At 26.2% G+C, this 144,179-nt stretch overlaps 14 protein-coding genes and 2 long non-coding RNA genes across 27 annotated transcripts in view; 10 read left to right on the top strand and 6 right to left on the bottom strand.

The window, feature by feature from the left end:
* The window catches only part of LOC126894630 (acetyl-coenzyme A transporter 1-like), a 30,627-nt gene extending 26,343 nt beyond the window's left edge, over positions 1 to 4,284 (bottom strand). For both annotated transcript variants that reach the window (XM_050665774.1, XM_050665776.1), the window contains exon 1: positions 4,073 to 4,284. The gene's annotated coding sequence lies outside the window, so the exon portion shown is untranslated. The remainder of the gene's footprint in view (positions 1 to 4,072) is intronic.
* A 1,981-nt stretch (positions 4,285 to 6,265) lies between these two features.
* On the bottom strand, positions 6,266 to 9,680 carry LOC126894628 (acetyl-coenzyme A transporter 1-like). Of its 2 annotated transcripts, none has more exons than XM_050665770.1 (9): positions 9,230 to 9,677; positions 8,807 to 8,933; positions 8,583 to 8,742; positions 7,843 to 7,997; positions 7,507 to 7,697; positions 7,232 to 7,416; positions 7,054 to 7,174; positions 6,772 to 6,987; positions 6,266 to 6,636 (listed from the first exon to the last, which is right to left on the bottom strand). In XM_050665770.1, the coding sequence occupies exons 1-9, from the start codon at positions 9,461 to 9,463 to the stop codon at positions 6,457 to 6,459; spliced, it is 1,569 nt and encodes a 522-aa protein (XP_050521727.1). In that variant the 5' UTR covers positions 9,464 to 9,677; the 3' UTR covers positions 6,266 to 6,456. The 2 variants fall into 2 exon arrangements, with proteins under 2 accessions (XP_050521727.1, XP_050521728.1); XM_050665771.1 differs by having other exon boundaries at positions 6,454 to 6,647; positions 9,230 to 9,680.
* A 142-nt stretch (positions 9,681 to 9,822) lies between these two features.
* LOC126894632 (nischarin) lies at positions 9,823 to 11,560 on the top strand. Its single transcript, XM_050665780.1, has one exon. It carries the CDS (start codon positions 9,983 to 9,985, stop codon positions 11,342 to 11,344), a length of 1,362 nt encoding a protein of 453 aa, XP_050521737.1. The 5' UTR covers positions 9,823 to 9,982; the 3' UTR covers positions 11,345 to 11,560.
* Positions 11,561 to 13,103: 1,543 nt separating this feature from the next.
* LOC126894634 (splicing factor 3B subunit 4) lies at positions 13,104 to 15,311 on the top strand. The gene is made up of 5 exons (XM_050665784.1): positions 13,104 to 13,288; positions 13,776 to 13,859; positions 13,928 to 14,073; positions 14,245 to 14,373; positions 14,449 to 15,311. Exons 1-5 carry the CDS (start codon positions 13,255 to 13,257, stop codon positions 15,184 to 15,186), a joined length of 1,131 nt encoding a protein of 376 aa, XP_050521741.1. The 5' UTR covers positions 13,104 to 13,254; the 3' UTR covers positions 15,187 to 15,311.
* LOC126894626 (dihydrolipoyllysine-residue acetyltransferase component of pyruvate dehydrogenase complex-like) lies at positions 15,237 to 21,028 on the bottom strand. Its single transcript, XM_050665765.1, has 11 exons — positions 20,755 to 21,028; positions 20,511 to 20,692; positions 19,313 to 19,478; positions 19,075 to 19,256; positions 18,584 to 18,768; positions 18,365 to 18,519; positions 18,152 to 18,288; positions 17,914 to 18,090; positions 15,804 to 15,988; positions 15,631 to 15,731; positions 15,237 to 15,576 (listed from the first exon to the last, which is right to left on the bottom strand). The coding sequence occupies exons 1-11, from the start codon at positions 20,876 to 20,878 to the stop codon at positions 15,407 to 15,409; spliced, it is 1,764 nt and encodes a 587-aa protein (XP_050521722.1). The 5' UTR covers positions 20,879 to 21,028; the 3' UTR covers positions 15,237 to 15,406.
* Positions 21,029 to 22,874: 1,846 nt separating this feature from the next.
* On the top strand, positions 22,875 to 26,029 carry LOC126894635 (zinc metalloproteinase nas-13-like). Its single transcript, XM_050665785.1, has 5 exons — positions 22,875 to 23,303; positions 23,462 to 23,625; positions 23,700 to 23,841; positions 24,197 to 24,330; positions 25,307 to 26,029. Exons 1-5 carry the CDS (start codon positions 22,952 to 22,954, stop codon positions 25,421 to 25,423), a joined length of 909 nt encoding a protein of 302 aa, XP_050521742.1. The 5' UTR covers positions 22,875 to 22,951; the 3' UTR covers positions 25,424 to 26,029.
* Positions 26,030 to 30,055: 4,026 nt separating this feature from the next.
* LOC126894623 (AT-rich interactive domain-containing protein 2) lies at positions 30,056 to 48,847 on the top strand. 3 transcript variants are annotated; one of them, XM_050665761.1, is made up of 18 exons: positions 30,056 to 30,837; positions 32,492 to 32,585; positions 38,018 to 38,115; positions 38,178 to 38,329; positions 38,391 to 38,609; positions 38,811 to 39,436; positions 39,501 to 39,665; positions 39,729 to 40,071; positions 40,130 to 40,388; positions 40,446 to 40,734; positions 41,314 to 41,460; positions 42,401 to 42,532; positions 42,626 to 42,746; positions 42,818 to 44,142; positions 44,227 to 44,391; positions 44,577 to 44,630; positions 47,825 to 47,916; positions 47,977 to 48,847. In XM_050665761.1, the coding sequence occupies exons 1-18, from the start codon at positions 30,746 to 30,748 to the stop codon at positions 48,080 to 48,082; spliced, it is 4,479 nt and encodes a 1,492-aa protein (XP_050521718.1). In that variant the 5' UTR covers positions 30,056 to 30,745; the 3' UTR covers positions 48,083 to 48,847. The 3 variants fall into 3 exon arrangements, with proteins under 3 accessions (XP_050521718.1, XP_050521716.1, XP_050521717.1); XM_050665759.1 differs by having other exon boundaries at positions 30,057 to 30,837; positions 41,314 to 41,571; XM_050665760.1 differs by lacking the exon at positions 44,577 to 44,630 and having other exon boundaries at positions 30,057 to 30,837; positions 41,314 to 41,571.
* Positions 48,848 to 48,990: 143 nt separating this feature from the next.
* LOC126894633 (beta-1,4-glucuronyltransferase 1) lies at positions 48,991 to 51,121 on the bottom strand. Of its 3 annotated transcripts, none has more exons than XM_050665782.1 (6): positions 50,957 to 51,121; positions 50,725 to 50,887; positions 50,527 to 50,673; positions 49,969 to 50,473; positions 49,383 to 49,536; positions 48,991 to 49,322 (listed from the first exon to the last, which is right to left on the bottom strand). In XM_050665782.1, the coding sequence occupies exons 1-6, from the start codon at positions 50,975 to 50,977 to the stop codon at positions 49,134 to 49,136; spliced, it is 1,179 nt and encodes a 392-aa protein (XP_050521739.1). In that variant the 5' UTR covers positions 50,978 to 51,121; the 3' UTR covers positions 48,991 to 49,133. The 3 variants fall into 3 exon arrangements, with proteins under 3 accessions (XP_050521739.1, XP_050521740.1, XP_050521738.1); XM_050665783.1 differs by having other exon boundaries at positions 50,527 to 50,670; XM_050665781.1 differs by having other exon boundaries at positions 50,527 to 50,887.
* LOC126894784 (COA8 family protein CG14806, mitochondrial) lies at positions 51,005 to 51,390 on the bottom strand. The gene is made up of 2 exons (XM_050666045.1): positions 51,086 to 51,390; positions 51,005 to 51,029 (listed from the first exon to the last, which is right to left on the bottom strand). The coding sequence occupies exons 1-2, from the start codon at positions 51,388 to 51,390 to the stop codon at positions 51,005 to 51,007; spliced, it is 330 nt and encodes a 109-aa protein (XP_050522002.1).
* A 476-nt stretch (positions 51,391 to 51,866) lies between these two features.
* LOC126894625 (THO complex subunit 2) lies at positions 51,867 to 63,680 on the top strand. 3 transcript variants are annotated; one of them, XM_050665763.1, is made up of 30 exons: positions 51,868 to 52,154; positions 52,232 to 52,311; positions 52,374 to 52,462; positions 52,659 to 52,787; positions 52,844 to 52,956; positions 53,016 to 53,388; positions 53,451 to 53,591; positions 53,648 to 53,820; positions 55,800 to 55,998; positions 56,136 to 56,299; positions 56,375 to 56,561; positions 57,659 to 57,930; positions 59,205 to 59,322; positions 59,386 to 59,565; positions 59,637 to 59,801; positions 59,872 to 60,153; positions 60,225 to 60,338; positions 60,395 to 60,586; positions 60,657 to 60,917; positions 61,000 to 61,257; positions 61,485 to 61,575; positions 61,641 to 61,725; positions 61,782 to 61,905; positions 61,995 to 62,154; positions 62,233 to 62,273; positions 62,821 to 62,970; positions 63,029 to 63,086; positions 63,151 to 63,212; positions 63,302 to 63,357; positions 63,463 to 63,680. In XM_050665763.1, exons 1-30 carry the CDS (start codon positions 52,105 to 52,107, stop codon positions 63,485 to 63,487), a joined length of 4,392 nt encoding a protein of 1,463 aa, XP_050521720.1. In that variant the 5' UTR covers positions 51,868 to 52,104; the 3' UTR covers positions 63,488 to 63,680. The 3 variants fall into 3 exon arrangements, 2 of the variants coding, with proteins under 2 accessions (XP_050521720.1, XP_050521719.1); XM_050665762.1 differs by having other exon boundaries at positions 51,870 to 52,154; positions 61,428 to 61,575; XR_007701465.1 differs by lacking the exons at positions 63,029 to 63,086; positions 63,151 to 63,212; positions 63,302 to 63,357; positions 63,463 to 63,680 and having other exon boundaries at positions 51,867 to 52,154; positions 61,428 to 61,575; positions 62,233 to 62,604; positions 62,821 to 62,951.
* Positions 63,681 to 64,794: 1,114 nt separating this feature from the next.
* On the top strand, positions 64,795 to 73,470 carry LOC126894627 (N6-adenosine-methyltransferase subunit METTL3). Of its 4 annotated transcripts, XM_050665767.1 has the most exons (12): positions 64,812 to 64,868; positions 65,914 to 66,069; positions 66,127 to 66,355; positions 66,419 to 66,582; positions 68,840 to 68,931; positions 69,003 to 69,129; positions 69,655 to 69,817; positions 70,355 to 70,521; positions 72,478 to 72,622; positions 72,688 to 72,835; positions 72,897 to 73,075; positions 73,134 to 73,470. In XM_050665767.1, the coding sequence occupies exons 2-12, from the start codon at positions 65,943 to 65,945 to the stop codon at positions 73,249 to 73,251; spliced, it is 1,659 nt and encodes a 552-aa protein (XP_050521724.1). In that variant the 5' UTR covers positions 64,812 to 64,868; positions 65,914 to 65,942; the 3' UTR covers positions 73,252 to 73,470. The 4 variants fall into 4 exon arrangements, with proteins under 4 accessions (XP_050521725.1, XP_050521724.1, XP_050521726.1 ...); XM_050665768.1 differs by lacking the exon at positions 65,914 to 66,069 and having other exon boundaries at positions 64,795 to 64,868; XM_050665766.1 differs by lacking the exon at positions 64,812 to 64,868 and having other exon boundaries at positions 65,712 to 66,069.
* Positions 72,900 to 86,136, bottom strand: LOC126894629 (serine protease inhibitor dipetalogastin). Its single transcript, XM_050665772.1, has 9 exons — positions 85,758 to 86,136; positions 77,216 to 77,347; positions 76,182 to 76,329; positions 75,690 to 75,851; positions 75,300 to 75,614; positions 75,082 to 75,243; positions 74,896 to 75,018; positions 74,659 to 74,835; positions 72,900 to 74,168 (listed from the first exon to the last, which is right to left on the bottom strand). The coding sequence occupies exons 1-9, from the start codon at positions 85,834 to 85,836 to the stop codon at positions 73,937 to 73,939; spliced, it is 1,530 nt and encodes a 509-aa protein (XP_050521729.1). The 5' UTR covers positions 85,837 to 86,136; the 3' UTR covers positions 72,900 to 73,936.
* Positions 86,137 to 122,440: 36,304 nt separating this feature from the next.
* The window catches only part of LOC126909308 (uncharacterized), a 200,797-nt gene continuing 179,058 nt past the window's right edge, over positions 122,441 to 144,179 (top strand). The window contains exon 1 of the long non-coding RNA XR_007705004.1: positions 122,441 to 122,549. This is a non-coding gene — a long non-coding RNA (uncharacterized LOC126909308). The remainder of the gene's footprint in view (positions 122,550 to 144,179) is intronic.
* Positions 125,034 to 126,779, top strand: LOC126909079 (uncharacterized). Its single transcript, XM_050691464.1, has 2 exons — positions 125,034 to 125,548; positions 126,417 to 126,779. Exons 1-2 carry the CDS (start codon positions 125,236 to 125,238, stop codon positions 126,566 to 126,568), a joined length of 465 nt encoding a protein of 154 aa, XP_050547421.1. The 5' UTR covers positions 125,034 to 125,235; the 3' UTR covers positions 126,569 to 126,779.
* LOC126909248 (uncharacterized) lies at positions 129,251 to 134,424 on the top strand. Its single transcript, XR_007704973.1, has 2 exons — positions 129,251 to 129,574; positions 134,033 to 134,424. It is a non-coding gene; the product is annotated as an uncharacterized LOC126909248 (long non-coding RNA).
* On the top strand, positions 136,988 to 139,359 carry LOC126908708 (keratin-associated protein 19-2-like). The gene is made up of 3 exons (XM_050691017.1): positions 136,988 to 137,117; positions 137,227 to 137,353; positions 138,711 to 139,359. Exons 1-3 carry the CDS (start codon positions 137,100 to 137,102, stop codon positions 139,175 to 139,177), a joined length of 612 nt encoding a protein of 203 aa, XP_050546974.1. The 5' UTR covers positions 136,988 to 137,099; the 3' UTR covers positions 139,178 to 139,359.

The following is a 144,179-nucleotide window of genomic DNA, read 5'->3' as shown; positions in this document are numbered from 1 at the left end:
CATAAAAAATGATCTAAAAAAAAAAAAAGGTTGGGTTTAAATTACAATATTAAATTATTAAATATCAATTCCATACTAAATTTAAAAACTATAATTAGTATTTATTGATATATTATATTTTAAAATCAAAGAACTACTAATCAGTATATAATTAAAGAAATAAGAAGTGATGTTGCTTTTGGAATAATCCACCAATTTCCTACTTTAAAAAAAAAAAAATTTGGTTGGGAATTTTTTCTGTTATTCGCCAAAATTACTCCTTCGTTGACTAGAAAAAATCATTAAATAGAAAATTTTATGAGAATTAAAACAATGTTGTTTTTAAGATTAATATGAAGTCAGGAAATTTTATAATTACTATTTACAGTATATTTATCAGAAAAACTCATTATTTTTTTGCATTTTTATCTTAATAGAACACTTAAATAGAAATCATAATATCATTTCTAAGTAATTTTTGGTATTTAAAAAGATTCTACAATTGAAATATCCAGAACTGAATTAATTTTAATGATTTACTTTAACTAAAAAAAAAAATTTAATATTTTGAATCCCTATTGTGGGCAAATAAAGGGTTAGATTTATAAAAAAAAAAACCAAATGATAGATAAAGACATGCTATGATGTATGTTTCAGAGTGTTGGGTGGTTGATAAGAAAGTAGAGCAGAGAATGAGTGTAGCAGAGATGAGAATGCTTAGATGGATGAGTGGAGTAACTAGAGAAGATAGGATAAGAAATGAGCATATAATAGGGAGTATAGGTGTAGCGTCAATCGTGGATAAGATGAGTGAAAATAGACTTAGATGGTTTGGTCACGTTATGAGAAGAGAAGAATCGGAAGCAGTAAGAACAGTTGTAGAAATGAATGTTGAAGGATGAAGAGAAAAAAAGAGAAGGAAAGATGTTATTGAATGCAATATGAGGACAGCTGATGTGAGCGTAGATGATGCGGTAGATCGTGTCAAGTAGAAGTTTAGGATAAGGATGGCCGACCCAAGTAGTTGGGATAAGGCGAGGAAGAAGAAGAAGACTAGCTATGTAGTTACTTACCGGCACTGATTTACTAAATTTTACAAATTTAAATACATGGCCCCTTCTTAATAATATAACTTATTATAAATTATTTTAATAATTTCGAAATAAAAGGTCATTTAAAGATTAAAAAAATATCTATACAGTATGAACAACAAGGATTGGGATAATAAAAGGTCATCAACTATCGACAAAATTAAATTCCTCACAAATAATATTCTAGGCCCTAGAATCTAGGGGATCTCTTCTTTACATATCATGCTATTGGTATTTATAAAGAGAAAATAAAATTTTTTTTAAAGATTAAAAAAATATCTATACAGTATGAACAACAAGGATTGGGATAATAAAAGGTCATCAACTATCGACAAAATTTAATTCCTCACAAATAATATTCTAGGCCCTAGAATCTAGGGGATCTCTTCTTTACACATCATGCTATTGGTATTTATAAAGAGAAAATAAAAATTTTTTTAAAGATTAAAAAAATATCTATACAGTATGAACAACAAGGATTGAGCCTAATAAAAAAGTTCTTGAACCGGAAACAACTTAATATTTAAAACCCAAATCAGAATAGAAATTTAAATAAAATTTCTAAAAATTAGTGCTGAAATCAAATTAAAAACTTTAATAAAAATAGTTTAAAAAAAACTAAAAAAACACGATTTTAAAGCACATTGAGCTAAAAAGTTAAAAATTATTTTTAAAATAAGCTTAAAACAATAATGAACGAAAAATACTAGTATTATTGTAATAAAAGCGTGGGTGCTTTGTGCCATATTTTTCGTATATTGAGCGCCCGACGCTTTTATCACAATAATACTAGTATTTTTCGTTCATTATTGTTTTTAAGCTTATTTTAAAAATTATTTTTAGCTTTTTAGTTCGATGTACTTTAAAAGCGTGTTTTTTTAGTTTTTTTAAACTATATTTATTTGTAGAATAAATTCATTTTCGTTACATCTTATTATGTAATAGAACAAGGAAAAAACGCTTTTCTGGGAAAATTACTTAGAATGCTCGGATTTTCAAAATTTTTTTTTTCAACGAAAGTACTCGGTCACCAGACTCCGGGAAAATTATTGGCGAAGATCGGAAAACTTTTGCCGCTCGCCCGCGAGCGTTTTAAAATTTCCACCGTTTTCGACTTAAGACTTGAATTTCTCACCCGCTCAATGACATTCCTGAGATATGATAAAAAAATCAATTCAATCCGTTCAATTTTCACCGTTTTACGAGCATTTTTTTTTTTTAATGCGCCCGAGACGCCCGAAATTCTTGCGACACTTTACGACATGAAAACGATTTTTTTTACAATTCGCAATCATACCACGGCGTTCTGTACGTGCCGAGGAAGCGCCAAAAATCGGAAAATCCGAGATCCGACAAAAACTCTGGCCGCTACGAGCGTTTGAAATTCATCAAATTTTAACGGAAAATGACGATTTTTCTGTATGCTAATAATACACATGTACGCGTCCTATTATATCTTATTACATAATAGAACAAGGAAAAAAACGCTTTTCTGGAAAAATTACTTAGCGTGCTCGGATTTTCATATTTTTTTTTTTTTTAAGTCCACGCGCATGGTTTAATATGCGCAGTGATTCATTTCTGCTGATACGTTTATTATGAACCTTTGGTGTAATATGTATTTTTATTAGGACACTATTTTGCATTTGCACTATATTTTATCGAGGAATATTATATGTTATATATAAATTTCAAAACGGTTATAATTATATAAGTTTGTACTTTCATTATCAGAACAGTACATTATTTATAATCGTATTTTTCTCATATATGATGTATGAGTCCATGATTTTATTGTTTAAATTGGGATTCATCTATGACAACTATGCTGTCCCACGTTAAATCGCAGTTACCAATATTTTTATCAAAATTAAATTAACGTATAATAACCTGCTGAATTTTTTTTTAATTATAATAATTAGAATATTAATAATGTTGTGTATACCAGGGGTGTATTTAAATATTAAATATCCTTCTAAAATAATTTTTGAATAGGCTTAAAGGGAAAACCTCATTAACAAACGTCAACCTTATACCCAATACATTTTACTATATTCTCTTTTTAAATTTTCTTAATTTTAATAATAACATTTTTAATATATTTTTGTTACACTGATTCTGATGTAATATTTTTTCTGCAAAACACTTATCGTGCCCTGCGTAGCCGGGTACCCCTACCGGAATCAGTGGCCTATTTATGATGACGGCCCGAAGAGGCTTACGCGTCGAAGGCGCGTAAGGCTCGTAGGGCTCCGGGTCTGAGGCGGAGCCTAGTTTCTTAAATTATTATAAATTGACTTTTAACAAAGGATGGGCTTACCTAAAGTATGGTCTGGTTAGCTCAAGTGCGAATTGCATGGATCTAGTTTTCATTAAAATATATTTAAAGTTTAAAATAACTAAACATAAGGTCACGAATATTTTTTTTTTATAAGCTCCTTTTTATTGATGAATCTTGGATAGACACTACTGGTTTCTATACATAATAATTCTTATGAGAAAAACTTTAAACTTATGAAAAACTATTAAAAACCCTACAGGTAAACTCACATTGGTGTTTTGACATACATAAAATAGTAGGACTGATTTAGACAATTAATAAATAAAAATAACAAAAATTAATAGTATATTATTAATATATTTTTTTTATATATTTAATGAATCACTCTGTATGCTCAATGATAACATTAGAATAAAAATAATATTGAGTTTGGGTAAATATTATGCTTTGAACAATACAAGTTGATAATTGTTACAACTGAGGCTCAATTACTGATTAATACATAAATAAATCCTTACTAGATAAATGTTAATATATTAATTTATTTGTACTAAACATTAATTTGAATACTGAAACACGCTTATCATTTTAGGTTAAATTTACATATATATTTACGCCATAATAAAATAGCTTTATTATATAACTATTATTACATAACAAATAACTAACATGTTTCATTTTATAAAAGATAATTTTTTATACAATATTATGTTTTACTTACTGTGATTGATGTTTATCAACATGTTTATTGAGCATTCATTAAAATAATTACAATAAGTTAAATAATATGGTAATAATTAGTGGTTGGTAAACCTAAGTATTTCTTAAAATTTAAACATGCAAAAATTTTAGGGCATTCACGGAGTACTATATAATTTGTTTTAGTCTAATTAAGAAATTATGATGTCAAAATTTTAATTTTACATATTTGTAATACAAATAATTGTTTGGTTATCAAAAGTCATATCTTATCTATGCATTTAGCGACAGCCGGGTTTCATTTTAGTAACCTCAAAATATCCAACCAACCAATGAATATTATTCTTTAAGCGTGTTACATTTAATATTATTACTTATGACTTTGGAAGATTCTTTAATCCGTTGTTTTTAAAAAATACATTTTGATTTGTATCAAATATACACTTTGTTAATCAAATCATACTCGACCGAATTAAAGGAGGGTTGGCAACTTGAGTATAGCCCCTGTCTAATTTTTAGTGAAAATTGAGGCTGGTCAATCCGTACATATAATGACCCGGCTATACTTTGAGCAAGCTTCATTAAAAGCTAAATTAGCTTAGCTAATTTATAATAATTTAAGAAAAAATGAATTTTTATTCAATGAAAAAAAAAACTAAATATTTCATATTTAATTATTTTATAACAACCCTAGTTTAATAGCCTCTCTTTGTCTTCATAATCAAATACAAAATGGATTTTACTTTTGTAATTTATGTTAATAATTCAACTGAAAAAAAACCCAGCACAGTGGGGTCGTGGCATAGTTGGGTCCAGTACAAATGATATCTGACAGTGATTAAAATCACTATCATAAAAAACGCATCGATGCAAATCTGTAGATAGTGTTTAATTTAAAAAAAAGTAGCTCAAGTGAGAGCTGATAAAATAAATGATAGCTACAAAAAAAAACATAGTAAAATAATATTAATATGAATTTCTTCTCACGAGAGGAGACTACAGTAATGGGATCCTTGATATTTATTGAAGTTATTGAATCTAAATGAGATAAAAATCAAATGAATTAAACATTTTTTTCTAACTCAAAAAGAATTAAGAAAAAATTCAGTGCCACAGGCGTGAAAGACCCAAGTGTTACCGTCTCAGAAACTGTACACCCAGAGAAAAACCTCGATCTACATAATAAATTCATTGTTCAATTTGATAAATATATCATTACTATTAAACCTATGATATATTTATCAATATGATACTTTTCTTTCTTGTCTTGAACAATAATTATTTATAAGAATAATTATTTTGTTCGTATTAATAAAACATTATCATAAACCCTTGATAAAATTTCTCTATTAAAATTGATTGAGGTTTTTCTTTGGGTGTACGTTCCATTCGTCACTTAATAAAATTGAAAATTTAGCTAGTTCAAATTTTAAAGTTATTTTTCTCGAATTCAAAGAAACAAAAAAATTTAAATATGTTTAACTTTTTATACTATGTCAATTAGATTGATACAATATTTATGAAAATCAATGTAATCCCCTTATAATAAAATAAAATACAAAACCAAGAATTTTAACAAAAAGATAGCAAATTTTTGAATACAGTAGCTATTTTCACCATGAAGACAAAATAAAGTCCGAAATTTTTTTTTTTAATATTTAAGTATATTACTCACATAAGCTTTAGTTTAAGATATAAATAAAAGTGACAGTATTTCCGGAACACTTTCAAAAGTTAAGTTGAAGAAGTTGTCATTTTGAATCCTTCCCTGTAGGCAGGTAAAGGATCAAATTTATAAAATAAAAATACATCAAATGGTAAATAAAGACATTATGCATCTATAAAAAAAAAATTATATTGATTTGTTCATTTCTGTAAAAGTTATGGCAGTTTTCAGTAAAAAAAATTGAAAAAATGTCGAAAATTTGTAATGTTTTTGGAGATTTCCCAATTTTTGAGGGTAATGTCTTCAAAGATACGATTTGTGATCTTTTGACTTATCGTTGAATAAAATCGGTTTGGTGAGAGCTGAGAAAAAGTGGTAACAGACACAAAAAAAAAAAAACATCATAGTAAAATTAATACCTTCTCAGCTTCGCATCGAAGCTAAAATATAATAATAATTAATATTTTTAAACCTTTAAATAATTTAATACACTTGTCATGTGAGTAATTTTTTTATAAAATGATTTTTGATCAAACATTGTTTCATAAATATCTTTTATTAGATATTGTATTAGATTAAAATAGTTCCAGTGTCAATTTTTTTTTAAAAATACATTTCCTAGTAAAAAATTTATATATTTACACAAAGAAAAAATATTTTTACAATAAAAGATACATCAAGTTGTTGCATTAAGAGAAAAAACAAAAACGATTAATACTAAATAATACATATATCATTTATCACAACAATGAATATTTTTTAACATTTACATGCCAATGTTTAACATCTTTATTTTGTAAATTTTTAATGATTTTTGAAAAATATAAAAACCACAATATTCCAAGTATTGTACACAATATTGCTTCTACATAAAATCCATCAATTTTAATCTCACATTTGCCATTATTTGATTCACAAGCCTGAAAAACATCTTTATTATTAAAAAATAAAAGATTATAAAACATATAAAACTTTATGCATTTTTTTTAACAACAATATATATATTATTTATTATATCATAATATAATTTATATTATATTTATTAAATAACTTACACTATTTTCAGAACTAGTAGAACATGTATTCATACTGTCAGTAGAACATTGTTTAAATGTCAAAAAATCAGTCATCCATAAAGCAGCAGTATTTGCCCATGCTGTTCCTAAGTTAGTTAACGTGTTTAATAATGTCATATTGGTACCACCAATTTTAGGATCACTTATTCGAGCAAAGAAAGCCATTACTGACACAAACATTGAATATAATGTCAACTATAAAAAATGTATAAACTTAATAGAAAATGTTGATTATATTAATAGTAAAAGTTATCTAATTACCTGATGTAAGAAAAATGAAATCATTACTAACATATAATAAAACATAGATACATGACCACTGTTATTTATGAATGATGGTGTAAAATGAACTAAAATGGTAATGATTACACCAATTGTCAACCTAAAAAGATACTATTAAATAAAATTAAAAAAAAATTATTGCATAAATACTAAGTACCTATATGGAATAGATTTTAAATAAACATTCATTGGCTTAGATCCAGATGTATACTTGGAAATTAATACAGGTAGAATAATTTGCAAAGGAATTATGAGTAAACCAATCATTGCTAAATCATCTTTGGGAACACCTTTATCTATTATTTTTAAACTGGAAACTGCATCCACTGCACTAAACCCTACCTGTAAAGTAATAAAAAGAGGATTTAATTGTAAAACTTTTTAAAAATATACAATAAGTTAAAAAATATATATTATTTTTTTAATTTTTACTTTTGCAGTCAATAAAATTATTGACAAACTTTTAACACTCGGTAATCTCATAATATCACCAAGTAGTTTATATGTTTGAACAATATTTAAATGATGATGATCTGCTTCGACAGACTGATCTTTTTCATGTTTGAAAATTGCTACAAGTGTTGTTGCAAATAAAAATACAAAACCCCAAAAATAGAGGAAACCTACAAAAAAATTAATAGTATTTTATTAACTTAGTATTAGTCAGAAAATATAAAGACATATTTATTTATTATTTACATAATTTTGTACATAAAATGCATTGAAATAATAAATATATTATAATAATAAATTATTATTATTTATTACCTTGCAAAGTTAAGAGGCCTTCAGGACTTTCAATAGCTCGCAACCATTTATTACAAAATGAAGCAGACTCTAAAGTAATAAATACAACATAACCAAGGAATACACCTAAAGTTTGACCAACACTATTACACGTTGACGCATACCCTACATTTTCTCTGAAAAATAATATAATTTTATAATGCATTTGATATTACAAACTAAGAATAGACTTCAAGCCTAGATTTTTCACTTGACAGACCGAAAATTTTAATATTTCATTAAATTTAGGAAATATTTTTGCCAAAATAAATGTATAATTGCCAATGTAATCATGTTTGATTATCTATTTAATGTTTAGCAGCAACAAGAGCAAAGCTTTGGCAAACTTTGAAAATACTAACTTCCAGTAAAGATAGACCTCTATTCTATACCATTTTATATAGGGATAAATACAAGGATGGATAGGGAGCCTAGCTCCCTAGAAATTTGGTAAAATTATAAGTAATTATTTTTTGGACAGAGGAAAATTAAATTTAACTCCCCTAATATAATTGACCACCCTATATCTATGATAAATAATATCAAGACAATTATTGTCCAATACGGTAATAAAACATAGATAGGTTGACTTTAAAAGTGCAAAGCTCTAAAAATAATTAAATACAGTTCTCATGACAACATTGCACTAAAAATTAATAATATTTATACAATATAATATATTGCACAAATAACTTTATGTAAGCTATTAGAATAATACCAACTTTCTTAACATTGTTAAGGCCCATCCATCAACAGCAATATCTTGAGTAGCAGCAAGAAAATTCAAACAAAAAAACATCAGTGTTAAAAACATTGTGTTTGGATCTTCAGTTAAAATTAGCCATTCATTTATATTCATTCCCAAAAATAACAAAAATAGACCTTAAAAGACAAAATAAATATTAGTTAACATTTAATGCTAACAGATTAATTTAAAATAACTTGCCAATTAAATATTGTACAGGTACCAACCAAGTCTTTCTTCTACCAAACTTTGCACAAAATATGGAATCCACAATCGGTGCCCATAATAGTTTTAGACTAAATGGCCATGTAGAAAAACTAAACTCGGCCTGAAAATTAATTTACATTACTATGATTAATTATGTTTATATGATAAATCTTTTAGTCAAAATCATATTTTCTCAAAAGAGATGGTGTGACTGGATCAGGTTTAAAACTTGGTTACAGTTGTTTCTTTAATCTGGTCAAGAGATTAGCTTAGTAATTAGTTACTAACTCTCTTTCTAATAATACACTCGCTGCTATCTCAGAATATACACATTTGATTAAGAAACCTTTTATAGAAAAGGTTACTATGATTATCACTGACCATTTGAAAAATAAAATATATTTATTGAATTTATACCTGTTCTTTATATGTAATATGTTTTTTCTGCATCATTATTGGTATAGCTGCTGATAGCCCAAGTGGAACACCTTGTAGTGTGTAAAGGAACATTAAAATTGTTATATTACAGCGATCACCAACAATACTTTGTTTAATTTTAGTTGTTTTGGAATCTGTTTTCTTAGCTATCGCTACAGAATTATCTGTATTCTTCTCTAAAGCCATTGATGATCTAGATTTTACTTTGGTCATTATCAAGAAATGAAAACACTAAATTGATTTACAAAGAAAAAATAAATCATAAGTATTTATATTATTTTTTAAAAATAACATAAGATTTCAAAAAACACAAGCCTTTTTGAAATAGTAATTTACTTTCTCAAATGAAAAATAATTAGATCTACATATTAATTAATAACAACTTAATATTAAAATAAATTATATCACAATTTTTTTCATGAAATTTTTGAATTTTTCAAATAAGTTTAATTTCATAATCATTAGATGAAAATTAACACGTAAGACAAATCCCGGTTGATAATCATTTTATTTGCGCGTGCGTACAAAATATATTTTAATTCAAAATTATGTTATCAAATTTAAATGATATGAAAACATTTATTTTGTGTCTTCAGGTTTATATTATCAAATTATATTTTACAATATATTCGTACATTTTATAGATTATGTTTATATTTTTTATTGCTATGTTATTTACATTGAATGAGAAATTGATGTGTAGACTTCATATTTAAACAAATTTATTCGACTATGTCTTGCTATGTGACTCATTCTCGTGAATGTAACGTAGTTATATCTTCAGCTGAAACAGATACTCATCATGTAACTTACTATAACATTACTGTAAATGTAGGTGAAGTAACGTGGAGTATTAAAAAGAGATATAATGAATTTTTAGAACTTCATAACAAGTTAGTGAGTGATCATACAGTAACTAAGGATATACTACCTGGGAAAAAGATAATTGGTAATAAAGACCCAAACTTTATTGAAAGACGTCGAGTAGGCTTAGAAATTTATTTGCAAACTGTTCTCTCATTTTTGCAAAAGTCTATGCCAGAAGAATTATTTAATTTTTTGGAATTTGATAAGTATGATGTTTTATTAATAGTAAAAAAACTAGCTGTAGAATTCTTTAACTTTGGTGACAAATATTTGGCAAATGAATGTAGTTTCAATTTTAATGTTCTGCAATTATATGCTATAAGTGAAAGATTAAAGTTACCATGCCCAGATAGTGAAAACAATGAACTAAATTTTAGTCATGTTTTAGATTTTTGTTCTCGATTAAAAAGCATGACTATCAAAGGAGGTTATTATTATGTGAATACTAGTAATATTATTTATAATAATTTAAATTATGAATTATCATCTTTTAAGAATATTATTAATCTAGAGTGTTTTAATGTAGCTCCAAATATGATTTATAATATTAAACCATTACGTCAAACAGTACGTAAATTATCTGTTTATAATTCAAAATTAAAAACTCCAGAAGATATTTTGCTATGTGATAATGTTCATAAAGAATGGTCATCTGATATGGATCAAAATATGATTTGGCATGAAATTAAATCTGTAGACTTTAGTTGGAATGAAATTGAAACTCTTAGAAGTCTCACTGTTTTAACTCCTAATGTCAAAACAATAAATTTTAATGGTAATCTTATAAATACATTTGATGATCTTACAGTTCTTACTAATTTAAGTCATTTATTTCTTTCTAACAACAATATTATCGACGTTTTTGACTTACATACAAGATTAGGAAATGTGGTTTGTCTTGATTTGTCTTCAAATAAAATAAGTAAATTAATTGCATTTTCGAAATTATATTCATTAGAGATGTTAGACCTAGGATCAAATATTGTTGATGATATAAGTGAAGTTTCTCATCTTTCTGCTTTACAAAATATGAATTATCTAGTACTATCTGGAAATCCAGTATCTACTATAATTGATTACAGAATCAAAATTATAGGAACACTAAACAAAAGAACATCAGATTTTTGTTTAGATAATGAAAGACCTACTCAAAAAGAATTAGATACTGTGGCTGTTATGCATGCATTAAGACTAGCCAGAGAAGGTAAAACATTATTTGATAGATAATTAGGGTATATTTCCAATAAATATGCAATAAATGTATTCAAATTCTAAAATCGATTTTATACTGTTACAATACAACATATTTTGTACAATTTTTAATCTTACTGTTATATTATTTTTATTTTCTTTGATGTATTAAACTATAACTGACTTGTTTATATTACTAAGTTATTGTTATCACTTTTCTTTATATATATGTAATTCATTACTACTACAATATTATACTTAATTTTTGTTATAAAATAAAATATTTATTTTTTTATTTATTTACATTTTTTTTTCTATTTTTTTACATAGTTAATGAACAAAATACCCTAGCAAATTAATTTTTTTATTTATTAAAGTAATATTAAGTTGGTTTAAATACTTAACAACAAACTTGTGCACCAAATTTTGTGTTTTTATATTAATACATTTAACTCAAAAATCTATAATATTAATTATTTTCTTAATACTTCTTGTGTTTACATATTTTATCATAAATAAAAAGACATGATAGAACCGGTAGAGGAAACACTCAAAACCCCATAAACTTAACTTATTTTGAATTTTACTAGCCAGTAAAGATATGTTTTAATTAAAAATGAAATTATTTTTTTCTCGTCTCTTTTTGATGGAAGCAAAATGGATAAAATTTGTAATCTTTTGACTTATTGTTGAGCAAAATCAATCCAGTATAAATTGATAAATTTAAACTAATGACACAAAAAAGAGCAAAATCATTACATACCATAGCGAAAAGTCTATTTATATCGTTCTTCAATTAAATCACGAAAAATTTATCAAGTCGTATTTAGTATATTTTTAGACTTTGACTATTTTATTAATCAAGAGGTCTCATTGTACCAATTTTTTAACCTATTTTAAATAGCTTGTTTTATTTTAAAAATCCTTTCAGTTTATTCCTATATGTTCAAAAATAATATAGAAGATACAGGTAATACTGCCTCTTAAGGTAATTTGACTACAAAATCTGTAATAAATGACGTAGAAAAATGAATTGTATTTTGAGACATAAACTAACTCATTTCCTTTTAGTTTTTATTCGCCGAGAGAAATTATGAAATATGAAATGACTAGTGGTTTTTCAATAAACAATTTTAAGTGGAATTAGATGTAATCCCGCATAGGAGGGTAATTCCATTTTTTTCTGACTACTTGTTATTTAAATAAAATTATTTTTAAAAAGTTTTTATTTGATACATTGGCTCACTTTTTTCTAATTTGTTATTAAATAAAGGATGACTTAACAAGATTTCATCGCTAGTGTTATTGCTCGATTTTTTTATTTAGGGATAGGTGCGTTTTAGAATTTTTTTTAAAAGGAGACTAAACATTTTTTTTTCATTATTTATAAAAAATATTATTTTTAAGACATATTTATTCAGTTTGTTCGACATCCCTTTGAAAATATTATTTTAGATCAAAATTTGATTATTTCACGGAAGGGATCACATTCCGCAAACTCCATATAAATACGGCCATGTCGGGGAATGTTTCACTGTTGTTATTAAACCTATTTTTATTTAATATCGCTATATATGTTTACTAAAAAAATTAGAAAATTTCAACGATCTAAAAATTTGATCTATTAGAATTTTTTTATTTTAGATGGTTTTTATTTTAACGTTCTTTCAACATAAAAATTTTATTAATTCATTTTTTTTTGTCTTGTAAAGGTAATTGAAAAAAATTAATTAAATCTGGCAACACTGTTTTCGTATCATCAAGACTTCATATTATCAATAAATTAGCACACAAGCCGCGTTTGTTTTTAATATTGCGTTGAAATTTTTAGAAGCGGCTGCAGGCTAATTTATTCAAAATATAGAAGTAAACTAAAATTATTCTAGATAATAAAATATTGTCTAAATGAATTCGTTACTCAATTAATTTGAAAATAATCATAAAGAATGGCTGCAGGACCTATTGCTGAAAGAAATCAAGGTAAGTTTTTAATATAATTAATAATTAAATTGACAATATATAATCGACGAGAGGTCTAATCATGATATAATAGTTCAATATTCTGATTAGAATTTTTAAATAATTTAATTGTGTTTTAACATAGTGGATTCTATGTAAATTTTATTAAGTTTATAATAAGAATTGATCACTTGTGGCTAGTCATTTAATATTAAAAAAATATTTAAAATTTTTTACTATGTTATTTAAGGTAAAAAATAAATTTTTGAGCCTTTTAATAATCTTATTAATATTACTAAAAATAATACAATGTATTATTTATAATTTATTTAATGCTATTACTATTTTAATGTTTTTGTTTATTGTTATTATAATTTATCATCCATTAAACCCATATTTTTTAAAATTAACAATATTAGAAGAATTTTTTTATAATTTTATCATTTATAATATAATAATAATTATATTCTATAATTAAATCTAAATAAATTTTAATTAATAAATGTAGATGCAACTATTTATGTTGGTGGTCTTGATGAAAAAGTCTCGGACACACTTATGTGGGAATTATTTGTGCAAGCTGGACCAGTTGGTAAGTTGATATAATTTATGCAATCATGTATTTTTTTTTAAATATTATTTTGGAAATTACAATTTTAGTTAATGTGCATATGCCAAAGGATAGAGTGACTCAGTCCCACCAAGGATATGGTTTTGTAGAATTTCTTGCAGAAGATGATGCTGACTATGCTATAAAAATAATGAATATGATAAAACTATATGGTAAACCAATACGTGTTAACAAGGTATTACAAATTGAAATGTATCTTATTAAAATTATATTGTAATTGTATTATAAAAATTATCTCTCAAATTATAATTGTTCTATAGTCATTATATTTTTATTGTGCTTCAATATTTAATCAAAAAGAATTCTTTAATAAAAATATTTTAATAAATGTTATGTTTTATTTAAGGCTTCAGCTCATCAAAAGAATTTGGATGTTGGTGCAAATGTATTTATTGGTAATCTAGACTCAGAAGTTGATGAAAAATTACTGTATGATACATTTTCAGCTTTTGGAGTAATTTTACAAACACCTAAGGTAATTAATTATGAAAAATTCTCATAAATATACAAACCATTAATTTTAAATACTATAAAATATTAATTATTGTAGATAATGAGAGATCCTGATACAGGAAATTCTAAAGGTTTTGCATTCATAAATTACGCTAGTTTTGAAGCATCGGATGCTGCAATAGAAGCAATGAATGGTCAACATTTATGTAACAGAGCTGTATCTATTTCTTATGCATTCAAAAAAGATGTTAAGGGAGAACGCCATGGATCAGCTGCTGAAAGATTACTTGCTGCTCAAAATCCTCTTAGTCAAGCTGATCGTCCTCATCAGTTGTTTGCTGATGCACCACCTACTCAAATACCTATGATGCATCAAATGCCTGTTCCTCCTCCACCTATTATGCAACAACAAATGCAAGTACCTATGACAATGATGACTCAACACCAAATGGCTCCACCACCACGTATAATGCCATGGCAAAATCAGCAACCTCCACCACCACAACCTCCTACATATCAACCTCCACCTCCTCCTCCTCCACCAAATTTCAACAATTTTGCTCCTCCTCCAGGTTTTCATGGGGGATTTGTTCCACCTCCTCCGCCACCACCATCTCAACAAGGACAGATGCCTCCTCCTCCATTACCACCTTCACATCCTGCAATGCCTCCTCCACCTCATATGCAAAATCACATGATGCCACCACCACCTCCTCCTATGACAATGGGCAGTGGACCACCAATGCCACCACCTCCTCCCATGCAACCAAACAATATGATGCCTATGAATTGGAAACCAAGTATTCCACCACCTCCTCCACCAGCTCCTATGTAATTTTAAATTGTATGTTTATTTTAAAAAACTATATGTAATGAAACAATAAGTATATTTTCAATATCAACATTTATTATATCAGAATTGGACAAAATAAATATAACAGCAATTAAAATTTTTAACAATCATGCTCATTTGTCTAATTCAGATAAAAAATAATAAAAAATATAAGCTATACAATAAAGAAACAAAAATACTTTGTATTATTAAATTTTCAAAATCAAATAGATACATGAACTTTACGAGTTTGTTTTGTTAAAAGTAGTGAGGCTGGAGTTTGAAGCAAATCTTGTAAAGTTTCTAAGAAATCTGAAGCAGCGGATTCACTTATAGCACGAGAATCATATGATAATGTTGCTGTCATAATTGATTGGGGTTTTCCATTCAAAGCTTTAAGGCACACATGATTAATATTTAAAAGTAATAATATAACAAAATAAGTACCTATAACAGGACGTCCACTTCCAATAGCTAATATACCGCATTGTGGTGGGTTTATTATTGCACTAAATTCAGAAATATTAAACATTCCTAGGTTGGAAATACTAAAAAGATGTATAAAGAAGTTATTTTAATGGTTTGAAAAAGATAAAATTTGTATATAAAGCAAAATTTACGTGAAACTGCCTCCTTGGAATTCATGAAGTTGTAATTTTCCTTTACGAGCCCTTCCTGCCAATTCTTTAATTTCTGATGATATTTCATCTATCTCTTTGTTATTGGCATTAGTTATGATTGGAGTGATAAGCCCTGAATCAGTAGCAACTGCTACAGAGATATCAGCAGTTTGTTGCAAAACAACCTAAAGAAAATTAAATTATCATATGCAGTGCTCGAATTGGCCAAAAATAAGTAGGGGTGCTCAACTTAATTTGAAAACTGCGTCCCTAGCATTTTGAAGACCTTTTTTTTTTTTTACTCATTACTTTATTTAGTATTTATTAATAAATCATATTTCATTATCATACTAATATTTACAAAAAAAAAAAAAAAGGTGGTATTTTCCACCGTCCTCCCGTCACAATAAAAAAAAGTAGTTTGGGTGCGCAAAAAAATTTAAAAAAAAGTAGAGGAGCTACGTCCCCCTGCACACCCCCCCAATTCGAGCACTGATCATATGTTAAAAAATAAAATCAATATCGTGATAATTTAACTATTGATATAGTAACAATTCAGGTTTGTCCAGATTTAATAGTAAGTATTTTATTAAAATATTTAATCACCAATTTTTACTATTAATAATTTTTTTTGATTTTATCAATTAAAATTTTTAGGTATTAAAATATAATGATCATGAATATATACTATACAGGGTGTTCAGTAAGTCAGGAAACAGGTATCTATTGTTCTCATTGTTACAAACAATAGAAACCCGTTTCCTGACTTACTGAACACCCTGTATAACTAATACTATACTATAGGTCAATTACAGAAATAAATTTAAATAACAGGTATAATTTGACATTTTTCTTATGGGCTTAGTCCTTAAAATTCAAGCTTAGTCACCTTGATAATGTTTCTGTTTTACTTAAAACTTTGTTACTATTATCTTAATATTATTCTTTCTGTATTTTTTTGAACCTATTTTATACAGTGTTACTTTATATCATCATTTATTTAATTAGTAACTGTGCTTGTTATTAATAGTCATTGAAATATTTTCAAGCCAATAAAAATTAGCTTATTGGAAAATTTTTAGCTTCGATGCGAAGCTGAGAAGGTAATAATTTTACCATGATGTGTTTTTTTTTTTTATGTCGCCACTTTTTCTCAGCTCTCACTAGACAGATTTCTTTCAACAATACGTCAAAAGATCATAAATCGTATCTAGTTAAAGACATTACCCTTAAAAATTGAAAAATTTTCCTTGTTCCCCGTAAATGGGGGAAATATCCAAAAAAATTACAAATTTAAAAATCGGTAATTTTGTCATTTTTTTTACTTTTTTTTCTTAAAACTTCCATAACTTTTTCAAAAATAAACAAATCAACATAATATTTTTTTATATTGAAACCTTAGGTAATTTCCTTTTGTTTGATATCATTTTTTTTGAAAATCTAACACTTATTCTGCTCACAAAGGGGATTTAAAAAAGCAACTTTTTTACAAAAACTAACTTTTTCAACTTAACTTTTGAAAGTGTTCTGGAAATATTGCGTTCTTTAAACATTTATAAAATTAACGCTTATTTTATGTATTATAAAATAAAAAAAAAAATTTGTTCCGACGACCTATTTTCTATGCACAAATGGCTATCATATTCAAAAATATGCTATTTTTGTATTAAAATTCTAGGTTTTGTATTTTATTTTATTTTAAAATATCTTATTAGGAGAATATATTGAATTTCATGAATATTATATAATTTAATTGACATAGAATAAAGTTCATAAGACAAAAGATATCATTATACTTGATCCAACTAGAATATACTTGAACAAATTTTTTTTACATAACTTTTTTGTTTATTATCTATTAAAAATGATTGCAACTTTTAACAAAGCTGAAATTTATCTTTAATTATACCTATTTATGAAATGTGAAACACATGAATTTGAAATAGAAATAGAGTTTAGATTTCACTAAATAATTTTCTAATACTACTTTATTTAATTAAATTATATATTTATGCCTCAAATCTTGTGAAATATATAGGATTAAAAATAAAAATAGTTTTATAATAACCAAGATAATTATTTAATATAATATGTACTATATATACATTACTTGATTATTAATATAATGACAGTTGACTAAAGGACATTTCTTTAAGGCAATAGCAACAGCTTTAATTATAAAGTCATTTACAGAAACACTAATCCCAGCATATTTAAGTTGCTTGCGAAGTCCTAGCAGTAAATCAATATTGCTCTCAACAGTTGCATAAGCATGAGGTATTTTGGTCTAAAGTTAGAAAACATATTTATTTTTATAAAACAAAATAAAAATAAATGAATGTATGTACTTTTGACTCAGTCAACCGTTTAGCAATAGTCATTCTCATAGGTGTTAATGGAATGTCAGTAAAACCTGTTCCTTTAGGCGGTCTTACCATTGTTATGGATCCTGATGTTTTTGATGGAGTTTCTCCAGGTAGAGGTACTAAAATTTAATTAAGGAAAAAAGCAGTTATATTATGGTTTGAGCTTTTTCATTTTAGTTAAACAATGAATATTACCCAAGTTAGGAGGTTTTATTGACAAATTATTTTGTGCAATATAATACAATACATCGCCTTTAAGAAGTTTTCCTTGTTTTCCAGATCCTTGAATTTTAGTACCATCAATAGCATATAACTCTAAAATTGATCTAACTGCTGGACTATAACCAGAACTACAAATAAAAGTCATTAAAATATTTACTTTATTTAAATAGAATATAATAAATTAAAATTTACTAAGAATGTCTTGTGACTGGCCCTGAAAATGGTTTAGTATCAATATGTGTTTGAGATTCTTTCTTCAATTCTGATGAAATAGATTTCTTTTTTCCAGGAACTTGAACATCAGCCCAATCTTCTCCTTCTGATACCATAAGTCCAATTAAATCACCAACTTTTACATCTTTGGTATCATCACCCATCTAAAAGAGAAAAAATAAACAAATCTATTAAGCTTTTTGAACTGTCAGAAAAATATCACCTTTTCTCGAAAAAGGCATTTTGAGATAAAAAAAACTTATTACATAAAAATTACAGACTAAATTCTTCAATTTTACCAAAATTAAAAAAATTATAAATATAAACTTGTAGCATTCTAGTTCTGACATTGAAGTGTGATAAAAACAGAAAATATACATTTAATTTAAATATTTTCAAGTTATCATAAAAAAAATATAAAAGGTTACAATTAAATTCTTTAGAATTATTGAATATTTTTCAAATATTACCAATATTTTAGCTAATATTCCTTCTTCTTCAGTTTCAAAAGACATAACTGCTTTGTCTGTTTGAATATCACATAAAACATCTCCTGGTGCTACTTTATCGCCAGCTTTTTTGTACCATTTGATAATTGTACCTTCTGACATGGTTGGAGATAAGGATGGCATTCGTATTTCAGTTCCAGGTGCTTAAAAATAATATTACCTACAGTAAATAAAAATTTTGAAAATTTGTATTTATTACTATTCCCTCCAGATGATTGGCTTGATTCATCTACCTCTTCAATTGTACTGGCAATAACTTCATTACTATTTGAATCAGGCATTTCGACATTTTTCCAATCTTCACCCTCAGATACCATAAGTGCAATTAATGAACCTACTTTAATTTCTTTAGCATCACTTGGAACCTTAAACAAAATTAAACATTTTTTTCCTAGGATATTATATTATAGATTATAATATTTGAATTGGTTTCAGAGAAAAGACCATAAAACAACATTTAACAAAATTAATTTATTTTTATGTAATTTTCAATATTTTATATTTATAATATTTTTCACATAAAAATATATTTGTAATGCTATTTTTTATTAGGAGATACTACTTTTTCATAGTTGCGTTTATAAATGAATTTTAAAGAGGAGAATGAAAATTATAACTGAAAAACCATAAGGTAATAGAAAGCCCATTAATAACCCATTGGCACACATTTGGATATATTAGGAAGCCCTAAATACTCTTAAAAAGCCTTTTTATTTATTTATTTTTGTAGGAAATGCGTATAATGAACCTATAGGTATGAGTACATGAGCAGTTCTTATCCACCTCTCTAACAACTAAAACTATTTATTATTTTACTAATATTGCAATTGTTTCTAAGCAAAAAATTAAATTATGGTTATAAACCAAAATTTTATTAGACCCAAAATTTAATCTGAATGTGCACATATAACTCACCTCAATATTTTAAAAATTAAGTACACATTTTAAAAGAAATGTATTTTTTTTTTTTATTAATATTGTGTATGTTTGTATAAGAGTAACTTATAGAATGCTAAATACTCTTATATTCTCATAATACTTCTAATACTTTAACATTATTAAAAAGGACTGACCAAAAAGAAGAGTGAACCACCAGAGTCATTGAAAATACTGCTTTCATAAAAATTCTTCTTCTAGATAAATATATAGTAGAATTTATTATACAGGATTAATATAAATGTATTTTTTAATACACAAGTATTTATTCCAAACCTACATACATGATAAAAATCATGTAAGGACCAGAACATTTCTATCTAAATAAAAATATTCTAAAAGAAAAACTATATTTATACTTATTCCATTTGTTTATGTTTACCACAATTCACTATTATTTAAAAATTATAAAACTATTTTTTGTAAAAATAATATTTTTGTAATAAGTTAATAAAACATACTAAAATTTTTGCCAGTATCCCTTCTTCTTCGGTCTCAAAGGACATAATAGCCTTATCAGTTTGAATTTCACACAGAACATCACCTGCAGCAATAGTATCTCCTTCTTTTTTCAACCACTTTACAATATTACCCTCAGTCATAGTGGGAGACAGAGATGGCATTTTGATTTCTTGACCTTTTACTAAAATACAGATACATTTAAATATTTTACTAAATATTAAAAAACAATTAATTTAAAGGTACCATATAGAAATGAAGAGATGTGGATAGAAGCTCTCTCTAGTTTAATTGAATAGTGTGTGGTTTTCTTTATAAAATGCTTAGATAATCCACCTTTCATAACTGATCGTAAAAGTAAGGTAGTCATTTCAAAGTTACTTATTAAAAATATTAACCGAGTAACTATAAACTATTAAATACTAAATATGTACAAAAAATATATGAATTCAATTATTGAATTCAAAAATTCGATTTTTTTTCTAACTTTGACATTGAAGAGTACACACATAAAGTTCAAAGAGAATTTAAGATTAATGATAACATTTATCATAAACTGTTTTTATCTATCAACATCACGCAGGTATATTGTAGACACTCCTTACTTATTACCGAGTCAATGGTAGAAGTAGAACTTTTCATAGGGGTTCTAATAATCAATACAAATTTTATTTTAGAAATATTTCATAGTCTGTTAAATTAACCAAAATAAATAGGTCTTACAAATTGATTTCTACGATTCTCATATATATGTAATATGTAATAGTTAAAAATAGTTTATTTCAGAATCAACGGATGTTCTAAGAACTCCTAAGAACCCTGCTTTCCAATTCACCACCACTGCTTGCTTTGTAACCTATAAAATACACAATTACATTTCACTTATGTAGTACACGCATTTTTCAGGAGACCATTATAGAGTTATAAGCAACACTCCTTAATTTTTTAAAAACTTCCTCATCTGTATAAATTTGTTGTTATTTTTCAAGAGTTAATGTATCAATTTTAGCAATTTTTTAGAGTTCAAATACTAATTTTATTACTATCTTATATAATATACAAGTATTAAAAGTAAACTCTTTCGTAATTTACTGGCATACGATAAAGAACCACATATGTAATGTTTGATAGTAAAAAATATAAACAACATAGTTGTTAAAAATCATATTTGAAACGTCCCCAAAAATCAATATAAATTTTGAAAATATTGATGTTTTAAACGCGTATAAAACGTAATAACTCTTATAAATTATAATACTTAATATATTCCAAATAATAATCATTAGAACTGCAGTAATAAAGTATATTTTATTTTTACACTTCACTTCTAAAAATTATTCTACAATAATCGTCAAAAATTGGTAGGCGCATATACTTTTTACCATACATGGTTTATTTTGTTTGATGATTTTTTCCCCTGAAATATGCATAAAAATGAGCAGTGTTATTCATAAATCATAAAACAAAACTAGAAATATATAGAAAAGATACGTAATTTAAAACTTTAAACGGCTCTCCTAAACAATTGTAAAATGTTAGTTACGATTTTTTTCGTTGGAAGTGGCAATTATTTGTCAATTTATTTTAAAAGAGATAAAATTATGTTGCCTTTTGTTTAACAAAATCTCCAATAGAAATTAAATCACTCAAGCCGTTAAAAAAAAATTTTCTTTTGATTATTTTTTAAACTACAATATTAAGTTACATATGCAATTTTTTATTGAATGTTTTGTTGTAGTAATAATTATTTTCCTAAGTGTGTATTTAAATTAAAATTTATGGATTTCTATTAAGGAGTTCGCCTTCCTTATTCATTAAAAATATTATTTATTTTATTCCAACTTCTTTTCTGCGCTAGAACTTTTCTGTAAAATTGTCTTCATTGTTTCAAATTTAATTTACTCCCGTTATTTCTTAATATTCTAATTATTAATGCATATTTACGCTCATTAATTAATTTGTAGAGTGTTAGTAAAAAACGAACATGTATATACCTATAATCATCAAAAAATATGCTGTGCTCAATTTAATTTACATGTTTTTCGATGATGTTTTACACGAATGTAAATCAAACAATATAATTGAGCGTTTATCACCATTGAAATGTTTATAAAGAACACAATTACATGGTTCTGAGTTTTGTGACAATTCTTAGAAAAATCCGGTTAACTAAGTCTTGTCGTATACAACAAACCTTATCTTCGCGATTTCCGTACGAATAATAATTATTGTAAGCTAACCCTGCCACAAAAAAGTACTACTAAATACACTAAGTGCCGTTACCTTAATTGACAACAATCGAATATTATCAAAGCTAATTACGGTCTAATAAGTTTATATATAAACACAGCGTTTCGTTAAACTAATCATAATATTAAATTCAAATATAGAGGGAACAAAATTAACGCCTTTTTAATTAATCATACTTTGTTAACCAAACAAAATGAGGGTGTTATTGTGTTTCTTGACGATCTGTTTACCCCTACTTTTGGCTCAACCCGTCAACTTACGAAAGGAAGAAGACGAAAACGAAGTGGAAGCTTCCGTCTCCGGCGAAGACACTTTATACAACGAGCTTATGCACTTAGGATCGTCTATTTTTGGAACACCAGACAAGAAAACTGGAGAAGCGGTTTCTACTTGGAAAGAAAGTAGTGCACTGAATCCAGAAGAGCTTGGTGAATATGCCGAAGGAGATATTTTACACCCTACGGGACAAGGTCGCAATGGACTAAAGGCTACTTCATCCAGATGGCCCAAAGGAGTCATACCATATGAAATCAGTCCTTACTTTTGTAAGTGTATCATTCAGCTAATACAAGTGGCATTCTATCATGAAATTTATATCGTTTATTACAATCGATAATATACAAACCTTTTTTTTATAAAAATGTTTGTTTGAATAACTATGAAAAATTAGTTTACAAAAATTTATGTGAGCGTATATTTGTAGCTTCTGCTGATCGGCAAATGATTATGAGTGCAATTGAAGATTATAAAAAAAACACTTGTTTAAGGTTTACTCCAAGAACTTCTCACGATGCCGATTATGTTTACTTTACCAACGGCAATACTGGATGTTGGTCATCTGTGGGTAGAATTGGCGGTAGACAAGAAGTAAATTATTTCAGTCATTTATGTACAGATTGATAATTTCTGCAATTATTTCTCTATTTTTTTTTTTATTCTAGGTTAACCTGCAGAGCCCAGGCTGTTTAACCAAAAAGGGAACAGTCATGCATGAAATGCTTCATGCCGCTGGATTTATGCACGAACAAAATAGACCAGATAGAGATAGCTACGTCACAGTCAATTTCAATAACATTCAATCTGGTTAGAATAAAATATAATTTTATTGAAAAGATATTTTAATAGCTTTTTTCATTTTATCAAAATTAAATTAAAAAATTAGATTTATAAAGTATAAAATACTATAAGTTCGATCTATAAGATTTATATCATTCAGTGGGCCAGCCAAATATTTTACAGATTTCATAATTTAATTCTTATGAATAAACATTTTGTATATCTTAACAATATTTGTAAACATTTTACTGGTGTTCTAAATTGATACGATTAAAATGATAATAAATATTTCATTGTACTTAAAAAATTTATAATTAAATTTCAACAACGTGATGCTATTAATAATACTTGTTTCCCTTTAAAAATTGTATTTTTTGTGTAGGGCGAGAGAATAACTTTGATAAAGCTCAAAGTGCAATGATTGACGACCAAGGAGTTGGTTACGATTACCGCAGTGTTATGCATTACTCAGCTAATGCTTTTTCTAGAAACGGTCAACCAACTATTGATGCTAAGGTATATGATGTTGATAGTTATACTAAATATTATTGTTTATAATAATTTGAAATTATTATAAAATAAACGGAAAAATATCTTATAATTATAGTTAATATAGTGACAACATAATTATATAGCTGGAGGAACTATTTTATATGTTAGCTGAATTATATAATACCACTTAAAATTACTAAATAAATTTAGTTTATAGTTGGTGAAACTATAAAGGAATAGTTCTTTTAGCAATATAAATAAGTTGTCACTATATTAATCATAATTTGAATTAGACCAACAAAATAGTTTTTTCTGTGTTAAGTAGTAGAGGTTTTGGAAAAAGAAAATCCCATATTATATTTATTATTAAATTAATTCATATATTAATTAAAATTATTTTTAAAAGAGTTGTAAATTTCACAAAATTTATTTGAATAATTATTTTTAAAAATACATCAACAATATCTGTGCATTATTAAAAATAATAAGGCCCAATAAGATGGAATATTAAATATAAAATGAACTTTAATTAAAAATAGTAATAATAAACTTAATTTATGAATCATGAGCATTGATTAATCATAGGAATTATATGCATATATACATTTTATTTGAGCGACTTTAGAGGGTCCTAAATTTATGGAATTTTGTCATAGGATTATATAGTATCATGGAAATATTTTTCGTTTTAGACAGATTACCCCTCTAATCATCCCTGAAACTATATACTCAGTAATAACTCTGTAAGTTTTCAAGTTAACTAATAAACATTTGATTGGCTATTGTAATGTTTAGAATAATTTAACAAAATGTATAAATAATAATTCCTAGTCCTTGTTATAAGATAGTTATTAAGTAAATTTTGCTTAGAACTACTTGACCGGTGATTAGACACATTTAGAATAAAATTTTTATTACATTTAGTTAAAGAAAAGAAATTTTTTTTTAGTAAATTTTATGATAAAATAATTAATTAAAATTAATACATTTATTTTTCTAGACTCGAGGAGTGATAATGGGTCAAAGGGAAGGTCTTAGCAGAAAAGATATTCAAAAGATTCAGAAAATGTACAAGTGTAAATCAAAGAGAAAGTCTTCATCATCCAGTGATGACTAATTAGGAAATTATATTTTAAATAATAAACAATTTTAAATGCTAAATTTTTTTACATTTTTATTAAAATTATATTTTGCGTGATCCTACAAAAAAAATATAGAATTGATCTTTGTAATGACACGCTAAAATATACAAAACATTACAACATTAAAATAAATATTAAAAAATAATAAAATTTGGGATAAATTATTTAGAATTACATATGATATTACAATTACATATTTTTATCTGTAATATAATTAAAGTTTTGGGGAGAGGATGTCACACGCACTTAAAAATATTTTAACAACTAATTTTGAGATTTTTCAATATATGAAGTTGCAATAAAAACAAAAATTAAAAAAAGGTCACGGAATAAAAATAAATTATCAATAAATGTCAAAGAAATTTGTTTTATACACGTTCCATATTTTTAGGCCTTGATTGTTATTAAAAAAAACCCAGCACAGTTGGGTGGCGGCAAAGTGGAGACGTGGCATAGTTGGGTCCAGTGTAGATGATATCTGACAATCATTAAAATCACTATAATAAAACACGCTTAGATGCAAATCTGTAGATAGTTTTTAATTTTAAAAAATTGGTGGATTAGTCCGAAAGCTACCTATTTCTTTATTTATATTCTGATTACAAGTTTTATGATGTATAAGTGTAATCTATGAATATATATTTATTATAGTAATTAAATAGAGTATGAAATTGATATTTAATAATTTAGTATTGTTAGTTATAAAAAATTATAAAGTAATTATTATTTTTATAGCAAACATATATAAAAGTTGAAGGTTTTGATACAATACTTAAAAAAAAAAAAAAATTATTTGTTATTTATAAATTAATTTACTGGTCTACAAGGAATTTTCATCCGAGACCAAAATATAATTTTCTAAACCCATTTTTGCGCCAATTTCAAATCTGCAATTAGAGTTTTGCATATGGCCTAAATAATAACAAAATCCATCTAATTAGTATAATAAACATCTACGTTTGATTATTAGGTTACGTATGAATAATCAAGAAATATATTTTAATTAAAAATAAGTTGAAATAGTTTTACATTCACTTTTTTAAGTTTTAAACCACTCCTGTATAAAGGGAAATGGTCTGATTTAAAAAAAAAAATATGTCCCTTAAAAAAAGTATATAAATACTATTTATCATTAAAAAATATAATGATCCACACATTTTTCAAAAATGTATAACATTATAAATTTAAAAAAAAAAAAAGAATTTTTTTTCAATAATCGTATTTTTTTTTTTATTAATTTTGATAAATGATCCGTTTTTCATGAAAAGAAAATAAAGTCCGAACATTATTTTTTTTGTATAAAAGTATATTACATAATATTTAATTTAAGATATATATAGAAGTGTTAGTATTTCCGAAATATTTTCAAAAATTAAGTTGAAAAAGTTCTACTTTCTATATGCATTTTTAAGTTTTGAACCCCATCCTGTATAAAGAGAAATGGTTCGATTTAAAATAAAGTATGTCAAATGAAAGAGATATAGAAATAGTATTTCTCATAAAAAAATTGTATTGATCCATACATTTTTCAAAATTGAAAAAGTGTCAAAAATTAGCGATTTTTAAATTAGTCATTTTTTTGGAGATTTCCCCTATTTATAGGGAACGAGGGAAATTTTTTTAATTTTTGAGGATAATGTCTTCGACTAGATACGATTTGTGATCTTTTTATGTATCGTTGAGAAAAATGGGTCCATTGAGAGCTGAGAAAAAGTTGTGACAGACACAAAAAAAAAAACACATCATAGTAAAATTAATACCTTCTCAGTTTCGCATCGTATCTAAAATAATTAATATACAATTTTATTATATTTATATGTCAAAGTTTATAATGAGCGCAGAACATAATTAATTATTATAAGTAGTTAAAAAAATTACAACTGGTATATTTTTAGCAAACTATGCGGGGACGTATCAAAAAAATATATACTTTACATCTACGTAGGCTGTCCGATAAATAAGGTAAAAAGTTATTTTTAGCATAAACAATGGGGAATTTCGACTGAAAATTTTTAGCATTGATAATTTAGATAACAAACAATATATTTTATTAGTCATGGCTATAATAATTAAGTGTTATGTCTGCAGCGAAAGTGTTAACATGGAAAACCAATATTTAAGTTGCACAAAAGAAGAAGTCCGCGCCGTCATTCGATTTTTAAATTTTCAAAATGTTTCTCCGACTGAAATTCATAGAAAAATAACTGAAGTTTATGGCCCAAATGTAATGTCACGAAAAAGTGCGTCGGTTTGGTGTTCAAAATTTAATTTGGGTCGAGAAAGTGTTGAAGATGAAGCAAGAAGTGGTCGACCAATAAGCACGTCTACTACCGAAACCAATAAGGCGGTGAAAAAACTGCTACGATCGGATAGACGACTCAAAATTAGGGAAATGGCCACACAACTTGATCTCCCAAAAAATTCGTTTCAAGAGAAGAGGGCAATTACGATTGGGAAATGTGAAACTGCTGCATGACAATGCCACCCCACATTCAGTGGGAAAAACCAAAGCTTGACTGAAAAAATACAAGTGGGAAGTATTGCAACATCCACCATATAGCCCTGATTTGGCACCTTCAGATTTTTTTTTGTTTGGTCCGTTAAAAAAACACTTGGGAGGAACACATTTTCAAAATAAGGATGAAGTCATGAACGCAGTTACCGAGTACTTCGACGGAAAATGTGCTGCATATTTCCGAGATGGCATCTTCAAGTTACTCTACCGTTGGGAAAAATGTATTAAATTAAATGGTGACTATGTAGAAAAATAGAAAAACATGTCTAATAAATTATGTAAAAGTTTAAAAATAATAAATTCATTTTTCATTATTCAGTATATTTTTGTACCTTATTTATCGGACAACCTACGTGTGTGCCAAAGGAATTGTTTTATAAAATTGTTAAAAATTAAAATTTAAACAATTGAAATGAAAAATATTTATTAGTGGGCACATCCTTCGATAATTCTCTTTATAACCAGCTTATAAGTTAAAGTATTGATTTGTCAAAAGCAATTTCGTACTTTGTTTTTTGGTGTCTTAATGCTTAATTAATATTATAAAAAAAAATACATACTAGTATTTTAGATGAGAAAAATTTACAAACAATAATTCTTAAAACACCTTAACTAAGTTTTAGCTATTTAGCTTGTAACCTAAATATGCCATAAGGTAAAATTAAACGGAGGGGCTTAAATCTAATAAAATTTCAAATTTTCAATTTAGAGTGTATTAAGGGTTTTAATATACTCTAAGAGTTTTCACCGTCATCACTAAATCCCTCCATTTTCCCTGTTCCGAGCCAATTTTCTTCGTTCCTGAAATCCTATTTTGGTATAGGTCCTCTTCCACTACATCTAAACATTTTTTTTGCCCGTCCTCGACTTCTTTTTCTTGTAGGCTTCCATTCTAGGACTACTTAAAAAGCTATAGTAGTTTAAAATTGCAAAAAAAAAAAAACAAACAAAATTTGTCGTTTTTAACGAAAATATTTATACTTTGGGGTATTTCCATAAGTAAAAATAAAAATTAGGAGAATTTTTCAGTTTAGGTTAATTAATTTAACGAGATATGATTCAGGTTGTTTTAATGTATAGATAAGCAAAATTGTTCCAGTAGAACCCAAGTGTAAAATAATAATAATAATAATATATCATAATAAAATTATTATCTTCTGAGCATAATTTAGAAGCTAAAATCGAATTAATCTTATGATATGTTATACCAGCAATCATAAATTTCTATGAAAAGCTAAGGAGAAATTAAAAATATTTAATAGAAAATTATAAGAATTACACTTTTAACTTATTTGTGTAATTTAAAATGCATAACTTTATAATTTTAGGCGTTTATTTTTGATGGTGTATTTATAATCATTAGCAATATTAACACTTACAATTATATTCATATTATTTATTACTGTTTTATTCGTATTTCGAAAACGTGACATTAGCTTAATTCTATGGTTTACCTGGGTTATTTATTTTTAAAGGTATTTAATCAAACATCATTCAAAATCACAAAAATGTTGTAATTGACAACATGATTTAAGTTTTCAAGCATTTTACTGATTGTAAAAAATATATGTAATCGATTATTAAATTGTTTTACGTTGGATCATATTTAGGAGGTTGTAAATTTCTATTAATATAATTCAGAAATCTGTCTTTCTCAACTACTTAAGTTTGTTACAAACGCTATTCAAAAAAATATACAGTTGTTATGTATTTATAATATACACCACTCCATCTTAAAAATTCTCTGGATGTACATTTAAGTATTTTGTCTTCTAAGTGAAAAAAAATGCCGATTAATTTGAACTACTAAGGTTGTCTCAATAGATTTTTTAGGGTGCTGGGTAATATTGGCGTCGTCCACCCAAACAGAGGTCAATGATAGAGTGATACAAACAGATAAAAGTAAAAATAGCAAGATAACGACTATAAAAAGGGGTAAGGGAAATAGCATTGTGAGTGACGAACAATGCTGTTGTGTATTCAATTTATTTGTAAACGTAACGAGTGACTATAAATCGAGTTGGTACCACTGTAAACGGTCAAATTAGCGGCGGCTGCGATGCGTGCGCGTGCGATGAACTGATGTTTGGATAATATTCCGTTGGTGGTGGGGTGGGAGCGATCCGACCGACGTGAACACACTGCGCTCCTATGACGAATGGTCCGCCGGATCGCCTAGTAAATTTCGACTTTTCCCCGGTTTTCCGCTAGTGTTCGGTTTGTTTTTTTTCGCCCGTCGTCGCAGCTCAGGCCTACACCGATAGCCCCATCCGAACACGTTGATCAGCAATTAACGGCTGTTGTACGTCATTATTTAATAATAAAAATAAATTTTTTTGACGTCGTGTGTGCGTGTGTGTCGCCATTTTGTGTTGCGCCTTAGTGTTGTATGCGCGTTTGATTTCTGAATAAAAATCGGTCAACTGCTGTGACAGTGCAAATAATTCCGTTTTTTTAGCACCGGTTCGCTTGTGACATTGTCCGGCCGTCGAGCGACACGATACGGGAAGCGCGCCGCCGACTGGACTGTAGTGCTGCTGTACGTGTTGGGAGCGTGGGGTGTGCGCGTCCGTCACAGATTTGCCGCGGCGTAGAGATAACGGCCACCGCCACCGCCGCCGGTGGTGATAACAACGATGCAGTGGCCGCCAACGTGAAGAACTATGCCCACCGTCTCGGACGTCGTCCAGCGTTAACAATCCAGGACATCAAACCCTTTCACGGCCGCCTCCGTTGAAACAGTAGCACGCCGCCGCCCTGACTTCGGTGTCTCGGCACAGGCATGGCTAGCGTCCTGAACAAAGATCCGGCCAGCTATGCTAAGGAAAAATCCAGTTTCCTCAGGGATTTGCAGCATTTTCACGACACTAGAGGGTGAGTAATTCGCTAGCATCCGTTTGCCTAATGTTCAGGTGGCCCCAACGTTTACTTCCCCTTTGCTATCAATATGTCGCTATTTCATTATCCTCTATTTAGATTTGCTATAGTATGCTTGTGTTTTATTTCCTAATTAATATACCACCTGCGGGCAGCCATGTTTAATGTTTTGCCTTATTCGCTGTTAGCGTGCTAATATACATGAACACCTACAATGTATTTTTTTCGGCATCTGTTGTCTTGTATCTATCAAATAAGAACTTATGCTGTCTGATAAATTTGGTGACCTTCCACACTCATTTTAATGTTTTTTGTGTATCGACTAACAAGTATTGTATGAAATCAAGCCAGACAATTATCCTAGTTACATAATATTAGTGCGCTATGTTATTGTGTGTCGTATAGATTTAATTTGTTTCATACATTGCATAGAACAAATTATTACGTTCTAATTGTAAAATGATTTGAAGGCAATTTTCCGACCCGGTGTGAAAATGGCAATCAATAAAAATTAAATTGTCCTTCAGTTATCAACTCCCCACTAAGTAATTCAATTGAATTACTTGTTTTGTAATAATCAATTATTTATCAGTTACTTATATTTGAGCTTGAACTCATCTTACTTTTGCTCAAAGATAACATTATTTTAAAGTAAATCCATGTGATTTCAACTATTACTTGACTAAAGTTGTATATTTTAAGACCTCGATATGTACTTTTAAGGACAAATAATATTATTTTGTACAGGTCTGTTAAATATGTATGAAATCTTGGTAGGTTATAATTAGTAGATACCGTGCATACCACAAGAAGATAACCTGCACGTACCCTACCTATTTATACATTTTGTGACCTTGTTGAAACAAAAACTTAGGTACGCCGAAAAATGAATGGACAAAGTTCTTGTATGTTGTTTGTTTTTACTTTGCAAAGTAGATTTACCGCGTATTCTACGTTGCATCAACCGACTTTCTAGTACCTGAATGTAGTAGGCACAACGTTGCACATGACAGCGCATTGTACTGCACTTTCTCTTAGTAGATGTGCACTAGTTTTAAAGTTGTTTACATTTAGGCTGGATTTCTGAAGAAAAACTTTTTTCAAGTCCTAAATCTTGGTTTAAATGAATTATTTAACAATCCAATGATAGGAATTATTAACTTTACCCAGGCGAATGTTACCCTGCCTGGAATGACTTGCGGTAAATTTCTGGTATATTTTAATAGGGTGGCAAAATATTACGTTTCATCAATTTTTATATTATTGTCATAGAGCACACAGTCTTATTGCGTCTCTGATTTTATGATTTTATTTTCGGACAATCTTGTGTTATTCATCATAAATTTTAATTTTCAAATTGACGACTAAAAAAACTTACTTGACTTCTGGGACTACTCGAGTCCAGTAAGTTTCTTCCTTTCATAGATATATGCGTGGGAAAAACGTTTAAGTTTATAAAGTGAGCGTATTATAAATAATATCTGCCATTATAGCCATTTTTATCTTTGCTTTATCTTTATCGTGCGCGTACGATATGTCTATAAAGTAAACTATTCAATTATAAAATCCAGTTATAAATACATCAAATTGAGTAATAACTACCAAAGATTACTAAATACTAAGTAACAATAACATTTTGTTTATTTTACAGAACGCCGAGTCGTGCTCCACCTAAAATTAATGGACATGAAATCGACTTGTACCTTTTATATGTTCTCGTCACAGCACAAGGAGGATGGGTTAAGGTAAGTTAATATTTAATGTGCCATTTTTTAGTTTGATTAGTATTATGTTTTAATGTAAAACACTTGTATTTGTTGCGTTTATTCAACGATTAGGGTTTATAATAATAATTAGTTGGATAATTATGGTGACTTTACGAAGACGTTGTTGAATTTGTAATTGAAATACTGTTACATAGCTCTACATTTTGTCTTTGTTAGAAAAGATATATCGAATGCCCATTTTAAATTAAAACTCGTACTGTATTATGAATATTATATTTGGGTAAGTCCGAAGAGAGATGTACTCAATAGGGTAAATCACGGAGGAAATAGATGTATAAATTAAAGTAGGGAGCAATAGAGCAATGCACATATGTGCAGCATCGATTATTTAATGTTAACTGTACACTTTTCTAATAAATGGTTTACGCTTTGCGTTATCCGATAACTGGAGGGAATTGAAAATATTTTTGGATAGATTCTATATAATTTTGTGTTGATATCGTTACGATTTTGATGCGAGCTGTTCATTTTAGTTTCGAAACACGTGGAAAAACAATACATATAATTATGAAATAAACGCTTTCCAAAAATAACATTGGTTTTAGGCTAATGTGTGGAGTATATTGTTTACATTGGATTCTTGAAAATTAGGCCCGAGCATTGGGCTGCGATGTTTTCTTATCACTAGCTTATATCACTGTCGTCAGTGAATTACCGTCATACTCAAGGATCCTCTTCCCCCACCCTAAACACTAATCTCGAACGACGCACGTGACCAACGCGTCGCGGTCCTGACCTAGTGCACCGACCGCGGATTGTTTACGTTGCCATCGTGCCAGGGGCCCCACTTCCGGTTGCCGAAATGGCTTAACGGGTAAAAAGCCACCCACTGGGGTGGTATGTTCAACTTTGGCTTTCGTGGTCTTCAGAGGATTTTTGGACATAAAGTGTACTATTTTTACACGTAGTTGATAAAAGGAAAATAATTGATTTGTATTAAATTATGATTCGATAAAAATTTATTTAGGTATATATGAAGTGATATTAACGTTTAATATTATTGCGTTGGGTTGCGATGGGAACGGCAGTCGACAGTTTGTATTGTTGGCATCATGGCGCTATTGAACCGTTCTGGGGCGCGCACAATGTGGCAACGTTGCGACGCCGTCGTAGCGCGGTTGTCAACGACTGTGGTACTCCCCACCACAACAATTATCGTTAGCCGCCGTAACGGTGGCCTCGCTCTCTTCTTCCACTTGGACTCCTTTCCTCCTCTTGCCGTTCACTAAAATCCGGCTGACCGTATACACCAGTCTTCTATCCATTATCCCCGCACCTATAAAAAAATTATACGTTGCCCCGCCATAATCGTCGCGAGTTTTCTCGTCTCGGTTGGGTCGTCGAACCGCTTCCGGACGACCAACACCACCTTGGATCCGTGTCGTGCAAAATTATTTGCTCCTTGTATAAATATTTTATTGATAATTTTTTTTATTTTTATGAATTAGTATTATTTTTTGCCGATGGCTGTATTGAATTGTACTTAATTTGTTTAAAATGTCTCCAATTTGGATCTCCAACTATTTTACGTTTTGTTACTTATATTTGTTTGTAATTTATCAATACTGTTTTTTTTTTAATATTCGATTATGCTGTAATAATCTTACTTCTTCCTATTTTGGCCGTAGGTAATCAAATATTTGGTCTGTATAAACGCTTATTGTCAGTCAGGAACCCGTTTACATTTGTGTATGTAATAATACACACGTTTTGGCAAAGCATGCAATGGATTCTACGTTCAACATCTGGCGCCCAAACGTTTTATTATTATGAGCCTTACTCTTTTTATTCGTCGGTGTAGTATTGAGCATATAATATGTATACGTTTTAAAAATATTTTCCAGGCGTATTGCATTTGAAAAAAATTATAATTGGTTTTATATTATACATGTATAAAAACTCTTTAGCATTGAAAATTTAGCAAAAAGGTTTCACGTACTGCTTTTTAGTATGTCCCGTAATGAGAAGTGGGTGTTTTATTGGTTTTGTTAAATTATGTGATTTTGTCACTTATTTGTTCGTCTATTGTTCTGACAATTGGTTTTATGACTAACATTGATATGACACAATATAGAAATAGCACAATTTTTAGGGGAAAAAAACATTACTGGACCTTGAAACAATTTTTATATCTACCTAAAGTAGAATGTCTTTAGTAAAGATAGTGACTAAAACTAGTGGTAGTTATCTATTACTTTTGAAATATTTACTTATATTAATGCATAAAATTCTGAAAATATTAAGTAGAGTTTAAAATTAAATATATAACAATTACTGTCTGTGAAGCTTATAAAGGCAACCGCATTATTTTATTTAGAAAATAATATGGTTCACAGATTTCATTCAACCCATTGAAATCGGGTTATTTTTGAAATTCGGATAATTAATTATTTTTTAAGGATGTTTTGTGACAACTATTACAGAATATGTTGTATGGTTTGTTAATGCCTCTATTATCTGTGTTTTTTTTTAATTTTATTTCTCACTTCATTAATAAATTCGTTTTGCTGAACAATTTTTGACAATAATTATAAAGTTAATTTTAGATATTGTCTGTTGCATTAATAAAAATTAATTTATACTTATTTGTACATTTTAGTACTTATTTTACTATTTATTGGATGATAAACATGGCTATTAAAACTACACTTTTCTGTCGAATTCGATATTATTTATCATAGTTCAGAATAGGATATATTTAAAAATATAAATAAATATGATAAAATTAATCATGAAATTTAAATATAATAGTTTTGTTGTACTATATTATCTTTTCAAGGATTTTAAATTTACATCTTGGGTTAATTTTTGTTGGAATAAATGGCTTGTTTTTCCAATGTTACATTCTTATCAGTTAACAGAATTATTGATTTTAATAAAACCAAATTTAGAATTTTATTCAAGCTATGCTTACATAATAATATATAATAAAATTAAAATATTTCATTTTCTTAAATGCATATAGCTGAACATTTTTACCGCGCTTTGAAGTGCCGTCTATTATATTCTGTCGAATATATTTTTTATCGAATGATTAAGTCATAATTAGTATTGTCTTTCTCATTTTGATCCTTTTTGGGCAATTTTCGGTGATCGATATATCGATGAGTAATTCCTTATAGTAGTTAGATGTTCTTAATAAGAATTTTTTGAAATAATAAATAATATAAATACCAGTTAAAGATTTTAATATTTTTAAAATAAAAAATATGGACTAGTAGTAATAATGGATTGTGTTTAATTTTCTATATTGTGGCAATTTAGTCCAAATAAAACTTATAGTATTTGGGTATTCCTATAATGTCCTTTAGATTATACGGTTCTAAATGTTTGTTTGCACAAAAGTGCTTTACAATTACAATGTTTTACAATTTTATGTAATCGACTTTCTCCGTTTTATCGAGAAATTTTATTTATTCTATTATTAACTGCTTAAGAATTCACTATCATAGTAGACATAGTGTTTTGTTTATTTTGGCTTTTTTTCCCACTCCTGACTCACAGTTATGCGACGATAAATTTCGTTCGAATTAAGTTTTTCGTTTTCGTTCGAAAACATTTAATAACATTTCAAAATTATTAAAAGCTAACTTTGACCGAAACTATTGCAATGTAATATATGTGTTAATATGTAATGTAAAGTTTTTTAGTACACGTTTCTGGAAAAAAATTGAATTTTTTTTTATTGAGTTACAACAGTTTTTATTGAGGTGTACGCGATTAAATGGTAAAATAAAAAAAATTAAATTGAATATCAAAGAAAATTTTAGCATTATAGATATAATATTAAATAAATAATTGAGTTAATTGATAACTATTAAAAATATTGGTTTAAAATACATTTATCTTATTTTCGTGTAGGTCGATTTATTTCAACTTTGGCTCATATTAAAATACTGTAAGTTCTACGTTTCTATATTAGTTTGTTGTAGATTTAGGGTATATTGTTTATTATAAGTTACAATCCTCTTGGTTGCGAAAGTACCTTCAATTTTTAAAATTGCGCGTGGTGTATATTTTTAATGGTTATCATAAATGAATTAGTTGATAAAGTATCTATGTTGTGAACTGTGGTGAAGTGGTTGGTCTTATTGCATTGGGTATGTGGATCCACATTTAGTGCACTTTGGTGCATTATTACTATTCACGGACATCAACATGCACTTGATCTTCATGCAAGGGGCCATTGATAAAATGACTTCGGTAGTGGGGCTGTTCACCTCTCCAATGTGTGACGTCACAGTTGCCAGCGATCAGCTGGATACCCCCAGCGCCCAGCAGACGCCACGTGGTTCTGCCCGTGCGTTTAAGCATCTCTGCAGTCGCCTGGTGTGTGCAATGCACATTACGTTACGCGGCATAACATTGCCCCGCGCTTCTCGTAATCTCTCCTCCGCAGACTGTGTCTATAATTCCACCTCTTTTTTAGACTTACCTCCCAGCTCTTCTAAGTCCAAAGCGTGCGCCTACTATATATGTTGTTGTCCACTACAGTTGTCCTATCCAACTAAATCGCGCCGTTTTGAATTCCCAATCAACACTAAAAATTAATTTTTTTTATGTGACTATATAAATAAATTAATAAATATATATTATCAATATGCTAAAGATTATTTAAATAATTTATAATAATTATAAATTATAGCGGACATAAAAACAATTTTAAGAGCTTAGTGGAAAAAAACGAAGGGTGTTGTCACTAACCTAAAATTAGAAGATTATACGAATACACGTTTATACAGTGTGTTCAGTAAGTAAGGAAACAGGTTAGATGTTGTAATGAGAACAATAGAAACCCGTTTCCTTATTTACTAAATATTCTATGTATATACAGGTTATTTTTTAAGAATGTATCACCATTTTTTTGTTAAATAATAATTTTTTTTATAAAAATATGCAATTTAAAATTTGAATTATTTTTATAGATTATAGTAAACAAAATTTATTGTAAAAAAATAATTATTCTTAAGGATAGATTTTAGGCGTAACTTTCGAAAGTTAAATCGGAACTTTTATTTATTTTTTTAATATTAAATGAAGAATGGCCTAAATAAAATGTTGACTGGTGGTTTATAACCAGTTGTATCATTACTTTTTTGAGTTAATATAATTTTAGTTATAGGCAAGAGGGGTGTAAAACATTGAAAAATTATCTGTGAGTCATGATAAAAATAAAGAGTTGCTAAATATAAATATTAAATTATATGAATATAATTAGATTCGCTGAAGGATATACAATTAGAACCAGACTTGTAGAGCTTAATTAATAAACATGAAATTTTGTTTAATGCTTTATAAATTATTTAAGGGTTATATTTTCCTCGATATTTATTTTAGTTAATTATTTTTATTATTATGTTAAATCTACAAACAGATTTTTTTAATTTTAGGTGAATCAAAGAAATGATTGGAAAAATCTTTTAGAAAATTTTAATCTGAATTCTTCTTGTGTGAATGCTGAAGTTGCCTTAAAACAAATATATTTAAGGTAATGTTTTTATTTGTTCATTGTACATTTTTTTTTTTTCAATAATAAAATTTTTATTACAGATATTTGGACCGTTATGAAAAAATTAATTTTTTGGGGGAAACTGGATCAATCGCAGGTGATGATGATGAAGATAGTAGACATAAAAAATGGTCAGCTAGAGCTTTACACTCTGTTCCTTTAGTTTATAATCATCATCAGCATTCTGTAACTGGTAAGTATAAATTTAGTATTTCACAAAATCTCTTTATTAATTGTATTTATATTCTTTAAAGACCAAGTAAGAACATTTCATGGTCTGTCAACTAATTTATACAAGCCAAGTGACTATGACAAGTTATCATTATCGCTGCTATCACCATTGCCAAATGAACAAGACTTGGCAATAAATGTTTGTATTCTTCTGTCCAATGAAAACAAACATGCTATTAAACTGTCTAAATGTCCAAAAATACTTCATCACCTTCTAGCTCATGCTGGAGTATTTACTCATCGTAAGTTAAATGAACAATCACTTTTTTTTTTTAATTAAATTATTATTAATTATTTAAGGAAATAATTAATATCATATTTTTTCATTATTTTTAAAATGAGCCCTTCATATATTGTTTCTATATAATACACTATTTGTCTGATCATTTATTTTTAAAATTAATCCAAAAAAAAGTGCTTTATTTTTGTTTACAATTTTACAGCTGCTTCTCGAAAATATTGGGAAGAATATTATCAAAAAGTTCGCAAATGGTCTTATAAAACTTTTTGGAAAGAAGTTTTGGATGAAAAAGAGCTTTTATATTTGACAGATGAGAATCGTTTTTGCGCACGAACACAAGAAGCTCCTCCACGTAGAGATGATGATTCAAGCACTTGTAGTGATGACGAAGATGAAATTAGAAACAAAGTTAAATTGAACTTTGATTCTTCTGATGATGAGTTATTTAGCCTCAAAAGGCCTCTTGGGACAGATGATCCTTATGGCCAACGAGTGTACCAAGTTGCCCTGATTCTTAGAAATTTAACTTTTTTTGATGAAAATATGAAAGTGATGGGACAAGATTTGACATTTTTGAGATTTGTGTTGTTGTGTTGTGCAACACGCTGGAATTGTTTACATCAGATTGGATTTGATATGCTGAGTAATATTGGACCAGTTGTTCCTCTGGATGTTGGTTCTCTACAACATGCCACATTAAACATTGTTTGTAAAAATATCACTGAATCTAATGATCGTGCAGTTATTCTAGGCGCTGTTGAAGCTTTAAACAAAATGGGTACTAAAGAATCAAACGAGGAATTTTTGTTGAAAAATATAAATCAAAATGTTAGTATTGTTAAAAAGATAATATCATTTAAAAGTTTAATTAATATCCAAATTTTATTTTTAGGTATATAATAAAATTTGCAATATGCTATCATTACATGATATTATGCTGTTAATACAAACATTAGAATGCTTATATTCTTTAAGTTCCCTCGGTGAACGTGCTTGTAATGCAATTGTTCATGTGCATGGTGTGATCGATACACTAGTTTCTTTAATTACAGTTGAGGTAGGTTTCAATGATATAATTTATAAATTTACATAATTTACTAACATATTTTGTTTGTTTTAGGCACAAGCATATGGTCCAAAGGCTTGTATACTTATGAGAGTTATTGAGACTGTCTCAGCTCCAACATCAACAACATATATACCAGAACCAACTACTAAAACTACTGCAATGGCTGCTCCTAGTGCACCACCTCCTTCAGTTACATCTCAACAATTACTTTCAACTTTTTCATCGCAAAATGTGTTACCTTTACCAACTCCAGCTGTTGCTAATCCTGTCATATTACCAAATGCTCCTAGTGCTGTGCCAGTCATGTCATCATCTCTTAATACTTTCACATCAGTGGCTCCAACTGGATTACCTCTTGTACAATCAGTTTCAAGCCCTAAAATTATTGTATCAGGTATAGAATATTATGATGATTTATCAAAACTTTCTTTACATCAACATTTTTGTTTTAGCTTCATTACCTATCACAACTACTAGTACTACTTTGGTGACTTCTAATCAAACATCTACAACTATTTCACAACCAGCTAATTTGATTCAACAAGAAAACGAACAATTTGCTTTAAACTGGATCCGAGCTACTCTTGAAGTTTGTCCTACACCAGGAAGAGGTATAGATCAAGCTGAATTGTATAAACTTTACATGACAGCTTGTGCAAGAGCTGGTCGAAGAGGAGTTATTGCACCATTACATTTTCCTCGTTGTGTAAAGTAAGAAGTATAAAATAATAACATCATTATTTTTTTTACTAATTATATATATTTTAGAGCTGTATTTGGACCTTCTGTTGGACCTAAAAGTGTAAAATTGGCTCAAAGTCATGGTGGCATTGCAATGGATCCACCTACTCAAATTATTGCTTATGAAGGAATTCAGGTTCGAGCTAAACCATTGCCATTAACAATCAGTAGTACTACAATGATTGTAACACAAACATCATCTGTGGTGACAACTCCATCTATTCCAACCTCACCTATCCTTAAAGCACAGCTTAGTGCACCAGCTGCTAACCCTCAACAAAATACACCATTAATCAAACGAGAAATCCTTGGAAAGGTATAATATTTTCTAATTGTTGTCATGTTAAAAAAAATATAAAAGTTTAACAAAATTATTTTTAAAATTAAAAAATATATAATTGAATTATTGGTAGATGAGAAAAAATTTAGTCTATTTATCATAATAATTTGTTGAAATTCATTTATTAAACTTTATACTTCTACAAAATAAAAACTTAGAATATTTTTGGTTAAGTTTGATTGTTTGAGCTAATATGTATTTTATGAAATAGTACGTAAAGATAAAGTATGCATAACTTGTCATTTTAAATTAGTTTTTTTCTGTGTAGCATAAAAATAATTCTTTTGTAAGGTGGTTTACACTATATATAGTTAATTGCTCATGCTGTGAGTTGCATTTATAACACAAGTTACTAGTCAATAAGTTAAAGTACAAAAGATAAAATATGATTTCATATAAAGATGTAAAGTAAATGATTATATTTAGCTTATATTGTCATACAGATAAACTTGTTTTCCATTTTATTTTCTAAAATAATATATGATGAGAAAAAACATTTTGTTTTATTATTTTAAGTATTTAAATATTTTTAAATACTTTTAATTTTATTTTCAGACTGCGCACAATTCTAACCTAGCTAGTAATACGGGAACTGAGATACCTGTTATCACTACAGTAGTATCATCAACTGTATCACAATCAGATGGAACCATGTTATCAAATTGCAATACTTCTTTAATAAAAACATTATTAGCTAGCAAGGTATGCGATCCTAAATCAACTGTACCTTCTGCAACAATTAAACTTAGCAATAATGAGTCTTGCACGTTGTATGCTTCCTCCCAAAACTGCAAAAGTACTGTAATAACAGAGGTAAGTGTTAATTAGTATGCATATATTATTCAGTAATAACTTAAATTTAAAAATATAATCTAATTGATGTTATAAAAAAAAAAATATATAAAAATGGGGAAACGAGGTATTAAGTGTAAAATTTTAATTTATTTTGGACTATGCAAATATTTTCAACAGTGAAATAATTTAAATAATTCCAATTTTTATCATTATATGGTTCTGAAGGTGAAGGTTAAAGGTTTGTAGGCATGATTATTTCCTACAGTTGTGAAACTAACCCAATTAAAAGCATTTATAACATTAGTAGAAGTAATATTAACAGTAAATGATAACAGTTAATTATCAGAGTATAAGTTGATATAACTGGTTTTGTATTTTTCTAACAAAATGATTTATTTAGAACTTAGACAATATTAACCAATGGACTGCGCTTTGCTACCCTCTTACATAAACAATTGTGTAGGTAAAACATATATTATTTTTTAATGAAAAAAAAATAATTTGTTTATTGTTAATACTGAGAGAAATAGTTTATTATTTTTTAATAGGAAATACTTTTATTAGTAAAAATGTACTTCTTAAATGTGTCATGTTGAGAGAACTAATTTCAATTAAAGAGCAGTCCAATTGTTAATAGTTCTATTTTAAATATTTATGAAGCTTAAAATGTTTTTAATTTTTTACTAACTTTTAATATATGATCAGGTATTAGTATAATTGTATACCTTTTGATAGATTTTATTAAATCAATCTTTTTTTAATAATTTCCTTTAAAATTATATATTTTTAAAATATAAAAAGTAATGTTTAATATTCAAGCCAAAAATATTTAACTTAATATATATAGGTAACACAACGGCAACAACAACAACAGAAAATATTACAACAACAAACCAGCTCAGTTACTTCACCTACTTTACCATCGGTTGTACCTAAGCAAATTCCCAAAATAAATGGAATTCGTGTTTCTTCTGTAGAAGTAAGATAACTTTTTTATTTTATTTAAAGTGAGATCTTTTAAAATAGATATACATTAATCATTATTAAAAAATTATTTTATATTTTAATTTAGGATGTACTAAAAAATGACTGCAACATTATTACAAAATCTGATAATCAATCATCTGTCATTACTACTATTGCATCAAATAATAAAGTTTTTGTTAACAGTATTACAGAAAAATCTACAGAAGGTATGTTGAATTTATTTATTATTATTTAAAATTTTTAACTAACTGAAGTTTTTTAATTTCCTAATGTATAGATAAAAATGATGCAGTTTATGTTGATAGCAAGAAAGAATTTCTAATAAATGGAACACCAGAAATTTCTGAAATCAATAATGTTGCATCTAAAAGTGTAACATTATCAGGGCTGTTAGATAAGGAAATAGAAAAAAAGGATACCCCATTTCTCTATGGCTCTATTCAAGTAGGAGAAAATGGATTAGAATTAAATGGCGCAGAATGCACCCAAAAAAGATCATCTGATGAAGTATTTTTGACGGGTAGTTCAAAAGTTAAACAAGAACAAACCGATGAGAATGGACAACAGTTATCAAAAGTTGTTGGTGTTAAAAGACCGTCTGAAGAAGAAATTCCATGTGATCAAGCACCAAAAAAACCACATATTAATGGTAATAGTAGTGGAAATGATGATGATAATATAGAAATTGATGAAAGTAATGTTAAAGCTTCTTCAACTGCTGCTAATTTATATGCTGCTTTAGCAGCAGATGTGTTAGAAGACATTGATGGTTTGGAAGATGAGCCTGTAAAACCTCCTTCAGTACTATCTCAACAAGTTCAAGTCAATCAAGCTGTAACAACTCAACAAATTTTTCAAAGTCCTGGTCAAATTATTGTCTCGTCTGCTAATGCTCAGTGGACTTCAAATAATCAAAGAGGTATTGTGACAATGGTACATCAAGGTAATGCTAGTGGTCCTCAATATGTATTGGCTCAACCACAATCAGCACTTGTACAGGGTCAAGCACAAACTGTGTTGGTTGCTCAAACTACACCTCAAGGTTCAGGAGCTAAAACAATTATAATTCTTCAACAGCAGCCTGGAAGTAACAGTCAATCACCAAATACTGTAACTTTGAGCCAGGCCAACTTTGTTCAAAACTCACCACAAATGAATCAATCAAAAGTTATTGTTCAAAGAATACCAACACCTCCTTCTATTAAGCAACAAGTTACTACTGTTGCAGCAAGACCTGTAACCCCTGTTACATCTGTGGCTACTAAACAACAGCAAGTAAAAGTTATTAAAACCGTACCTCATATAATTTCTGCTACAATGCCTTCTCCTAATGTTCAAACAAAAATTAGAACAACTACTCCAATTAAAGCAACTGGAGGAGAAGTTCAAACCATTACTAATCAAGGCCAATTTTTATGTGAATGGCGTGGGTGCATGAGAAATTTTAAATCTGCCAATGAAGTTTACATGCATGCTTGTGAATCCCATTGTCCATCAAATGGAGTACAAGAAATGCAGTGTTTATGGGAACGATGTGACTCTATGAAGCGAAAACGGTTTTCATTAATGACACATTTATATGATCGACATTGTAATCCTGATGTGAGTATTTTTATATTCATTATGGTAAGGTATATTTTAATATTTTAATATTTTTATTTTTTGTTTATTTATTTTTATACAAAGGTATTAAGAATGATGGCAGTTCGTAGGCGGCAACTTTCTCAAAGTGGTCGTAGTGAAATACCAGCTCCTGCTCCACCTACTCCTCATCCAGGTTATGCTCCTAATGCAGCATTCAATGCTATCAAAAGGCATGCATTAGAATTTGTTAATCCCAAAGAACTTCAGGTAATTATAATTTTTATATATTTTGGTATTATTAAATAAGTCTTTGTTTATTGTATTTAAAATGTTGAAATATTTACCTAAGAAATAATAACGACTTATGTTTGGATTAAATGTTATTCCTGTTATTTAATAAAATATCAAATTTTTTTATATTTTAATTTATATTAATTTATTCTTAAAAATAGCAAAGACTAGTTAGTGCGGCAGGAAACAATCAATCGGCTAGCAATGTCGATCAGGTAATGAACTGTTTATAGAGTGTTAAATTGTGTGTCAGTAAACAATTTTTTTTGTAGTTATTATTTTTGTTCAAGTATTTATGATTACTCTTCTTAGGTATGCATGTTTTGAGTATTTTTTTATTTGTTTATTAATATTGCTTGCAATTCTTAAAATTTTTTTTATATAATTCAACTTAAAAATGTTGAGAACCTGAAGTAGTTATATATTTAAACAATACCTTAAACTGCTTTTTTTATAATATGAAAACTGCAATTTGAATAAAATATAAGACAATCAATTATAAGTAAAATTAAAACTATATTAAAAATATTATTAATTTAAAAAACTAAAAAATATTAAACTCAAAGCCACAAAAAATTAATGAAAATGTGATAATATTACTTAGTGATGACGTCACTATGTGATAAGGTCACTAGGGGTATATAAGGGAGTTTTTTCTAGTCGGGGTGTCAGTATGTGTTTAGCGTTGATAATGGTGACATTGTTTCCGAAATACGTATCCGCGACTTTTCATTAATTTTTTGTGGCTTTGAGTTTAATATTTTTAGTTTTTTAAATTAATAATATTTTTAATATAGTTTTAATTTTACTTAATTAATTAGCCAAAAGTGATCAATTTTTATTATACAATCAATTATAATCTATTTATATTTAGAATAAATGTAAATTGTATTAAATATATATAAAATAATAACTATTTTTTATGTTTTTTTTGTTAAAATACGAGTTGTTTTAATAACTTTAATACATCATAAAATAAGTTAATGTAAATGTACAAGATCATCCTGGATGTTTTAACAAATTCTACTATAACTTAGGATTTAATGACTATTTTGGAGTACTTTTATTTTTAAATAATTCCTACGCTTTTGAAATATAATAATATTATAATTTATATATTTTTTAAATTTAATTAAAAAATTTAAGAAATTATTAAAAAAAATCTAGATTATCATTTTGAAGATCAGATTTTATGCAATAATTGTGTAGCACCATTTCTTATTATTCGTTTGTAATTAAATTTTTAGATAATTTTAGAACATTTAGATCAAAGTTTGTGAAAATTAAAATTTTTACTCTTATTTTACATGTTCATTTCACAATACTAAACATAAGTATTTGTTATTAAAAAAATGATATAAGTAAACACAGTATTTTCACTCTAAATATTGCTTATAGATACAATTCTTGGCACGACTTGTTAGTTAATATACTATTGTTACATCACTTTTTATTTAGATCTAAGTACGATTTTCATTTATTGATTGCAATTTAGTAGTTAACTTTAGTGAAACACTTAAAATTAATTGAATGAACTTTTTATATTGTTTTTATTTTAGAATTTTTCAATATCTACTATTTATTTTAACTTATTAGTATCAGTGTAAAAAGTGTGGGCAGAGGAGTAACAGAAGATTATAGAGTAAGAGTAGGAATGTACCAAGGTTCTGCTTTAATCCCTTACTTATTTTCTATAGTGATGAATGAAATTACTAGAAAAATATAAGGAAATGTACCGTGATGCATGTTGTTCGCTAATGATATAGTGTTAATAGGAGAAAATAGGGAGGAAATTTATCAAATATAAAGCTAGAGGTGTGGAAATGAAATGAATGTTGAATGAAGAAGAGTTAGAGGAAGACCAATAAACATATAGAGGAATGTTATTGAGTGCTATATGAGGATGACTGATGTGTGCATAGACGATATGGTATATTGTGTCAAGTGGAAGTTAAGGATAAAGGTGACGAAAAAGAAGAAGACTATTTTAACTTATGATAAAGTAATATTAAATAGATCTTATTACTAGAAAGATAATAATAATACTGTGTACATTTTCATTTCAATAAGGTACTTGTTCAAGTAATGATAATTTTTGCCGAAAAAAATTGTGTCTATAACTTATATTTAGTGTATAAAGACTGTATTCTCTTATATTTTATTTTTATAACAAATATTGGTATTGTGATATAACATAAAATAAAAGTAAAAATTACAATTTCTACAAACTTTATAATGCTCTAGAAATTAAACTAAAACAATAATGAGAAATGTTATTACTCAATTTTTACTTGTTTTGAATTTATTTAAAATTGATTTTTAAAATAAAAATTTTATAATCAAATTTAAAATAATATATAATTTATATTATTGTATTATTGTAGTCCTTAAGCTTAAAAATTAAAAAAAAAATTGCTGTAAAATAGACATTGTATCAAAAATTGAAGGATCTGTCAGAACAATCCCAATTTATGATTAATTTTTAATAGAATGTTAACTTTGAAATATTTAGACACAGGAATAAAAAAAAAAATTACCAACATAGAGTCATGGAAGTGTTTTACTTTTCAGATTACTATGTCAACTATTTAAATCAGACTATATGTTATGTAATGACAATAATTTTATACTATATATTAGTTATATTTGTTATTTATTATTGTGTTATGAACAGTAGCCCTAAAATACCTCTTATATTAGGAATATTTTTAAATATTCTATATAGATATTCTAATCTATAAATAGGACGTAGTGGACACACTAGATTTTGACAAAACCCTAGTGTTAAGCCACGCCTGCCTCCGTAGTGTACGGATGGGTGACCATATGTGCGTTTTACGGTGGCAAAAATCACCAGGTCCTAAGTGTAGAAAGCAACGGGAAACCACTTCACTTCCCTTCCCTAGTAATATCTAACACCCGAAAACGGGTAGGAATTAAAAAAAAAAAAAATCTATAAATAAATATTCATTGCATTGAGATACACATAAATTTTATTTTATAAGCTATTAATTATTTATGTATTAAAAATACATACATAAATAAATTTTTTTAAATAAATTGAGTAATTATTATCATGATATTAGTGAAGGAAAATTGGTCATTGATGATAAAATTGATGTTATTGCATGCTATTTAATAAAATATTTTATTTAAAACTTAAGTTTTATTTTATCTTGTATTTCTTTTTAAATGTATTTTTTTGTAAAATTAGAAGGAAAAAAATGATAGTGATGTTGCATAAAAATTCAATATAATTATTATTTAGATGCCATTAAATTTTAATTACTTTTTATGCTTTTTGTGTTACATTTTTAGTAATATTTTAGATTTGTAGTATGTTTACATTTTTAAAAAAACTTAGTAACGATTTATAAACACTTAAAAATAATATAAATTTTTATTATAGGATGATAATGAAGGTCCAGTCACAAAAAGCATTCGCCTGACCTCAGCATTAATTTTACGAAACCTAGTCATATATTCCTCAACTGGAAGATGGTAAGCATAATTAATTTTTATATTTGATTAAAATTTCATAATAAAAAGTATTTCTTTTAGGCATATAAAACGTTATGAAGCTCATTTATCTAATATTGCTTTAAGTAATGTTGAATCATCAAGAACAATTGCACAGTTATTATTTGATTTGTGTCATTCCAGTTGACCACAATCTCAATACTAAAATATTATATTGAATTGTTTGTGAAAAGATCACCAACACTTATGTGCTTTTAATATTTATTTTTTAAATGCCAATCTTGTACATAAATCTTGTATATTTTTTTAATAATTAGGTTTTGAGACTAATAGTCTCTATCTTTTTAAGTAAAAAAGAAACAAACTTTGAGATTTGACTATTGACTTTCATGTCTTCCAGTAATACATGCATTACAGTACTTAAAATTTGACATGAGTTTTTACAACTAGACTGATTGTGTTCTTCTACTTAAACTGTTACAAATTTGTTTTGATATATAGTTTAAGTAATATTTATTATTGGTCTAATTCAATTATTCTTGTATATATATTTATATAAATATGTAAATATATGATTTGTTTTAAGAGTGAATTAAACTAAGTAAAAATATTAAAATATTTATATCAATAAAAAGTAATATGCGTCTAGTAGTGTTACTTATAAGCGAACAATTATTGTTTTCCTAGATTTTTTTTTAATTATAAAAATTATTATTATATTATATATATATATATACAAGTGGCAAACCAGTTACGTGAATTTGTACATAAATACTTAGACGTTACCTGAGTTTTATACAATTTTTTTCAAATAAAAAAAAAACTATGTATAAATATGTTTTTATTTTATTATTGTTTTATACACTTCTCGTACATTTTGAATCATTGCAAATTTTTTTACTTGTAACTTTACTTAAGTAATTAATTTATGTTACTTATTTATCTAATATTGGTGCAATACTGAAATTAAGATACCAATAAAATAATAAGACCATCAGCTTATTAAAGTTAACATAATAAATCTCATATTTATTTTTATGCAAGTTGTATTTTATTCTAAGGGTTGATTATTATTTTAAACCTACTAAAATCCTGTTTAATTTGTATATATATTTACTATTATTTCAATTTTTAATGTTACAAAAGTGAAATTATAAACACAATTTTGCAAAAATAAAAAAAAGGATATTATTCAACAATATAACAGTGTTAAATTATAAATAATTAAAAATGACTAATTATAAGATATGTGATAAGGCATATCGAGCTGCAATTTCATGTTTGAATTTTGTGAATAGAGCAAAATTTTCACCATACTGAATTTCTCGATAATTAGAATTTTTCACTAATGATGCATAAGTATGTTGAAAAGTAAAAATGTTAGCAAGTACTTCAAACTGATAATTGGCTGCAAACATTTCATATATCTGGAAGAATAGAACAATATAATGTACTAAAAATACCATTAACAAAAAAAAAAAACTAACTTGAGAATTTCTGGTGAATCCATAGCCAATAAATCTTTCATCATAACTTGGAACATTATTAAGTGAGATGTAAAATGGTTCATAAAATAACTGATATTTTGGTATTTGATGGCTAATATGAACATCAGAGTTCTTCAAAGACATATTTTCATATCTATAGAAATGTAATAAAATGCAAGTCAATGGCCTGTACAGTTACTTAAAAATAAACAGTAATTATACATTTATAAGGTGTTGCAGAAGATAAAATGTATTTCTTTTAATATATGTTAAATACAGTTAATAGTTTTGCTAAACTTGTTATTGATCGGAGGCGTGTGCAGAATTTATGAAAAATTGGTTAGAGTTAAAAAGTAAAATTATAATTTTTTTTAACTTTTTAGGTGATTTTTTCCCTAAAATATTGAGTTAGCTCATAGGGCTTAGCTTTTAAAGCTGTATCTATGGAACAGCTGTGCCACTGTTTATCAAATTGGTTGTATATTACTTAATAAAAAGTTTAACCTAAAATAAGTTGTAAACAGTTCAAAACTAATCAGTTTTTATTACTTATAATAAACTTAAGGTATTTATTTATATAACATACAAATCAAAATTTGTTGGCAGCTGGTTTAATTTAAAAATATCCTCATGAAAATATTTTGCTTGTCCAGTATTTTTTAATGTCATTAATTGTAAAAAACTTTTTGGAGAAGGAGCCAATTGGTGGATTTCATATGTAGGTAGAACATATACACATTTTAAGCATTTAGGAAGTGTTGAAAGAAAGTCATTGAGAACTTCAGCAGAATTGTAACTGGGTATAATATCAATATCTGTAACCAATGAATAATATGCTTGACAATTAAATCTAGCTAGATTCCTCAAATGATTTTGTGGATAAGGCATGCGAGTTCTCCATCGCTTTAAGTTTTTAGGAAGTTGTTTCAATAGACTTAACAAAACTTTTTTTGGATCTTGATTACATAATAAATTATCAGTAAAATGACTTGATGATGGAGATTCTGGAAATCGATTAGCTGGTACAGCAAGATGAAATGTCACTGAATTGCGAATTGTTGTATAACAACGCCGTAGGAATTTGATATAATCTAAATTATAATTTATAAATTAAAAGAATACATTTATAATAATGATTGCATACCTTGTACAAAATATAGTTCCTCGCCAGCTGCATATACTGCAGCTGATATGGGACCATTCCAATTTTCAACTAACTCCACGATAGAAAATAATCTATCTAATGAACACTGTGTGGCTAAACAGACCATTCCATTTGTTTCTTTTTCTGCTAATAACACATTATCAAATGTTTTTAACAATCGTCTACTATCCCACTTACCATTAGATAATGAAAAATGAAAGTAAGAAATATTAGAATTATCTTCAGTGACACAAGTTTGCTTATAATTTGAGATTAAATTTAAAAGATAAACTGTTAGATATATATTGTACAACATTATGATGAAAACAACATATATAAGAACAGGATTGCGATAAAATACCTAAAAAAATTACAAATAAAAAAAATAAAACCATGAATGAATGATACAAATTTTTTATTTGGCACTTACACAGTTTTTAAAAAAAATCATTTTAATTTAAATTTAATTGCTTATAATTTAAGCTTCCTTGCCCATTGTAATGCTTTAAATACATTTTTGTTTAGCATTAGTTTTACTATAGAAATATTTTGTTTATACCATTCAAAATTGTACGTAACATGGGTTTTCCAATTTTTATCCAAAAATTCTTTGTAAAATTCAGACATTTGGTCAGCTGAAGCACTAGATATACCCTTTCTTGCTAATTTTTCTTTATAAGCTTCCCTTTCTTTAACAAATGTTTGATTATGATTTGTCCAAAAATCATTGTTCCATTTTGCTACTTCAATTCGTTTAAGTCGTAGTTTACGTTCAATTGATGATTCATTTTTTGGTATATAAAACTTAATTGGTCTTAAATTTGATATAGGATCGGGTGGACCAACTGAATCGTCATTTTCCATTTCCTAAAAGCAAATATTAATCGTAAGATATTTTTCCAGTCAAATAAAAAAAATCTAATTAAAAAGAAAAATTTTAATTAATGTCTCTTAAGTGGTTAAATTAATTGTTATTATTTAAATAATTCTTATAATTTGGAAAAGCCTGTAGCTAAATAAATAAAAAGTATTCAATTAATACTTACATACTATTTCATTCGCAGAATAAAATGTACAACAGTTGGGAACACAACATTAGAGGTCATTATCAAGTAGATTATAATTATTGAATTTGAAAAGATAATCAATATTAATTACTGATTTAGCGTTTTGTGATTTTTTTTTACATCCTCTTTGCTCGAGTTATCATTTTACTTATTAACCGCAGTATTAAACTAAAACCGTAGATACCCTTTGCCGCCATGGCAGCAGTGTTGTTCCTTTTATGCTGTATTTTGAAGAAGGGGTTTGTTTCCTCCAAGTTCATGATGTTGGTTAACGCTTGCTTTATCTAAATAATTGCGAAATATACAGATATTCTTAACTCAAAAATTGATGTTTTATTAATTATTTTATAAAAATTAAATAGCCTATAATTTATCTATTTTCTATCTATTATTATTATAAAGTAATTGTCATTATGTATGTGTTAATTCATTTTATCCATTAGCAAGTAACAATCGTTCTCAAAATTAATAGTGTTTCCTAGTGAAAATTTTATTTAATTACACGTAAAAAATGGATAAATTAAACTACGAAAATTGGGGAGCTAATGAAAAAGCCGTATTGTAAGTTTTTCGATATTTTTTCTTAACAATCGCAAGTTTAATCAAATTAATTAATTATGCAATTTACGAATTTTTAGTTTAGCTAAATGTCACGAATTTATCAGTAACTCGAAGACTGATTATTCTTTGACAATTACTAATAATGGAAACCCCACAGGCAAGTTAAATAGCATTATTGAAATTAAATTAAATTAAATTAAAGAATATTTCAATTTTTAGATTTGGCCAAAGGGATACTTTCATTATTAATAGCATGTATTAAAGGAAAATTAAAAATCAACCTTGGAGTTTCTATTTTAGATGAGTTGGTAAGTTAAGAATCTGTCGTCTTTTGCTTATGACTCATATCTTTTTTTGTTAAACATTTTCTTATTTGTTTTTTTAAATAATAATTATTGAGATAATTATTTTAGCTCATAAATCTAATTTTTTATTGCAAATTTTTACTCAATAGTTATAAGAATTACCCTTTCTAAGAATACAATTTGTTTTTAAATTTTTTAGTGTTCAAATAAAGAAATTGCATCTGTTATAATGGATATTTTTAATTTTTTGGATACTGAAACAGTTCTGTCTGAAAACTTAGGATCAGAAAGAGAGAATTTTAGTAGCATTGTCAGAGATTCTCAAAAGGTTTATATATTTGAGGATTTTTTATAGTATCTATATTAATAAAAATAATTCTTTAGTTATTTACAGATAAACTATTAAAGGAGCGCTTAGAAATTGAATCATTAAAAGACATAAAGTTATTAAATAATGTCTTTTCTACAAAGTTTATTAAAATTAAAACTAAACTTTTGTAAGTTTCAAATTCTAATTATTTAAATAACCATATTAATATAATAATGATATTTTTAGTTATAAACAGCGAAAATATAATCTATTTCGCGAAGAATCTGAAGGCTTTTCAAAATTAGTTACTGAATTAAACTCTGATAATATGGATCCAAAAGTTATGTTGGAAATTATTAAATCATTAATTGGATGTTTCAATTTAGATCCAAATCGGGTTTTAGACATTATCTTAGATTCATTTGAACATCATACTGATAATAAAGCTGAACATTTTTTTATACCTTTGTTACGAGATTATATGCCTGAATCGCAGAGACTTACTGAAGTGTTAGTTTTTAAGTTACGTCAAGTCAATGATATGAATCATTCATCCTATAGACTGATTGCTTTACTTATTCAATATAATTTAATAGAATTAGAAAATATATATCCTTGGGTAAAATTAATCATTAAAATTTGGCAAAGATATTTGTATTATTCTAATTCATCATATTTTAGTTAACTCCAGATGACAAGGTTATCCAAAAAAATTGGGAAAAAGAAATGAAAAATGGACAAGATTATGTTAAAAAGATTTCATGTATGTTTTTGTCAAAAGCTCCTGAATCTGAAGTAGCTGATGATAATGATTTAGTAAAAGTAATGTATATTAGTTATAATTTAAAATTTTAAAACTTACAATTATTTCTTTAAAGTTTGAAGAAAATCAAAAGTTTTTGTTATGTGAAGCTATGCTTGAAGTTGGAGATTGGAATACAGCTCAAATATTATTAAAACGGTTTCCTGAATATTATGCAGTAGATCATCCTGCCATTGGAGATGCTTTATGTAACCTAATAAGTCAAATAATAAAACCTATTTATGCAGAGTGAGTCTAATTATGTTTTAATTTCTATCTATTATTAAATTAGTCTTAGTTTGTCAAAAATGTTGATATAGTACTTTTCTAAAAGTAAATATAATAAATACAAAAAAACATTAATTCTTGGGAGTAATTAAACATTTTATATGAGAAAATACTAAAGTTTTTTTTGTATTTTTCTACATTTGTGGATATATCATTGTAATTTGCATAAGTAATTTTACCTTTATTGGTTGGGTCATGCCAATATTCATTGGTGCAAAATGGGGATCTAGGAGATATCAGCTCCCAAAAATTATTAAATATAACTGTACTTCTATATAGAAATATTTTTAAAAAGGAAAGAAGTTAAGTTTGAATTAACTTAACTAATCAAAATATTGTGTTTAAAATACAGTATATTTAAAAATTAAAAAAATTTTTGAATATCAATAATTTTTTTAATATAAAATCAAAATTTATGTATACATTAAATATTAATACTTGTGTAATGTTTGGGTTTTAAGTTATTTTAATAGTTTATTTTAAGGTAATTTAATATAGTATATGATAGTATTTTACATGTCACTTAAAAATTTTTAGAGCATTTTTATAAGGCAGTTTTAGAATTTTTTAATGTTTTTTGAACATTTTATGTAAGATCTTACATAATATGTAAGGCTTATAACAATAGTTTTAAATATTTTGTTTTTTGCATTTTTCTGAAAAACTAACGAAATGTGACGTTGGCCCTTTTATAAAATGTTTAATTATTCTATATATACTAGACTAAAAGTAGACCTATTTTACTTTCAGTCACTTTTTGAAATGTCTATCACTAGTTAACTAGTTTTTTATTTGGAATTTTTTTTAACTTCAATGCGAAGCTGAGAAGGTATTAATTTTACTATATGTTTTTTTTTTATTATTATTATTTTTTTTGTGTGTGTGTGTGTTTGTTACCATTTTTTCTTAGCTCTCACAAAACTTATTTCTTTCAACGATATGTCAAAAGATCACAAATCGTATCTAGTCAAAGACATTGCTCTCAAAAATTGAAAAATTTCACCTTGTTCCCCATAAATGGGGGAAATCTACAAAAAAATTAAAAATTAAAAAATCGCTAATTTTTAAAAAAAAATTTACTTAAAATTGCCATAACTTTTTCAAAAATGATTAAATCAATATATATTTTTTATTATAGATGCATGATGTCTTTACCTATCATTTTATATACAGGGTGTTCAGTAAGTCAGAAACCCGTTTCCTGACTTACTGAACACCCTATATATTTTTTTATAAATCTGACCCTTTACCTGCCCACAGGGAAGGATTGAAAATGGCAACTTTTTCACAAAAAATTAGCTTTCTTAACATAACTTTTGAAAGTGTTTTGGAAATACTGACACTTTTATATATACTTTAAATTAAAGCTTATGTAATATACTTTATTATGGAAAAAAAAAATTTGGACTTTATTTTGTCTTCATAGTGAAAATGGCTACCGTGTACTATTCTTGTGTTAAAATTCTTGATTTTATATTTTACATTTTTAACTTTAAAATACTATAACTTTTTGAAAAATGTATAGATCATTATAATTTTTTTAAGATAAGTACTATTTATATTCTTCTTTTATACCACATACATTTTTTTAAATCGGATCATTACCCTTTATACAGGGGCAATTCATGCATAAAAAAATGCATATAGAAAAAAGAACTTTTTCAACTTCATTTTTGAATGTTTTCCGGAAATACTGACACTTATATATATAAGTGTCAGTATTTAATTAAGCTTTAATATGAAAAAGACAAATTTCATAACTTTTTAAATTTCAAACCATTTTAAATTTGTCTGGGTTTTTGTTTTTTCTGTAGTTATTACTGGTAAAGCAGTATTAATGATTGAATAGAAAAATTAATGTTGGTAATAGATGATTAGAGTAATAATTTCTATATTTTTATAAATATTATTCTAAATTAAAATTTTAATTTTGTTTTTAGAGTTTTTAATCTTCATTCAAAATTTACAAGAAAAACTTTGAAGCTCTCTGATAATTCTTTTTCTGTAAAACCTGTATCAACGTTTCAAGAATTTCATAGTATTGTTATGCCAATGCTGATAACTTTAGGTCCTGGATTACATCGTAACACTGTTTTAATGTTTAAAATTGTGAGGATTGTTAGAGAAGCTTTAATAAATGTAATTGAAGTAAAATTTATATATAATATTTTTACACTTTTTATCAGATTTACTATTTAGCTATCAAAGTTACAAACATTATTTAAATGAATATTATTGATTTATTAATCAAGAAATTATAATTTTTTCTTTTATAGGAAGGAATTAGAAATAAAGATTACATACCTTCTAAAAATGGTTATTATTTTGATACATTGTCTTTACTAGATCGTGTTTTATTACCAGCTTTGTCATTGGTTGAAGGAAGTAGTATTTCTGAACATTTGTGGACTTTATTGCAATTATATCCTTACCACTGCAGGTATATACACATGCAGTGCTTATGATTAAAAATTTATCATGCAATGATTTCATTTAAAAATTGAATTAATTTTAGATACGCCTTATATAACAGTTGGAAAAATGATACACATAAATATCACCCTAAGTTATTGATAAAAAAAGTTGAAGTTCAAAAAAAAGCTAAGTCTGTCATGAAGCGCCTTTGTAAAGATAATACAAAGCCGTCTAGTCGAGTTATTGGGAAAATATCCCATTATGCTCCAGGATATTTATTTGATTATGTAATGTTAATAGATATATTTACAGAGGGTGATCTGTCAATTACAAACCACTTTATTACTTATAAAATAATAATTTTGAGAATTTTTTTTCTATTTTTAATTTACATATAATTCTTGAAAAATCTACTTAAAAGTATTTTTTTGATTATTCTCTTATGTGCTATGTTGGTATCAACTTTTTTTTTAAATATAAATAATGTAATTTAGAAAAAGACTGGTCGATAAAAACTTTTGAACTAATATCTCAGAAGTTATTAATATTTTTTTACCTAGGTAAGAGGAGTGAGCCTGCAAAATATATATTGATAAATATAGCAACCACCCACTTTTTACCTCTAGTCATTATTTAAAATTATTAATAATTTTTAATAGCTATTCGTTTTCTATTTTTGCCAACTCTCCCAAATGGATCCCACTCTGGGATCTGGCTAAGGGATGAGACCACACCACAATGTGAATAACCTCTTGATTAATTTTGGGCTGATTTACAATAAGGTGATGTGAGTTATAGATGGTGTGGGCTGCCTTGAAATAATGTCTATTGGCAGTTCCAGAACAGTCCACAATAATGCCAGTCATGTTAAAAAAAAATATGGTTAGTCTTATAAAGCACATTGTTGTGATACAGAAAACATTGGTTTATAGTCATAATTGACGATAAACACTCCACATCTATGATTATGGAGTCATAAAAAGTCAATTAGCTATCTGTATTTGTAATCCCTCTTATATTATAAATGCATATTAGCTCAAAAATTTGAAACTTTAAAGTTTTATTTTTAATAAAAGGATAATATTATATTAAAAATTGAAATGCCACATACTATTAGAATAAAACTTCAAATATTTTATTAAATTCAAAATATGTGTTCTCATTTGAAAAAAACAAAGTTGACATACTTACAAAGCATAAGAGATGAACTTAAAAAGTAATGCATAGCTAATAATTCAAGAATAATAAATAACTAAAGGTAACCAAAGTAAAAATGTTTAAATTATTTTTATTCTGAGAGTAATTGAGTGGATTATGATAAAAAAGTAATTCTGTATATAAATTTTTATTTTTATTGAATTATTTATATGTATATAATTTTTAGATATTAGGACAAATACAAGTGTTTGACAATTTAGGAAGTATTGTGGTTGAATGTTTAAAATATATGACTAGTTTATCTTTTGATGTTCTTGGATATTGTATTGTTGAAACTTTGGGTAAAAGTGGTCAAGATAGAGTAAAACACGATGGAACTTCTATATCTGTTTGGCTTCAAAGTACTGCCTCATTTTGTGGTGCTGTTTTCAAAAAACATTCTATAGAACTTACTGGAATCTTACAATATGTAGCAAATCAATTAAAGACTGAAAATAGGTAATAATGCTATTCAACTAAAATTAATCTACTAACTTTGACTTTATGCGAGACTTATAATAAATAAATAAAAAACAATGTTAGACAGTGTCACTCTGGTCTCTTACTAGTTGAAGAACCTGAGGCTTCTAGATATATATCACTATTGGGGGTCCATAGTCTATAAGCTACCAGCCCCCTTCCTTATCCCAGGATGTAGAGAAGTCGCCCATAGGTCACTTTTTTAAAAATCATGAGGAATTCCTCTCTCCCTGTAATTCTTAAGTATTGTAGGGGGGCCCACTGGAATTTATATTCTAGGGGTCCAAATAAGAGCTAAGCTGACATTGATTTTAGAATTTTATTAAAAGTGTAAATGATAGTTATGTGCATATTTACAAATAAGAGTATTGTTTTAATAATTTTTTTAATTCATGGCGTTTTATATAGTATATAAAAAAATAATTAAATAATTTATAATAAAATACCTTAAAAGTAATGCTGTTAAATATTTGACATGAAATTAATTAATTTGATTTGATTTAGTTAGCTTATTTAAGTTTATTTTATCTAAAGGAAATGGTTGGAGGTGAATAATGAATGTGTTTATTTTTATCAGTTAATAATGAACAACATAAGCGTAAATAGTATTTTGAATTAGGGTATGCTTAAGTTTTGAAGACCTGAAATTTTTTTTTTTGTTTGAAATGGTGTACCTTCTTACAATCTTCTTTTTATCTATATATAAACAAACAATTATTTGTAACATTTTATGGATGTATTTTTTCCTTACTTTTGTGTAGTATTTCAACTATAATTGTTGAAACCAAAATATAACTGTTTTAAGTGAAGTACATATACTAAACTGATGACATTTCACACTCGCAATATTAAAAGATAAGATAAAAAAAAAAGAAACCAGTATTTAATTATAAAATAATATAAGAAGTTATTTTATTTGTTCTTACACAATTTTAAAAGAATGTTGATTTCTGCTTAGTTAAACAATCCTTTATACACATATATGTATAAATATGCTAATGTATTTTAATTACATTAAGAAAACGTATTGCCTTTTATATATTAACATATTTAAATGATTAGTGTAATTATAATATACATAGGAATATGTATTTTAAATAACTTTTAGCTGAAAAATACTTAAATATTGATGAAGTTTTTACATTTTCTAGAATTTAGGCATATTTGATTATTTTTTTAAAGATAATCAAATCAAGGAAAACTATTTCCTAAATATTTATGTATATATGTGTATTATTATTTATAATTTTTAGTTTGGATTTACTTATTCTTAAAGAAATAGTCTTAAGAATGGCTGGCATAGAACTCATGGAACAAATAACTCCTGATCAAATCGAAGCTATGTCAGGTGGAGATTATTTAAAAATTGAAGTAAGTTAGTTTAAAAGTATTAACAAAAAAAAAATTAATTATTTGAATTTTTTTTTAATTTAGGCAGGATATTATAATCAAATTAGAAACACTAAAAAATCTTCTGTACGATTAAAAGAGTCATTGTTAGACAATAATTTAGCAGTAGCATTGTGTTTATTAATTGCTCAGCAACGACATAGTGTTATATATAAAGAGCATGAATCAATGCATATAAAACTTGCTGGTCAACTTTATGATCAAGTAAATGCAAATTTAAATTGCTTAAAAGTATTTTGTTTGCTATTACTTATCATTTTATTGTGTTTTTTCAGTGTCAAGATACATTGGTTCAATATGGCACATTTTTGGGGTCTACATTTTCTATGGAGGAGTACATAAATCACTTACCATCTGTTCATGATCTTCTAGATCAACACCATGTTCACATGGATGTAGCATTTTTCCTTGCCAGGCCTATGTTTAATCATTTCATCAATGTAGTACCTGCTTTTAAATTTATTAAAAAAAAAAAAAAGTGACAATTGTGATAATTTTAATTTTGTTTAGACCCGTTTTGATGTATTACGTAAAGCAGATCCTAATTCTAAGAAGTCGTTACCTGCTCGTCAAACATATTATGCTGAAGCATACAAAGAAGTTATGTCTTCTATTGTAAATTCTGTAGTTCCTTTACACCCTGAAAAAGTTTGGGAAGATGTATCTCCTGGGTTTTTGGTAACATTTTGGTCATTGACACTGTATGATCTTAGTGTTCCTAATGAAGCCTATAAAAGGGAAATCAACAAACTTAAGACTCAATCTAATGCACTCGGAGACTCTAAACAAACAGTATGTATAATAGAGAATTAATAAACAGCTCTTAATGTAATATATCATACTTTTTTTATATATAATTTTAGAGTACTAAAGTGAAGAAAGAACAAGATAGGTTATCTACAACAATTGCAAAGTTAAATGATGAGAAAAAAAAACAACAAGAACATGTTGAAAAAATTAATTATATGTTAAACCAAGTATTTTTTTTTAAATTTTTTATTGAATGATAATATAAATAATTATTGTTATACAGGAAAAGGACACATGGTTTTTATCTCGTTCTGCAAAAGCAGCTAAAAATGAGACAATAACTCAATTTTTACAATTATGTTTATTTCCACGTTGTATTTTTACACACACTGACGCTATGTACTGTGCAAAGTTTGTTCAAACATTACATTCTCTGAAAACTGCAAATTTTTCGACTTTACTTTGTTACGATAGGGTAAAGATGAAAATCAACTATATATAATATAACATTTTTGTAGTAAAGGAATTATTTTTAAACTTTCCAGCTTTTCTGTGATATTACTTATTCAGTAACACTTTGCACTGAAAACGAAGCACACCGATATGGTATTTTTTTAAATGAAATGTTAAAAAATGTAACTCGTTGGCATTCAACTCAAGAAGTTTTTGAAAAAGAATGTGCTACCTATCCTGGATTTGTAACTAAATGTAAAAATAGTGATCAGTTTGTACAGTCTAGTAATGACCATGTTGGATATGAAAATTTCAGACATGTTTGTCATAAGTGGCATTATAAAATAACTAAAGTAATCATAATATTAGTGATGTTTTTTTATTATTATCAACTTGTTGTATACTAATAATATATATTTTGTACTTTTCTTAAAGGCAATGATGGTTTGTTTGGAATCCAAAGATTATGTACAAATTCGCAATTCATTGATTATTTTAATTAAAATAGTTAATCATTTTCCAGTATTAGCTAAATTAGCCACATTAATTGATAAAAAAGTTGAAAAAGTAAGAGAAGATGAGAAAGATAAACGACAAGATTTGTATACATTAGCTACATCATATTGTGGACTACTCAAAGGTAGAGCTAATCAGTTTCTTAAAGATTCAGACTTTCATCAAGTCAATGAAAAGGTAAAAAAAAATTGAATTATCTTTGAAGTAATATTTCATTCAATTAAAATAAATAAGTTATTATTGTTAAAAATGAGCCAAAAAAAATTTTTTTGTCATGTTACCATTCAATTTTTATTTTTAAGTTTATAATTTTCATTAGTGATCTTATGCACATTTTAAATACATAGGTAAGTCAGACAATTAATGCTAATGATATTAAATCTGATGTCACAAAGAATGCTCAGGTATTAAAAAAAAAAGAAAATGAAAGAAGTCCAGAAGCAAAAACTCCCCCACCATTACCCTCTAAAGTTCTTAATGGAACAACAACAACAGGTAAATTATTTAAAAATATTTTATTATTTCATTAATTTATATTTGATTAAAACTAAAAATTATAGAATGGGTAGAAGCAGAAAAGAAAGTTATTGATAACAAAATTAAAACAGATAAGCGATCAGCAAAAGTTACATCAATACTATCTAAGTAAGTCACAATATCCTGAAAATTGAATTCAAATTAAAAAAATTACAATTGTTCAGTGAAAAAAATCATGAAAATAATGTGGAACTTGAAAAAGAGTCCGAGCAAATTGATGATCATAATGAAAAAAAGAAAGAAAAACGATCTAGAGATGAGAATTTTGATAAAGAAAATGATTCTTTCGTATGTTATATTAAAACATTTTTATCACTTAACTTTTTAAAATTATATACATTTATTTTTAAATAATTGTTTTAATTATAAATTTGTAGTTTGAACTTTCCAAAAATAACTTATCTAAAGATTCAATTAGTAGTGGTCCAGCTGTCAATCATAGTAACAAAGTACATTCTCAAATTATATCAGGAGAGAAGCCTTCTATCAATGACATAGATTCAACAAATAATGGTGTATACGCTGGGGCTGACAAAGGTAAGGAAATATTTTACCAAATTTCATATTGAATCATAAGCATTACTTATTTCGTATTTAAACTGTTTTTTTTTTTAGATATCAAACGAAAACGAATTGACACCAGTCCAGTTACGAAGGTAAGAATTGAAGCTGGAGCCTTCATATCAAAAAATTATCACAATTACATTCCTCCTGTTGTTATTCACAAAAATTCAAAATATTGAGTAGTCTCATCTCTCAACCTAAGTGCTCGACCAGTTTTATGTTTGTGGTGTGTGTCTCCTGAAATGATGTTCCCTCAATAATTTGTACTACATAGTTCTACAATTAATGACATTTTCCATTTGTTGATATGGATCTGTTGCAAAATGATAGGAACAATGATTGCTGTTGTAGCTGAACACCTTCTTCTGCGAGAATTGAAGAGCAGATGCTGGTTTTTTAATTTTTATTTATATCCTTGTTTGTGTTAGTGTAAAAGTTGTTTATATCTCCATTCCAAAAAAAATACACTTTGGTTATTTTCATTATTCAATGAAGTTCTACAAAATAATACATTTATTAAAACAAATAAAATGAATCAAGTAGCTGATAATTTTATCTTTCATAATGTTAAGTAATATTTGTGTATCATATACAAACTGGTTTTTTATTTGTATTTTGTGTGTAATTTTAACTCTACAGCAAACTGCAAAATATAACTCCGACATGAAATCAGAAACAAATGGATCATCACTTACTGAGAAAAAAGAAAAGAAACTTAAAAAATCTCAATCTTCTGATTCCTCAGTGTCAAAAGAAACTCGAAAAGAACGCAAAATAAGTAGGAAACGGGTAAGATGAACAAAATTAAAATAGTAAAAATTATTGTAAATAATTATTTATTTTGCAGATTGAAAGAAGGGAAGAATTAACCCCAGAATTGAAAAGACGCAAGGAAGATGATAAACGTATGTATTTATCACTTGAATATATTCTTAATAAATAAAATTTTTACATTTTGTTTTATTCAAGATATAAAATCTGTTGATATTCGTCATGAAGACATAGCAAATGATAAACATAGATCAAGCCGTGTAAGTAGATTTTCTAAAATATTAAATTTTTTACTATAAAATGCATGTATTTATGTTATATATAAATATATATATATATATTTTTTTAGGAAAAATCTCCTCATTTAAAAGAGTGGACTGAACGTGAATCTCGACATTCAAAAAGATATCCTTTTTGACACATTTTAAAAATCTATCTATTATAAATGAGAATTTTAATAAGTACTTAATAACTTTTCTACAAATAATTTTCTTAACTTATTTTTTACACGCATAGAACAGAGAAAAGAAAATGAGAAACTTTATCAAGGACTCAAAAATTAATGTTTATATTTTTGTGTACAAAATTGTAAATATTGTATAATTTTTTCTTAGGTTATTTTCCATTTATTTTAATTTTAAAACTTTTTCATTTATATTTTGTATGTATATAAAGTTAAATTATTTGAATGTTGTCATCTAATTAAACAAACAATATTATGATTATTATATTATGAATTTTTTTGAAGCCTATAAGATATTTTGAAAAGTATTTTTTATAAAATAACTCATTAATTATTGAAAATATTTACTGAATACTCGAAAATAAAATTCACAATATCTAATAAGGAGAAGAAATTTAAATATACCTTTCAACTGGAGTAAAAAAGTTTTTTGTGTTTTACTTAACTTTAAATTATTACTGAATTCATATTAGTTATCAAAAATTATTTATCTTTTGTCAAACTATTTAAAAATTGGATCAAATAAATTTAATATGTTATTATAATTTTATGGTGTGTTGATATTATTATGTGTATAGGATTCAATAATTTGATTTCCTTTACTGTCATTAGATTTAGGCTCTTGAAAACTACACAAGTTTCATGCCTTTGTTATTAATAACTGCTCATAAATTTAAGCTACTATTTATCAACAATGCGTGCAATACTTTTAAACATACATTAAAAGAAATAATGATAAAATATAAATATAAATAAACTTAATTTATGAAACATTTGTATCTCGCCCACATTGTTTTACCATATTTTTATACAAATATCAAAAAAACGGAAATTCTAAGCCTAATTACCTTAAAAATTAGAGCTACACTCGAAAATAATATTTTACAAAATTACAAATTACTAAATATTACACTTAGCATAAATATTTTTATTGGTTATTTGGTATTAAGATTAACACAAAATAACACTTAAATAAATACCATTAGTTACATGGATTTGTATAAAATTTTATTAAAAGCAAACAAAATTTTACCTAGTAATATTCATTACATAAATCTATGCAATTATAAAAATCTAGTACAGTGGCATAGTTGGGACAAGTATAGATATCTGTCATCGATTAATATTTTTATCAAAAAACGTTTCGGTGGCATTCTGTTAAATTTTTGTTTGAAAATAACGATTTATACAAGATTTAAATATTTATTTGATATAGTTTTAAAGGTACAAAACATTTTGAAAAATCTACAAAATTTACTAACGAAATATATATTTTTTTAACTTAGATAATGTATTTTTTTGCTTTGTCGTCGGCCGATTTCTTCCAATATAAAATTTGTAGGCACTTTTTTTTAATATTATAGTTCACTTATAAACTTTAATTTGGTGTAGGTTAAAATAATCCAGATGTTACAGATTATCAAAAATTGATATAGAGAAAAATTTAACATGGGTAAGTGGTTTCATTAGAACTTCTACTTAAGTTTTCAATTAGATAATCATGAATAGCATATCAAAAGAAATCTTATTGTCTCTAGTATATTGTTTAAGTAATTTTATAAAAATCTGAATATTTATGCTATATTTTAATATATTGCAATTTTAAAATGCAGAAAAAAATGTTGACTTTCTAATCACATCTTTTTACTAGAACTCTAAGTTTTATAATAATTGTAAATTTGAAGGTCATATTTAAATTTACGTCTGAAACTCCCCTAAAAAAAAATTAAGTACGCCCCTATAGAGTTAAAAGTTAAAATAGTCATATCCTTCAAAAAATTTCTTTAAGCACATTTATATCAAGACATTATACAGTAATGATTTTAGGGCATATGAAAATTTCCAAAACGATAAATGGGTATTTGTCGTATACTCTTGAAAACACCTCTGGTTAATTTAAATTTTCCAAAGCATGTATTCAATATAAATATAACTAGAGTAAATATATTTGAAGTAATTTTAACAATGTTGGAGCATTATCATTTCGTGCAAACTTGTAATACCACATATAAATGTCGTTTATAAAGATGACCTGTAGTATAATTATTATCATCAGAGTAGATTTTTCAGCCTTGGTTATTATCTAATATTATATATAAATATATATATGGGTTGTTGATATCATGTATTTTATCAATATTTAATAAATAAAATAAAAATTTTTTTTTTCATAAACCGATACAATTTTTATAAAATTACCTTTTGGTTTATTAACAATAGTCTATAGTTTCCTCATTATCAAATTATTAAAATATTTTAAGAAAAAATGATTTTGAAAATAGTAATCGCAGTAGATTTGTTTTCAATCTAAACATTGTTTTTTACTGGATTCTATATTTCATAGAACACATGTGGAATTTAAATAATTTAATGTATTTAATTATTTAACATTTACTGTAATGTTAAATTTAAATAACAATAATTGTTATTAATGAATTTTTGTATTAATTTCCGTGTTAATATGACTGAATAATAAATGTTGTAAGTTATTGAATTAGATTAAATAAATGTATAGACATTTTTAAAAATGTCTGATGCTTGGCAAGAAATCCAAGCAGTTAAGAGTAAAAGAAATTCTTTGCGAGAGAAACTAAAAAAAAGAAAAATTGAACGTCAGGTTATTCTCAATGAATCTACTGATCTTATTATTTCTAGTGAGTTTTTTTATTTCATCATTTGTATATCTAATTTTATCATGCATATTTTTTAAGGAGAATCTCATGTAACTAGTGAAAATAGTTATGAAACTGAATCAAATTTTGATTGGAATCAAGTTGGAGGTGAGAGAGTATTACTAGAAGCTCTTATTGATGTTTCTTTGAATCTTCCAGTGACATCTAATCAATTAGTTGTTGCTTTATCAAAAAAAAAATCTACTTACATTCCTCATTCTTCTGTTATAAATCTTCTCCATAAATTTGTTGCTCAAAATCTAATAAGGTAATTGTATAAATATTGGATGTAAAATTTATTTTAAATTAATTTTTTAATAAACTTATTTAGTTTAGAAAATATAGTTGTTGATGGTCAACAGAGTTTGCAAGTATTAACTGCAGAACATGCTAAATGTCTTGCAATGATCAATGATTTATCATCAGAAGCTGATACAGTAGTTCAATATGAAAGATCACGTTTGTTGCTTGAAGATAAAATTAAACAACTTGAAGGTATTTAAAAAAAAAAAAATTAGTGTGTTTCAAGGATTCATATATTTGTCTTTTATAATTTGCATTACTACTGTTTTGTAAAATGTGATGATAAAATGAATGATACTTTTCAAAGTATTTATTTGTAAATTCTGATCAAAGTTCTAAAAATATTAAAAAAATGATTAATCATAATTTTTAAATACTAACTAATCTTACAATTATAGTTATAAAAATTTAATTACTTAACATAATAGTATCAAAATAAAATTATTTGTGGGGTTATGGCACAAGGTGTACATTATATAGTATATTTGGGACAAGTATAGATGATAGTTGAAGATACAGTATTGGAAATTCTAATGCAAAAATAGCATGTTTGGCAGATATATCCACACAGAATATTAGTCGCCAAGACAAATTTTTTTTTTTTAATTTATAGTATGTTACATAAGTCTTAATTTAATATATGTTTAAAGCTTGGAATGTCAGTATTTCCGGAACACTTTCAAAACTTAAGTTGAAAAAGTTGTTATTTTAAATCCTCTCTGTGGGCAGATAAAGGTTCAGGTTTAAAAAATATATTGATATCAAAAGAAAAAGAAATATCTAAGTCATTTATAAATAAAAATTGCCTTGATGTGTTCTTTTTTATAAAGTTATGGCAAAAAAAAAAATGATCAATTTTACATTCTTCTATTTTTGGAACTTAATATGCTACCAGCATGTTGGTGGTCTTTTTTCACATTTTAGTAAGTTAAAGATGGTTCTTGGCTACACCAATAATGAACGGGATGGGTATTATGGCCAGCTTGCAACAGAGACCAGACACCACTAATGAAAAATTTTATTGGCACCACGGGGATCAAACTCAGAACCCCAAGTCTTGTAACATATGTTTCTACTCACAAGATAAAGTCAACCCCTTTAAAAAAGTTATGGCAGTTTTAAGAAAAAAAATTTTGATATTTACTGATTTCAAAAGTTGTGTTTTTTCAGGATTTCTCCCATTTTTAGGAAACGAGGGAAATTTTTTCAGTTTTTGAGGGCAATTTCTTTAGTTAGAATCAATGTGTGATCTTTTGATGTATTGTTGAAAGATATCCGTACAGTGAAAGCTGAGAAAAATGGTGACAGAAATAAACAAAAAAAAAAAAAAACATCAGAAAAATAAATACTTTTAGCTTCGATGTGAAGCTGAGAAGGTATTGGTTTTACTATGATGTTTTTTTTTTTATTTTTTTGTGTCTGATACCACTTTTTCTTAGCTCTCACCAAACGGATTTCTTTCAACAATATGTCAAAAGATCACAAATTGTATCTAGTCGAAGACATTACCCTCAAAAATTGAAAAAATTTCCCTCGTTCCCCGTAAATGGGAGAAATCTCTAAAAAAATTACAAATTTAAAAATCGCTAATTTTCGAAATTTTTTCAATTTTTTTTACTAAAAACTGCCATAACTTTTTCAAAAATGAACATATCAATATAATTTTTTTTTTAGATGCTTGATGTCTTTACCTATCATTTGGTATATTTTTTTTATAAATTTAACCCTTTACCTGCCCACAGGGGGGGGGGTTTAAAATTACAACTTTTTCACAAAAAATTAACTTTTTCAACTTAACTTTTGAAAGTGTTCCGGGAGGTTTGACTCTTTTATATATATCTTAAATTAAAGCTAATGTAATGTACTTTATTATGGAAAAAAAAATTTGACCTCTGGCCTTGTCTTCGTGGTGAAAATGGCTACCGAATTCTATTTTTGTGTGAAAATTCTCGATTTTATATTTTACATTTTTTACTTTATAATGCTATAACTTATTAAAAAGTGTATGAATCAACACAATTTTTTATGAGAAATAATATTTTTTAATATTCCCTTTTTCATTCAGGATATTAATAAGAAAATAGCAGATCATATAGCTTTTGGAATAATCCACCAATTTTTTACAATTAAACACTATCTAAAGATTTGCATCGAAGCGTGTTTTTTGATAGTGATTTTAATCACTGTCAGATATCATTATACTTGATCCAACTATGCCACGTCACCACTGTGCCGCGACCCCCCTGTGCTGGGTTTTTTTAATTTTACATTTAAGCTAATAAATGAAAAGCCTATAGTTTGACTTTTGAAATAATTCTCTTCTATTATGCTTAAATATTCATATAACTTATTTAAAGTTTATTGTTAATAGTTATTTTTTAGTTAATATTTATTTATTTAAATAATTTTCTGAGTTCTAATTTGTCACATATGATTTAAATTAATTCAGAAGAAGATATCAATGAAAGTTTAAAAAAATCTAAAATTCCAAAATTAACAACTGAAAAAAGAAATCCAGAAGATTCAGATGATGATATCATGGTAAGTATTACTATTTTTATACAAATAATTAATCTGAAATTATATGTTAAAATTTAGACTTACAATTGTAGTCACTTATTTCAATGCCATCTACACGAGAAAAAGAATTCAAAAAAGTTAGTGAAGAAATTATGGAGCTTTTGAATAAACCAACAGCAAAAGAGAAATCATTGGCTGAACGTTTTCGATCTAAAGGAGGCAAGTAAAATATTGAAGTTATCCTTCAAATAATGTTCAATGAATTTTAAATAAAATTAAATTGTTGGTGCAGGATTAGAGGAATATATTAACATAATAATTTTTAAATTTTTTTAAACTATTATATACTGTTTTTTTTTTTTTTGTAGATTTAAGTGTTACAACAATATAACTTTTAGAGTTGGAAGTAATAACTTTAGTTACAATACCTCTTAAGTTATATGGTTAAAAATAATTAAATTCAATAAGGATAATAATATAAAGTTGTTTTAAAATATAATTTTATTTTCATTGATATGTTTTTCTAATCCTAAAGCGACAAATTGAATTCATCAACTAATTTTGATACACTTAATTATTACACTTAAAATAGAAATTTATGATATTGCACTATTTTAATATAAACTGTTTGCAATTATTAAATAATTTTTCATTTGTGTTTTATTTAAAACATACAATATATTTATAATAATATTAGTTTAAGAAGTTATGAGTTATCTTAATTTCAAAAATAATGTGTAATAGGCACACATGTTATGGAGTTTTGTCCACATGGTACTCGTTCTGATTGTATGGAAGGACATGTTTGTAAAAAACTTCATTTTAAAAAAATTATTCAACAACATACTGATGAATCTTTAGGTGATTGTTCATTTCTTAACACTTGTTTCCATATGGACACATGCAAGTAAGATTATAATTATTACTTTTTGTTAAATATTTTTTATATTAAAAAGTTAAGAAAAATCCACACTGCTTCATTAATAAATAAATACTTATTTTTGAAAATATATGAGTGCAAAATCGGTTGAATTTATTATAGTATTTTAAAGTGTTTGTAAAGTTATTAAAATTTGAATCCTGTAGGTTTTGGTATTATAATTTTTTCTTTTTTTTTATAATTTTCACACCTAAATAAAGCATTATTATATAATTAGAATAAAAATCATTTATTTTAAATTTTAAATATTATTTATAATATTTATCAAAGTTGTATGATCTAACTAACAATGACTAAAAATTAAATAAAAAATTTAAAAACTACATATAATTATTGGGCTAAGGAAATGTAGTATTTTAGTTTTTGGCTAATGGTTGATTTAACCTTTTAATACAAATTAATGTAACAGTGAACTCATTTATTATTCATTTATTATTCTACATTCTTGATTATTTATTTGTTCCCCTATGGAAATATTTTAATTTCAATTATTTTCAATTTTAGATATGTTCATTATGAGGTCGATGGAGTCACAAGTAAAGTAAATTTAGTTAATGCGCTAAATAGTTTTCCAGCTAAAAAGGGGTTACATCCAGATAAAAAAAAGTTGGCTCCACCATTATGTCAATGGATTCAATGTGATTTAAGATTTATGGATTTTACTTTTTTAGGTTAGTATCAACTAAATTGTTCTACATTAAGTTCATATTAATAGCTTCGATGTGAAGTTGAGTAGGTATTCATTTTTCTATGATGTTTTTTTTTTGTGTCATTTTTTTTCAGCTATTACTAGATCAATTTTATTTAGTAATATGATAAAATATCACAAATCGTATTTTGTTGAAAACATCCTAATAGCAATTTTAAAAATTAATGTTATAAAATATTTTTATTACTTTATTATGTTGTAATAATTTCAAAAAATATTAAGGATTATTCTCCAATATTGAAAAAATATCTCTCATTCCTAGTAAATGAGAAAAAACCCCAAAAAATTCCAATTTTTATAATCACTTAATTTTGAAATTATTATTTTACTTGAAACTGCAATAATTTTTGAAAATTGAGTGAATTAAAACAATTTTTTTTAGGTTTGAAGTGAAGCTGAGAATGTATTAATTTTACTATGATGTGTTTTTTTTGTCGTTATTTTTTTTCAGCCTTTACTAGACCGATTTCTTTGAATGATTGTTAAAATTTATTTTTAATTTTTTGCAACATCCCCTAAAATTTAAAAAAAAACATTGAAAATTGAACCAGCTTAAATTTATTGTCTTGCAATTGCAGTGGTTGATTTCCAGGGTAGTAAATCATAGTCTATTGTGTTTAAGGCAAGTGTTCAAATCACATTGGGTGTATTGACATTTATGGATTTTTTTATTATTATTTTTTAAACATTGTCAAAAAACTCAAAATTCAAAATTTTTATCTTATGTATGTTGACATTATTTATTAATTATCACATATTGTTAGTAGTTAAATTAACCATAACTTCTAAAGATTATTCCCAAAAATAGTTTTAAAAGTAAAAATACCCGTAATATATTAATGTTATAATAAACAAGAGTAAAATGATAGAGAGAGAATGAAGCTAAAGAAAAATGTATGTTAAGAATCCGGTTAGAAAAGCTTGATAATACATATATCAATGGCTTAGTTCAAAAATGAATTAAATATATATTTATCGTTTTAAAAATTTAAATATATTTTAAGAGATAATATTGCTTATATATTATTAATTTTTTACAGCGTTTTGGTCACTAAAATATGAAGTATTTACTTTTCAAACTTTACATCATACATTTTAATAGAAATTTAGTACAATTACATATTAACTTATTTTCATAAAAAAATGCACTTCACTTTTTACTGTACTCGGCCATAAAAATAAAATAATTTGCAGATAAATTGTGTTTCGTATTCAATGAAAAACAAAACAACAACAATGATAGAAATAAAAATAATAACAAAATAGAAATAAAAACGACAAAAGCAACAACAAAAATTCAATAGCAAATAAGAAACAAGCTTAATCAGCTTTATAGCTCCAACTTTTGGGCTTGTAACTATGGCTTTGGAGATGAACTCTACAACGAATTAAATATATATTACATGCATATATGCATCTATTCGTTTTGGTACATTTATAGCATTACATTTAAGCAATGATAACTCAACAATACAAACAACAATTTTACATTGCACCATGCAACTTTGAAAATTGTATGTGATATTCTGTATAACTAAGGCATATAATTAGTGTGTAATATTAAAGTGTACAGCTTTAATAAATGATATTCTAAAAAACCTATGTTACATATCGATATCACTCAAAAAGATTCAGTTTAAGAGACAGAAAAAAAGTTTAAATGAGATGATGTTTCAAAACTGTTGGGACGATCCCCTAAACTGGAACAAGCTTAAAATGTAAAAAGTCCTTTTCTTAGATTAATATATTTTTTGTGATAGCGATGTTAATCACTTTCAGATATAATTTATACTTGTGTCGTGTATGCTACGTCTTCACGTTTAAGTTTTTTTTAATAACTTCGTAATTTTTATAAATAATTTTTTTGCTTCTTCATAATTCTATACTATTTTTCCTTTTAATTGAAAATATTTGATAGGAAAATTTGCTGTCATAATGGCTGATCCACCATGGGATATCCATATGGAACTTCCTTATGGAACTATGTCTGACGATGAAATGAGACGATTAGGTATTCCTCAGTTACAAGATGATGGATTAATATTTCTTTGGGTTACTGGACGGTATAATTAAAAAATACTTACATTTAGTTTTTATTAACAATATACGATTTCTTAATTTTATATAGTGCTATGGAATTAGGAAGAGAATGTCTTAAACTATGGGGCTATAAACGTGTTGATGAAATTATTTGGGTAAAAACAAATCAGTTGCAAAGAATTATAAGAACTGGCAGAACAGGTCACTGGCTTAATCATGGTAAAGAACATTGTTTGGTAAGTACAATACTTTATATTGGTACATTCTTACTGTTAATTTTGATACGCTTTTATAAAGGTAGGAATGAAAGGAAAACCGGCAAATTTAAATTGTGGTCTAGACTGTGATGTTATTGTAGCTGAAGTAAGAGATACTAGTCATAAACCAGATGAAATTTATGGTATAATCGAACGATTGTCACCTGGTACTCGAAAAATTGAACTCTTTGGCCGAGCTCATAATATTCAACCAAATTGGTAAATTTTTATTAGATCAGAAGTAGCTTAATTATTATTTATTTATAATTATGTTTAGGATAACTCTTGGAAATCAGGTAGAAGGTATAAGATTAACAGATCAAGATCTAATAGAAAAGTTTAAAAAAGCATACCCCTCGGGCAGTTGTTTGACTCCATTAAAAAGAAATACTTAATTTATTTTGGATCTGTAATTGAAAAATAAATTTGTATAATCATCAATAATGTCATATAATATATAGATGATTTTTCTGTGATTAATTAAAAAACTAATAGTTATAATTAAGTTTTATTCTTAATTTAACTTAGGATTTTGTAAGATTTATCCTATATTTTATGTGTTCATATAATCTATGAAATCGTTGCATTATTTAAATAAATAATTTATTTTTATATATTTTAAATTGGCACTTATTCGCAATAGATATTATGAGCGAATGCTGTCTTACGACTACAGACTTCACTAAGCTTAGTTGGAAGGTGAGCAGTCTATTGAACAATGGGATAATTATACATACATGATAATATTTAAATAATATTAATACAGATTCACATACACACGTGTAAAAACATAAATAAATAAAGCTTAAAAATTAATTCTCAAGTCCCTAATAATCTAATTCAGGTAATACAATGTAATTTGATTAATTTTTGTCTTAAAAGCCAAATACATTGTAATGATAATTACTATTGCTGCAATACAAAAATGAAATAATGAGGGGAATTGTTACACATAATTTTGAATTTAAGATACTAAGTGAATAAAACTATATTAAATTAAAAAGTCCTGATTGATGACTTAGTAATTATATGAGACGAAGAACAATAATGAAGACCTATTTCATTTTAAATTGAATAGCATCAGTACAGATAGTTTTTGGGTTCTTCTACTGGCTGACCACACACGCCATGGTATTGCTTTGTGACTAGTGACCGGGATCGGCAGTTTTCCATTTCCAAGAAACAATCATTACTGTATGTTTTTAAGTCTGAACCACAAATTGGATCATACAGTGGTGGACAAACTCGTTGGCAACCTTTGAACTGGAATCCTGCCAGACATCTTTTCATTGGCACAACATATACATGTTTCCTGAAAAAGAATTGATAACGATTTGTTAAAATGATTCTTGTAATAATTATTTAAAGGCCCCAAGTTTTATTATTTTATCCTAAAACGCAGATATCGGTTTAAATTTGTGGCACTATATTGTCTTATAATATATATAATTTTCTAAGTTAAATATTAAATGTAAATCCAGATGTCATTTTAACAAAAATTTTTGAAATTTGTTTTAAATTAATATTTAAATAATTTTAAATAAAATAGACAAAAAATATACGTAGAGCAATTTGTACAACTTATAACTTAGTTCACAAAGTTAACTTAAAACTTAAAACAAATTCATTAAGCATCCTGATCATTTCCCTTGTTAGGATCCTTTTTTTAAACTTTTGAAATTAGAACTCGAGAACATGCTTTGATTTGAATTATGGACTTTAAATTACTTGGTTATAAAATACCGCATGAGAGACCTATTTTATTCTGATATTAAATAATTATGTTCAAAATTAATACTCACCCACAGTTTTCACGTTTCATTTCACATTCGTTTCTGTAAAATTTGTTATCAGAACCACAAACAAACTGTTTAACATTTTCGCATTGCTGTTTACATTGCGCTGTGGTAGGACAGTGGTGTGGCGGTACAGCCACAACTTTCTGACCGCAAGTATTCATCTTCAAATCGCAATCGGACCTAAACGAAAACCTTAGTGTAATTTTTTTTTCTTATCCGTTTGTTTTTTTAATGGATTACCTATAAACGTTACCATCTGATCCACATACAGGTTCTTCGCGTTCATTTTCGCAACTTTCTGGACACTTTTCAGCTGTCAATAGTGATGAGCATTTACCGACATGAGCCATTTGTATTCCTCTCCTATAGATATAGTTTATTGTGTATAAGCGCTAGATCATAAAATAAAAAAAAATGTTTACTCACAAACAAGTGGCCAGTTCTAAATGACATGGATTTTTGTAAGTTTGTGCATCGTTACCGCAAACAGGATCGGCTTCATCCGAACATTGCATTTTATTGCACTTGTTCACTTTGATTTTGCACTTGTCAAAGTCCACCTTGGTTACTTTTCTTTTGTTTTGCTGACTAAATGACTTTTTTATTAAAATGAATTCATTTATAGCTTATTGTTTTGCACTTACCCGCAATTCAACATTTTCATTTCACATTCGTTGCGGTAAATGTTGCCATCAGATGCACAAACTAAACGTTCTTTTTCCTTATCGCAGTTTACTGGACAAGCACTGGAAGAGCCTATTCGATTTCGTTCTTGACTTAAGCAGAATGCCATGGGAACCTCAAATACATGTTTGCCGCAGTTCTTTGATTTCATTCGGCACGCGTTGCTGTAGATAACACCGTCGGATCCACAAGTCGGCTTTGAAACGCGCCAGCATGACTCGCGGCAATGTCTTGTTGTTTGGCAATGTTTTTTAGAAGTCCTCACCACACCTTGTCTGTTTTAAATCGTTACTCAGTTAAAAACAATAATTCTGGTAATGAAAATCTCATGATTGTATATCAATATTTACCCGCAAGTAAACAATTTCATTTGACAAGTGTTTCTGTAAACGTTGCCATCGGAACCACATATTGGCCCATCCATTGGCGCTTGATCGCAATTCACTGGACAATTTTCTCGGTGGGCTGATATGTTATTGCAAGGCCCAAGATGCGACATGGAAGTGCCAACTCTATAAAAATATATCAGTTTCGTTGGTAACGTTAATGTGAACATTAAAAGTACTGCTCCACTACCAAACACGGTATATCTGCCTGTACTGCAATACACTACTAATCCTTAAATTTTTATCGAAGTAGTTAAACTTATTTAAAAAAAAATAGTGCCGTGTGAATACTTAATAACTAATAACTTATACAATAAAAACTAACTGTCCTGGGGATTAAAAATAATCCACCTCGATATTCAACAAAAACGTCTTTTAATGATATGTTTCAAGAGTGAACCGTTTACAGAACAATTTTGATTTAATTTTCTATAAATTACATGTATTTATACTAACCTGCATATTTCTACTTGCATCATGCATCGGTTTAAGTACGTTCGGCCATCCGTTCCGCACACTGGATCCTGTTCTTTGCTGCAACGGTGTTCGCAACTCGATCCGTAAGCTCGCAAACATTGCGTAGAATTTTCAGCTTCTGTTACGCCTTTTAAAAACATAAAATACAAATTAAAATCTAAGATCTTATACAAAAAAATGCATACAGTTAAAAATTGTCAGTGGCGTCAAATTAATTTATACAAATAGAACACACACAACTTATAAACCTAACCATGATTTGGAGATGCGTCAAAGTAATTTTTAGGGGGGGATTAATTTTTGAGGCTGAATCTCAATATTAAGGAGTTTCTTCTTCTATTTCCTCGCCTTAATTCAAACTACTTGGGGTCGGCCGCCCTTAACCCAAACTTCCAATTGACACGATCTCCCATATCAGCTGTCCTCATATCGCATTCAATAACATCCCTCCATCTCTTTTTTGGTCTTCCTCTACTTCTTTTTCCTTCGATATTCATTGCTATAATTTTACTTACAGCTTCCGTTCCTCTCTCCTCATAACGTGACCAAACCATCTAAGTCTATTTTCTCTCATCTTAAGGAGTGAAACCTATAAATGTTGTCAACATATGGTTGATCAAATTCTTTTTTTTATTTTTAATATTGGTAGTTTTATATAAAAAATATTATATATATTATAAATATTTTATTATATTTATCAACGATAATTTACACAAAAATGAGAAGTTTTAATATAGATTACCAGTATTAATAACTTTGATTTGAATACGATTTGATAATAGTATATTATTAATGATATGAAGTATGAACATTTATAAAAATATACAAATTTATTGTAACAATGTAAAAAAAATGTATTGCGCATTGATATTATTTAAACGGTCATCCTGATAAAAATAGGAACGAAAATGTTCATATAGCCACTTCGCGATAAAATCTTAAACACGGTTTTAATTAAGATTGAATAAATTTGTAAATTATTGTACGATAATGAAAAAAAAAATTATTCGTACCTTTGCCACAAGTTTTCTTTTTGAGTTCACAACTGTTCGGGTAAATGATTCCATCAGAACCGCAAACTGGCTCTTCAGAACTGCCCTGTGGACAAATTCTCGGGCAACCGGAATCTCTCGCTGCCGCAACACCTGATGAAAAAAAAGTTTATTAGAAATTTTCTTATCAAGTTTCAAGTCTTCCGACAGTTTTAAATGAATTAACAACGGATTATAAATTTTGATAATCATCTTTTATTTGAAAATGCAGAGATTTAAAAAATAACATAGATATGTTTTTTTTTTCAAAATCTAGCAATGCTTTACTATATTATTTTTGGCGATTTAAATCGAATAGACTCGTCGATGATTATCGAAAATAACCGGCAATAACCAATTCATGAGATCTCGTTGAATATAATTTGTTTATGACGATATTAAAAAAGATTGACTAATATAGTCATAGCCGATTGTTTTTTTTTTTTCAATTTTCATACAGTCATTTAATTATAGTTATTATTTGGATATGTATTTATACCACCAACTGTTATACTATCGTACGTTATCATTTGTTACGGTTTATAATGAGTTATCTACGGGACTTTAATTACAGAAAACGAAGCCCAAAAACCAAATGCGGATTGAGAGAAAATAATAATTATGACGAAAAATAAAAAATAAAACAGCAATATTGTTATGCGTGTAATGGAATAAAGTGCGTTAAAATTATAAATCGTAGTAATCAATTTTTTTCTCATTGGTCTAAACCAAGAGTTCACAATAAACTAAATAATTATCATTACGATACACGAGATAAATACATTTTTGTGTAATAAAAAAAGTATAAATAGCACGTAAAATGTCTAATGCATCAGCGAGTACCAGTCATTTTAAATTAACTACAAATAGTAGAGTTGTGTACATTTCAATCAATTTAAATTATAATTGAGTGGTCTACAGTTTTTTTCAACGCCTACGTCTTAATAATTAGGTAGTTCTATCCACGTACGATTATCATTTAAATTTAAGCAACTCAACTGGCAATTCAACAGTATGTTAGTATTTTGTAACTATTCTTCTATTTCAGAAAAATAGTCGACCTAAGACTCTTATATTTAAAAATTATTGAAAAACATTTATGTCTTTTAATATTTTTCTAGTGTTTTTAGTTTTCTTTTTTCGAGTTTTTTTTTGTAAATACTTGTATTATAAGTAATACAGCGAAGTAGTTTAATGCATTTATTCACAACAATATCTGCGAGACAGACGAGGACGTTGGATCGTCTGGCAAGTCGACGACGGTGTTCGCACATTTTTTATCGAAGAGGAATAAGCGAACGCATTACATTTGTATATAATAACTTACTTTCTATTATTCTGCGTCTAGTCGTTTAGGTCTGGAGGGTCACTAGCCTCGTTCTTTGTCAGTGTATACAATAGAAATAAAAATGTGACCGTCGCATGATGGTTTCAGTTGTCGTGGCTGACCTACTGACCAGAAGATAAAATAACACTCGTTTGCACGTATTGGCTGTCGATTTGAATTTGAATATCGGTTAGGGTAAACGAATCACGAACAGAGTCTTCCGGCTCATCATTATTATTCAATAATTTCTCCTTTCTCTATTTATAGTAATCCTTTGGGTTCGGATCGCTTTAAACGTAAATTCAGTTGTCAATCAAAAAAACTATCCTATCAAAATAACCACCATGAGTCCATCTCAAAGAAAAGTATGATCAAAATCGTATTATTTTAATAGTATTTTTGACTGATAGAGTAACAATCGTTTAGACTTCTTATATTTAAGTTATTAAAACGTTTTCCAATGATGTGTATTTGACGTAGAAGTCAACTCAATGGAAAATGAAAAGTGTATGAATTAGATTTTCACAGCCAGTTATACCGAACAGTGGTTACTTTTTAACGAATCTCAAGTTTTTTTTCGAGTATTTAAACAAACAGTAGGACATTTTATTGTCTACTAACTTTGAGTGAATTCGCTCGTGCTCTATTTAATTGATTTCTATTTTTCCGCATCGTCGAAGAAAAAAAAAAAATGTATATTGTAAAAATTTTGAAAAAAAACTTGCCCACAGAATGTATTTTTATTTAATTTTTGGAAAAACAAAATTGTTTAATTTTAGCTATTCTGGAATATTATTTATTTTATATTACCCGCATGATTTTTTTAACCTTATATTTGAATTTTGCAAATGAAACTCTTTTATTTTTACTGTGATGAGTGATAATATTATATTTAGATTTTATTAATTTGTGTCTGGCGAATTTCTCGTATTATATTATAATATGTTTTAGTGTGATTACAATAATAGTTCTCCAATGGATATTATTTTAATTATGTCGGCTAAGTGACCTATTAATTGTTATAATTTCACTTAGGCAACCAATATTAGGATACACGTTTAACAAATGAGTATGTACACTATGTACTAAACGAATATTAATTCTTAGATTTATAAAATGTACGTAAGGAATGTTTTAATATTTATGCTTATTGTTTAATACGACTGATATCAGTTATTACTTCTTGATATCCGTTAAATTATCTACTGCCTATTAAGTTGGCGTTAGAATTTAACTATTATGCTAAATTCTTAATAATTCCCTTTTTATAACAATTTAACTATAAATACTTTCACATTGCCAAATATATGAATAGTGATTTTCAATCAGAAATTGTTGAGTTGATTATTCTCAGATTTGAACCATCAGGAATATCAATTAAATTAGTGTTCAGATCATAATACTTTATTTTTACAATAATTAGTGATGTTAAAATACTCGGTTTCTTTTTATGTTAATAGTTCATTGTGATGTGTCTATTTCGTATTGAATATTAATATTATTAACTACCTAATGGAATTAAAACTATTTAGAAATGTAATTTATTAATCGATATTATAATATTAATTATTTATTACTTAATATAGTGACATAATATATTTTTGTTTCTTTAACAATATGGTAAATTATTTTTTAATTGTAAAAATAAAATTGTAGTCATATGTATAAAATGATTTTTTTTTTTTGTGTTTTGAATTTATTCATTTTATGCGTATTAATTACGAATACTCATTACAATACTAATTTGTGCACGTGAAATTATTTAATATCAAGGATAGTTTTACATTATAAGACAATTTGATAGTACTAATAGAATACTTAAAGAGATGAGTATACGAATATATTTTTAATTTAAAAAAATGGCTAATGTCATTAGTATTACTTTTTAAATTTTGATTATATGATTGATGGTAATAAGTTGATTTATACGTTCAATGACTCTTTTAATATAAATAATACGTAGTGATTTTTCAATAATGACTAACGCAATATATTTAAAAATATAAATATAATATAATTTTTTCTTTTCACAAAGTAAATGTATCCTACATTCTATAATTTTCAGAAAACAATTTGATCATACTCCTCTCTAGCTCCTTTATTAACTTATGTTTTTAAATTATATATTTCTAACCAACTTACAAACTAGAAAATAATCAATCTAAGAAAATATATGACTAATCGATAACAACTTCTGGATAAGTATATTAAAAGACATTAGCATTTTTATAACAAAGCGGCAGAGTAGTGTGGTTCATTAATACTTAAATATAAAAATAAACAGATCCGCATTTAATCTCCAACCTTTATATTAAAGAGTTAATAACTTCCAAAATACTTGTCCAAATGTTGTTATCGACCAGTTATTATTTAGTCTGTAAAGTTGGTTAAGCATATATGTTTCTATTTAAAAAACTTCAATTGAGAAGACTTTTAAGGAATATTAGGGCGGTAGAACTGAATTTTTTTATCAAAATTATAAAACGTATAATTCTATTAACTTCTGAAAAGAAAAGAAATTATATTATATTTTTGTTTTTTAATATATTGCGTGAGTCATAGATAAACAATCACTATGTATAATGTTTTATGGTAAACCATTAAAAATCCTTTTACATTTAAAATATTGTTTTATTGTTTTAATGTACTACGATTTCACTACATTTAGGGAGTAGAATTTAGTGTATTGATTTTTTATCAATATTTTTTGATGTATTACAACGAAAAATAATTTCTATACAAAATAGTTTGTTAATTTTATTTTTAATAGTTCTTTCAAAAAGTTTGTTCATAATATTTCTATTTAATACTTCATCTATTTTGTAGGTATCTTATAATTTCACAAACTATTTTAATCGAATATATTCCTTCATCATGTTGAAATATTTTCGTTTTGGTTCAACCCACTTGTCGTAATCAAAGTAATTTAACATAATTTAACAATTATGTTAAGAAAATTTTTAATTGAAAAATTTGTTTTTTTTTCGTAAATAATGTATTTTTTATCAAATGAAATTGATTGATATCCACATTAACTCAATGTATACACAAGTGTTTTGTAAAATCATAAGAGTATTAATAATACTTTAATCCTTTACAGTGCTTGTCATAAAATTAAAAAAAATTGGTAGTAATATTTACTAACGATAAGAGCATTAATGTCACTTCAGTGCATACAGTATACAGAGTGATTAGTAACTAAGGAAACAGGTCAGATGTTACAAACAATGAGAACAATAGAAACCCGTTTCTTACTTACTGAACACCCTATATAAATTACACGTATAGATTAAAGAAGAAGCTTAAGAATTTTTTTACATTATACTAATACACGTAACCGAGTAGAAGCTTAGGAATTAGACAAGATTTTTACATTAAGGTTAGCTGTTTGTTTGGATCAATTTGTTGTCTTTATCGCTACAGTAATGCAGTGGACGAATTATTATCATATTAAAAAGCGAGGTCCACGACGTCCATCACGATACAGATACTATTTAGGGAGGCGTATCCTAATGTGATATACTCTTAGCTCTCTAATATTTTAAATTACACGTTGTCCAAACGTTTTTCGGCCAAATACTTAATAATTTTATAAGCGTTGATAATTCGGTGACTGTAATGCGGCGATGAAAAAACTACACTGTTTTGAGAATTAAAACATTATTCAAAGATTTTTATTAGCAATATTATTTTTTATTAGGCTTCTTCAAATGTATACAAACATAAAATTGATTAAGTCAAAAAATAAACTAAGAAGATAAGTTTTAGTTGTATTTTCACTATTTGGATTTTGATTTTATGAATTTAAATTTGCAGAACGGGTTATTTTGAATGAGATTCTTAGAATATCGTTTGTGTTACGTTATTAATAACATTATGAAAACTTAATAAAAGTCAATTTATAAGATATTACGCTTGTAGTTATTATACTATTAATGTTATTCGCAATTTTTGCATTTGATATTTTATTTTTGTTGGCAAACTTGTTTCTGACGTTTATTAATTCGAGCAATTTTTCGTTTTAATTCAGTTGAAATTTATCATAATTTTCTTTAAGTGGTTGTTAGGGTTCGTTGTCCGTCTCGACGCAAAATAAGGTATGCTTTACGGGTTTTGATTTTTTATAAGCGAAGAGATAAATATGAGGAACGCGAAATAAAATAGTACTATTGAGGTTATGGAGACTATCAGATGAAATGTAAACATCTCCTTTTAATTCCATCGGGATAAAAATTGTTTGTATTATTGGATAATTGGCGTGTAATGTGAAATTGAGCCAAAAATGGCGAGTACATAGTCTACACCTGGCAATTATAATTTTTTAGTTCGTTAGGGAGTACGTACGTCGTGATACACATCTAATATGCGATGTAGTAGCTGTCGTCTAGTGCGCATTGTCATGCATGTTTTGGTTTCTACCTACAGTTGCACGGTGACAAAAGTTCACTGAACTTGTCATGCACATTGAGATTTGTATGCTCTGTTCGTTGTATTACAGATCTATTACAATGCATATTATTATGCAATCATAGTCGGTAAGAATGTATATTACTTGAACTGTATGTGTTTACCTTGGACGTCCAAACGTCCAGTTGTCTGTATTATTACCGTCAATATCAGTACACTTACCGAAAATACCGTCATATCCATTGCACGACCAGTGATATCGTGTTCCCATAGCGTCTTCGTGAGTTGATCGGCTATGGATCCCCGTAATAATGACGAGTTGATCCAGAACCAGTTTGGCATGGTGAACACACAGCGGTGGCGTGTCGTGCAAAGGGAAATTAGACTTGGGAACGAACAGTTTGGAACGGTGTTCCAAAACTCCTACAATGCCGTTTCCGACGTATCTAATATTGCAGCAGATAGTATAATAATCATGTTACAGTTGTGATTAGCGTGTAACAACCGTAATAACCGCACACGTGTATATGGTTCAGACTTGGGATGAACTTTTTGTGGTTTGTGTTTCCATGCCAAGTCCCATGAACGTAATTAGTGTTACCGCACGATGGTTGTACCGAATGGCTCGGCGCGTTATCAATGATTTTTTAACCCAACACTAAAAAAATACGATGGGTTGGCCCATATTTTTATCCGTCGTAGTTCGGACTTTAGTTGTAAACGACTTCATTCGCGACATCGGTTTGCTTTGCCGAATGATATCTAACAACAGACAAACTTTTTTTTTTACACGAGTTATTTTTAGGCATTGTAATAGATTAATCGGTACAACTTAGCCGCTCGTGTAGTTATTGGATTATATTCAAAGATAATTATGCGCAACGAAAGTCTTGGAACGAAGATAGTTGCAGAAACAAAAACTATATTTTGTAATAAATAGATATTTTGCATGACAAACTTTATTCATCGCCGGTCATTACTAAACTGAAGTTATTTTTAAACAATACGCGTTCGTCTATCGCCGTCCTGTTTTGCTATTTATTTTTTACTACATCCGACTTCTTATACACATATATAATTTTATCTTATAAGTTAATTGCTCTTTGTCGGCTTTTCCAGTTCAACGCCGTTGATCGCAATACAAGTATACACAAACCAGTTTGATTCCTCTTGCATTCCACCCAACGGACGGCCAACAGGGTGATAACTTCTGCAAAGCTTTTTTCTTCCGTCTTTGCGCTTCCTTCGCCTTGAATAGGCCATAGACTTATGTAATTCTGGTATATAACGACTGTTGTTATGCAGTTTCAATAGCAATACAGACGTCGGTCATTACTTCACTGTGGCTATAATATTGTTTTGTCATTCCAATGGACACTATCGCATAGTACTCTTACAATGTGTTGTTAATTATTTATGTAGATCATACACTTTGTTAGCTAAACATTGTCGTTCATTATTATCCGTAAGCTGCACCGTGACAATAAGTCTTCGCGATGCATAAAATATTGACAATACCAAACTCGTTCGTACTCGATGTTATTGCCTTACACGTTTCAGAAGGAATAACAAGTTTTAATTGATTGAATAATCCAAAGAACACAAATAACCAGAGAAATGCTGTACGTCTTCGGTATATTTTTGGGTGACCGATAAATTTTACACTTATAATTTAGTTTTTATTCGCAAATACTGTAATATTATAATAGACAGTCCGGTCTAACTAGTGCGTTAACTGTTAACTTGTACCGTTGGTCCGATTTGAATGTAGAGTTGTTAATTCCGGTTGACATAAAAACGTTTCGTGACATTTTTTATCTGTAAGATTGTGATCTTGAACATCCGTATGGTAAACTTCACGTGCCAAAATAAATAATACGTTTATTAAGAGCAAGTAAATCGTTTGAAGGGCAATTTTAGAATTGTCTGTAACTTAACAATGAGTCATGCGGAAGATATAAGCACTTTCAAATTTTTTATCGAGAAAAATTATTCGGTCAACGATCTCATCCTTGTGCAATGAGCCAACCAACGACTTGTGTGCATTATTGTGAACATCGAAATTTGGCATTTTTCGATCTGTGAGTGCAGTACATTAACAGTTTTTTTAGCTACCGTTACACAGCAATGTGTAGTCACCCTAACCACAGATATTAAGGTACAATATTGTTCTTTGTTTCGAGAAATGATTTCCGTACATTGACGTCGAAAATGATCATAAAAAGACAACACAAAGACCATTGTGTGTATCTTTTATTAGAAATAAACTTGGTACAAAAAGTAATCGGCATAGCATTTAAGTAGCGCTAAATTTAATATGTGTTAAAAAAATGAGTCTGTAAATATAAATCCATAAAAATAAACTATCGGCATTAATATCTCTTTGTTTATTGTATTTTTTAAGAGTAATACACCGGTGGGAAGTATTTTACTTACTCTGTTAAGAAAAATAAAAAACTATTACAGTATAGGTGAACGTATGTAACGTAAAAATGTGTTTATTATGCGTATTACAAACTGTACGTGATGATAGTATACAGAGGCTATAAAAAAAAATTCTAAATTTTTTTCCTACCAAGAACCTGAAAGAGTATATACAACTGTAATTACCTAAATTTTATTTCACTGCTGCAGTTGCAGTTAACTATTTCAACGATTTGGATAATTAGATCGGTGACATTTTTCAGAGAGCCTATCGTTACAATTATTGTGATAATAATTATCTATCGAGTTCACTTTACATAAAATCGTACTGTTCAACGTATATATTCGATATGATATTATTCTTACCTTGGTGTAATATACACTGGCAAAGACATAGGCAAATGGCCAAAATTGAAATCGACCCGGTAAGTCCGAGACTCTTCATGGCGATGTTGGTCGAATAGCGGTGTGTCAAAAGCGTTGATTTCTTATTTTAATGACCAAGTTTGAGCGTTTGATAACCGAATTCTTGATTAAAATCGCATACCACTTTTATATAGTGCTTTTGATAGACGGAGTTGACTTATGTTTGTACAGTAGAGAAGCGTGTCCGGCAAGAAAGCGAATATGATGACCGGCGAAGAGTGCGGTGAACACGAGACTGCGACCAACGACGAGCACCTGGAGCAGGGCCACAACCTACTGACTCTGTTCTACAAATCACTGGCGGCAATGAACCACACGGAAAACATATAATACCTATTTAAAATGAAAATTCTAACGAAAGGAGAAAGGCGACTTGTGCAGCGCCGCCGATCCAAATGGAGGTGGGGTATTGCGGTTGCATCTGTACACACACAACAAATGCAGTCTTCGTTTCTCTCATTCCCTACGGATAAATCTTTCCGCTAATAATCACGGCCACGGGCAATATATTTAGACATCCTATTTAGGTGTACAAATTTTATCGGCACCATTAGTTTAGTAATGCGCGTGGGTAGCATCGTTGGTAATGACAATTATAGCTGTGCAATTAAATGACGTGCACTGCATAAATAGATCATGTCGATATGATCAGGTATTGTAACACGAGTATTTATCGTGCAAAAGTATTATCAATGTCATCTCTCCGTGGCCAACATAACGATCAAACTTTTGTTAAAAATTGAGTAACTTGGCGTAATTTAATATTATTGCAATCGCTTGGTGTCTTCATTATGCCTTTTGAAGTTCCTGCGAATCATTGGAAAATTATAAGATTTCTTCAAGTATTTTGCTTTTCATTCATTATACTAAATATTTTTGTGCAATCAGGTATTTTTTATGGCAAAATTAAAAAAAAGTTAACTACGTTAATAAGCCAAAAGTTTCAACAACGATGGATTTTTGAATAGAGATTAAAAAAAAACCCGCTTTTAGTCTAATATTTCTTTGACGTATGTGATGTACTTTAGAATTCAATGATCTGATTAAAATAAAACCCGTCCGTTTGTATTTAGCATTAATGTAATTAAAAATCACAGAGCTTGTCATAATGTTTTTACACGTGTTAGTGGTTTTTGGTCAAAACAGTTGGTTTTAAAACGATTACGGAGGAAGTCTTAGATTTAATCTGACACTTTCATTCAAACTAAAACCTGCTTGTGAAATAGCTTATCACAACAAATTCTTTGATTCATGTTTTCATTAATCCCTTTTGATTTGGGTTGTCACGATTTATACATTTTTAAATATAAAATATTTATATTAATCTAATAGGACAGTATGACTCGATATATCGACGGTTTTTCATTCAAAGTGCATAACCACGTTAAAATCAAAAATGATGTTTTGGTATTAACATTTAAAAATAAAAATAATAGGCACGGTAACTACAAGTATTAAAAATTTACTATAGATTTTGGTTTTAAGATTTGTGTACGTCTTTATAAAAAATAAGAACATTTATGTTCAATATATAAACAGAAATATAACGCTAAACATAAAAACAACCTAATATATAAAAATACAAAGCTAAGAATTGTATGGTAATATTTTTTTAGAGAGAGCGCATTGGTGAACAATTCTTTATGTTATATGTTTTGCAAAATCACAATTTTTTTTTTGGAAAAAATAGAAATTTGGCATATACGAGTATTTGGTTTCATTTTTTGAACGAAACAACGACGATAGTATGAATGGAAACATGAACTTCATATATAGTATAGATTTTTTAGTAAATTTTAGTAAATATTTTAATTTATCAAGTACTCTCCTTGGAGGGTTTACAACATCCGGTTATTTAAATGACATTCCTAAAAGAGAATTTTGAACACTTATGTGTTATGTTCGAAACTATGATTGTATTATCTTAAAGTGGAAATTGGAAAAACAAAAATGAAATTAAAACATACGATTAGTAATTTAATGTGAAAGCTTAGTATTAACTGTATTTGGGTCGAAATAAATTGAACTACCGACAGGATCATTAAGACTATCACTTTTGACCGTGTAGGTTCCAAAAGTCGTAAATAGGTAATTTTTTTTATAATTATAATTAAGTTTCTCTAATATGATTAAAAAATTGTCTAAACAGATTCTAAAAATATTAGTCGGTTTTTCTATAAAAGTTTAGCTAGTGATTATAGATTGTCATGATTAAGAAATATTATTGCCTTATTTTAAATTTATAACGACTATTATAAACAGCATAGATGATGGGAAAATAGTCACACACATATATTTTCGATGGTGGGCCGAAACCATAAATGGATTATATATTTCAGATTAGTAATTTCGTATCGAAAATAGTATTGAAGTTGCTGTTACTTTTCATTTAATATCAGTTGTTACGATTATAAATATCTTACCTTCAGATAAGTTACGAGTAAGATAAGGTAGATTTTTAATAGGTAAATGTCTTCCTATTTCCTTAACTCTCTAACTTCCACCCGAGTGAATTGCTATTGTTCTGTAAATTTGCTTATTATAGAACACTTCAAAATTTACAAATAATTAGTTTTTGTTTACTGACACTCTTTAAACTAAAGTGAAAAATCACTATTTCCATTAAGAATATTCAAGTTGTTCATTATTACAATAACTCACGACTTCGAGAAGGAACAAATTCTCACGATTGAATAGGAAATTTTTATGGAAATTGAAGACTTTCCCTGAAGTATATTGTTTATTTTTTATGTGTATCTTTCAAGTATATTTTTATTATTATTTACTACAATTGTGTCAAATGTCAGTCAGCATATATGGTGATAAAATTAAATATTTATAGGGTTCAAACTTTATATGAATGGAACACTTGAATTATCTATTATAGAGTTGACAATACCGAGTCTCCCACGAACATTCTTGAAATGAATCACGAAAGAAGTAATTCAGCATAAATGAATTTTACTTGTATCGGATAACTGTACTCAATGTAAATACCCGTTGGTATAAAATACTTATGAAAAAATTACTGGTTTAACTTATTGATAAACTAAATTTAGATTCTATTAAAATTACAATCAAAACCCAAATTAAAATAAGTAATATAATTACTTGCAGTTATATTTCTTTGTATTTTTATAAAATAAATTAGGACAATTTTGTTTATTTAAGATTTTTATTGGTATATTTTAATGAATATTAAATATTAAATTTAATGAATTGAAAGAAGAATTTTGACATGGGTAAACTAAATAGATTACTTGAAAAAGGTCGTAATTATCTATTCCTATTGAGTAGTATGTCATTTAAAGATTAAATATATATTTTTTCATTTAATAATGTTATAAATACCATTATTTGAATATATAATCCGAGGCGTGATCTGAAATGATCTAAAGAGCCCTCCCAAAAATTATGAAAAATACATGTAAATTTATAAAGAAATATTTTTATAGAGTGGAAAAATTAAGTTAGAAACATTTTGTCCAGATTACTTCTATGCATATAATGCAATAAAAACAATCTTAAAGTTGCTTTTTAATAATAAAAACAAATTTATAAATAAATAAATGATATGGCATTTTTAGTGCAGTATATTATATAGTTACAACTATATAATATTTATCACTCATTATAATAAATGTTATTAAAACAGGAATTACATTTAATCATATAATGTAATAAACGTCTATAAAATGCATAAAAACTTGTTTGAAAATTAAAATGTTGATGTATTTTTCATTTTCTTGGAAATTCGTGAAAAGATTTTAAGATTTAAATAAAATTTTACAACGAAGAAGTTTATAGTCTTGTGATAAGATTTATTATTTCAATAGAAAAAGATTGACTTTAACTGGATTCGTGTAATTGAGATGTAAAAGAAAATAATGAATAAGAAACGTATTAGTATTCTGCAATGGATATTATAGAGCTAATACAAGTAATTTTCTGTATACAATAACATAATGTTGTTTTAAAATTATTCAATTACACGTTTCTAACTGGCACTTTACCGTAAGAGCATAATGTAATGTCTAAACCAAGATAAATTGATAATTGATGATGTTTTGATAGACTGCTTTATAAGGATCATAAACGATTAACATTTAGTGAGAACAAGAATTGCTTAGTTTTATAACCGTCTGTGACATTAAAAAGCTAGACTAGACAATAAGTTATCATACTAGTATTAATTACACATCCCACCATACTGTATTTAATTTCTTTTATTCTTACTTAAAATGATTTATGTCAAATTCAAGTAACCTTTTTTTTGGTACATATTTATTTTGTATGACTTGGATAATAATAATATTTTATGTAGAAATGAGTACACCTCACAAAATTAATAAATCTTAGAGTTGTGGAATGTTATTTCATTGGAGTTGATAAAAAAAAAGAAGATGATTAAAGAAAAGTAAACCAATAATGTTTGTCAATAAAGTATTTGATGTTTATGGTTAACCACTGACATAATTTAAATGTGAAATGTTTTGAAAATATTTATATTTGAGGAATAGTTAGTAAATGTAGTATGATATTCAAATGAACCGGAAAATGTTTTGCTCTATTGAGTAAAATCATAAAAAACCAAATAATAAAAATCGTTTGAAAGTCAGTTTTATAATTTCCTTGAACCTGGTAAATAATAACTCAAATAACAATTTTTTTTTAATAATGTTATAATAATGATTTTATAATGTTATTATAACGTATAATGTTATATTAATGTTATAAAAAGGGTTTTAATATTATTTTTTTAAATTTCTATCTAAGAATAAAGGTAAGTAACGAATTGAATTAGTAAGATGAATTTTTTTCGTGTTATGTTTTTCGACATAATGACTATACTTTTTAACTATATAAAAATTGAAATAATGTATATTTATTTTTTAAAGCTATTTTAAGTATTTTTGAATTTGATATTTTGAAACATATTTCACTATTTTTCAAAGTTTGGCGTTTTGAGATCAATATTTTTTAAGGTTCCGTTTTGAAATTAGTTCTGTAGATCACGTACTGTTGTCATATAATTGTTTGAATATACATAGTTGTAGTATAATAATAGTAGTATATCCTCATACTATGAAGGTATTCCAATCTCATTAATTTAACTAATAATGTAATAATAATTTTTATTATATAAATAATCAATTATTGATTATTCATGGATGAGTTTTATATCATTAGCAATGATAAAACTATCAATAAAAGTTTTAAAAAATTGCTTTCATTTAGTTAGACGTCTTTACTAGATTAACAGCGTGAGTTGCATGCAAGTATTCAATTTGTTATAGATGGTCGTTGAAATAAAGAGAGTACAACGCATAAAGATTATTCTTTGATGTCAATTGTCAATTTTTCTAATCATAAATTTGTGAATTTTTAATAAGAACAAATTGTTTGATCAGAGTAGTTTCTCTTTTAAATATTTGTTTATGCGTGGTTGATAATTATTTATAGTATAATACAAATAACTAATGATAATCAATATTAATTAATTATGTAAAAAAGTTGTTTGATCATGGAGACTTTAACGATAGAAGCCATTAGTCTACACAAATTCAATAGTAGTTTATGTTCATTTTTTTGGATTTATATATTTTTGGAAAAATGTGGTTCATAAAAAAATATTAGAGATATAAATTTATAGAAATATAACTAATTAGTAAATGCTTTCATATTTACCATTAAAATATGTGACGGTGTTGTTCTTAAACCTCAAATGGGAACTTAGTATAAATTGAAATTATTAACTAAAGTTATAATTAATTAGGAGTTTATTTGATTTAAACCAAAATTTACTAAATTAAATATTACAATAAGATTAAATAAACTAGTTGATTGTATAAACAAATGTTTAAATAATTATTTTATAAAATATTTTGATCGTAATTAAATATAGTCGGTTCCAAGATGATGCATAAAAAATGCATCTAGTCAATTATTTTATGGGTTTTCTAGATACAAAATTTTCACCTAAACTATCGCAGTTTTATTTTATTAGTTATGAATCATAATAACATCAATAGAACATATCGGCGAACATATCGTTAGTAGCTTAAGATGATATAAATGTAGTTGCGAGCAACGAAACATCCAAAATTGGGTAAATTGAACTAAGCACTTAATAAACAATAGATATAATAAAAATTGTTTTCTTTTTATAGTTTCAAATTCTACCGTCAGATAATAATTCGAAATTATTATAGAGCTTGTAAAATAATATTAACTTCTAGTGAATAAAATAAAATATTTACTAACTGAAGACACTAGTTTAATCTTTGATATGAAATGAAAAGTAGCCCCCTATGCTGATGATACCAAATGAAATCAAAAGTTAATTAATGTTTAGTGCCATAACCGGTTGGGTGACTTATTAAGTGTCGAGATATTAATATGATTATTAGATATATAAAATAGTTTCAAAAAGGGTGTTATTAATTAAGTTGTATAAAAGATCTAACAATCGAAAGTGCTAAGATTGAAAGAATAAATAATGCTTATAATCATGTAACTTGCTCTATAAACTATTTTTAAAATTGTTTTTAATTTTCCTACTTGAATTGAAAAATAAAAAAAAATTGAATTTACAAAAAATGATAGTAATGTGTTCGTGTTATAATTATTACCAATTCTTTAATTTTACATTTTAATTTTGCCAAGATATAATTTTAAAATTTTCACTTAAAAAAGTTATACAAATCCATAAAAATATATAACTAGAAAATAATTATATTATATTTCTATTACTTGATACTTGTTATGATATAATTTAAGATATTCCAATAAAAATTATTAAACTTGTTTCTAGTTTAAACAATATCTAATCATATGTTGATTATAACAATTTTGCCAATTAATCATAACTGTTCGTTTGATAAAGATGTGAATAATGAAGATAGTAGTCTGTTTTTATAATGCTACTAATATGTGTAATGTAAAACCGTTATATTTAATGACTATTGAAATAGCTATTGAATTTTATATTTTAGAAGATAAATATGTTGATATTATGCATCTATTCATGTTTGAATAATAATTTATCATAAAGAATTATTGGCTCTGTGCCTAAACTAAAGTTTAAGCATTATTAATTTTTAATTTATCCATATTAGTTTTACTATAAATAATAATGATATACTTAGTGATTTTACATCAAAGTTAGTACTCAGAAGAAAAAAAAACGTGAAATTTACAAATTTTACATGTTAGTCATGAAACTGAATTCAAAGAACTGGCACTAAATGGTGGACCATTTAAAACACTGACAAAACTTTTCATTCAAAACTTAGAGTTTAAGACGATACTTTTTAATTAGCTAATGTCTGAATAGCTTATATTTTATGTACTATATGCCTTATTCGGTAAAAGAGGTTAACTGCAACAAAAACGCGTTTTATCTGGCCGTATAACACATATTTTCCTAGTGGTATTGTTTAACACGTTTAAAATGCAGGCTAGTTCTAGCGACGATGTCCAAGTTCCCTTTCCCAAGGGAGATAAACGTAAAAAGAAGTAATCGCCTAGAATTTGCAGAGAAAGTATGTCGTGTCGTTATAATACACATAAATCAATTAAGTATCTTAAAAAAAATACACTTATGCTCATAACCAAGTACATATTTCCGAGTTAACAGTTATTATACATGTAGAACTTATGTCTAGTTGGCATGGATGATTAAATTCAAAGAGGTGTCATGACAGAGGATTCCGTTTCCAAGTCTAAACGATCATCTGATGGTTCCAAGTAAGTTCGTAAGGAAAAAAAATTTACTGCTGTTGACTGTAATGATGACCTGAAATGTCAGGTTGTTATTACCATTTTGTCGGTTAGGCATAGCAAAAGAGTTAACCTCAATTATATTAATCGAGAAAACGTGATGTGTACTTATAAGTTTCTCGTAATAAATTAAAAAGCTGTTTAACTTAATTACATTAAAAATATTAATTTAATATTTTTTTAATAATAAAAAAAAATTAATAAAAACAATATTTTTTTAATTGTTTGGCCGAAAAATGAATTGACTAATAAAATTAAAACAAAAAAAACGTATGAATGTTTATTTACTAATCTATTTACTAATTTCCTAGTAAATAAGCCAACAGCTTATTAATTAAGTAATTTTTAATTTTCTGAGATAAAGTTGATAATTATGGAAACAATGAAACATTTTTACTCATAAATTGATAGAAAGTATCACATTTGTTTGTTTTTTTAAGAATTGTGTATAAGATATAGAATACATTATAAAGACTAATGTGATATTTTTTAAATTTATTTTCGTTAGAAAAACACGTTAATTTAGAAGTAATGGTATTTGTCGCTCCTGAAAATGATAATCTTTCCGAATCACAGTCGACAATTTTTTTTAAAAAAAAAAACAGAAAATTTACATTTCTAATATACCTTAGATTTTTTTAACTTTAAATTGTGCACAGTAAAGTTTTAATAAGAAATAAAAAACTAAACGGAGTTTTATAATAGTTAATTTATTTTATTAGGTTTAAGAATGACAAGTGTATAAAATCTCCATAAATAAGATTATGTTGAGATATTTGAATTGTCATAAATATTTTACTAATAGACGTAGCATGCGGGTTAAAAGTTAATGATTGGTGTGGTCTTTAGTAAAAACGGTGCTAATGGAAAAATTCTAATTATTGCAATAATTAGTTATACTTCGACGTATATACAGTGTTTACTGATTAAAAAGCAGAGAACGCTGAAAAAATCTCCAGCATGCTACGAAAATTATAAGAGAAAGTACACTTATTGCTTTAATTAGTTGCTTTTTAAAATACTAAAATAATTATTTTGGTTTATATTCATGTTTGCTATTTTTGTGGACTGTTTTTGTAAGATTATTTGTAATTATCAGGAAGAAGTAATTAAATAAACTCCATAAATAATAAATAAACTAAAAACATAGCAAGTTTCATAAATATTTAACTTCTAACTACGAGTAATGGTTATTTTTAAGTATAATTAAGAAAACCAGTCATTTTTTTGTAGAGTAATAAAAAACATAGATGCCATAGGCACAAAATGGGAAGGTTTGGAGGTGTTTATCCGTAATTTCAAGAAAACATATATATTATTATATAAAAATAATTTTAAGATGTAAATAATATTACATATAATAACTGGATTTAATAATTTTATTTGAAAATTTTGTTGAAATTGCACTCATGATATATGCACAATTTACAAAGAAAATTTGTAAATGTTAAAAAATGCAACTTAAGAGAAATTTAATAAGTAAGTAAATGAATAATAATGTTTTCCGTGAGAATCATTATGTAATTTATTATATTTCAGATTTTAAAATCAGGATCAAAGTAATAATAAATTATTTATTGGATTTATAATAACAAAATTTTTAATCGGAAATAGAAGTTGTCAAAATTTATATCGTATGGATACTGATATTTACTAGTTTTAATTCTTAGTACTTTTTACGTAACACTAAAAGTATTTAATGTAGCAACCTTGACAATAACTTGTGGATAAACTATGTTTGCTCTGAGGTTTTTTTTGTCCGTTACCCTTTCACGTAAACTGTTGTCTGTTATCATTTTTAGTTATTGGTGTAAAAAAAATTTTCTTTTAAAAATTTCAAATCCATAATTTTTTTCTAAGCATTTGTATTGCGATATACTAGAAGTCTGCGAAAGTGACAATGACAGCATATATTTCATTATATTATTCGAAGAATCATAACTGTTCAATAAGAAAAAATATCAAACGAAAGTATAAGTGAAAATAATATAGCTTATGAAATAATGATTTTTTTTATTTTATATTCAAATTCTCTAGAATATATGTGTATACATTTTTACTTTCTTTATTCTTTATATTTGACTCGATGGGGTTATCGCTGTTATTTTGTGTCTCGTATTGTTAAGTAGTTGTGATTATGAATTTTATTATTTGCAATTGTAGATAAACAACAATGAAATAATAAGCTAGTAAAAATCATTATTGGACTTTGATAATGACACTCATACATAGTTTACAGTAATAGTTAATGTATTTTTTGTTAAATGCAGGTTACATATTAGACCACCTATTGTTTTTTTGTAAAATAATGCAAAGATGTAATCAAGTGTTAGCACTTATAAATAAGACATTCTTCACTTTAAGTTTGAGTAAGCATAATATTTTTTTCTTATCTTAAATGAAAATAAGTTGTAGTTACATGTAGTGAAAGTATACTTTCCGTATCCTCACGGGTGGTAAGGTTGATGTCCCTGAGTCGAAGAAAAGCTTTCCATTTTGTTGTAGCAAATCAATATAGAGACATAAGAATTGCTCTGTATATTTTAATACTTGACTAATGTTTATTACAGTGAGATTTTCATAAGCTGCTAATAAACCGTATTGACGTATCAAGCATCACTATGATGGAACAAAATTATAGTTGGCAACTTTCTTACGACCTTGTTTCCCACCCTTGAATAGATCAACAGCTCAGATACACCAGAAAGTGTCCGAATTTGGAGCCCCGCGGGCCCCCGCATAAATATCGTCTGACAACTTGTATTAAATATAATACTATTACTATACGCCTATGGACCACCGTGTTTTTTGATGCTTTCTTTTGGAATACACGCGAGTTTGATGATACACCGAACGCATTACACTAATTGAAAGACCGACGCTTTCGATTTTATTACAACTATTAAATCCATTTAAATATTCATCTTGACTATTCGCGTGAAAACATAGCCAGAGGAAATACAATCGAACGAAATTACAATGACTTTTTCTCAATGTCTAGGTCAGTATGTAAAATAATTAATCATTCAGTAAACGCATTTGATTGGGACTACATATTAAAGTAATTTATTGAGTTGTAAAATTCTACTAAATAAAATACGTTTAAAACATTAAATAATATAATTTAAATCTTCCATGTAAAATTTAAAATGTATTAATTTTACCCTTATATATTATTCATATCTGTTGGCATACATTTCACGTCTTATAAATCAATTGATTGATTTGTCGTTAATCACTAGATTTCTTATAAAATAATAAATTTTAAAATTTATTTAGTTTTTGCTCCAGAAGTTATAAATGTGTTGTATACCTGGGTGGGAGGAGTAGTGCGTAAGAGAAATTCTTAGTGATATATTGCTGGAACTTCACCATCAGTCTACGTTAAAAAACATTAATAACTTACGTGATAAAGCTTTAAAAATTGTCTTCTACCTGTCATTTTCTTAGTTGGATTATTTTCTAACTTTAAATTTATTAAAGTATTAATGTAATAATTAAATATAAAATAAAGTTTATTTTCTTATTACAGATATGGGATAGACTTAAAAAAAATTTAAATACTTATAAATCAAGAAATAAATCATGTATAAATAAAATTCAAAATCATTATTATTTTAGAAAAATATTAGTGAGAATTATTACTTATTTCTGAACCTATCTTGTAGACCAATACATCAAAACCATTTAAATGATTAACACACCACAAAAATCCAATTTTATTTTAATTAGATCTATCGTCGCCGAAAATTGGCTAAAACTTTCTGAAGATTTAAAAAAATTGATGTCAATTTTTACAGAATTAGGATTGTGTACAGTTGAGCATATCATTTTAAGCATATAATTCGTACATCATTTTGATAATATAATTTGCAAAAAACGACATATTTTAAATATGATCCTTGTATTTATAACAATATAAAGCGAATATTTTATACAATATTCAAATTGGACTACATGATTTTTATTATTTTTTGTTTGACAATTATTATAATTAATCCTAACATTATGACATTGAATTTTTCCATCGAGATGGTTTACTCTTAATTTAGTAGATAAGATATCAAATTAAGATTTGTTATGAAATTATGTTCATTAACGGTGTCTTTTGTAGTATTTTTTGTGTTAATTATATAGTAACCTTGTTCAAATTGTAAATAATGAATTGAGTTCCATCCTGTTTTTATGCGAGTATGATTTAAAGACTCAATATAATTTTTTTATAAATATTCTTTTTTTTGACATTAAAATACTGAAACGTGAACCAAATGGTATAGATTAAAAATATATATAAAAATTGATTTCTTAAATATGTTTTTATAATAATATTACTACGAATAAAACTGGTAAAATTACTTTAGTTTAATAACTTCCTTTTATGGTCTTTAATAAAATATAATATTTTTAAAGTTCGGAGTATTTCTAAAAAAATTGCATAATGGAGTTGAAAAGTTTACCTTATTATGCAAATTTTACTATTTTGAATCCCCCTGTACTTTTTACAGTACAGAAGATTTTTTCTTTTTACCTACTGTAGAGTCAGATTTTCAAAAAAATTGTAATGTTTTGACGATTCACTGTAAAAAATCGGTCTAGTCAGAACTGAGAAAATGTGTGACGGACATTAGGAAAAAATATAAATACATCTTAGTGAAAGTAATACCTTCACAGCTTCGCATGGAAGCTAAAAATACGAATTGAATATAAAAATATTCGTATTAACGTATATATAGCAATTTTGATGTATTAATATTACCAAAATATTTCTACAAAATACTGTTACATTATTTTTAGGCAAATGTTGTAATAATATTTTGTAATTTTAATAAAAATATATTCGATTTAAAATCTTTTCCAAAATATGTTCACAAATTAATATTTTTTTTGATTTTTTTCATATTGTTAAATCTAATATTTGCTGTAAAAGTACATTGTGAGAATATTTAAGAATATTTTGGTTTTATTCAAAATATATTTTAATACCAAAATGTGTTTGCTCATTAATCATCTATGATGAATAATATTTATTCTCATAGATATTATATATTATAAATTAAACTTCTGTAAATGAAAAGTTTAGTTTTTTTTATCGTTCCAAAATAATACATTTCATTATTATAAATTCATTATACAACAAACTTATAACAAATTAAATGAATTTATTTTCAAGAACTGGAACTTAAATTCTAGTATGAAAAGAACTGATACCTTCATGTAATAATTTCTTATTACGAATAATAAGACTACAGAAGTGGCGTAGGGGTCAAGGTTAACTTAAGTATTGCTCAACTGTTAAATAAATTAATAAAAATAATAAATAAATTTTTGGACGATATAATGATAAAAAAAAAAAGACAAATAGATTGTGTCAAAAACATAAAATATGATCATCTCTAAAGAAAAATAAAAATATAGAATTAATTTATAGTATAATATAAGATAATATAAATTTTACCAACACATATATTCAATGTTTTTAATATAGACAATAGTTTAATACAGTATGTCAATGAAAAAAAATAGAAATTATTTTGTAACCAAAATAAAAACAAACAACAATAAACCAAAAATTATTCCAAACCTATAATCTATTTAAAAATGAATTGTACTGATAAATTATTATACTTTAATAATAAGCAATTTCTTTATTGAATCATTCAATGGAAGCAAAAATTGTTAAACTTATAGACATAACTTATAAACTTATAGTATTCTTCTTCCTTTTCCCGGCCTTAATCCCAACTACTTGGAGTTGGCCAAAATTTCGGTAAAATTTCTTTTAGTATTTCTTTTACTATTTTTTTTTTAATTATTTACATATTCAATGAAAATTGTAAATTAAACTAATTTTTGTAATTAAAAAGTATATTTAATTTTTTTTTATTTTATATAACTTCTTTTTTTATTTATATTACTTATTATTATGTTATACATATATCATATTAAAATAATTTTTACATATAGTAAGATTTTGTAAATGTAATATCAAATGCAACTTATATAAACTGATAATTTAACTGTAACTTGACTTCCAATAGATATGTGTAACAATTATAAATCATAGCTATTTTTAGAAATAATTAAAACGTTGTAATTATTTAAAGATTCACTCAGACGTTTGGTAATAAAGTCACCTCAATCGTTTTGGGTAGCCAAAAATTAAGAATCCTATGTACTATATTTTAAAGTACTAAGATAAATAAATTTAATATTAACAAATAATAGCAGTAATGTATCTTAACAAAAAGATTATCTGGTTAACTGTATATTTGTTTTTTTCAGTTCACCGAGCACATGACTAAGTAACGCACGAATAGCGTTATAGTGCACCTTGAGTATTTTTGTTTTGAATGACGTTACCGCAATAGGAGGGTGCTAGGATCTGATGATTTTATCATATATATATAAATCACTGATACACTCATCAGTACTTTTACACACTTGGTGGTTTAACAATTCATTGTTGTCTGTAACATATAAAATTCCGTGATATAAGTGAAATAATAAATATAACTGTGTAATCATACAATACAATGCAACTTGGTTGCATTCGTAGAATTCATCTTTTATCAAATTACTGAAATACAACCGATCGTCTATTCTAAAATTTCTTCGACAATATATAGTATTAATTTTACTCAAATCTTTTAAAAATTGTTTAATTATGATATCATTTTTTAAATTTAGTTTTTAAAAATTAAAAAAATTATAATACATTTTTATACTGTTTAACGATATTTTTACGTTCTAATTATTTATTTAAAAAATAATGATTACAAATGTCTATTTTTTTAATATAAAATTTTATGAAACAATTAGATTCTGTTATCTTTTAAAGTTAAAAGTACTTTTTCAAATATAATAACTTTAAAACTAAAATCTACTCTTTACTATATGAATAAAATCCTTCATAAATTATTGATCCTTAAAAATCAAAGTTAAACCTCTTTATTTTACTAGTATAACTCAGGGGTACTATAGTATTCTCTATTTTGATTTTACAACTCCAGAACCATATCTGTATTTTAAATGTATTTTACACATTTAATACAAATAATTTTAGATAAGTACTTTTGATGTTTATAGAATTTTTATTAATACTATATTTAGAGGGAACAGTAAAGAAGTGGATAGAAATTTTATGAGACTTATTTATTTTAGTACTTTTAAAATATGATTTATATAAATGCATATTGTTGTACTTCTAAATATGTATGTATATATATATACATATATATAATTAAAGTATATGTATACTTTAGTTGAGTCATTTATTTTATCAAGTGTTATCAAGAAAACTAGCACTAGAATTAACCTCGAGTAATGTAAATAAAATTCAATACTTAAATTTGTAGAATTGAATAAAACCAATAATTATAGAATTTTAGAAGCCATAAAAATGCATACAATTTTAGAAGCCATAGAAATGCATAAAATTTAAGAAGCCATAAAAATGCTTAAAATTAAGGAAGCCATAAAAATGCTTAAAATTTAAGAAGCCATAGAAATGCATACAATTTAAGAAGCCATAAAAATGCTTAAAATTTAAGAAGCCATAGAAATGCATACAATTTAAGAAGCCATAAAAATGCTCAAAATTTAAGAAGCCATAAAAATGCTTAAAATTAAGGAAGCCATAAAAATGCTTAAAATTTAAGAAACCATAGAAATGCATACAATTTAAGAAGCCATAAAAATGCTTAAAATTTAAGAAGCCATAGAAATGCATTTTGATTTTATGGGGCAAACTTTGGATGCGCCCCATATATTACTAGGCAAATTAAATTGTAAAGAATATTTAAATTTTTTTGAAATACAACTTGCTAGAACTTTTGAAGATATATCTAACAGTATATAAGTGAGAATGTGATTAATGCATGACGGTGCACCTGTTCACCACACCAATATTGGTGTGGTGTGATGAGTTTTATATAGTTCGAGAACAATTAGAGTATCTAAATTTTGGAAAAATAATTGGTTGGCTAGCCGTAATCAGTGATTTTTATAGACTAGATATTATATGGCTTATAGGCCAAATATTGTTATGGTTTAAACTAGTTTAATGAAAGAGACAGTGTTCAATGTTGCGGAATAATGAACATATATTTTGTTTAAATAAATAACACCAATTTTACAATTAATCAAATATCACCTCATTTATGTGAATATATTAAAATAAAACAAAACTTTATATTAAAGAATTTTCTATACATAAAGTGTAGGCTTGTTTTGCCTTGAACTAGAACACAAACTATAATTTTAAAGAATGGCGATTTTCAAAATTGCCAAGCAATTAGATTATTTATTATAATTAAATACAAAAGTAAAATGAATAAATACTTGATTCTTATATTTATATCTTTAAACGCCTTGGTTACTCTAAAATGCAACAGAATAAACTCAAATAAACATAGTTTTAACATCTTATACTCCGTTGACTAATCCTCTCAATGGGTAATTAACATATTCTTAATAAGTAGCTTTAATGTAACATACTATTTTTGTTTTTGTATGATAAATCAACAGATATGTTAGTTTACTATTTCTAATATAATATTTGTGTAATTGTATTAAAAAAATAATTTCGGTCTTATTGTAATATAAAATTTGATTACAAATACTTGCCTTATGGTGATTTTCCAAAATCTCGTGGAGAACTTTATATATATATATGTATAAAAGATAAAAATTAAAGTCATATTAAATATATTATTCAATAACATGTAGGTAACATAAAGGTTACCTCTTACATATTATGACTAGTAAAGCTTATTTTACTTTGAGTTTAATAACAATGTTTTAATAGAATTTGATATTTAAAATGCAATAGAGATCAGTGCTAGTAAATAAAAAATTCATACTACAGAATGAATGTACTTAGGACATGTATTAAAGTATTTAAGTTAAACAAACCTCCTGTTTGAAGAAGACCACAATTATCCTCAATTGAAATTTTTAAAAAAATTGAAGTTTGTCAAAATCATTCGCGAATTGTAATTGTGATTATAACTTATATAAAATTATCACAGAATCGATACTATTTTGGCATTAAATATTTTTATGTCACAATACCATAGTAATAACCAAAAAAATATATTTTCAATAATAATGACAATATTTATTTTTCAATATTCTTTATATAATAAAAATTGATCACATGTGGTTAATGAATTAAATAAAATTAAAACTATATCAAAAATATTATTAATTTAAAAACTAAAAAATATTAAACTCAAAAGCTACAAAATGTCTAATAGGTCGCGAATGCGTATTTCGGAAACAATCTTACCATTATCAATGCTAAACAAATACCAAAATTCTTAAATATTCCAGCTAGTCCATTTGAGATATCCGGATAATATAAAATGGATTATCTAATTACTTTTTGTTACCCCACGCTAGTGAGTGTACTAGGAAAATTATGTTTTCGTTATATCCATTAAATCTAGCTATTTCTTTTATAACCACCATATCATTATCAAACCTATTTAACAACTTTAACTTTTATTTAATTTTTATTATATTTTATTATAATATACAGGCTCAATACATTTTCATGTTTTATAAACAATATACAAACAACTATTTTGTTTCTATAGATAAACACAAATATTTATTTAAATTTGCTAAATGTGCATAGAAATTTCTTGTAGACTTAATTCACTATGTGTTCTTACATTTTCGATTAATCAAAATTTTCATACTTCTATAGTTATTTGTGTTAAAATATATATTTAGTTCAATACTTTTATTTATATATACTGTATACAAATAATGGAAAATATGCACACAGTAAACGTGACTAATAAAGTCTTGATGTTTGAAAAATTAATTAAAAGTGCTGCAAAAAAAAATATAATAAAAGAAATTAACACAAGAAAAAAAATAAGAGAACATACTTTTGATTTAAATCGTCCAATTCAAAAATATGATCCAAAAATTATATCTACTGACACAAAAGTTCCTAATTGTACAACCCCAGTAACCAATCAAAACGAGGAACTGAAAAAGAAGAAGTTTAAAGGTGAGTCAAGGGTACATTTAGTTAAATTGACTAGCGATAAAAATAGCAGCAGCACACATTCCTCAACGCTAATAAAAATAATCTAATTACTTTTTGTTACCCCACGCTAGTGAGTGTACTAGCAAAATTATGTTTTCGTTATATCCATTAAATCTAGCTATTTCTTTTATAACCACCAGTTCTTTATCAAAATCAATTTTATTCATTGGAATATTATTAATTAATCTGTAAACCATACTATTAAAAGCTGCCAATTTGTGTCGTAGTTCGAATATATAGGTATAATATACAAGGGATTACAAATACAGGTAGCTAATTGATTTTTTATGACATCGATATTAGCAGGTACACAGCATTGTTATTATCAATGATAGTAAGGTACATTGTTGTGAGTTTATAAATACACTAACTGACAATACAAAAAGTATATCTATTGATAGTCATAATTGATAATAAACAATCCGTGACTGTGATAGCAATATCATAAAAAACCAATTAGCTACCTGTATTTGTAATCCCTTGTGTATTATACCTATATATTAACTCAAAAATTTGAAACTTTAAATGTTTATATCTAATAAACAAATTAAGTTTTATTAAAAATTCAAATGCCATTTATTATTGAATTAAAAACTCAAACATTTTATTAAATTAAAAATATGTGTTACCATTTAAAAAAACAAAGTTGACACCCTTACCAGGCATAAGGGATGAACTTAAAAAGTATTACATAGTTAATAATTCAAGAATAATGTGTAACTAAAGATAATTATAAAAAAAAATTTTTAAATTATTATTATTCTGTAAGTAATTGAGTGGGTTATGATAAAAAAATCACTCTGTATAGTTTGATATATTAATATTTTTGATATTTATATTAAGTCTTAAGTAATTTTACTTAAATATATAGATATTAAAATAAAACTAAATAAAGTATTATTTAATGAATATAATATTATGTCTATTAAATTTTTATCTTAGTTTTATGAATTATTATTTTCTGTCAAAAATTAAGCTTTTGATGATTTCATATCAAAATAATTACGTACAATTAAATTTTTTGATGAAAATATCTTCTTCTTCTTCTTCATCACCTTAATCCCAACTAATTGGTGTCGGCCACCCTTATCCTAAACTTCCACTTGACACCATCTCCCACATCATCTATGCTCATATCAGATATCTTCATATCACATTCAATAGCATCCCTCCAACTCTTTTTTGGTCTTCTTCATTCAAAATTCTATAACTGTTCTTACAGCTTCTGATTCTTCTCTCCTTATAACATGACCAAACCATCTAAGTCTATATTCTCTCATTTTATCCACGATTGACGCTACATCTATATTTTCTCTTATATGCTCGTTTCTTATCCTATCTTCTTAAGTCACTCCACTTATCCATCTTAGCATTCTCATTCTAAGCATTCTGCAACACTCATTCTCTGTTCTACTTTCTTATTATCCGCCCAACACTCTGAACCATATATCATAGCTGGCTTCACTATAGTCTTATAGAATTTACCTTTTAGCCACATTGGAATTCTTTTATCGCATAAGACGCCAGACGCCACCCGAACCACACTTCAACCACCCGAACTTTAACCTGTGTCTTACATCATCACCAGTACCACCGCTCTTTTGCACAGCTGATCCTAAATACTTAAAACTTTCCACCTCTCTTATCACGTCCTCGACTAATGTCACTGATCTCCTGATTTCACCTTCCTCATGTTCTCCTATGTAAAACTCGTACTCCATATACTCTGTCTTACTCCTACTTATTTTTAAACCCTATTCTTCAAGAGATGATCTCCACAGCTCTAGCTTTTGATTAATTTCCTCCCTATTTTCTTCCATTAACACTATATCGTCAGCAAACAACATGCACCACATCATCCCTCCTTATATTTCTCTAGTAATTTCATCCATCACTATAGAAATTAAGTAAGGACTTAAAGCAGAACTTTGGTGCCATCATAAATATCCTCTATTATATTAATGTACCTTTTCGGAACTCCTTTTCATATTAATGCCCACTTTAAACTCTCTCTCGGTACTCTATCATACGCTTTCACCAAATCTATAAATACCATACAAAATTTTTTTTTATTTTCCCTAATTTATTCTATTAGTAGCCTCACACAAAATACTGGTTCCATCGTTGACTTATCAGATATAAATCCAAACTGGTTTTTAGGTACTGATGTCTCATTTCTTATTCTCTTATCTATTACCTTTTCCCAAATTTTCATACTATCACTCATAAGCTTTACGCTTTTATAAATTCCACACCTCTGTATGTCACCTTTATCTTTAAATATCGGGACCGTAATACTATTCCTCCATTCATTTGGCATTTTCCCATCTATTAAGATTTTAAAGTTCCTTTAACCACTTTATGCCAACATTGCCTAATATTTTCCATCATGGCACTTCCTCTGGTCCTATTGCTTTTTCATAGATGCCACAGCCCCCATACTTTTTCTCTTTTGAAGTATTCTTTATACAACTAGCAAATCTATTCTACACATCATTTATGTCTCCCTCGACATTTCACACCGTCCTCTCTTTTACCGTCATTACAAACTCTTTATCATTTTTCCCTATCAATTTCCACCACCTGATCTTCGATTTTTTCCCCGTGTTCGATCTATTTTTGTATAATCTCTTTCGGTATATCACACCTCCATTACCATCAGTCTATGTTGTGTAGTTACACTATCGCCTGGAATAACTTAACAATCTTTTACTCACTATCCCTTATGCCTGGTAAGGGTGTCAACTTTGTTTTTTTAAATGGTAACATAAATTTTTAATTTAATAAAATGTTTGAGTTTTTAATTCAATAATAAATGGCATTTGAATTTTTAATAAAACTTAATTTGTTTATTAGATATAAACATTTAAAGTTTCAAATTTTTGAGTTAATATTTAGGTATAATACACAAGGGATTACAAATATAGGTAGCTAATTGGTTTTTTATGATATTGCTATCACAGTCACGGATTGTTTATTATCAATTATGACTATCAATAGATATACTTTTTGTATTGTCAGTTAGTGTATTTATAAACTCACAACAATGTACCTTACTATCACTGATAATAACAATGCTGTGTACCTGCTAATATCGATGTCATAAAAAATCAATTAGCTACCTGTATTTGTAATCCCTTGTATATTATACCTATATATTCGAACTACGACACAAATTGGCAGCTTTTAATAGTATGGTTTACAGATTAATTAATAATATTCCAATGAATAAAATTGATTTTGATAAAGAACTGGTGGTTATAAAAGAAATAGCTAGATTTAATGGATATAACGAAAACATAATTTTGCTAGTACACTCACTAGCGTGGGGTAACAAAAAGTAATTAGATTATTTTTATTAGCGTTGAGGAATGTGTGCTGCTGCTATTTTTATCGCTAGTCAATTTAACTAAATGTACCCTTGACTCACCTTTAAACTTCTTCTTTTTCAGTTCCTCGTTTTGATTGGTTACTGGGGTTGTACAATTAGGAACTTTTGTGTCAGTAGATATAATTTTTGGATCATATTTTTGAATTGGACGATTTAAATCAAAAGTATGTTCTCTTATTTTTTTTCTTGTGTTAATTTCTTTTATTATATTTTTTTTTGCAGCACTTTTAATTAATTTTTCAAACATCAAGACTTTATTAGTCACGTTTACTGTGTGCATATTTTCCATTATTTGTATACAGTATATATAAATAAAAGTATTGAACTAAATATATATTTTAACACAAATAACTATAGAAGTATGAAAATTTTGATTAATCGAAAATGTAAGAACACATAGTGAATTAAGTCTACAAGAAATTTCTATGCACATTTAGCAAATTTAAATAAATATTTGTGTTTATCTATAGAAACAAAATAGTTGTTTGTATATTGTTTATAAAACATGAAAATGTATTGAGCCTGTATATTATAATAAAATATAATAAAAATTAAATAAAAGTTAAAGTTGTTAAATAGGTTTGATAATGATATGGTGGTTATAAAAGAAATAGCTAGATTTAATGGATATAACGAAAACATAATTTTCCTAGTACACTCACTAGCGTGGGGTAACAAAAAGTAATTAGATAATCCATTTTATATTATCCGGATATCTCAAATGGACTAGCTGGAATATTTAAGAATTTTGGTATTTGTTTAGCATTGATAATGGTAAGATTGTTTCCGAAATACGCATTCGCGACCTATTAGACATTTTGTAGCTTTATAAATAAATATTTAAATGAAGATTTAACGATTTTTCTTTTTAATTATTATTATTTTTTTTATGTAAGTCATTTGTTGAAAAGATCCATAGATTATTTTCAAAGAATCAATTATTTGTTTAAAAATTATTTTATATAATATAAATACATAAAATAAATATTTCCATTTTATTTTATTTTCTGAAATTATCATTTTAGATCTTAAATTTAAAATCAACTAAGAAAAAAGTTTATTTTAAAAGTAAACTACTAATTAATTTTTATTTATTAACTTAACTATACTGAATAATTTTTTTATAAATAATACTGACCACTAAATAATGTAAGTACTGCATCTTTTACCAGTCGATTTTTGGTAATCTTGTTAAAAACATTTTATTCTTATAATGATCCACGGAAACTACAATATTATTTTTTTTTGGATAAAATCTCGGCAAAATAATTAGTGTGACTACTATCCATTCATAGTTTCAATCGATAATTTTCTTTAAGATAAGAAAAAAAGATTTTATCTTCGATGAAATATCTACTAATAATTTCACCTGTTGAATAGCGAGACATTTTGAAAGAAATCGATTAATATAACAATAAATAAGATACTAAACAAAAATATTGGAGTTGTTATAATGACAAGGAAAAATGGTAGATAGATACGAGTCAAATCTAGTCTTTTTGAATTTACTTCAACTATACCGGACCGTTGAATACATTATGTTGAACATTGATATATACATTTCCAGATAATAAATTTAAAAATGTTTAATAAAATGATCAAGTCACTTGGTTTATATTCTTAAAAGTTTAGATCAATTTGAATTACAAGTTTAATTACAAACAACATTCTCATAACGAGAAAGTCCGCTAATCACATTACGTTATAAATTAGTATTTTTTTTAACCCCGTTAATATAATTAAAATCAAATCTTCACTAATTCTAGGTAAAAAAAAGCTATGTGCATTTATGTTTCTTGAAAAAAATTTCATTTCAAATGAAATTTGAAAAATTATCTCAATATAATTAAGAGCTAATACACTCATATTTTAAATTGTAAATACTTTATATGACAAATAAATGAATTTTACTTGAAAATTGTTTGTACAATGTGTATTATTGCATTATTACAATGCAACTAATGATAATAACGATTTATTTACACAAAAATATCAATGTAAATATAGTCACGTAATATTTTGGTGACATTAATATAGAAAGCGCATTAACGGAAAGAAACATAAAAGAAGTTTCTAACAAATCTTATCAGTGAAAAATGCGCTGAAAAATATCAGTGATAAAATAATATATTATTCTATCAATATTTTGTTAATATATAATTACATATATGCATAAGATCAGTCTTGTTAAAAATACTTTACAATATTATTGAAATACGTATTCGAATACTTCAAGCAAACACTATAAATAATGTTTGTTCTCATGGTACCCAAAACGTGTGATAATATTTATACCTAAGAAAAAAAGTAATTATTTAAAATCTAAAATAGTCATTGAAAATATNAAGTAATTATTTAAAATCTAAAATAGTCATTGAAAATATAGGTGTTGTGTTATTTGGTCGCAGTAAAATGAGCGCGAGTCATAAGAGCGAAGTTATTTGGTCGCAAGTATTTTTACCATAATACAAAAATAGCATGATAACAATTATTGTTAATCTTACTGTTTTTCAAGAGTATGCTTGTGCCGTTTAGACTTTCATGTATGTGATAATGATTGTATAGAAGGAGTCATAGGATAACTACAGTATTTCATATTGATACTTGGAATTGTTATGAGTTAATCAAAAAGACATTCCATGAAATAACAATGTGAATTAAGGTTGGCAAAATAGCTTCAATTCGATGTTAAATGCAGTACATCCATCTATATGGAATTTTGTTGACGCATTGAAAAAAGAAGATTAATTAAATCAATTCAACGTTAAACAAGCATTCACTGCATAATCACCTCCAAAAAAAAGTTAAAAGATCCAGCTTTACTAATTAAAAAGTTGGTTCTACAGTTTGAAAGTAAATCTATTGAAGAATACCTAGGGGTATTGTTGAAAATTTCCAGAATCAAAAAAATTATAATTATTCTTATTTAAATTAATTATATTATTGATTATAATTCGTTCTTATTCTAAACTAGCGTTCTTATAATCAGCGCTTACATAGCTTGCACGGCTAAAATGCTCATGACCATATTAAAAAACCGAAAATATAAATCTACAAACTTAAAAATCTTTCTCGTGAAATATTAATTGAAAAAAAAATCTAAATGTAACAAGTAATGAATGATTAACTGAAAGAAAATTATACAATAATAATTAAAGTATATTGGTAAATATTAAATATATTACTCTACTCCATATTAAATTACATTATTTAAGATATTGATAATAATAGTATGGTAACTACATTTAATTGATTCTAACGATCAAATCTACCGATTTGATTGATTTAGTCATATAAAATAATGTTTGTTATTAGGCTAGAATAGATATTTTAATTTATTTAATGTTAGATATGATTTTTTAAAGTATATTTATTAAATTTAATAGTCTGAAAATTGATTTCATAGAAAATTAATTTTGGTTGATAATTCATATCTAATAAAGAGTACGTAAGTTTCAATGTCTTAAAAATTGAGACCATGACAAATGCTTATTACCTTGTGCAAGGTATGTTTTTTTATAGAGATTGTAATCAAAAAATTTTAGATGTTAATTATTATTTATACTTAGAACAAGCACAATTTACTTTATCGGCATTATCAAGATGTAAATTTAAAATAGTAAAATAAAAACGTATAAAATAAATAATAAATAATTTTTTAATTCGTGTCATAGAATTTTTATGTATAGTTATGCGAGTTAGTTGAAAATGTAATAATCTTAAGCAAACATATAAAGAATACGTAAGCTTAAATAAAATGAGTTTCATGCACATGTTAGTGTATAGATGCAAGAAAAAAAGTCAAATTTGTGTTTAATGTAACGACAATGGATTGTAATTAAAAGTATAAATAATAATAGTATTAAGAGAACTGTATGATTTAGAAATGTTTATTATAACTTTGATTACGTTATTAATATAATAAGGTCGTAAATGAATAAAATTATAAATTATGCAAAGAAAACCAAGTTAGTTGAGTACCTTAAATTTTAAACATATTTTAACGAACTTTTCCTTTGAATTTTTCATACTCTTGAAAAATATGTTAAAATATATTGCAATAATCTTTATTTTGTTCATAATTAATCTTATTTAGATGTTAACTTAGCTAAGAAACAAAAAATTTTAGTTACTTTTTCATTAGAAAAATGGTTTAAATTACAAATATCAATAAATTTAAAATATTCAAATCAATCATTAGTAAAATTTTGTAAGTAATAAATACTTATTTTATATTCTATTTAAAAAAAATATATTTTATAATAAAATCGTAAAAAAGGAAATAACATCTATAAAACCATGTTATAAGTATAAAATCATAAGTGGCTAATGATATTAAATTTTTGATACTTTTAAATATTTAGAAATAAGACTCTATTTAACTATTGTAACGTATTGTATTACTAATAGTATTGTTATGTTGATTCAATGATCACATACGTTTTATTTACAAATGTATAGGATGTTTGCTTAAAAAGTAAAGTTTTCATTTCCTTTATGGTCAATTCTACGAAATGCGCTTTAGAATATTCTAAAATATTAGTTTTTTAAATCATAATACATTATTGAGAATTATGTCTCTTAGAGTCTATAAGTTTAGTCAAAATAGCTTTTCTATTTAAAATTATTTATCAATCCCAACTATCCTGTGAAACGACGGTTCTATGACTAAACCAATTGACAATCAAGGTCAATATGTATGAACATTGTATATTAGCTTAAATGTGATATATTAACATTATATATATTATAATCTCCTGGTGTTCCTCTGTCACATATAATGAATTAGTCCTACTGCAAAATTTTAATGAATAGTACTGCATAAATTTCTTTGTACGTATACAAATAAAATTATGATCATTTTTGAACGTAGATTAATTCAACGTTCTTGTTTTTCATATATTTAAGATGCTAAACCATTAATGATGTACTTATTGGTTATTAATTCACTAGCATAAAAAGGACAGCACAGAACTTATGGTTCCTAGAGTTCGATAAACTGTTATTGCACCGCATGAGATTAGTGTGGGCGGTTATCAGTACACTTGTGTGGAAAGCCTCCGTGGTGTGACTAAAGGGTAAATGAGACTGAGAGGTAAGACATACCAATAACTTTGTTTTTGATAAATAATAATGTGTGAGATAGGATCGCTGTAAAAATGTTTTTACTATTATCCTCTCAAATGTTATCTGCACTATCGTTTATGTCTCACGCGCTGTCTGTCCGCCTATTTTGGGATCTAGAGATGGCAACAGGTGACATGACGATAACGATATTAATGACTTTTTTTCGGTCATCGCCTGTTGCTGCATCGACCTTGACAAAAATAAATTATGATTACCGTATAATAGTAATAACACTTAATTGGTATATTAATGAAACTTCAGAATCTTCTAAACTAATTCTACAGGCGTAATTTTGTAAAACGCCAACGTTCAAATAACTCTAAAATGGCTAAAACCTTTTGAATTAATTTTTGAAAATCATAAAGATACTCGAGTAAAAGTGTACATGTTTCATTGGACAAGTCTTTCAAGGTATTATAACCAATAAAAAACAGAACATATTCAGACTGCATCAGAAAATAATAACTCAAATAATAATTAAATAATATATATTACCTTGTATACTTTCAAATTAAAGTATTCGATAAATAAATAATTCTACAAAATTAAGTCATTATTTTTATAGTTATAATTCTGTTACAATTAAATAAATATTCAATAAAATGTTTGATTATGTCCGAACACGGGTTTTATAGAAAACTATAGTTATAAAACTTGTATGTTAGTGTTACATATCGTAGCTGACAATATTCGATTAATTATTCTGAGTTAAAAGAAAAACATACTAAGAAATATAAGATTGTTTTGTCATCTATTTCATCTTTAATTCAAATGTTCCAAATTATTTATCATGTTAAATTACTTTAACTTAAAACATAAATAAATAAAATACCTGCTACCTAAATTATATTCGTGTATGATTTTTTAAAAAATTTTGTTATTAATAATTATTACTCACATATGATTATAGTGTACTTATGTATTTTTAAAGATTTTTATCAATTAATTAAGAATATTTTATTATTAACATTCAAATTAAATTAATATCTTATACGAATGTTTATTTAAAAAATTATAATTTGACATTTATTATAATATTTTATGTAATTTAAAATATTCAAGAAGTATATTTTTTTTATTATGATTTTTTTAACATATTGGTCAACCAAAAGTGTAGCTTTATTAGTGCCATGTCACTAAATCGCATAGAGTAAACCTAAAAAGTACAGTTATCTATTTTTTAATACTTAAACATATTTTTTGTTAATCTTTCGTAACGCTACGCAGATTTAATTAACTAGCTAACAATTTATTTTGAAATAAAATATAATTTTATAAATAATTTTGCATTATTTAGTGTATGTACTGGACATTTTCTATGTAGTTACATTTTATACATATCGATAAATTTTCTTTAATATGTGTGTATTTAATTTAAAGTAATATGTAATTATTTTTAGTAAATAGAATAGGGTAGAGTAAAATTAGGAACTTATGTAATACTTCATATCTTAGAAATTACAATTTCAATAATATTCGTTCAAAATCAAAATCAAAATATACATTATAATATTATGCTGAAACATAATGTTAAGTACATGTTGACAAATATGAATTTGTAGCCTATAATTTTTTGTAGTTAAAAACTTAACTGTGTAGAATTTTACTCAGTCTAGGAAAAAATAACAAGACTTTTTTGTTACAAACATAACTTCAGCTGCTAAAACAACATATATTTAATTGAAATTTTTAGTTTTTGAAAAAAAGTTGTTTTATAAATATATAAACTTAAGTGTACCAACGCGTTTGTTATTTACATTAATATATACTGAAATATCCATTGATTTTTAATATTGCTCATCATTATAAGGTTGAGTTTATTATTTATGATTATTGATTAATTTTTATCATCTGCTAAAGATGGTTTAGATTTATGCATAACTTGATTGTATTGTGAAACTAATATAACTATAAAACTACTCTGTTGCTAACAGCCAAAATATAAAACGAGTTATAAATCATGTGAACTTGATGTTCTTGTACATGAGCTAAATAAATTTTATAACTTTCAATAAAAATAAGTAAACATTGTAAATAATATTTGAATATTTAGTCATTGATGTAATACACTCAAATTAATGCATATAAATAATTTGTATATATATATATATATATATGTATTAATTGATTGGTAAAAACAAACTAATTTATAGCTATGATTTATAAATTATTTAAATATTTATGTATGTTACTATATTAGTTATTATTATTAAGATAATAAGAATATTAAACTAAAAACAATACCTTTAATTTAATTAATTAATTATTTTTATGATATTATTGCATAAAATTAATTTTGTAAAAATATTAAATGTAACAAAAATGAATAATTTTAAAACTTAAAGAAAATTATTCTTTATATTTTAAATGGTATTTGCATAAAGAAAAAGTAATTTATATGTGCCAGTGACTTCATTTTTATAGCCTAAACATTAATTTAAAAAAAAAGTTATAAAACTATAAAAAAAATTGTTCTATAGAGTACGCTAACTTTTTTCTTAATTAATTAAACTATAAATAGTAGATTCCGCATGAGTATTTTAAATATTTTATATAGTGTCTAATAAAACTTAGATAATTTTTATTACATAGATAAGTAGTCAAATAAAAGTAATGTAATCAAACGTCTGTAAGTTTAATTACTAATTAAATAGTATAATTTTATTTTTTTTCTTTATGAATTATGCATAAACTGTTTTATTTACTTATCCATTATGAGATTAAAAAACAGCTTTTCCCAGCAAACGCACAGTGGGACCAAACGCTGATTTAGCCGGCCAAAAGTACCATTTTTAAATCAACTAATAAAAATTTTTTTTTTAGCAAATTTTTTTTATTATATCCTTATAAGGTCATGTACAAAAATTCAAGGCCAAAAGTTGATATAGTAATGGTTGGGTGCTATTTAAATATCATAACACTGTATTTTTTTGTTTTTTTTCTAGGATTTTTATTATTTCTTCAATCATTTTTTCCTGCTTAATTAAAAACCTTAATTTTTTTTTTTTAATTTAAAATGTTTAAAAAGTCATCGGCTTTCAAATTTACTAAGAAAAAATTTTTATTTCTTTTTTTTTTTAATTTTAATAATTTTTTACACACAAAAAAATGCAAATACTTATTTTACATTGTTTTTTAAAGAGTTTAACTCAAAATTACGCAATATTACGATTACACCAATACATGCATGTTGTAGAAGAACTCTTAAGCTACAATTACAAAAAAAAAAATTTTGCGTCAGATTGCATTTGAGCCCTGCACATAGAATTTCCCTATAATAAACGTGTATTTTTGTAAAAATTGTAATTTTAATCATTTCATTGGTTTTATCAGTTCGATCAACTTTATCAGCTTAAAAGTTGTATAAATTAGATGTAATTAAAACTAATGATTCGTTAAAATTAAGTTTAAATAAAGTTTTTAATAATATACATAAAATAAAATAAAATAAGTTATACAATTTTACTGTGCCACTAAATATTGTTTTATTTTAGAAATACTATTATATTATTGTTAATATAGTTTATTATTGTTAACACTTACCACATACTACTTGATTATCCATTATTTAAAAATAATAGAATAATTTTTACAACTTTTAAATTAAAACAAAACTGCAATTAATTCACTGTGAAACTTATAAAAAATATGTGCAAATTATTATGACGTGACGCGCCGTTTGTAACATGTAACACAATCTGATTAAACAGAAAAATGTTTTGGTAATAATAGTATTTTATTTTATGTGTATTATTAAAAACTTTATTTAAACTTAATTTTAACGAATCATTAGTTTTAATTACATCTAATTTTTACAACTTTTAAGCTGATAAAGTTGATCGAACTGATAAAACCAATGAAATGATTAAAATTACAATTTTTACAAAAATACACGTTTATTATAGGGAAATTCTATGTGCAGGGCTCAAATGCAATCTGACGCAAAATTTTTTTTTTTGTAATTGTAGCTTAAGAGTTCTTCTACAACATGCATGTATTGGTGTAATCGTAATATTGCGTAATTTTGAGTTAAACTCTTTAAAAAACAATGTAAAATAAGTATTTGCATTTTTTTGTGTGTAAAAAATTATTAAAATTAAAAAAAAAAAGAAATAAAAATTTTTTCTTAGTAAATTTGAAAGCCGATGACTTTTTAAACATTTTAAATTAAAAAAAAAAAATTAAGGTTTTTAATTAAGCAGGAAAAAATGATTGAAGAAATAATAAAAATCCTAGAAAAAAAACAAAAAAATACAGTGTTATGATATTTAAATAGCACCCAACCATTACTATATCAACTTTTGGCCTTGAATTTTTGTACATGACCTTATAAGGATATAATAAAAAAAATTTGCTAAAAAAAAAAATTTTATTAGTTGATTTAAAAATGGTACTTTTGGCCGGTTAAATCAACGTTTGGTCCCACTGTGAAACGTTACCATTTGTAGTTAAACTATCGCGTGCAAGTTGTTTCAAACAATTATTTGTCATCGTCAGTTCAATAGTCGTTGAGAAATTTTTAGTATAATATAATAATATAGTGTAAAAATGCTATGACATAATTGTAGAACGTATACTATGCATGTTCCTTTGGAACATTCAAATATTTAAAAATAATAATAATAAAAAAAACAAGTATTTAAATAATTAAAAAACCACAATTTGTGTAGTTTTATGATTTAGTTTATTTATGAAAAAATAAATGCATTAATGTTTTATTATTACATTTCAGATGGATTTTGATAATATTAAGTGGCATTTAAATAGTATAAGATTTTATTTAATCTAATTTCTCATAATACTTAACTCTGAATAAAATAAAAATAGTATTAGTTGTAAAATTTCCTTGTAACATAATTACATTAATTGCATCAATTACATGTTTCCAAAATTCGAAGATGTTACTAAAATTTATTCGTTGGGTCATTGGTAGACCTTAATTACGGTATTTCTTATTTTTATTAGAGACGTGTAAGGCAAGTCAAGACAATTATTATATGTAATTGAAAAAAAAGTGCTCTAGATAATTGATAATTATTATTATTTAATCTAATCTGGTTATTGAGGTCAGCTGCCAAGTAATGAATATTTTTATGCTGTGAAGTATGAACATAGAAACAAAGAAATTATCATTCGGTCCCACAGTAAAATAGTTTAGACTTCGAGCGAGAAGAAAAACCGATTTTTTCATTTATTTGTAGTCTGTAATGAGCGTTTGCTGCAATTAGCTTACAGAAACTGCGGTTAATGATAATAAAAATAATATAATATGCCTTTTCCATAAAAAAAAAGTAATTATAATAAATGACAATAGTAAATGAAAATGTCACCGATTGGTTATCATTGAAAAAATATTTTTTAATGAACTATTCAATGAATCGATGGATAAATAAATAAAAAAAGTAATTTAACCTAAAATTTTGTCCGGCATATAATTTTTTAAAATTCTTTTGATACATTGTTGGATATTCATATGATTATGTAAATGAATAACGATAGAAAAAGTCATTGATGATAATTACAGGCTATATTATTAGGCCTTCGTCATTTCAGTAGCCGTGAATGACAATAGATGTGTTAGTATAATGACGGCGGATGGGAAAATTCCATGATCTTGGTCGGCGTCTCTTAAGAACCATGGTCTAATGGTAATCATTGTTATTAATTATTATCCTTTATTGATGTAACTATCTAATTGTTCAATGTGAAGAACATAGTCTTAACCATCACGGTTTACTGATTTTTCTAGGATTCAAGGAAAGTAAACAATATTGTCGATGGTCAAAAAACAGCCAATGTTGTTTATATCGTGGTCAACATTGCCTGCTTCAATAAATCAATTTTAATAACAACCATTTATTAAATTTGTACCTTCTTTTTACATTAATAGTAATAATAGAACAAAAATCAACTCGCCATGATGATTCATTGCATAATTTAAACAGTATAATTTTGTTTATGTTTTTTTGAGTTTCATAAAAATATGAATTGCTTGGCTTGCAACAAAATGATATTCTCCTGAGCGTTAGGTGACAGACCAAGGTGATGTATATCTAGTTCGTTGCCGTATGTTATATTCGTTGTAATTATGAAAACACAAATTATATTAGTTTCTTTACTAATAGGATAATTGCAATTTATATCTCAAGTACCATTGTTATTATTACTATATGTATGACCTATAATTTACGTGAAAATGAAAAGATAAGTATAATGTAAAACGAGTCGTTTTTAACGATAATATCGACCTCTTAAAGCATGTAGTCCGTGACCCATTGGTTTCTTCCGGACAACAGATACGCTACCAGGACTTAAGAAAACGCCAAGCATTTCTGTGTTCCTTATGTTGTGGTTAAGACCTATAGCCAAGGCTATTTTGGATAATGTTTGGATATATTTTCAGTAAAAAAAAATGTTCATACTTTGAGGTTACAATTTTCAAAAGAAAAACTACTGAACCGTAGATGATTGGCATTGTATCATTTTAAGTCCATTGTTGTTTTTATTGTTATGATGATTATTATTATTGACTCATTGAATAATCTATATTAACAATCGAAAATCATTTATATTTTAATGAACAAAGTTCACGTAAGTTTTGTATCTACAAAACACATTTTATACATAAGCATTTTTAAATTAGATATTAGTTTTGAAACAAAACTAAATATTTTACAAAATTTAAAATTAAGAGTTTTTTTTGGTTAAAATTTATAAAAAATGAACAAATTCAGACTCGCCACATACCGGTACCATTGTCTTGCCATTTCACCAAGCCTTTTTCAATGTGTCTCTTATTACTAGAGAATATGATTACGCCAGTGTCATAATTATACGGGTGTCATATCCTCATGACAAACATAATTATACGACGAAGGTATAATTATTTTTTGTGTGGATGGGAAATGAAAATTTTTCTAATGTATATTCCTCCAAGCCGATACATTATTTACGCCACTTTTTTACACATTGATATAATTCAGTTTCACTATAATATACAGACTTGACGTATAAACATGGCAAAAAAGTTAAATAATGTCACAAATTTACCCTAAAACTGCTTATTCAAGTATATTTATAATATCGATATAAACGTTACATGGGTTTCTTCTACGCTTTAATTAAGTTATACTTAAACTCAATTTTGTTGTATAATTTATGTAATATTTCATTAGTATGCTATGCAATTTTGAAAGTAAACTAATGATAAAAAAAATTCGAGAAATTGTAATTAACCACAATCTCTTACTACTTAAAAAAATATTAATAAATAAATCATTATTTTTTGTGTTAATTATATTATTAAATTTAGATTTCTATTGGAATTAGTAAGAATATTTAAGTAGATAAAACATATTTATTGGTCATAACTCCCACGTACTAATTTATAGAAAAAATCTATAAAATCCCGGAAATATTTTAGATAACACGAAGACGGAAGACAATGATTTATGATTGTATATTAAATAAATAATAGTTACATTTTATTTATTGTTGTTAATTCAGTAAAAATTACGCTATTTTATTCAGTTATACTTTCGCGATTTTTTCTGTAGCATTTCATTTAGTTAAAAAATTTTTAATTAAATTCTTGTGATCAAAGCATTTTTAAAAAAGATTAAAAATGTTTTATAAAAATATAACAATTCAAAAACTCAACTATTTAAATTTCTTTATTATGCTGCGTATAACTTCGACTAATAAGTTTGTTATTATTATAGAAATAGTGATATCATTGCTGATAACGGGGGCGTAATCAAAGTATATAGTTTAGAAATTTAATGCGTGACAAACGATCAATAAAACATACCTATGGTACCGAAATTCTAATAGAATTATAAAGAACAAGGTCTACAAGTTTTTATTTAATTTTTTGGTGAATGGACTAAATAGACTCAGGATATATTTTTTGAGAAAACACTGTGTCCAGGGCCGTCTTAAAAACAGTAAACACGGCCAAAGCACTGGTACTCACCATAATTACAAGCACAGACATCGTTTTATACACTTAACAAAAACGTGTTGGCAAAATTAACTGAATGAAAACATTCTATAGAGTTCATCTATAACACGAGCAATTAACAAACTCTAGCGCTGCAATGGTAATTATTGTCGTTTAGATTATTTATGTTCGGTAATGTTTACCTGTAAAACAATAATGAGACGAAATAAATAATAATTGTAGTACACTAGAACGCGTCAAAAGACAATGGGAGTTTTCGGATTGTAGGTTGATCCTTGACCAACTTGTGTTCATACATTTCTTTGCATTTTTTAATGTTATTATTTTTTAGTTTTATGATTTTTGCATACCATTCGGACAGATTACTACCGCCGCGCTAGAGCGTCAACTATACATATTCGCTGACACCCACTCAAATGTCAGTAGTCTATTATGATTATTATAATGGTTAATAGGTACACTGAATACATAATTTTGCACAAGCGGATAATGTTTTTATTATTATAACGCACTATCAGTAGGTCGGTCGTGATCACTGCCGCTGAGGTCATCGATCAAGAAAATACTTTGTTTTATTGTTTTTTCCATTCTGTAACACATTGAAATTATACCCTCCTAATAGATATAGATAGTAATTATACACATATATTTATATTTTATATTGAACTCCTAATAGGCATTCCTTATGATTAAATAGACATTTCTTATAATTAAAAATAAAGTGATTCAAACAACTAAAATAATACAATCAATAGAAAATAAAAAATTATAATTAAACAATAACAGCTAATATAGCAAAATTAATGGCATACGTATATATTACTACTAATGATTTAATATACATAAATTTAACATTTATATGAATTATATAAATATATAAGAAATATATAAAATATATAAAATTTATAAAAATCAGGATCGATAAAAATACGTTAAAAAAAAAAGAAGGAAATCAGGTTGAATGTTAGACATAATATGATCATGGAGACTAAAAATAATGTTAAAAAATTCCTAACTACACTTAAAAATATTTCAGTTGCTTTAGATGGAGTACAAGCTGATTCATGTACTATTAGTGAAGGCACTTTTATCTGGTTAGATTCAAAAATGTTTTTTGAGTTTGAAATTTTTAATAAAAGTTTATTAGAATTATTAATGAACCTTTTTGAAATGACTTTGACTAACTACTATTATTTAGTTTACTTACTTGATCCTAGATATATTGGCAATGGTTTGAATGAAGATCAACTGGATGCAATCTACAATTACGTTAATATTTATTATTCAGAAAGAATGCCTGAAATAATCACATTTGAGCTCGTGGATTTCAATTTAAGATTATCTATGGTGGGTGGCTTGAAAAAATAAAATAAGCCAGAAAATGTTAGACATGGTAAAATAACTAGTTATAGCCTGTGCTTTTTTAGTGGATATAAAAAAGATTTCATCGACCTACGGTCTTGTTCATTCTAAAATTAGGAACAGACTAGGTTTTAAAAAATCATTGAAGATCGTGTCAATATTTAAATTTTTAAATAAAGTTAATATGACTAAATAAGTGCATATAATATGTATAATTTATGTTTTTATAAAAGTTATAATTATTTTATCTAATTTATTTAAATAATTTTAATTGTTAAGTAATACACCATTTATAGTAAATTTTAAAATTATTATGAAGCCAAAAAATGCGATAATATGATTTAAAACAAATTATTTTACATCAAATGTTATTTTATGTTAAGATTGTTTACTACTTGTAATTTTTTTACGTTAACGTGTATTTTTTATTTGTATTGTGTTTATTGAAGTTTTATTAATTTAAATCGGTAATTTTGTGTAAACAAGTAGAACTAAACATATTTAATTATTAATTTTTTAACATTTAAGCTCAATATTCATTAATAAATATAAAAGATTTTTAATAAAAACATTTTTATTGTTTTAAATAATGTTCCTTTTTACTTGTTTAAATCATATCCTCTACCTTATTAGCTTCGATGCGAAGCTGAGAAGGTAATAATTTTACTATGATGTGTTTTTTTTTTGTATCTGTTACCACTTTTCTCAGCTCTCACCGAACGGATTTCTTTCAACGACACGTCAAAAGATCACAAATCGTATCTAGTCGTATCTACCCGACTAAATTTTATAAAAAAATTTGTTTTTATATTTTTAACTTTATAATGCAATAACTTTTTTAAAAATGTATGGATCATTATAATTTGTTTTCAGATAAGTACTATTTATATTCTTCTTTTATGCAACATACTTTTGTGTGGATCCATAAACTTTTCAATAAGTTATAGCATTATAAAGTTAAATATAATATGAATAATAAAATCGAGAATTTTCACACGAAAATAGCATTCGGTAGCCATTTTCGCCGTGAAGAAAAGTCCAGAGGTCAAATTTTTTTTTTCAAATTAAAGGATATTACATAAGCTTTAATTTAAGATATATATAAAAGTGTCAGACCTTCCGGAACATTTTCAAAAGTTAAGTTGAAAAAATTAATTTTTTTTTAAAAAGTTGTCATTTTAAATCCCCCCCTATGGGCAGGTAAAGGATCAGATTTATAAAAAAAATATACCAAATGATAGGTAATGACATCATGCATCTATAAAAAAAAAAAATTTTATTGATATGTATATTTTTATAAAAGTTACGGCAGTTTTTAGAAAAAAAAATTGAAAAAATTTCGAAAATTAGCCATTTTTAAATTTGTTATTTTTTCGGAGGTTTCCCACATTTACGGGGAACGAGGGAAATTTTTTCAATTTTGAAGGGTAATGTCTTCGACTAGATACAATTTGTGATCTTTTGACGTATCGTTGAAAGAAATCCGTTGGGTGAGAGCTGAGAAAAAGTGGTAACAGACACAAAAAAAAAAANCAAATCTTTAGATAGTGTTTAATTTAAAAAAAATTGGTGTTTTATTCCAAAAGCTACTTGATCTGCTGGTTCCTTATTAATATCTCGATTAAGATAAAGTATGTCGAATGAAAAAGGGTTTATTAAAAAATATTATTTCTCAAAAAAAAATTGTGTGGATCCGTAAACTTTTCAAAAAGTTATAGCATTATAAAGTTAAATATAATATAAAAAATAAAATCCAGAATTTTCACACGAAAATTGCATTCGGTAGCCATTTTCGCCGTGAAGACAAATCCAGAGGTCAAATTTTTTTTTTTCAAATTAAAATATATTACATAAGTTTTAATTTAAGATATATATAAAAGTGCCAGACCTTTCGGAACACTTTCAAAAGTTAATTTTTTGTGAAAAAGTTGTTATTTTAAACCCCCCCTGTGGGCAGGTAAAGGGTTAAATTTATAAAAAAAATATACCAAATGATGGGTAAAGACATTAAGCATCTATAAAAAAAAAAAATTATATTGATATGTTCATTTTTGAAAAAGTTTTGGCAGTTTTAAGAAAAAAAAGTGAGAAAATTGATAAAATTTACCGATTATTAAATTTGTAATTTTTTTGGAGGTTTCTCCCATTTACGGGGAACGGTGGAATTTTTTTCAATTTTTAAGGGTAATGTATTCGACTAGATACGATTTGTGATCTTTTGACGTATTGTTGAAAGAAATCCGTTCGGTGAGAGCTGAGAAAAAGTGGTAACAGACACAAAAAAAAAAAAAAAAAAAAAACACATCTTAGTAAAACCAATACCTTCTCAGCTTCGCACGGAAGCTATAAAATGATACTTATTCTACTAAAAATTTACTGTTTAATAAATAGTAAAGATTTTTTTTTATTACTTGCTCTACTGAAATTTTAATTTTACCTTATTTTACTATACTTTTAGTATTCGTTTATATTATATTTATTAATTAATGAACTATTTGCTTTTAGCAAATTCAAGTTTTACTCAAATATTTATGATAAATTTAATTCTTGATAACTTTTTGTCATAAATAAGTAGATTCTCGAAACTGATTTTGATTTTCGAAACATTTTTTGGTATATTTATATATCAAACCTATTTAAATTGTTTTATTATATATATATATATATATATCCAATTTTTGATTGAGACCTTCTTTAACGAGAAAATTAACATAAGTACCAAGATTCTATAAAAGCGCAAATATTTTTATTTTTATTTTTGTTAAATTTGAATAAGAACTCGTATATATTTTTTAGACGATTAAATAGAGAATCAACTAAAAAAAATCATCTGGTCAAATTTAAAAGAAAACAGTTAATTTAAGTACAACTAAAACTTAAAATAATTAAGTAGTATAGACAAGAAGAGTAGCAACGTAGTTATATTTTTATCTGTTGTTATGGTAAAAATATAGCGTAATAAAGGGGTTCTATAATCTCAGACTACTCAATTACTCGCATAATAAAAATAACTAAAAATAATTTATTTGCATTTTTTATTTACACGATTATTTTAATTTATCGATTATATTGAACAATTGCCATGAGTTGAGCCATTATTGTTTAATTAATATTTTTAGTGATTAGAAAATACACAACAGATTAAAGACTTAAATAAGATTTAGTAAAAATATTAATGATAATAATAAAATAGGATTTGAATCTACACGATTAACAGGAATAACATTTATGCAATGAAAAATTTATTTGAATTAGTTTATATCAAATGCTCGTAGTTAGATGAAATCGTTAATTTGAGAGAAATATAAATATGAAATAATTTAATACAAATTGTTAAGTAAATCGATACTTATATCCAATTAATAGTAAACTTTAGTCTTATATAAATTGCGTAGAATACATTTTAATTATATATAGAATAATTATCTTTTTGTAAACATTTTTATTTTTATTATCAATATAGAGCAAAGTCATAATTTCCTTAGTAATCCAATTAAAATTTTCTTATAGTTTAGCAATATTATTTAATTGTTAAGGTTGTTTGAGAGTTAATATATTCCATTTATGTCGGGTTTTTCTTTTTTAAGTTAATAATGAAATATTCTTTTTTTAATATTCTCTTTTTTTACTTTATACTTATCTGATACAATACACAAAAAATTTAAAATTATGTATTAATACTGAATACATAAAATGTACTAGTATTCCCGAACCTAAATTCTGCACACAAATGGCACATTTTGGTATCAACGATCCTGTAAGAGCTATTAAATTGGATTACACTACTTGTATTATTTTGTACGATATGAACGACTGTACTGGAAAAGACTTAATTGTGCGTGACGATATTTATGATCTGTTTGATAAACAGTACAATATGGGAAACATGGTTTCATCTATCGGTCCTTGCACTACTTTAGGAAGAAAAATTTTTGGAAAATTCATTTCACTTGGCAATTCAACATTTATAAATAATGATAATATCGTTGGATCAAGCGGTGAAAATATAGTAACTTCTCAAATGAATATTTCACTTGAATATACATGGTGGCCCACCACTCACTGACAACTTAAATAACTTTTGATCCAGTTAATATTTTTAGCTGATTTTTTTTTTAAATAATAGTTATACGTTAGGTCTATAGCTATATCTCAATAATTAATTTTTTTACATTTTATTAAAAATATTAATTATTTTTAAATTTTAAATAAAATGTAAAAAAAAAATCTAAGATAGCTATTTTGTAGAGTAGAATTTAAGAAAAATTTTAGTAAAAAAATATCTTATTAATATTCAGTAGTAAATATTCTGTAGCGTTTTGAAGTTTGTGAAAATTTGAATTTTCATGTACTATTTTACGGTATTAAACATTGAAATACGTATTGAGAAAAGGACAGAAGAAAACGCTATCTTTTCATGATTACTGTGTATACATATGATGATAGTGTGTATACATTACAAACTTGGCATAAATACCATGATAAGAAATTAGATAAGGCAATTATTACTTATCACTCTCATTCAAAAGTATATTGAAAAGATAGCGTTTTCTTCTGTCCTTTTCTCAATACGTATTTCAATGTTTAATACCGTAAAATAGTACATGAAAATTCAAATTTTCACAAACTTCAAAACGCTACAGAATATTTACTACTGAATATTAATAAGATATTTTTTTACTAAAATTTTTCTTAAATTCTACTCTACAAAATAGCTATCTTAGATTTTTTTTTTACATTTTATTTAAAATTTAAAAATAATTAATATTTTTAATAAAATGTAAAAAAATTAATTATTGAGATATAGCTATAGACCTAACGTATAACTATTATTTAAAAAAAAAATCAGCTAAAAATATTAACTGGATCAAAAGTTATTTAAGTTGTCAGTGAGTGGTGGGCCATCCTGTATTCAGTCATTCGGGAGCATAGTAAATTTTTTAAATTCTTTAAACGAAAAATTAACACGCATAGAAGCTAAAATAAATTCTAATAGTAATAATTATGTATCAACAACCGAGTTAGCTAATGAAATAACTACTACAACACCATTATCAGATTGAGGCTTCAATTATACATTAAAGCATTCAGAAACTAAGGTAACTAAGGGTACTCTCAGGTTTTTATTGTGTGTGACAATTTACTAATTTTTTTGTCTATTCAATATCATGGATTTATTTATAATGGAAATTATAGTTTTAAATAAAAATACTGTATACAATATAATTTATGTATTGGAATATATATTGGTAGAATATATAGTGTTTGTTTTTATATTTTTTAAATTTATTTAAACAAAATAATCAATTTGTTTACGATTTTAATTACTAAAAGAAGGTTCTGATGAGTAGAAATACGTAATTTTATAGTAAAAAAATCATTTAATCAAAGAAGTGTATACAGGCACGTAGCCAGAAAATGTTTATTGGAGGGGCCAACAATTTTGGGCCCTTGAATCATTTTCCATAATTTGTTTACCATGAAAAGCTTGTGGGGGGTCCCTCCACTCCTCCTTAGAGAGTATCCCATTCTATGAATCTTACAAGTTCAAAATTTGTGTTTATTTTTAAAAAATTGGTGGATTATTCCAAAAGTTACATGATCTGCTATTTCCTTATTAATATCCTGATTAAAATAAAGTATGTCGAATGAAAAAGAGATTATTAAAAAATATTATTTCTCATAAAAAAATTGTGCTGATCCATACATTTTTCAAAAAGTTATAGCATTATAAAGTTAAAAATGTAAAATACAAAATCGAGAATTTTTACACAAAAATAGCATTCGGTAGCCATTTTTACCGTGAAGACAAAATTAACTCCGAAATTATTTTAAATAAAATAGTACAATACGTTAGCTTTAATTTAAGATATAGATAAAAGTGTCAGACTCTCAGGAACATTTTAAAAATTTAAGTGAAAAAAGTTAATTTTTTGTGAAAAAGTTGTCATTTTAAATCCCCCCGTGGGCAGGTAAAGGGTGATCAGATTTATAAAAAAAAATATATAAAATGAAAAGTAACGATATCATATATCTATATAAAAAGTTATGGCAATTTTTGAGGGTAATGTCTTCGACTAGATACGATTTGTGATCTTTTGACGTATTACTGAAAAAAATGGGTTCAGTGAGAGCTGGGAAAAAGTGGTAACAGACACAAAAAAAAACACACCATAGTAAAAATAATACCTTCTCAGCTTTGCATCGAAGCTAATAAAATAATGATATGAACATAAGCTGATTTAATTTTTCAACTTTTAAGCTATTAAGAAAAAATAATTTATTCCTAAATACTAATAACAATTAAGTTATAAAAAATTTTAAAATAAATATAAATTATAAACAATGTAAAATTTATTTTATTTAAAATTAAAAACAATTCCTGCCTTTTTTTAGTCATATTTTAATTACTATTATTTAGAGCACGCAAATAACAAATTAACAAAAACAAATAAATTACCTATTGTAACTACTAAATTATAAAAAAAGAAACAAATTAAAGATAAGATTTATCAAAAAATTTTTCATAGAGTATACTCTATCGAATTTTGTAATCAACTAGATTCTAATCAATGCAGATACTTGGTAGTTTGTTAGACCAGAGTTAAAAAAAATTTACCTACAACCACGTTTGGAGTAATTGCTATTCCATTTATTATTACGTCTAGAACGTTATCTTTTTCAAGTAACGTTTTCTATGAATATAAAAATGAAAATACAGCCATAATAATAACTGTATTACTCAATAGTAAACACAAATTAATAATAATTTCAATGTATATAAGGCCTAGCACGTTTTTGATAATTCGTAAAAATAATTGAATTTTAAATTTGGGGGGGCCGGCTCTGGGCCACATTAAATTTAAGGGGGGCCAAGCCCACCCAGGCCCACCCATGTCTACGTGCCTGAGTGTATACAAAAATAAGGGTTTCGTTTAACTCAGACAAGTAGACGTCGTGCCTCGGTAGACGACATCAATATTGCAATACACCAAATCACAATTTGCTTCTAATACAATGAGAATTATCTCAATAAGAATTATCATAGCACAAGCAATGAACATTTATTGACAAATGAGGAAAAAAATGTAAGAACTAGTGTTGTATATATTATATATTACAAATATATTTAATTGTGTAAAATATCGGTGTAGCTCTTGAGTAAAAACAAACGAAAAAAACATACAAGGAAAAGTATCAAATTAATTTGAAGACAATTGATTTTATAAGTCGTTGTAGATATCAAGTTTATTGTAAGAAAAAGTTATCCCTAAGGGTAGACTTTAAGAGTAACTTTCGAATGTTAAATGAAAACTTATTATAATATTTTTTCTATAAAATGGAGGATTATTAATAAAATATTGAATGATCGATGATCATTTTTCTATTATTACATTTTGAGATATTAGCATTTGAAGATTTAGAAAATATGAGGAGCAGAGTAATTATTAGCGACGCTCTATTTTTATCAAAATAAAAATAAATAAGAATTTTTTCTCTCACTTATAACTAAAAATTATAACAACTCAAAAATTAATAACATATAACTGACAAAATTATTTTTAATAAAATAATACCACAAAAAAAATATATATATACATATATTTCATACTAATGTATATTTCAAAGTAATTTTTATTTAAATTATAGTTAATTGTTGTTTTCAACATTTCTATTGATAACCTGGTAGTTCAAGGTACACACGTTGTATCAGATTTTAGATAACTAGCTTTTACTTTATTTTTACCTATGTGTATTTTGAATATTTTTATTGATTAGTCAGAAATAAGTTTCAACTTCAAGTATCATTTAATAAATTTAGGCATTTATAATGAAGTTTTTTGGTTTTATAATTTTCATAGCATTTGTTATTCTGGTTTATTTCTACAAATTAACTAACGCTGAAGTGCTAAGTCACTAGTTAAATTTCATAAATGACTTAAAATGATAAATAAATAATTTTCAATTAACTTTATTAAAATATTATTTTATAATAAGTGTTATATGTAATAAGTGTTAAACAAAAATAATTCTACATAGGAAAAGGAATATGTAAATAACTAGAAAAGGTATAATTTATTAAACTGAATGTTGTAACTCTATGCATTATTCAAAGTTGAACATAGTATTTGCTTTTAAATTAAAATAAATTTACTGATTATTAATCTGTGACTTAGATCCCTATATACATAAATTGCAGTTCTAATATATATATACATATATATTAGGTGTATGCTATATCAGGGCATATGCTTTTCCTGATAAATGTCTGTAATTTCCAGAAACTTATACTTTAATAATAAGTAACGAGTAAAAATAAGCTAAAACAAAAAATGTGGATGTGGTAGTGTTTTAATAAATTTTTTATCTTCAATATCCATAAAATTTGACATCGGCGTAAATATTATTTTTTTAATTTACTATAGATAGAAAAAATTTAATTATACCATGGTTTTTACAATTATTGTAAAAACTATCGAATTATATTTATAAAATTATTATATGTTGTTCCTTTTCATATTTGCTGATTATTATGAAAATTATTATTTTTTAATATTGGCTTATTATTAGAAAAATTAGTATATTTTATTAAGTTTTCTATTAGTATAACATTTTTTTAACTTTTAAACATCGAACTCAATTATATTAATGACTTTTATTAACTGTTTAATTCAAAAAGCAACGAAAATTACTAAAAAAAATCACAGGTAAGTATTTTGGGAACAATGTTACCGTTATAAACACTAAACGCATACTAACACCCCGACCGAAAAAAAACTCCCTTTATACTCTAGTAACCTTATCATCTGGTGACTTGATCACTAATTTTGTCAGTTTATATAATTTTTTTGTGGCTTTGAGCTTAATATTTTTAATATTTTTTAGTTTTTTAAATTAATAATATTTTTAATATAGTTTTAATTTTACTTAATTCAGTTTATATAAGTTTAATGATGAATTTTTCAGTGAGCCAAGATCGCAATCAATTAAATTGTTCTCATCTTAAATTAATATTGCTTCCCTTATATTAAGTTCTTTGTAATTATTTACTTATTAATTAGTGTTTGGTTTTAATGGAGTAATTATGTGTCAATAAATGTTCAGTCACTGAAGATTTATCAGTTCATTAATTTTTAATGTTCATTTTTTATTGTCATTGTTTGTTTACTACGTTAACATTAAAATATGTCCTAAATTATATATTGAACTAATTATAAATTCGATAAATTAATCCTTCATTTATATAATTTAGAATATTATAATACGATTTGTTATTGTGGTTAAATACAATGTGTTTATATGTTTTTGTATACGAGTAAAATAATATGGGTTAAAAATCGGAATGGTCATTTAATGTTAAGCTATTTAACCAACCACAAATTAAAAACGACAAGCTGTCCTACAATAATAGGTGTACTGTCTATCTCAGAAAGATAATGGTCCGCAAGGATACGCGGTCAGCCTACATTTGACAAGGTCTACTGTTACATCAGAATTTCTGCCCACTGATTTAAACATCTCGTGTCGCCAAAAGTTTCTTAATTTCTCTTAAGAATTCAAAGCAAACGATCTAGATCATTATTATCAAAAGATTTTCATTTTTTAATAAAAGACGTTCATTTGATTACAAAAGAATAAGTAATAAATCATACAATGTTCAAATATATAGTCAAAAACATATCTGTGGTTATTAATGAAAGAGACTATACATGTAACACAAATGGATTTATGTTATTTCATTATTCGCGTTTATTAACTTTGGTTTGATTGATGAATAAAAAACATTTCCTAACATAACAATGCAATAAAATATAATTTAAGTTTAATGAAAATTTTTTTAATTTGTTTTAAAATTAACTTTTTTTTAAAACTAAATCCTTAAAATATGTTTAAATATACTTCTCTTTCGAGTGTTGATATCATTTCTCAACATACGAGTATTTATCACTTGCATAGATTTGATAACATAGATGTTAATCATAATAATTGCATTATGAATAATGAATTTATTTTTATTTTTTCTCTCAGTTTTAATTTCGTGAATAAAGTAGGCCTCAATGTCATTAAGAAACCATAGACCTTCTCGTCCTGTGCAACTGGTTTTTCAAATGATTTAAATTGATATTCATTGTATTTTGAACGTCCGGCAAAATCGACCTCTATAAACAATTTTATCTCCGTGGGCAATAGAATCAATGGTTTGTCCGATATTATAGAATTTTCTAAACAATATTCGGATAATACCATTATTATTATTTTAAGAAGGTTTTCGTATTGTGCAAAAGCTTTTTGTACTATCGTGTCAGTGATAATTGAATATGTAGGAAAATGCATAGACAACAATATCAATATAGATACTAAGAAATAATAATAATATTTCTTCATTATTCACACTTGTCAACTTTTTCTGGGGGTGGAGGAAGTACCAAATTTTATGCTTTTTAACTGAAAAACTACAAATATAAGAAAACAGAGGCGAGTAATATGTACTTAAACGGCTATTATAAATAATATTGCACAACTACAGATGCTGGACGATAATCATGCTGATGGTCGTAGTAATATACAATAAAATTATTAAGTTGAGGTCAGTAAGCGGTTTCAAACATTGCTGTGAAAAGTCATTAAGACAGACTAACCCAACATTACTAATCAGATTAGAAACACCTCATCGATAATCTTATGAGAGTTACAAAATACAGATTTTTAAATTTAAATTTGATCAATAGATGATACAGTATGACTAAAGTTAAATAATTTATATTTGTCTCCAAACATTCTACAATAGTAAAACTGACTAAGCAACGTTTATTACAATTCATGCTAATATCAACACTTTGCACTTCTACGGAGTTCCGTCGTCATAATGTTTATTTTGTGACTTCAGTAAATAGTAAAAATAAAATATAAATATTTTCAAAAAGATGAAAGGAAACCAATCTCTAAAATAATATATAATGAAAACGTGCAGTTTCTATTTTTTAAAAACCATGCGTATTGCAATTATAAAAATAAATATATTTTAATTAAATAATTGTGTTTATTAGACACAAGTAATGATGTAACTAAAGAATATTTTCAAGAGCACTTTTTCCTGTACATTATTACCCGGTATATATTCTTATAAATAAATATAACTAAATTATTTCTTTATGAATATTTATTGAAAATTTATGATGGTAAATAATTATCTTTTACTTGATTGATAGCCATATGATAACAAAAATGTCAATAATTCTCAAAAAAAAAAAATCGTTGTTGTTCAAACATCAAAAATAACAACCCTTTCCCCACCTCATAAAAAGTCAATCGAAATATTTCCAGTAAAAAAAATTCTATATAATTACTGTAAAATAAGCTTAAATTGTCTACTTCTAAACATATCTCTAAAAAGTTTGTAATTTCAAAAATATATAATTGAAGAATGGTGAACTTTAATTCGAAGAAGAAGAATTATACACTTCCAACTTTGTTTGATCAAATTATTCTAAAGCTCAATAAATAAATTTGGAAATGATCAAATTTATACTTGATAACTAACCCAAGCACATTTTACAATAATGTAAAATATAATAAAAGAAGTTAAAACAAATATTCTCGTCTTTTGAGATTTTTCTAAAAGTTTTATTACGGTAATTTTACATTACTAGACACAAGAAAAAACATTGCCCCAGTACATATTTAGACATTCCTTATCGTATATAGACTTACTCATTATATTTCTATTATATATTGAGCAGTTATGCAAGGAAGGAAAATTCATAAGAACAATATTCTATAGACTCTTATTAGTTTAAAATAATCTCGACACATTTTTATAAAGAGTTACGATAACGAATATTATTGGAAAAGTTCACTACAGATAATTAAATTTACTATATTTTAAAGTAAATCATCATATTTTTTATTATATCGCTATTGTTTTTTATCATATAATAAATAATTAAATTTTCTTATTTTCTACCAATTTAAAAAATGCTATTAGAACTATTTTTTATGAATAAAATTAGTTAAAATAAAAAACATAAAAATAAAATGATGTTGCATACTTCTTCTGTCTCCTTATAAGAAGGCGACATTATCTATTATTAATTATTATTAAAAAAGTATTTTGTTGATGGATTAAAGATGTGGTAATATTATGCAATGTATTTGTTAGGAATCAGATTGCTACATTAAGTTCATATTTGGAAGAGATGAAAGTTGATAGAGAAAAGATTTTTTTTGGTAAAGCTGTCAACAAACATGTATTTACAAATCATATACAATTATTCAACTTTTAAAATTTTAGTACTAAGACACATTTTCTAAATAATTATACTTAAAATTTAATAAAAAAAGGAACGTTACATTATTGAACAGCTGAATATTAAAAATATCATTTTGTTATTTTTAGAAAATAAAATTATTAATATTGTCAAGTTTTCATAAATGCATGTTTAGTTTTTATTAATTAGTATTAATTTGTGATATGTATGATAAAATTATAATATTTATGTAAATAATTAATTATTTATAATTTTCAGAGTTAATAATATGAGTAAGCATTGATTTGCATGTTTGATCATATTTGATTGAATCACAAGGAAAATGATTGCCCTTGCCCTAGGAAATGATTAATAACTTCATGGAGAGATTCAATAGACCAAATAATTTTAAGCGTGGACAATTTATTCAACAGTTTTTATGCGAAACAAATACATATACATTTTTTTAGCATTTGTAAATTATTGGGTATATTTATTTTTAATATTAAACATATTTTGTATATTAAATTAAGTTTATTTGGAGAAAAATAAAATGCCTAAATAATGAAAGAAATCATGAATTATATTGTTTTCACAAGTTATTGTATTAATTGTTACATAATTCACATTTATGAATATATTTAATTATGTTAATAAATGTTTATTAACAAGGTCGAAATTTGTTTATCATAATTACGATTAAAAAAATATTGAACTGATATTATAGGAAAATTATTGAGCTATTTGTTTCCTGAAATATTGATTAATATCTTTCGATGTTAATATATTGGGTGAGTTGTTTATATTAGTAATGTAATTACATTGTAATGAGTAGCGAAAAAATCAATTTACTCAAAAAAAAGGAAGACTGGTAACATTTTGATTTTAACTTGAAAATTACATTTTTATTTATTTTTACATATTGTATTTATAAAAGTATACACTAAAAAATCAACAAATAATTAAAATTTACACAAGAAAAAAATGTGAGAAAACTCAAAACTGAAATTTTTGAATTACTGTTCTAACATTTTGATTGTGTGATTTGAAGAAGTAAGAAGTTTAATGAAATTTATAAAATAATAGTGATCCGTTAAGGAATGACTCCATAAACGAAATTAAGTGAATGTTAGGGGTACCTAAATATCTTTAGTCTAAGTATTTCTAATAAATTCGGTACGCAATCATAGGTTGGAGGCCAGAAAATTGTTATACACAAGTATTCTGTTTTTATATTATTATATAAATTATAATTATAAAAAGTTATAACATTATAATGTAATTATTAATGTTTAATTAATTATTAATTATTAAAACATAATAATTGAAATAGCATCCAGTGTTCCTAGAAAACTAGAATATAGTTTATTAATATTTTTTTCATATTTGCGAATTAAACCAAAAAAAAGTTTAAGTGAAAAGTTTAGTCTAATTTTTTAGTAACTGGCTATCAAAATCAAGTTGTATCGCCTAAAGAAAGATTTAAATTATGCACAATTCTTTTCCAAAATGTTATAACAAATTTGAAAAGTTAAAAAAATATACCCTTTTTACACATTTTCATGAATTTTTTAGTGAGTCATTATCATTTTTTTTTACAAATGAACAATTATTTCAATAACTCAACGTGAGAAAACATTTCTGAAGTAGGGTTGTTAAATGCGTATTTTTTTTTTAAATATATTTTAAACATAAAGAAACAGTTTTAAAAGTTTAAAACGTTCCATAAGGTCAATATACAATTTGAAGTTTTTGGTGTTTTAAACATTAAGTGTTTAAAATGTATCAAACTTGATCTGAAGCAGATTTGGAATAAAAAAAATATGTTAAAATAATTATACTAATAATTAACACGTTAATCAAAATTAATATGAAGAACATGGAAATATTTTTTTTAGTTTAAATGTTTTGGTAATTGTCTGTTATAAGCATATAAATAATTATTAAAATAGTTTCAAAAATATATTTTTAGCCATTGAACTAATTTCTTTAACTTTTATGACATGAAACATTGTTTTTTACATTTCATTATCAAATAATAATAAGAAATTTATAAATTTCAAAGATTATAAAGTATTTAAAACAAAATGTCAACATTTTAGGGAAATATAATTATATTTTTTTCGACTCTAGGATATTAAAAGTAAAAATAATTTTTTGAATTAACATTTAAAATGCCTTATAAGGCTAATGTAAATTTTGACATTTTTGGTGTTTTAACATATTTAAAACATTGACAACTACGTTGGTGATTAAAAATCATTGCGTGTTTAAAACGTAACAACTCTGGTCTATAATGTTAAAATAATATTTTTCCCTTGTTATTGTACTAATCATTAAACTTATTTAATATATGATTTTTTTAATATATATCTTTATACAATATAGACCAATAGAAACAATAATTCCATTTAAATTTCACGGGAAATATATCATTACTTTTTAAATATTTACTCAACTATCAAGTTATATGTGTTTTAATTTTTATATTTTACTAGAAAGTAATACCTCTCGTGTATTTTTAGAAACTAGTTAACTAATTATTGTTGTTATTTCTATTAGTTTGTAATGATTTTAAAATTTAAGAAATAAGTTACATAGTGATCAAAATCCAATATCAAACAAGTAGAGGTAATAAAATAGTCATTTAAAACGATACTTAAGCAGTAAAATTAATTATATTGTCCGCCATCGCTACAACTACATGAACAGATATTGTAAAAATGTTGCATAGATGATGCCATGATTTGTTCTAGTAGATAATTGGTATGTAAACAAACTATAAAATTAATTTTCGACGTTTTCTTAAATTACGGTATATATTTAATGTGAACTGATCAGTTCATACGACCAATTGGGAATACCCGAAAATAGCATGTAAAGCGTAATAACTCTTTTGAATACTCATGTTATTTTTTAAATTTAATTAATTTTGAATTTAATACATACATTATTCTAAGCATCCCTATATTGTTGGATTTCCAATTTAATATGTATACCAGCATATGAGGGATACTGCATGTGATATTCTCTCACGACCTTGGACATAATATGTAAATAAATCACGTTCATTTTTCTCTCTTCCAAACACACACTTAAACAAAATTACAAGTACGCACACACAAAGTACTTACGCTGAATTCTTATAACTACACCTGAGTATCCAAAAGACCGCGTGGAACCGCAATCCATAAAGTTCCAGGGTTATTTGAACGGGTGGGGTTGCCGGCCGGTCTTATATAAACTCGATGCTGTGAACTCAAACGTTAAACCAAAATCGTCTTTTCAACAACTCACACACGAGTTTTTTTTTTTAATTAAGTATTAACAAAATAAATTATACACGATGAACACCTTCGTCAAAGTTAGTAAAATATATTTTCTTTATTAAATTTTATGTTTTGAAAAATTATAATATTCGAAAACTCTATCATATAAAATATATACTACATTGAAATGTTTGTTTCAATTAGATCTTCGCAATATTGGCTGTGGCAGTTGCCCTCGCCCACTCCGAAGAAGCCAAAAAAGAAACCAAAGTAGTAGAAAAACGTTCAGAGGAGAAATCAGATTTGGCTACAGCAGCTTCTGGACGATCACGTGAGTAAATTAGTGTTACAATAAATTTTAAGTGTTATAACAATAAATATCGATTTTGAATTTGAGGAAACACTAAGTCAGATAAAAAATGTTTGTCTTAATTTGGAGGAATTCAAAGCATAAAAACTATAGTGTTTATTTTTATTTTTCATTATACATTTTAGTTGAAAATAATAGTAAAAATATTTTGTTTTAAATTTTAGTTCCAAAACAGAAATGTATAGTTGAGTATATTTCTCACTACAAATGTTAATATTTTTGTTTTATTAATAGTTTCATAAAAAGTAGCTTTTTCATTATTATTTTTGAAGCTAATATTTTAAATAGTCCGTTAAATATATTTTAAATAAATATCACGTCTTAGGCACATGCATTAAAGTTTCCAAAAAATGTATTATTTCACAGCTCTATTCATATATTAAGCAGCTATTCATTATCTTAGTTAACTTAAACCACCGCGCTTTTTGGTGACTGTAGGTAATTAATGAAATGCGTACGTTTAATGACGGGCGTATGTCGTTTGAATGCTTTGATCACAAACAAAAGATTGTCCCTAAATATAATCATATTATGTGACAAGTAACTTGAGATGAAGGACATGTATTCTAATTATTTACATTTCTTATAAACTCTTGCACTGTTTGCGTCACTGTGTTATTTTCCTGGCATCGTCGTTGGCCCGGAAAGAAAATAAGCAAAATAAACATTAAAAACCTTCACCGTTAGCTTCAGCGTAAACACGATACTGTCCAGCCGTCCCGTTTTGTATAACCTTTAACAAGTATGTTTTTTGTAATTTTCATCTAATTACCCACGTTTTTCTTGATGACGATTTTTTTTTTGTCAACCCAAGGTTTTTTTTACAAACATTGTCAGTTTAATTGACGACAATAACAATCAAATTTTTACACACATGGTACAACAGGCAACGAGGCGATAACAACAATATCCTTCATCAATAATAATATAAAACATTACTTTCTTAGCATTTCGATCGCTTCTTGTCCATGGTGTTTATAAAACCGTGTCTATAAATTACTTAAATAAGTTAGGCCTTCAATGACCATCAAAAGTGGTTTATTTGTGATTTAATTTATAGAATAACAAAGTATCGATTTAATACTGTCACGAAATGTTAAATAACTATAAAATTATTGAACAAAAAACACAAGTTGAAATTTTTGGCCAACACTTTGTAGTTTACTAACACATACATTTTACATCGCATCATATTAAATAATTTTTTATCAATTGAATAAAATAACCACTTATTTACTAATTAGAAAATATAAATTTATTAAATAATTATTTAGTTATTTAACGATATTGGGCTAATGAACTTGTTAATCTGTTGTAGTTTTCGGTGGATACGGAGGATATAACAACGGCTACAGCAGCTACCCAAGTTCATACGGAAGCTACCCAAGCTCATATGGAAGCTACCCAAGCTCTTATAGCAGCTATCCAAACTCATACAGCAGCTACCCAAGCTCTTATAGCAGCTACCCAAGCTCATACAGCAGCTACCCAAGCTCTTATAGTAGCTACCCAAGCTCATACGGCAGCGGATATAATGGTTACAACAAATACGGTTACGGAAACAACTACTACGGTAGCTCTTACGACCAAGGTTACGGTTACAGAGGTTATCCAAGCTCTGGCGCCCATTCCTATAGTAATAGCTACAATTACCCAGGATCCTACAGCTCTGGTTATGGACACAACTCTTACTACGATAACGACCTTTATAGTGGACATGGTTATAACAAAGGATACAACTCCTACCCATACTCATCTGGTGGTTATGGATACAACAAATGGTAATCCTGATGTGCTAAATCAACAACTGGCTGCAACATTAAGAACTATTGTTTTTTTAATTTGTTTAAAAAAACATTGAGTTTGTCTTTAAATATTATGTAAAAATTCTATCCATCTTATTTGTTTTATTTATAAAATAATTTATTACCTTACTATAATAAAAATAAATAAATTTTATATATTAAGATCTATTTTTTATTTTATTTCTATCACTTGGATATTAAATAACTGCCTATCAATAAAATTACATATCCCTTTAATACGTTTGACAAATAAAGCATGAACCAATAAATATATTTAGCGCACTTCGAAAAAGCAGATAACTAAATAGACTGTGGTGGACATTTTTTTAGCTTAGTAATAAGTTCTAATTATAATACAAAATGCTGCGTTATTTTTAGTGTTCACACAAAAATATTTTTGAACCTTAGTTGAAAATTAAATACTAAAATAATTCAAGCAATTAATTAACGCAATTATTGCATTAAATAAATTCATTAGTTTAGTCAGTTGCTAATTTTATTAAAATAATTCATAGCTCATTGATCATCTTAAAAATGAATTGTACAGGCAAAATGCTATAAATAACATGCTCATTTTTCTCAATAAATAAATTGAATAATGAATTTGATGGTAATAAAAAACATGTAATATTACATGAATATGAAAATACTATTAAATATTTAATAATATTTTTAAATGTATCAAATTCTTTGTTTATATTCACTAGTTACTGGTATGACTATTTTATGGATATATTTCTCGACCTACTTTAATCCGCTTATGTATGAAAATGTTAATAACTTTCAAAATACTGGTCCAAAAGATGTTTTTGAGTCTTCATTTTCTTAATTAGATTTTGTTATTTAACTCCTAGAAGTTATAAGAGATGATGCTATTAATGGCTGATTAGTCAAGAAATATATGTGACTAAATAAAACTAAATAATTTTTCTTTTTCAAAATTGTATTTATTTTGCGAGTTATTGAGTGGTTTATAACAAATGAATTATTCAGTATATATTTAAATTATGTTATGAATATTTAGGATGTTAAAATCATTCCTCATGAGGATTTTTAAAAATAATTAAAGCAAAGTATAATATAAGATGTCCGAATAAAAAATGGTTGCTCATAATATCTAATAGTTGCTTAATGTCAAACTTACGATTACTACTTGTAAGTCGCAGTCAACCTCGAATACAGACGACTTTCGTTCCATTTTGTTATCGATACCCTTTTTAGAGCCTGTAAATATACTAATGTATAATATTTTATTTAATATTACCGTAAAATACCATATTGGGGTTAACTTTTTAATTAACATTTAAGATCCCCGGATAATATAAAATGGGTGCTCTAATTATTTTTGGTTCCCCCACTCTAGTGAGTGTACTAGCTGCCTTCCTGTCTTTATTCCAATTTTGTGTGTCAGACTAATTTTGAAATTATGTTTTCGTTATACCCATTAAATCTAGCTATTTCTTTTATAACCACCATACTTTTATCAATTTATTATTTAATACCTATTTAACAACTTAAACCTTTATTTTATTTTTCTTATATTTTAGTATAATATACAGGCTCAATACATTTTCATGTTTTATAAATAATATACAAACAACTAATATGTTTCTATAGATAAACACAAATATTTATATACATTCGCTAAATGTGCATGGAAATTTCTGGTAGACTTAATTCACTTACGTGTTCTTAATTTTTCGATTAATCAAATTTTTCATACTTCTATAGTTATTAGTGTTGAAATATATATTTAGTTCAATACTTTTATTTATACTGTATACAAAAAATGAAAAATATGCACTCAGTAAACGTGACTAATAAAGTCTTGATGTTTGAAAAATTAATAAAGAGTGCTGCAAAAAACAATATAATAAAAGAAATTAACACAAGAAAAAAAATAAGAGAACATACTTTTGATTTAAATCACCCAATTCAAAAATATGATCCAAAAATTAGATCTACTGACACAAAAGTTCCTAATTGTACAACCCCAGTAACCAATCAAAACGAGGAACTGAAAAATAAGAAGTTTAAAGGTGAGTCAAGGGTACATTTAGTTAAATTGACTAGCGATAAAAATAGCAGCAGCACACATTCCTCAACACCAATTAAAATTTTAAACTGTTAATAATTTCTGAAATATTGATCCAAAGTTTGTAATTCACTAGTTATTTTTTTAATTAGATTGTTAATAAATAGATAAACTAATTTATTATATATGTACCCAATTGAAAATATTAAGTTGACACCTCTATAAGTTGTAATAGATAATTCTAAAAAGTAATCAATTACTGATAAATAATGTAATATAGGTAAGTTAAATAAATTAAAATAAATTATAAATATGACGCTAAAAAAAAAAATAATTGTATATTACAGCATAATTATTTTTTATTAAGAGAGGATACTAAATATTTTTTTTAAGTATATATAGTATGATTGATGAAGGGAATATACACTATAAATAATATATAGTCTACGTATTGTAAATAATATATAGTGATATATAGTATATGTCCCACAACAAAATTCTAGTGACACCTCTATAATCATAAATATAGTGTCAAAAGGATTGAAAAATCATGAGTTTTTGACATTTAAAAGTCAGGAAACACTTGTTTAATAACTTAAATGTAAAATTATCTAATACTTAATGAACCAAAGTTTTTATATTGATAACATTTAACCTATCAACAGTCTTAGATCTAGTGGGACAAATGTAAATAAATAGGGTAATAATAAGTTCATTCTTCTACTTAAAATATATGGTAGTTATTACTTCAGATAATAGAATTCCAATTGTCAAGTATATAGTTATGTTTAAGTATAAATAAAATATTAGCTGTTATGCATTTCATTTAAAAATTATAAATATTAATATGTTTTAAGGAATTTCGAACAAAATTTCTTTTTTTGAAAAGAAAGCAGCACTAATTAACAATTCTAACAATATGGTCAAAAAAAATCAATGTGAAAATCTATTGGGTAAAGTTAATAAACTAGACAAAAATATAGAACATGTAAATGATGTACGAAGTATAAAAAAGAAAAAGACAGATAATGATTGTAAAACAACTGAAAACCAAGAAAAAAGGAATCAAACATTTAAAATTAAAGTTAAGGCTGAATGAGACGTAGAATTAAATTTTGTACCAGACGTACAAAATACAAATACTATACAGTCTAAAAATAAACAAAGAAACACTTCAAGTAGAAGGTAATTATGAACAGTACATACTAGTAAAAAGAGAATACAAACAAGACCAACACATTATAGAAGAAGAGAACAAAAATGATATAGAAGGTAAGATAATTTATAAAGTAAAAGATAGAAGCGAAATATTTCGAATTGAAGGTAATGCTGAACGACACATACAGGAAGAAATAGATTTTATACATGATCAAGATATGACAGAGAGGAACAAAACAGATAACAATGTTATGATAACAGATAGCATAGTATTAAGCAACCAAAGTAGAAGGTAATGGTGAACAATACATAGTAAGAGAAAGAGAATACAAATAAGACCAATACATTACAAATGAAGAGATCAAAACTAAGGATGACTTTCAATCTATATAGATGAAGGTTTATCACTCATTTTTCAAGTCGATAACATGTCAAAAATGGCAAAAATTAATAAAAAGAAAAGGAAAGGAAAGAAATCTTCCCGAAGAATGTGAATATTAAACAAATGTTAACATATCAAATTACTTCAATATAACTCTTAAAAGTGAAGATTAACATTTTAAGTTAACTTATAAATTAATCAATAGAAAAATAAATTAATCTTACAATAATTATTTGTATTAACTAATAATCTTTATTTGTCTAAATAAACATATTTAAAACTAAATGTATTATAATGTATTGTTATAAACCAGTTACATTCTAAATTAAAGTTTATATATGCTGAATCAAAATAAAAATTGAAAACAAATTATACCAAACAAGAATTACATCAACAACAATCTTAATATTGAATGATTCAAATGTCTTACACTTTTAAACATTTTAGTTCAAAAATATTAATAATCTTTTTCATTTTTACTATACCGGAATGGAATTCCCAATATTTCCGCTTTTCAAAATAATATTTAATTAAACATTTATGTCACAGAAGAAATATGAAATTGTTATACGTATGTAACTATAACAAATTTATATTATATAATTATTATTACTCTAATTTTAAGTAGTAGTAAACTGTATAATAATAAATTAGATAATCTTAGGCAAATAATTTTGTCACAAAGTATTGCATGTCTTACAAATTTCATAACTCTATAACATTAAATAACAATATTAATTTAAAAGCGACTATATAAAAATTTTAAAAAATCCATTAGTAAAATGATAAGGGAGACTACAAACGGTATCAAGTTCAAAATTAATAATTGAAGATAAGTTCAGATTTTTTATTAAAATTTCAAACCCTCAAATACCTAAACTATATGCTTTGCCAAAAATAAATAAACCAGGTAATAATATGAGACCTATTGTGTCGAATATTAATGCTCCAACTTACAATTTGGCTCAACACTTAGTAAGAGTATTTTCATATAATCAAAAATTTGATAGCTTTTCAGTTAAAAATAATATTGACTTGGTTCAAAAATTATCTGTTTATACCATTCAAAATATTAACAGGTTAATTTATTTTGACATAGTAGCCTTATTTCCGAATATTCCAATAAATATAACAATTGATTTTCTTAAAGACTGGCTAAAGGAACAAAACATAGAACAGGATATAATAAATGAACTGATTAATTTAACAAAATTATGTAGAGTCAAAATGTTTTTCAGTTTCAAAATAATTTTTTTGAGCAAACTGAGGGCACAGCAATGGGAAATTCGCTATCACCATTGTTAGCAGAACTTTTCATGAGTAGGTTTGAAACAAATATAAAACACACTTATGGTGATTTTTTAAAAATTTGGGTTATGTATGTAGATGATATTTTTGCAGTAATAA

Source organism: Daktulosphaira vitifoliae, unplaced genomic scaffold (assembly GCF_025091365.1).
Source record: "Daktulosphaira vitifoliae isolate Bord-2020 unplaced genomic scaffold, ASM2509136v1 Scaffold_1, whole genome shotgun sequence".
Classification (NCBI taxonomy): Eukaryota; Metazoa; Arthropoda; class Insecta; order Hemiptera; family Phylloxeridae; genus Daktulosphaira; species Daktulosphaira vitifoliae.
This window is presented reverse-complemented; position numbering and strand designations above follow the sequence as displayed.

Excerpts from the sequence above, each read along its gene's own strand:
- LOC126894628 (XM_050665770.1), bottom strand. The coding sequence starts at position 9,463 with ATGACCAAAGTAAAATCTAGATCATCAATGGCTTTAGAGAAGAATACA. Across the intron at positions 7,698-7,842 it reads AGGCCTCTTAACTTTGCAAG|GTTTCCTCTATTTTTGGGGT; the intron begins GTAATAAATAAT and ends ATTTTTTTGTAG. Across the intron at positions 6,988-7,053 it reads TTTCATTTTTCTTACATCAG|TTGACATTATATTCAATGTT; the intron begins GTAATTAGATAA and ends CATTTTTTATAG.
- LOC126894632 (XM_050665780.1), top strand. The coding sequence starts at position 9,983 with ATGTCTTGCTATGTGACTCATTCTCGTGAATGTAACGTAGTTATATCT.
- LOC126894634 (XM_050665784.1), top strand. The coding sequence starts at position 13,255 with ATGGCTGCAGGACCTATTGCTGAAAGAAATCAAG. Across the intron at positions 13,289-13,775 it reads TATTGCTGAAAGAAATCAAG|ATGCAACTATTTATGTTGGT; the intron begins GTAAGTTTTTAA and ends TAATAAATGTAG. Across the intron at positions 14,374-14,448 it reads TAATTTTACAAACACCTAAG|ATAATGAGAGATCCTGATAC; the intron begins GTAATTAATTAT and ends TAATTATTGTAG.
- LOC126894626 (XM_050665765.1), bottom strand. The coding sequence starts at position 20,878 with ATGACTACCTTACTTTTACGATCAGTTATGAAAGGTGGATTATCTAAG. Across the intron at positions 19,257-19,312 it reads CCAATCATCTGGAGGGAATA|CACCTGGAACTGAAATACGA; the intron begins GTAATAAATACA and ends ATTATTTTTAAG. Across the intron at positions 18,769-19,074 it reads GAATATTAGCTAAAATATTG|ATGGGTGATGATACCAAAGA; the intron begins GTAATATTTGAA and ends TTTCTCTTTTAG.
- LOC126894635 (XM_050665785.1), top strand. The coding sequence starts at position 22,952 with ATGAGGGTGTTATTGTGTTTCTTGACGATCTGTTTACCCCTACTTTTG. Across the intron at positions 23,304-23,461 it reads TGAAATCAGTCCTTACTTTT|CTTCTGCTGATCGGCAAATG; the intron begins GTAAGTGTATCA and ends GTATATTTGTAG. Across the intron at positions 23,626-23,699 it reads GAATTGGCGGTAGACAAGAA|GTTAACCTGCAGAGCCCAGG; the intron begins GTAAATTATTTC and ends TTTTTATTCTAG.
- LOC126894623 (XM_050665759.1), top strand. The coding sequence starts at position 30,746 with ATGGCTAGCGTCCTGAACAAAGATCCGGCCAGCTATGCTAAGGAAAAA. Across the intron at positions 32,586-38,017 it reads CACAAGGAGGATGGGTTAAG|GTGAATCAAAGAAATGATTG; the intron begins GTAAGTTAATAT and ends TTTTAATTTTAG. Across the intron at positions 47,917-47,976 it reads TATTCCTCAACTGGAAGATG|GCATATAAAACGTTATGAAG; the intron begins GTAAGCATAATT and ends TATTTCTTTTAG.
- LOC126894633 (XM_050665781.1), bottom strand. The coding sequence starts at position 50,977 with ATGATTTTTTTTAAAAACTGT. Across the intron at positions 49,537-49,968 it reads CTGCCAACAAATTTTGATTT|ATATGAAAATATGTCTTTGA; the intron begins GTATGTTATATA and ends ACATTTCTATAG. Across the intron at positions 49,323-49,382 it reads GATTCACCAGAAATTCTCAA|ATATATGAAATGTTTGCAGC; the intron begins GTTAGTTTTTTT and ends CTATTCTTCCAG.
- LOC126894784 (XM_050666045.1), bottom strand. The coding sequence starts at position 51,390 with ATGGAAAATGACGATTCAGTTGGTCCACCCGATCCTATATCAAATTTA. Across the intron at positions 51,030-51,085 it reads GTTACGTACAATTTTGAATG|CATTACAATGGGCAAGGAAG; the intron begins GTATAAACAAAA and ends ATGTATTTAAAG.
- LOC126894625 (XM_050665762.1), top strand. The coding sequence starts at position 52,105 with ATGGATAAATTAAACTACGAAAATTGGGGAGCTAATGAAAAAGCCGTA. Across the intron at positions 52,788-52,843 it reads TTGTCAGAGATTCTCAAAAG|TTATTTACAGATAAACTATT; the intron begins GTTTATATATTT and ends ATAATTCTTTAG. Across the intron at positions 63,358-63,462 it reads GAATCTCGACATTCAAAAAG|GCATAGAACAGAGAAAAGAA; the intron begins ATATCCTTTTTG and ends TATTTTTTACAC.
- LOC126894627 (XM_050665767.1), top strand. The coding sequence starts at position 65,943 with ATGTCTGATGCTTGGCAAGAAATCCAAGCAGTTAAGAGTAAAAGAAAT. Across the intron at positions 66,583-68,839 it reads TAAAATTAAACAACTTGAAG|AAGAAGATATCAATGAAAGT; the intron begins GTATTTAAAAAA and ends AAATTAATTCAG. Across the intron at positions 69,818-70,354 it reads TTCCATATGGACACATGCAA|ATATGTTCATTATGAGGTCG; the intron begins GTAAGATTATAA and ends TTTCAATTTTAG.
- LOC126894629 (XM_050665772.1), bottom strand. The coding sequence starts at position 85,836 with ATGAAGAGTCTCGGACTTACCGGGTCGATTTCAATTTTGGCCATTTGC. Across the intron at positions 75,852-76,181 it reads ATGCAAGTAGAAATATGCAG|AGTTGGCACTTCCATGTCGC; the intron begins GTTAGTATAAAT and ends ATATTTTTATAG. Across the intron at positions 74,836-74,895 it reads TCAGATGGTAACGTTTATAG|GTCCGATTGCGATTTGAAGA; the intron begins GTAATCCATTAA and ends GTTTTCGTTTAG.
- LOC126909079 (XM_050691464.1), top strand. The coding sequence starts at position 125,236 with ATGGCACATTTTGGTATCAACGATCCTGTAAGAGCTATTAAATTGGAT. Across the intron at positions 125,549-126,416 it reads GAATATTTCACTTGAATATA|TTCAGTCATTCGGGAGCATA; the intron begins CATGGTGGCCCA and ends GGCCATCCTGTA.
- LOC126908708 (XM_050691017.1), top strand. Across the intron at positions 137,354-138,710 it reads AGCAGCTTCTGGACGATCAC|TTTTCGGTGGATACGGAGGA; the intron begins GTGAGTAAATTA and ends AATCTGTTGTAG.